This window comes from Pleurodeles waltl, chromosome 11, assembly GCF_031143425.1.
Source record: "Pleurodeles waltl isolate 20211129_DDA chromosome 11, aPleWal1.hap1.20221129, whole genome shotgun sequence".
NCBI classification, from domain to species: domain Eukaryota; kingdom Metazoa; phylum Chordata; class Amphibia; order Caudata; family Salamandridae; genus Pleurodeles; species Pleurodeles waltl.
The window spans coordinates 972194400-972310962 of NC_090450.1; the positions used below are offsets into that span (position 1 = coordinate 972194400).

Here is a 116563-nt window from a genome sequence, read left to right on the forward strand (position 1 = left end):
GCCTTACATCACGATCCACATGCTCCTCCACCACCCCTAACCCATACTCCATCCACACTAAACAGACGCAAACAAAATAAACATGCCACTCTGAACAACCTTGCATCCCCTTGTCATTACATAATAAGACTACCCTACAAAAAACAGTACACTCTTCATGTCTCTCTGCCACCAGGTCCACCGCCCGCCCGCCCACCCACACACACACAGACCCAACAAAATGCCTCCTTAACCTTCTGGAAGAGGAACACTATATTGAAAAGCAAGACTATGGTGAGCCTCACACAGTTATCACAACTAACAACACTCCTTCTTCAAGCTCATATTATACTACTTACCAGTCTCCTAAACAAAACAACACTACCACAAACACACCTTTTCTAAACTGCCAGCTCATAAATGCTTGATTACTCTCCAAAAACAAGCACCACATCTACGACCTGCTCACAGACACAACCTGACTTACTATTCATAATGGAATCCTGGTTGGGAGATGACATGGCCCCAGTGTTGCACAAGGCCCTTCCCACCCGGGCTATCAAACCATCACACAAAACCGTTTAGGCAAGAGAGGAGGTGGACTAGCTATTATATTCAAACAGGCAATAAACCTCAGAAAAACAGACATTTCCATACAAGGTTGCGAAGCCCTCTTCACCAGATGCCACCCTACTCCAACTTCCTCCTGTAACTTTCTCCTCCTTTACAGACCTCCACCTAACAACTCCACATTCCCAGATGCTTTTCTAGATACAGCCTCAAACCTTATTACACTATACTCCAACCTATGCATTCTTGGGGATCTAAACATTTGGTTTGACAAACCCAATATGCCCCATCCAAAACCTATCACCACTGGCCTAGTCTCATTGAAACTACATCAGATTGTACACAATCCCACACACATCGCTGGACACATCCTAGATGTCATTTTTGCTAAGCCTGAACTAGTTACCGTTCATAGCATTACGCCAATCACTTGGTCAGACCACTATCTGATAACTTTCCGACATAAAACTCCACAAATCAACACACCCCACAACTACTTACATACATGCACCTATCAACCATGGAGCAAACTCAATTTGGATGACTTAGAAACACAACTAACTGCCAACACAGATCTAAATACAATTAATTCTGTGCCAAAACTTGTGGCTACAGGAAGCTTTTGATATCCTAATACCACTTAGAAAAACTAAACACAACAAAAGAAAACCAACACCTTGGAGAAACACAGAACTTAAAAAGATAAAGCAGCAAATCAGAAAGTTGCAGCGGACCTGGCTCATAACAAACAACAGTCAAGACAAACTGCAGTTACACAAACTTAACAGAATATACAAATCAATCAAAAAAGCTTTAAAAAAAAAAAAAAAGTACTACTCGGACAGAATTCAAAATGCTAAATCTACAACCAAGGAATTTTATAAAATTCTCAATGAATTTTGAAAACCTACATGCATGGAAGGAAGTCATCCCACTACTCAAGATTTCACAAGCAAATTGGCAACTCACTACACAACCAAGGCAGACACATTGGACTCCTATTTAAAACAGAAGAAAACCATCAGCACCAACCCCTTTCCTAAAATACCCTCTAAGAATAAACCAACCCAGCTTCTGCAGTCATTCCAACAAATATCCCAAGCTGAATTTATGGATTTGGTCAAAGCAAGCAGGCCTTCCAGTTTCCCTTCTGACCCTTGTCCACCACAAATCTTCAAGAACATTCTTCTATCTACTTCTGCCACACTTGTTAGAAGAATCATCAACAACTCTTTAACTACAGGAACTTTTCCTGTAGACCTGAAAAAGGCATTGTAAAGAAATGGCTCCCTGTTGCAGTTACCCCCCACTTTTTGCCTGATACTGATGCTGACTTGACTGAGAAGTGTGCTGGAACCCTGCTAACCAGGCCCCAGCACCAGTGTTCTTTCACCTAAAATGTACCATTGTTTCCACAATTGGCACAACCCTGGCACCTAGGTAAGTCCCTTGTAACTGGTACCCCTGGTACCAAGGGCCCTGATGCCAGGGAAGGTCTCTAAGGGCTGCAGCATGTCTTATGCCACCCTAGGGACCCCTCACTCAGCACAGACACACTGCTTGCCAGCTTGTGTGTGCTGGTGGGGAGAAAATGACTAAGTCGACATGGCACTCCCCTCAGGGTGCCATGCCAACCTCCCACTGCCTGTGGCATAGGTAAGTCACCCCTCTAGTAGGCCTTACAGCCCTAAGGCAGGGTGCACTATACCACAGGTGAGGGCATATGTGCATGAGCACTATGCCCCTACAGTGTCTAAGCAAAACCTTAGACATTGTAAGTGCAGGGTAGCCATAAGAGTATATGGGCTGGGAGTCTGTCAAAAACGAACTCCACAGCTCCATAATGGCTACACTGAATACTGGGAAGTTTAGTATCAAACTTCTCAGGATAATAAACCCACACTGATGCCAGTGTTGGATTTATTACAAAAAGGCACACAGAGGGCATCTTAGAGATACCCCCTGTATTTTACCCAGTTGTTCAGTGCAGGACTGACTGGTCTGTGCCAGCCTGCTGCTGAGAGACGAGTTTCTGACCTCATGCGGTGAGAGCCTTTGTGCCCTCCGAGGACAGAAACAAAGCCTGCTCTGGGTGGAGGTGCTTCACACCTCCCCCCTGCAGGAACTGTAACACCTAGCAGTGAGCTTCAAAGGCTCAAGCTTCGTGTTACAATGCCCCAGGGCACTCCAGCTAGTGAAGATGCCCGCCCCCTGGACACAGCCCCCACTTTTGGCGGCAAGTCCAGGAGAGATAATGAGAAAAACAAGGAGTCACTGGCCAGTCAGGACAGCCCCTAAGGTGTCCTGAGCTGAGGTGACTCTGACTTTTAGAAATCCTCCATCTTGTAGAAGGAGGATTCCCCCAATAGGATTAGGGATGTGACCCCCTCCCCTTGGGAGGAGTCACAAAGAGGGTGTACCCACCTTCAGGGCTAGTAGCCATTGGCTACTAACCACCCAGACCTAAACACGCCCTGAAATTTAGTATTTAAGGGCTCCCCTGAACCTAAGAATTTAGATTCCTGCAACTTACCGAAGAAGAAGACTGCTGAGCTGAAAACCCCTGCAGAAGAAGAAAGAAGACACCAACTGCTTTGGCCCCAGTCCTACCGGCCTGTCTCCTGCCTTCTAAAGAAATCTGCTCCAGCGACGCTTTCCAAAGGACCAGCGACCTCTGAATCCTCAGAGGACTGCCCTACTTCAAGAAAGACAAGAAACTCCCGAGGACAGCGGCACTGCTCCAACAGAACTGCAACTTTGTTTCAAAGGAGCAGATTTAAAGACCCCTGCAACTCCCCGCAAGAAGCGTCAGACTTGCAACACTGCACCCGGCGACCCCGACTCGACTGGTGGAGAACCAACACCTCAGGGAGGACCCTCCGGTGACTCCGAGTCCGTGAGTAACCAAAGTTGTCCCCCCTGAGCCCCCACAGCGACGCCTGCAGAGGGAATCCCGAGGCTCCCCCTGACCGTGACTGCCTGAACCTAAAGTCCCGACGGCTGGAAAAGACCCTGCACCCGCAGCCCCCAGCACCTGAAGGACCGGAACTTCTGTGCAGGAGTGACCCCCAGGAGGCCCTCTCCCTTGCCCAGGTGGTGGCTACCCCGAGGAGCCCCCCCCTTGCCTGCCTGCACCGCTGAAGATACCCCTTGGTCTCCCATTGAAATCTACAGAGAACCCGACGCTTGTTTACACACTGCACCCGGCCGCCCCCGCGCTACTGAGGGTGTACTTTTTGTGCTGACTTGTGTCCCCCCCCGGTGCCCTACAAAACCCCCCTGGTCTGCCCTCCGAAGACGCGGGCACTTACCTGCTGGCAGACTGGAACCGGGGCACCCCCTTCTCTCCATTGAAGCCTATGTGTTTTGGGCACCTCTTTGACCTCTGCACCTGACCGGCCCTGAGCTGCTGGTGTGGTAACTTTGGGGTTGCTCTGAACCCCCAACGGTGGGCTACCTTGGACCCAAAACTGAGACCTGTAAGTGATTTACTTACCTGCTAAAAATAACAATACTTTACCTCCCCCAGGAACTGTGAAAATTGCACTGTGTCCACTTTTAAAACAGCTATTTGTGTTTTATGTGAAAAGTATATATGCTACTGTAATTATTCAAAGTTCCTAAAGTACTTACCTGCAATACCTTTCAAATGAGATATTACATGTAGAATTTGAACCTGTGGTTCTTAAAATAAACTAAGAAAATATATTTTTCTATAACAAAACCTATTGGCTGGATTTGTCTCTGAGTGTGTGTTCCTCATTTATTGCCTGTGTGTATGTACAACAAATGCTTAACACTACTCCTTTGATAAGCCTACTGCTCGACCACACTACCACAAAATAGAGCATTAGTATTATCTCTTTTTGCCACTATCTTACCTCTAAGGGGAACCCTTGGACTCTGTGCATACTATTCCTTACTTTGAAATAGTGCAGAGCCAACTTCCTACAGGCATACATACGACAGTTATTAAAGAAAACAAACCTAGACCCGCAAAACCCCAACAACTACAGACCAATCACAAATGGACCTTTCCTGGGCAAATTGATAGAAAGAGCAGCATTCGCCCAGATGTCACAATTCATTGAAGACAATTCTATACTTTCAGACTTCCAAACTGGATTCTGCCCAGGAAGAGGCACTGAATCGGCACTCATAGCATTCTGGGATGATCCTAAAAACACAGTCGACCGCAATGGAGTTGCTGCACTACTTCTCTTGGACCTCTCGGCTGCCTTCGATACGGTTGACCATGACACCCTAATTCAAAGACTCCACAAAGCCGGCATACAAGGGACTGCTCTTGACTGGATTACTTCCTATTTTCAAAAAATATATTATATCATCTTCTATTCCAAACCCTACCTCACAAAAGCAGGGGTCCCCCAAGGATCAATCATCTCACCTTTGCTTTTCAACATCTACATGATATCACCAGAACTGATCAATGATTTCCATCTCACATGCTACAACTATGCAGAGGACACACAAATACTACTTAATTAAGAATGCCCCAAAAACATTGAAAACTCATAAATCTTCAGTTGCCTCAGAGCTATTGATCAGTGGCTGACCTGGAGCCATCTCAAACTAAATACCTCCAAAACAGAAATACTCATATGTGGTGACTGGAAAAGTTATGACCCTCTGTGCGTCTGGCCTGACGATCTCGGACCACCTCCTCAATTATCCAAGGAAGTTAAAAACCTTGGAATCACCATGGATTCCAAGTTAACTATGAATGCCCAAGTGAACAAATTAGCACGAACAAGCTTCATCACCTTGTAGACTCTACGACACATCTTCCCCCACCTCGGATTGCCACACAAGGTGCAAGCTACTTAAAAACTGGATTATGCCAATGGCCCCTACCATGGATCATCTCTATCTATTATGAAAAAACTACAACGTATTCAGAACTCTGCAGCCAGGCTACTATTACATTTAAAGCCTCAAGCCCACATCTCCCCTGCCTTGAGAGCACTACACTGGTTACCCATTGCCAGAAGATGCACTTTCAAGCTGCTTTGTATCACCCACAAAGCTATACATGGAACAGGACCGCTTTTTATCAGAAACAAAATAACCAAATACATCCAACATAGAAACCTCCGCTCAAGATTGGCACCCCGCCTTAGAACACCACCATACAAGAAAAAGACTATAGGTGGTACATCCTTCTCCGTTCAAGCAGCCAAACTATGGAATTCATTACCCCCAACTATAAGAGCCACAGATAACTTTCTTGTCTTCAGAAAGCTACTCGAGTTGGCTCTTTCCTTCATAACCACCATATTCAAACAACTATGGACTGCATATGCCTATGTTGATAAATATGTTTTCTGATTGTGTCTATTTCTAGTTATGTATAGTTCTTTAGAAAATATGTATCGCTACTATGTCATAACAAAATATACACACACTCTTTAAACCTGTTTGACTAAGTATATTTACTCATGTTTATAATTATGTATTGTATTTACATATATGTGTGTGTGTGTGTGTGTGTGTGAATGTGTGTATATATATATATTTATTTATATATATATATATGTGTGTGTGTGTGTGTAGGTTCTGTGCTTGGCATGTTCGTGGGTCATTGCATGGCTCCTGGGTGGGTTGTTATACTAGATATCTACGAATCCCTGTTCTCTTCTTATCACACTTATCTACCCATCATTATATGTCATGTCTCTATTAATCTATCCTCCATTCCCACTCTGACTCGTCCCAAATCCATTCTACTACTTTCATCTCCTAAATAACTCTTAAGATCTTCCCTCCGCTTCCACATTTAACTCACCAAACCTCACTCTACTACCATGACCTCCCAAACAACCCTACTAAATTCGCCCTCATTTATCTCACCCTGCTACTATGATCTCCCTAACCCTTCCACAGACTCTTCCCTCCTCCATCCCCCTTTCCTCATCCCAATTTGGGATGAGTAAATGAGGGATATACTCCCAATTAACACTTCTGGATTTCTTTCCTCCTCCACCCCTCCATTACTCCAGTCAATCTAACTAACAAACTCTCATATCCGTGGCTCAAATGAACTCATAATAATACTGAAACTGTAGTCATATTTCCCAATACGAATCCATCACTAATTCTTGTTGGGTTCCGGAGTAGCGTGCTACTCGTCGAAAAGCGCTTTGACGCCTCATCAGGGGTAGTAAGCGCTATATAAATACTATTACAATACAATGTTCATTCTGTGTTGTAATATTGGTTAGAGTTGAGTAGGACTGAATAATAGAAAATGACAATATTAGGGATTGTTTAAAGCATTGTGTATGGAAAGGTATGAGGATAACTGCAGGCTACACCCATCCGAGTTAAAATTGTTCCAATCTATTATTCATGCCGGAAAAAGCCTGGAAAACTCTGTCCTAATCCCAGCCCCCTGAAAGACGTCTGTGGAAAAAATATTGTGCTACAAAAAGAAGTCCCTGACAATGTTCTCTTCTCAAATGTTCAACATTCTGCAAATGTACCATTAGCGATTTCCAAAACAATGTGAACTATGAAAATGTGTCTAAAACAGGAGTGATAAACAATTTTTTTATATTCAGATCACAAACCTTGTTTGGTGTAAACCTAAAGGGATTAAAAAACATTACTTGTTTCATTACTATGTGTCTCTTCTTCCTCTATTATAGCCATCATTTTGGAAAAAGGCGGAAGGTTTGCTCAGTAGTCATTTTCTGTCTCTATAGACTACTTAACCCCACAACCCTATGTTTTGATGCCAAAATGAAGTATATTGGTCTCATGGTCCCTGAAATATTACATCATTATTGCAGCACATCTGCCATTTAAAAACAATTTTGTCCAGAAAAAGAAGGGAAAGGGGGTGGGAGGGAGAAGGAATCGGCACGGATCAGCAATGTCTATCCAAGCTAAATTACTTCTCTAATGATACAAAAACACAAATCAAAAATGAAAATCTCTGAACATGTTTTTTTGTGGAGGTATATCAAGGGGCCATGACTTAACCCTGAGGTTACACCACGAACACTTCTCCGAAGTCAGTACCGGAGCTCTCTGCTGGACCCACAAATACATATTCACCAAATACACGACCTACACTCTGGATGTACACTGCACTTCTGTAGATGTCTGCTCCAGCGCCACAAAACACGCTGCACTTCAGGAGGAGGTAGCCTCTTTGCAATTCAAAGGTGAAACATAGTAGCACATTACCTATGATCCCTCCAGAAAGAAATTCTGAATCTTCCCAAACAGAAAGTGCCTCGAGATCAGGGGTGCCATGACCCTCCCCTCCCCCCACCCCCGCCTCATTAGTATCCTGAGCAGGTGTTGGGAGGACTGGGAAGGATTGTGTACATAGACCAGGGGTATCCAACCTTTTCTTTAAAAGGAGTTTCTGCCGTTCATGCTAAGCTACTAATATGATTAGTGGTGTAATAGAGATCATATCAAATAAGGTTACATTGTGGCCACCATTTGCACGATTACCATGAGTGATCATCTCAGGGTTCCCAGCAGTAATGTAAACAAGCTTTGGCAAAGACAGTATTTCCCACCTGTGGAAAAGCTATTGACTTTGCCAATATGTACACCAGCGTGGCCACTGTTCTGTATTGTTAAAAGTTATTGGGGTAAAGGAAAGTGGAGTGTTATAGTGGTATAGGGTAGTGTTGAGTGTCGTGGAGTTTTACGGAGGGAGTAGAGTTGGAGAAGAGTGTTGCAGAATGGACTGGTGCAGCATCATGGATTGGCATAGAGTGGAGTAGATTGTGGAGTGGCATAGTTGAGTAGTGTACAAGAGTGGATTAGAGTGTTTGAGTCAAGTGGAGTAATGTAGAATAAAGTGGAGATGAGTGGCTTAGAGTGGAGTGTCAGTGGTGTAGAGTGCATTGGCGTAGATTAGAATGTTTTGGAGTAGAGTGCAGCAGTGCAGAATAGAGGAGTGAATTGAGGTATAGTGGCGCAGAGTAGAATACAGCGGCATAGAGGACACGTGCAGAGTAGCACGGTGTGCAGTGGTACAGAATAGAGTGGCGTTCAGTGACTGACAGTGCAGTCTTGTACAATGCAGTGGTGCAGAGAGCAGTGGCAAAGATTGCAGTGGTGCAGAGTAAAATTTAGTTACTTAGTGTGCAGTGGCCGAAAGTGTTGATCTTTTAGGTGCTAGATTTTACTGAATCTTTTTTAAAATTCATAACTCTGATTCTACTGATTGGATTTTTGTCATTTTGAGGTCAAATCATTTATTAAATGGTACTCTGTTTTTCAAAATTGGGAAAAGTGTGGGATTTTTCTTGTGCTGTCACCTTATTACTGTTTGTGTGCTGCATAAATATGTTACACATTGCCTCTAAGTTAAACCTGACTGCTTTTTGTGCCAAGCTATCCAGGGTTAAGCACAGGTTAATTTAATAACATTTTGTAGTTTACCCTGCTAGAGATTGTGGCTGTTGCTTGACCAGGGCTCACACCCCGGTAAACCACATCTAATTTCTCACGATGGAAATGTTTGACAAGTGCATGTTTTCTCCTGCCAGACTTGCCCAATGCTAAGTGAATGGCAGCTGCCTTCTTGGGTGCTACACCCATGCTTCAGGCGACATGGTTGGTCACCTCTTACCATTGAGCTGACGAGCTCTGGAGACGCACCTGTGAGCCTGTGAGTGGTACTAGACCTGAGACGATTTTGGCAGCATTTCCAGCAACCCCAGATATTTTTTGATGCTTTCTACTCTCTACTGATGAGGGGCAACTACCCTGAAACACGTGTATAGAGATGAACAGCAATGACTGCACTAACTTTAGTGAAAAACTACGGACACTTTCAAGTAAGCATTAAATTTGAACTGCATTTACCAGGATGCAAAGGGGCGAACTCGACTGGGATGTGAGGCAGTGTGCTCCCAACCCGCCTTCCTGTTAAAAGGCTCCCTTGAGCCATTGAGCTGACGAGCTCTGGAGACGCACCTGTGAGCCTGTGAGTGGTACTAGACCTGAGACGATTTTGGCAGCATTTCCAGCAACCCCAGATATTTTTTGATGCTTTCTACTCTCTACTGATGAGGGGCAACTACCCTGAAACACGTGTATAGAGATGAACAGCAATGACTGCACTAACTTTAGTGAAAAACTACGGACACTTTCAAGTAAGCATTAAATTTGAACTGCATTTACCAGGATGCAAAGGGGCGAACTCGACTGGGATGTGAGGCAGTGTGCTCCCAACCCGCCTTCCTGTTAAAAGGCTCCCTTGAGCCATTGAGCTGACGAGCTCTGGAGACGCACCTGTGAGCCTGTGAGTGGTACTAGACCTGAGACGATTTTGGCAGCATTTCCAGCAACCCCAGATATTTTTTGATGCTTTCTACTCTCTACTGATGAGGGGCAACTACCCTGAAACACGTGTATAGAGATGAACAGCAATGACTGCACTAACTTTAGTGAAAAACTACGGACACTTTCAAGTAAGCATTAAATTTGAACTGCATTTACCAGGATGCAAAGGGGCGAACTCGACTGGGATGTGAGGCAGTGTGCTCCCAACCCGCCTTCCTGTTAAAAGGCTCCCTTGAGCCATTGAGCTGACGAGCTCTGGAGACGCACCTGTGAGCCTGTGAGTGATACTAGACCTGAGACGATTTTGGCAGCATTTCCAGCAACCCCAGATATTTTTTGATGCTTTCTACTCTCTACTGATGAGGGGCAACTACCCTGAAACACGTGTATAGGGATGAACAGCAATGACTGCACTAACTTTAGTAAAAAACTACAGACACTTTCAAGTAAGCATTAAATTTGAACTGCATTTACCAGGATGCAAAGGGGCGAACTCGACTGGGATGTGAGGCAGTGTGCTCCCAACCCGCCTACCTCTTACCGGTAGTCTCAGAGAAACTGCAGGTGCCTTTAGATCAAACTATTCAGAATGGATGAGATGCAGCTAAATTTGATATCCAGTCTGGCCTGTGCATGACAGTTTGCTTATGTCAGGCAATTGGCACTAGCATGATGATTGTGCTTTGGCGCAATGCTTGGGGGACGGGCTTCTCCAGGGCTGTTGAGGCAGGCTTGACGGATATGCCATTTGATGGCTCTCGCCTCTATGGTGAGAAGGCAGATTAGGCCCTAGAGCAGTTTAAAGACTCCTTGGTTCTCCCTATGCCTTCTAGGCAATTTCCCAAACAATTTTGTCCATTTCAAGAGGACGGCAGGGGTTTCTATTACCTTCAATGCCAGACCACACTACCAACACAGCAAACATTTCAGACTTTTTCGGGGTCTCGACAAGGGTTTTCAGAGGAAACACCAAGGCCATCATAGCACAAATCTGCTCCCCACCCTTCAAGCAACCACAACTTCGAAACCACTTTACTGTGTCTTTCCTAACACCCAGCCACCCTGTAGGAGGCAGAATCCAAGATTTCTTTCAGGGATGACAAGACGTTACTTCTGACAGATGAACTGGGACTACGCCCTCCCGTTCCTTTCTACACCGCCACACTTTCCACTTAAATTGGGGCGGCAGATGGAGTAACACATGTCTATTTTGCAGCAGCACTGCAGGGCCTTTTGGCCAAAACGGGCTATAGAGAGTGTTTCATCCTCTGAAGTAAGAGCTTGTGTTACTCAGACTACGTCCTTGAGGGTGAATGATGGCAGCATCCATCCTATTTTAGACATTCACACTCTCAATACCTTTGTCTCAAAGGACAGAGTCAAAATGCCACATTGGCTCTGATTTTGTCTGCCTCCAATCCTACAGGACGGATGGTAGTACTGGACCTGCAAAACACTTATTTCCACATCCCCTTCCTTGAGTCCCTAAGGTGCAATCTGCGGTTCACAGTTGGTTAGGAGCATTTTTAGTGTGATGCTTCCTTTTGGCCTCACCAGTGCACCCGGGAGTTCATGAAAAGGATGGCGGTGATTGTAGCACACATTTTGAGGTTGGGTATACCAGTCTTCCCCCTAACTTGATGATAATCTGTTGAAGGTGGGCTTGCCCCAGGCAGTTGTTGACCACCTCCAGACAATGGTGAACCTTCTAGTATAATTAGGGTTCACTATCAACGTGCCGAAGTCACATCTGACTCTTTAGCAGATGATCCCAATCATTGGTGCCAACCTGGATACTGTGCAATTTCAAGCCTTCCACTTTGAGCGGAGGGTCAGGACATTTGGCCTATGATGCCAATGTTTCAGCTTCTGTCCTGGATTTCAGTAAGGATGTCTCTAATGATCTTGTGATTGTCGGGCCACCTAGCATGGTTGACCAGCAGGCAGAGGAGGCCACATGGGCGCTGCAGTGGGACCTTAAGTTCCAGTGACAAGGGGATTCTGCCAGAAACCATCCAGGTTTCTTAGATGACTGAAAGATCTGCAGTGGTGCTGTTTGACTATGAATTGGTCAGTGGCAGACCCCTTCCCTTACCCCACCAGGTGCTGATGGATGCATCTCTTCTAGGTTTGGGAGGCCATCTGCGAGCAATGGAGATCAGAGGACTCTGGTCTTCTGTAGAAACCAGAGTCTACATCAATCTGTTGGAGTTGAGGGAGATCTGTTTGGTGTTGAAGGCCTTCTTGCCAGCCATCAAAGGGAGGCTGGTACAGGTTCTCGGGGCAACAGTACCGCCATATGATACTGCAACAGGCAGAGCTGGGTGTGGGGTTGTGTCCTGCGCCCTACGTCTTTGGAAATGGCTGAATTGCGAGGGCATTTCTCTGATTGTCACCAACTTGCGGTATTGCTTAAACTCTGGGGGTGGGCGAACTCAGCTGCCAGCACTTAGCTTGTCATGAATGACTTCTACATCCAGAGGTGGTGCAGAGACGCTTCCAGCAATGGCTCAATCTGGTTGCTACCTCCAAGATCGTGCAATGTCAACACTTTTGCGTGCTGCTGTTTCCAGGAAGGCTCTCTCTGAGAAGCAATCTGCCAAGAATAGTGCTCAGGCTCCTGTATGATTTTCAGCCCCTGCCTCTCCTGGCTAAAGTTTTGAAAACAATCAGGAAAGTCTGGGACCAAGTCATCTTAGTGACTCTGAATTGGACAAGTGTGGAACTCCTGTCCATGAACATCTGTCTTGTGATCAAGCTACTGCTACTGGAGGCTCTTCTGTCACAACAGCAACGCACTGCTTTGCACCCGGGACTACGCAACCTAGGCCTCCATGCATGGAAATTGAATGGTGGCAGTTGATTCCATTTGATCTCCCACCTAAGGTCATTGAAAGCAAGGCACTCCTCCACAAAGTTGATGTACTTGGGCGCTGGGACAAGTTTGTAACTTGGTGCGACCCATTACAGGCAAACTGTCAGATGTTTTAATGTTTTTCTAATCTTTAACCCAGCAAGGATTTGCACCTGGCACTGTTAAAGACTACTTGTTGGTTCTGTCAACTTTTTTTTTTTTTTGACAGTTGCTGGATCAGCTTTCTTTGTTCAAATTGCCTGTTATGAGGTTTCGTAAGGGTTCACGACGTGTTCCCACCAAAACCCTTTGTGATGCAATAGTAGGACCTGAATTTGGTTCTCCTTTTTTGATGTGCACGCTCTTTGAGCCATTGCATAGTTGCCCACAGTACCTTTTGACCTGAAAACAATATTTTTAGTGACCATAAATGAGCTTGTTGTGTAAGTGAACAGCTGCCACTTTCAGTCCAGCTGCCTTATGCAACCTTCTCCCCCTCCCCCCAAACAAACTAGTGCTGAGGACCTGACTGCCTGAGCTAGTGACACATTTTACAACTTTTTTTTGCTTTGCTTCACCCCTCGAAATAGTAGGAAGGACTTTTGCTTGGATCCCAAGAGAGCCCTCAGATTCTACATAGAATGTACTGGAGACCATCAAGTGGACAATCAGTTCTTTGTGGACTTACCAGGAGCAAAGAAAGGCATGGCGGTGCATACAAGAACCATCCCAGGATGGGTAGTCCTCTGCATTAAAATCTGCTACATACTAGCTAAGAGGCAGACATTTGAAGGATTGACAGCTCATTCTTCTTGAGCCAAGGCTGCTACTAGTGCAGTGCCTGTCTGGGATATTGGTCAGGCTGCACTGTGCGCATCGGGGCACCATATTCAAGAAACACTACTGCCTTGACAGCGATGACTGTTGAAGACGGGAATTGTACTTGCTTGGACCTGCAGGACTTTTTCTTCTGAACCATTCAACAGACCCACTACCTTACTGGGTACTACTTTGGTACATATCCATAAGGTAAGGAATCTGCCCTTAGGACTATCCGTCGGAAGAACAAGTTATTTATGTCAAGTAGCACTCTTTCTGGTAGATGCTCTTAGATTCCTTTCCGCTTTCCCGCCTCCCCGTTCTGTTGAATTATCTCTTTTCCATCTAAAAAGGTCCCACTCTAAAGATCTGTTTACTATTGATGCCAATTTTCTGACGAGCTCTGCGTCTGAGGGTCTGAAGATGTAGACAAACCTGCAAAAGAAACTGACATCAGTGTTCTTGGGTGACTCTTATGTGTGCCAGTTAAGTGTGACTCCACTTGTTACTTATGGAGTGGAATGACACTGACGTGAAACCATGTGACCCCACCTACTGGCACGAAGGGGTGTGAACTGTGGAAGGAGGCAAGTTAGCAAATCAAAAGGGTGGTATGCTCCAGGAGAAAGACAAACAGAAGTTAATTAGTCATCGAATAAGAGGCAAGCAAATAGTGACAATAGAGCCAACCAACGGTGAGCAATAGGTTGCTTCTAGGCCCACTGAAGCTTTTTGTGGACCATATCCAAAAGTTAGAGTCCCAAAAATATGGCATAGCGTGCATTCCTCTGACCTTGCTTTGCTTTAAGTGGTAACTTTGGCTCTTCAAATGCCATTTAAATGACATATGAGCGCATGATTCGATTTTCTGCCTATTCTAGGCCTCAAACTATGACTGCTTCTTTGTCTCTCCCAGTTGTATTGACACAGTTCCAGGGGCATCCAGTCCTATAGGAGACGATTCCTTATGGGCATAGATTTGTATTGCTCAACTGAATAGAAATGTTCCCAGGCACTTCAAAGCATGCGATATCCAGATGTTTATTTTGATATAAGCATTTAAATGACTACTTGTCACTAACATTAAAGGGGCTTATTTACAAGCCCCCCTGCGCAGGGAAGTGCAGCATGTGACCTTCCTGCGCAGTCCTGCGCCACAGGGAAAGGGCAGAAATGCACTGTATCTACAAGATACGCTGTCACAGGCAGCCTTGCACCATGGTGCAAGGCTGCCTGTGCCACAGAAAGGAATATTTCTGTGCAGGAAGGGACACCTTGCTCTTGCTATATGTGCTGCAAAACACAGCACATATATGCAGCAGACATAGAAAGAGGAAAAATAAATTTGGGAGAAATAAATATATTTCTTCTTGTTGCGCCTCGCCCGGGGAGGCGTACGTTTTTTGACGCATTCCCAGGTTTACAAATACTGGGAATGTGTCAAAATCAAAGGGTGTTGTGTGGGAAAACCTACAGCAGTGCCCATGGAATTCCTTGGTGTGTACTATGTTGCCTTACATCATCTCTGTAATGCCATGAAAAGCCACGAAAATGTGACTTTGCATGGCCTTGTAGATACAGGCCTGCACTATCCACTGGTGTGTCACAAAAAGGTGTATACAGTGGCTTCCAGAGGTGTCTATGCAGCTTATTGCACGTTGTGCTGGATGGTGTTATTGTGAACACATACAACATTTATCAGATGTATATTTGGAGGCATTTGCTTCAAAAGACAAAGCAGTAAGGGGCAATGGTGCAAATATGAGCTGGACAGGGAGGGGTGGGAGGCAAGATAACAAGCAGAGTGGATTTTGGAGGTTGTTATGATTGCACCACAAAAGTAGCACCTTTACAAACACTGTTGCTCTTTGCACAAATCTGTCTTGCTGCATGCCAGTCTGGGGCACATAAAGATGAGTTAGTGAATGTGTACTGACTTTATGTGGGTGCACACTTGTGTGAAAGATATGTCTTTCTGAGTGAGGTGTAGTGCTGGGGATATGTGCACCGGGTTGAGGAAGGTGGTAGAGGTGTGCAGAGGGTTAGATCCAGGTGTGGAGTGTTGCACTGAGCTGTTGTGGGTGTATGCTGGTGACAGGCCCTGATTGAAACTTTTTTTTTGTGCCGCATTAACGTCATTTTTTTTATGCAAAAGCCGCGTAAACTTACAAAATACAATTGTATTTTGTAAATTAGAACTGATTTTGCATCAAAATATGACGCGAATGCAGCGCAAAAAAAGTATAAATCAGGGCCTGTATGTTCTACGGGTTAATGCTGATGGGTTTCTGTGACATGCGTTGAGGTGTATGCTCCCTGTGCTTCGTCTTGTTTATGTATGCAATGATGTAAATTATGTTGAAGAAGAAATGACTGCTGTCTAGATTTGCTAAACATAACATGCTCCCACCCTTTCCCCTTCACATCCAGGTTCGTGTAAACTAATTTCATCGACAGCCCTCACTTACACAATAGTGTTCTATTTACAGCACTATTAGACCTGGCATCATTAGGGTAGTCTTACCCCTGACCTTTGGCTTTACCTTCTGTTTTGTTGCTGTATCTGTTTGTTGGCCTTAGGACTCTGAGCACTTTACCTCTGCTAATCAGTGCTAAAGTGCACGTGCTTCTCCCCTAAAACATGGTAACATTGGTATGTCCACAACTGGCATATTTAATTTACCTGTGAGTCCCTTGTAGAGTGGTATTCCCTATACCGAGGGCCTGTAAATTAAATGCTACTAGTGGGCCCGCAGCACTGATTGAGCCAGCCACTTAAGTAGCTCTGTAAACAACTCAGGCCTGCCACTGCAGAGCTTGTTTGCAGTCTCAGTGCCACCCTGCCTTGGCAACCTCCTGCCAAGCCCAGAACTCCAGTTTCCTTACATATAGGTCACCCCTAAGGTAGGCCCTAGGTAGCCCATTGGACAAGGTGCCATGTAAGCAAAGGTAGGACATGTACCGCTTAAGTTCTTCATGTCCTAGTGATGAAAAACGACTAAAGCCATTTTTCATAACTGAGGCCTGCCCCTCTCATAGGCCACAATTGTGAATTTCTTATAAAATCTTTAAGATGTAATTTCTGATCTGAGAGGTGTAGATGCATCATGTTTAGTACCATTGGAATGGTAATAATAAATCCTCTTAACTGATGAAGTCGGATTTATTATTACTGTTTCAGAAATGCCACTTTTAGAAAGTGGGGAATTCTCTGAACTTTCTTCCCTGTGTGCCTACATCCTAGCTCCAATACACGTTGGGCTTGGGCTAGGTGGCAGCTACACTTGTGCATTCCTTTCCGACACTCCCCTCCCCCCAACACAGGATACTCAGATATATCTGCATACTGATGGGTCTTCCAGGGGAGGAGGTTGGAAAGGGCTCGCACTTACATTTCAAAGGGTGGTGACTAGAGTGCACACAAAGGGGCTGAGTACCTCCCACTGGCAGTCTGGAGCCAAGGCTGACCTGAAAGGGGGACCTATGCACTTCACAAGAACTCTTTTTTAAGCCCCCCTTCCAACCCCCCCGCCCCACAAAGGTACTTGTCAGTATGAGTACTGGGCCTCTTGACCCACTCAAACAGTACACTTCTGGACTTAGAGGAATCTGTGCTGGTGAAAAGACTGCAGTGCTGCCAGGATCACCACTCTGCCATGTTGTACTGCGCTGCTGCCTGCTGATCTCTGCCCTGTGAAAAACACCCCAGAGTGACTCCAAGGGCTTGCCCCCTGTTCTCCTTGAGGTCTCAGGGACATCAAAGAACTCAGTAACTACTTCTTATCGACCTACAAGATTGCCTTATAAGGATCAGCACCCCTGCACCTCTGGGACTCAAGCGCGTGTGGAGCGCTTTAACACTTTCTATTTCAGCACTGCCTTGCTTTCCCACTTCAGCACAAGCATAGTGCTACCATCCTTGGCTATACCACTTTTCAGTTTCAGTGCGTGTGCGGCGCCCTGAGACTTTGCCGCACTGCTTCTCAGCCCTGGTGTACGTGCAGCATTTCCTGGATCTGCTGCGCTGCCCCGAACGCGAGTAGCTCTTCAAGACTTTGTGGTGCTTCAACTCGACTTCTGAGCGTGAGCCGCATTCTCACCCGATTATCATCACTCTCCGCCCTGCCTGTGCATGGGCTGTTGTTCCATTGTCTCCTCTCACCATGTCACTGCCCCAGGGGAAGCCAGCTCAAAGAAGCAGAGAGGTTGCCAGGCAATGCAGAACCTCAGCAGCGTCAGCCAGGCCAAGACCACCTTACACGCATCTCACACCGTGTGCAGTCCTGCCCAATGAGGCCCCAGCGCAGTCCCTTGAGTGTGTCTTGAGCCTGCCCACGCCGGGACCCTGAGATTCACCTACCCACCGGAACGAGGCCCACAAGCCCAGCCCGCATTAGTCGCTATGAACATTGCCATAGTTCCTTCAAGGGAAGACCTGCTATTTTCTTAGCACTGTCATTCTCGATGAGACTAGCCTGGTAACATTAAACCCACATATCTCTTGATCTATTGATTGGACTTTTATCATTTTGGTCTTATTTTAACCAGATAGATATTCTCTATTGTTCCATCTCAGTGTGGAGGCTTTTTGTGGAGGCTTCATTGGATTATTGTAATTTAAGTGTTACACAAATACTTTACACCTTGCCTCTTAAGTTGAGCCTGACTGCTCTGCGCCAAGCTACCAAAGGGTGAGCGCAGGTTAATTTACGCTGTGCATTTGACTTACCCTGACTAGAGTGGTGGGTTCTGTCTTGCTTAGGTGCATACCCTAGCCAACCAGAAACCCCATTTCAAACAAGCAACTTCTGTTTGAGGTGCTTCCACTGCAAAAGGAATGCATCTCAAAACAAATTCGCTGATCCAGGAAGCCATGTTTTTTTTTTTTTCTACCAAATGCCTAAAATAAAATAATAAAATATGCACTTGTGCAGCTGGTTGTGTTGTGTAGCCATTTTAGTTATAGCTCCATGCACGTTAGTTTAACACACTAGGCCGCTGTGCACTTTGACCTAGATATATTTTATTCAGCTTTGCATTGTTTTTTTTTACAATAACCAGTTTTACGGTCTTGCTTTATTTTCATCTATCTAACTGTTTTGCTTAGCCCAGCACTGTGTTCCAAATAAGACATTCTTGATCACTTTGTGCTTCAGTCAAGGCTACAGTTTGGTACATTGTCGGTGAATGTGGTAGAAGTTTAGGCCCATATTTATACTTTTTGACGCTAAACTGCGCTAACGCAGTTTAGCGTCAAAAAGTTTTGCGCCGTCTAACGCCATTCTGAAGCGCCATGCGGGCGCCGTATTTATGGAATGGCGTTAGACGGCGCAATCAGACCGGCGCTGCCTGGTTTGCGTGGGAAAAAACCACGTAGACCAGACAGCGCCAGCGTAGGGGGAAAATGGCGCATGGGCGTCTTAAAATGGGGCAAGTCAGGTTACGTCGAAAAAATCGTCTTAACCCGACTTGCGCCATTTTTTAACGACGCCCATCCCCCATCAACATGACTCCTATCATTGTAAAGATAGGAGTCATGCCCCCTTGCCCAATGGCCATGCCCAGGGGACTTATGTCCCCTGGGCATGGTCATTGGGCATAGTGGCATGTAGGGGGGCACAAATAAGGCCCCCCTATGCCACCAAAACAAAATATAAAAAAATAAAAAATTATACTTACCTGAACTTACCTGAATGTCCCTGGGGTGGGTCCCTCCATCCTTGGGGGTCCTCCTGGGGTGGGCAAGGGTGGCAGGGGGGGTCCCTGGGGGCATGGGAGGGCACCTGTGGGCTCATTTTGAGCCCACAGGCCCCTTAACGCCTGCCCTGAGCAGGCGTTAAAAAGTGGCGCAAATGCGCCGTTTTTAGCCACGCCAACTCCCGGGCGTCTCTTTTGCCCGGGAGTATAAATACCACGTAAAGGCCTGGGAGTCATTTTTTAGACGGGAACGCCTCCCTTGCATATCATTAACGCAAGGAAGGGGTTCACGCTAAAAAATGACGCACATTCCGGGAACTTTGGCGCTATTCGCCTCTAACGCCATAGTATAAATATGGCGTTAGTTGGCGTTAGTTTTGCGTCGAAATTGCGTCAAAAAAAACGACGCAATTTCGGCGCAAACGGAGTATAAATATGGCCCTTAGTATCCAACATTCATAGAAAATACACATCCTTACGTAGGGACATTTTCTTAGAACATCAGCTGTGTTATTAAAAAAACACTTCCTAGTCCCATTACACATTGAGAGGGAGATTCCAGCCAGGGAACTGCCAGGGGAACCTGAAAGGCAGAACTAGAGCTTAACATGCTGTGCTCAGATTATGACTTAGACAGGAAATAGTCCATAGGTTCTAGTGACAATATGATAGCGTTATTCTTATACTTCACTCTCCTCATCACCATTTTAATATTGTCATGTTGTGTTGTCCTGGTTATTGCAGCTCACGCTTTGCTATCTAAAATGCAGACATTTAACTAAACCAGTCTTTAAAACTTATACTGCTTTTTATTGTCATTAATATATGAGACCGAATTGTGAATGAGAGAACCAGATGCGACCTGAGTGACCACGACTTCCCTGAGAAGTGCAATATGTCATGCGCTCTGCTGCCCAATCATCTCTACCTCTTGGGAGAGACGAGGCACTGCTAGTTAGCCGGAGCAAAACCCAGATTTAGAGCGACAAGTGTCACCCATAGTGGGTTAGACTCAGTCTCCCACACCGTGGACGATCTTGCTGCTCAAAATCCAGTAGTCTCATTGGAATAATGAGAGCCTATGTGACAGTTGTACTCTCTTTGTGATTTTACCATAGGCAGCAAAACTAAGTGCATCCTTAAGGCAGGGGTCAGCCTACAGCCACCCCTAGTTCAAATGGTGCAGAGCTTGAAAAAAAGAAAGTTATGGTCCCACTGGTATTAGTTTATTTGATTTGTCACTACTTACCCACACTACTTTTTGGGGTTGATTTTAAGGACCTAGTAAATATAAAAACAGCCATGTTTTGAACTGAGAAGTCTACATGCAACAACTGTGGTTCACATGAATCTGCTCAGCCTTTAAACTGCTTTCCAGGTGAAATCTGCCATGCACTTCTGGTTCCTACTCAGTCTTGGCTTAAAACATGGATAGAAGAAGCACACACACAGATTTAAACGTTATGCATGGTGCAGTCTAGAGACTATGACACATAAATAAAACCAAGTGACTTTATTGTTAGGCCATTGAATATGAAAAACTCACGTTAAAAAACAAAGACACTGGAATTCACCAGTTACCCTTAGCTCTACTTGAATCATGAGGCAGGTCTGACTAAATTATGTGGCAAGAAAGGAAGATTATGTGACCTGATGCTACACTTTTTGTAATAGAATTACTTCATAATTTTGTCTTTTGCTCAGATGGTTACACTGTCTGGGCTTAGGTTTCACCTAATAAGCAGCAGTTTAACACCCAAATACAGTAACAAGCAACTGAAAGATGGGCAGTCAACCTTTTCGTAGAGTCGAGGTCGCCACAAGTTTAGTAGTTCTGGATCAATTTGAACTAGAAACAAATTTGTTTTTTTTATAATCTGCAGATTATCCAGTTGATAGTGGGTTATGTGGCAAATGCAGAAAATCCATACTTACATGGAAAATGCCACAGCAGTGCATAATTCCATGGCCCTGCTTGTAGTTCACTGACCTAATTATAACTTGCACCACCGCCATGCACTGCTTACGCCCTCACGTATTACATCACTCATGGCATGTTAAATGACATAATTGATTACATCACTCATGACGTCTCAAATTACATGAATGATGGCATCACTGACAACATCATGCAATCATCTTTGTACCATCCTATAGGGTTTGTGGCCTAGGAGTAATTCAACACAGCACAGCTGTCAACAATTTTCTAATCACCTTAATGGAATTACTAACAAATACTTCACCTGAACCACAATTTTAAGTCAAGAACTTAACAGATTTACATTTCATACTGTGAAGACACTTTCTTCTAGACCCTATGGACTACACGCTGTAGTTAATCCCTTCTGTGCAGCGGATGTAACGGTTACGTCCCGCGGCACAGTGCTCCTGTGCCGAGGACGTAACCATTACGTCCTCGGCATGGAGCCCGGAGGGAGCGCTAGCGCTCCCTCCGTGGGGTTCCCCTCCACCCCCCCCCAAGGCGGGGATAGAAGGGGAAGACCTTCCCCTTCCACCCCCACCCCCCTGTAATGACGGCAGCGCACGATTGCGCGCTGACCTCATTACCCCGTGCCGGTCGCACTGGAAGCCATTTGCTTCCAGTGCGATTCACGGAGAAACAGGTGAGTTTCTCCTCCGGCGGGTGGGGGGGGTTTGGGCCAAAGAGGCACTGGGGGAAAGGAAAGGCTTTTTGTCTCTTTGAGAATTCCTGCTGCCCGATCGCATTGCGATCGGGCCGCAGAAATGCCCACTAGATGCCAGGGATTTTTTTTTTTTGTATATTTCTAAACTTTGCAATCGGGGAGCGGCACCTTGGGCAAGGGTCGCTCCCTTTTGGGGGCATCTTGTATTGTGGCCATTTCTGCCCCCCTTGGAGGCAGATCGGCCTATTATTTTTAGGCCAATAAATCCACTAGACACCAGGGATTTTTTTTTTTTACTATTTTGTAAATACTTGTATTTGGGAGCGGCCCCTAGGGCAAGGGTCGCTCCCTTTTGGGGGCATCTTTATTGGGGGCAGATCGGCCTATTATTTTTAGGTTGGGGGCAGAAGCCACTTAGACACCAGGGATAGTGTGTGTGTTTGTGGAGGGGGGGCAACCCCTTGGGGGCACGTGTACCAAGGCCATTTCTGCCCCCTTTAGGGACAGATCAGCCTATTATTTTTAGGCTGATCTGCCAGGGTTTTTTTTTTGTTTTTAAATATGTTTATTTATGTGGGGGCATCCCCTTGGGCAAGGGGGGCATTGAACTATTGGCCATTTCTGTCCCCCTTGGAGGCAGATGGGCCTATTTCTTTTAGGCCCATCTGCCCCCAAGGGGGGCAGAAGCCACATAGGCACCAGGGATAGTGTGTGTGTGGTTTGTTTTTTGTTTGGGGGTGGGCCCTTGGGGACACACTATTAAAGGTATTTTCTGCCCTCCTTGGGGCAGATAGGCCTATTTTTTAGTAGGCCCATCTGCCCCTATGGCAGAATCCACTTAGGCACCAATTTCTAAATGCTTGATGGTGGGATGGTTGTCAACTGACAAAGTATTTGCATTTGTGATAATTTTTTTCCTCCTTTTTGTTCTAGTTCAAAGCTTTTGCTTGCTGTGGCTCCTTGCGGTTTTGGCGGTGGTTGACCTGCGGTTTGCATAGTTGCATGTTTTAGGTAAGTAAAAACAATTTACTCCAAAGGAGTATTGTTGCCATGCATGAATGACATGTTTGTAGGTGGTGTAGTAAATGCAGGTTTGTGTGAAATTGTCCTTAGATTTGTGCACAATGATATTTGTGTTGTCTTATTTCTAATTTGCTTTTCTTTCTTTCTTTCTTTTTAGTGGGATATCACTGGTGATTGCTGTGTCTGTAGTTACTGGTGATTCAAGCTTTTTCAGGCAAGTGAGCGGTATAGTTTTTGAGTTTATAACTCTTACTAATAAAGCTACACTTTATTACTTATCTTACACAGTGCTGGTTGTTGGTGGTGCATTTGTCCAGTTAATTTTAGTAGGAAAGATCATGGCTAGCCACAGGATGACCGCTCAGCAGGTTGTTGGCATGCTTTTTGAGTCATTGTCTGATCATGATTATGAGACTGACTCTGCATCTGAGGCAGAGAAGGAAGTGAGGGATTCTGGCAGTGAAGTTTCTGCCAGAGAGGAATCTTCTGATGAGGAAGCCACACTCAGTGCAGATGAGGGGCCTGTTTCAGAGGACACTGATGTGCCATTAGTGCAGCAACCTGGGCTGAAAGGTTTCCCGTTAGAAGACCTGAACTCTGGGTTGCCCCAAACATGGAGCAGCCAGAGTTGCCTGCCTTTAGTGGTCTCCCAGGGTGTAGAGTCAATACTGAGAACTTTTTGCCTGTCAATTTCTTTGAGTTATTTGTGGATGATGTGTTTTTGGAAGAGATTGTTGAGCAGAGTAATTTGTATGCGGAGCAGTATTTGAAGGACAACGCTGCTAGACTTAGGCCGCACCCTAGAGCTGCCCAGTGGATTCCCACAAATTTGGAGGAGATGAAAAGGTTTTTAGGTTTGACTCTTTTGATGGGGTTGATAAGGAAGCCGTCACTGGCTTCTTATTGGTCTACTAGTCCCTTGATGGCAACAGCTATATTTCCTGCAACAATGAGTCGTAATCGGTATTTGCTTCTTCTTAGGATGCTGCATTTTATTGACAATGCATTAGCCTTGCCACGAGATCACCCTGATTATGACCGTCTTTTTAAGATTAGGCCTGTCCTTGATCATTTTGTAGATCGTTTTTCAGGGGTCTATGTTCCAGGCAAAGAAATAGCTGTGGACGAGTCTTTGGTTCTCTTCAAGGGTCGTTTGGTTTTTAGGCAGTACATTCCGAGCAAGAGGGCACGATGTGGAATTAAATTGTATATGCTGTCTGAAAGTAGTACAGGATATGTGTATAATGTCCGTGTCTACACTAGTAGGGATTCCAGTATTGACCCCCCTGGTTGTCCTCCCACTTTTGGAGTTACTGAGAAAATTGTGTGGGAACTTGGCACTGTTCAACAAAGGTCACCATTTGTATGTAGATAACTTTTACACTGCAGTGCAGTTGTTCAAGGAATTGTTTAGAGTGGACACTGTTGCTTGTGGCACAATTCGTTGTAACCAGAAAGGCTATCCAAGGGAGCTTGTCTGTAAAAAAAAACTTGAGGGGACAGTGCAGTGCCTTGCAGAATGATGAGCTGCTAGCTTTGAAGTTTTCAGACAGGAGGGATGTCTACATGCTAAGTACCATCCATTATGAGAGTACTTCCCCCGTGACTATTTGGGGCCAGGTTACTGAAGTGCGCAAACCTGTGTGCATTTTAGATTATAATAAGCACATGGGAGGTGTAGATAGAGTTGATCAGAGGTTGGAACCTTATACTGCTATTCATAAGTCTTGCGTTTGGTATAAGAAGTTACCAATTCACCTCTTCCACTTAGCAACTTTTAATGCTTTTATTGTGTTTAAGGATAGGTCTCCAGAGTCAAAGATGACATTTGTGAAATTTCAGGAGTCAGTGATAGAGAGCCTTATTGTGGTGGAACAGGCCAGGTTCCTAGAGAAGCAGTGGTGGAGGATGTGGCTAGATTGAAAGATCGCCACTTTGCTGAGCGCATTCCTCCCACACCCAAAAAAAGACTTTCCAGCTAAGAAATGTAGAGTGTGTTTTCGAAGAGGTATCCGGAGGGACACTCTAATGTACTGCCCAGATTGTCCTTCAAAGCCTGGGCTGTGTGTGGGTGGTTGTTTTAAGAATTACCACACCCAGAAGAATTACTGGGAACAACCATGAGTGTAAACTCATGTCTGTTTTGTATTTTCATGTGTTCAGTTTCATGGTTAGCATTTCTGTCATGTACTTAGTTAGAGCTTTTGTGCTTGTAGTTTTGTAATGATTTCTAATTAGTTAGGGGTTTCTTTGTTTTAAAAAAAAAAAGAAAAAAAGTGGGGCTTGGCTGAGGGTGTACATATTGACTTGCTGTTGGCTACTGCAACACACTGCCAGCCAAACACCAGTACACACACTGCCATCAGCTGGTGTGACTGTTGTATCAGGCATGTGGGCGTATGTAAGTGATGGGCCCTTGAGTGGCGCTGTCTGTCGATGTGAGTGTTGTAATGTGCTGGGCCCGTGGCTGGCGGTGTGAATGGTCTTGTGCGTGTCATGTATGAAAGGTGTGTGAATGGACTGTAAAGCGGTTGGTGCCTTGTCGCAGCTTTACAGCTTACAAGCTGTGAGTCATTGGTTCAGTTTTTTTGGCCTTTCAGTTATTAACAGTGCATTTCATTTTTGTGAAATCTCTTGTTAATAAAATTGGATCCACTGAACAATCACTCACCCTCGTGCCAAATCCAACCAGTATGTGTGGTAAAAATGACAAAACCTGCTCCGCTGTAATCAGGCGTTGCAGCACACCTGTGACACGCTAGGTGCCTCGGGTGGGACCCCGATGATGAAGCATGCCACCAACTTGGTTGGTGGGTGAGGGGTCTTTTTCACATAACCTAAGTTCGTTTCTTTTCACAATTTTAGTGTTTGGCTCATCACAGAAGTATGTGAACACATCAAAATGATATATTACAAAACTACCTGTGTTTGGGGGGGGAGGAGGCACCTATGTTTTTGGTCCTGGGTACGGCCTTCATCTAGGGAAACCTACCAAACCCAGACATTTTTTTAAAACTAGACACCCCAAGGAGTCCAGGGAGGTGTGGCTTGCGTGGATCACCCAACATTTTATTACCCAGACTCCTCTGCAAACCTCAAAATTTGCTTAAAAAAGCATATTTTCCTGACTCATTTGTACGATCACCGCTCCAGCACAAAATTCCTACTCCCCAGCGTTCCCCTCAGTCTCCCAAGTAAAATGACACCTCACTTGTGTGGGTCCCCAAAGCAGAGTCAGCCTAAAGATGTATAAAAGAAGAATATGTCCTTATCAACTCGCTGTGCTATCCCCTCTATCTCTACAGGTTTTGGGCCTTATTCTGTTGCAGGCACCTGGCCCACCCACACAAGTGAGGTATCATTTTTAGCGGGAGACTTGGGGGAACGCTGGGTGGAAGGAAATTTGTGGCTCCTCTCAGATTCCAGAACTTTCTGTCACCGAAATGTGAGGAAAATGTTTTTTTTAGCCAAAGTTTGAGGTTTGCAAAGGATTCTGGGTAACAGAACCTGGTCAGAGCCCCACAAGTCACCCCATCTTGGATTCCCCTAGGTCTCTAGTTTTCAGAAATGCACAGGTTTGGTAGGTTTCCCTAGGTGCCGGCAGAGCTAGAGGCCAAAATCTACAGGTAGGCACTTTGCAAAAAACACCACTGTTTTCTGTGAAAAAACGGGATGTGTCCACGTTGTGTTTTGTGGCATTTCCTGTCGCGGGCGCTAGGCCTACCCACACAAGTGAGGTACCATTTTTATTGGGAGACTTGGGGGAACATCGAATAGCAAAACAAGTGTTATTGCCCCTTGTCTTTCTCTACATTTGTTCCCTCCAAATATAAGAGAGTGTGTAAAAAAAGACGTCTATTTGAGAAATGCCCTGTAATTCACATGCTAGTATGAGCACCCCGGAATTCAGAGATGTGCAAATAACCTCTGCTCCTCAACACCTTATCTTGTGCCCATTTTGGAAATACAAAGGTTTTCTTGATAGCAATTTTTTACTCTTAAAATATTTCAGCAAATGAATTGCTGTATACCCGGTATAGAATGAAAACCCACTGCAGGGTGCAGCTCATTTATTGGCTCTGGGTACCTAGAGTTCTTGATGAACCTACAAGTCCTATATATCCCCGCAACCAGAAGAGTCCAGCAGACGTAACGGTATATTGCTTTCAAACATCTGACATTGCAGGAAAAAGTTACAGAGTAAAACGTAGAGGAAAATTGCAGTTTTTTTCACCTCAATTTCAATATTATTTTTTTTCAGTTGTTATTTTCTGTAGGAAACCCTTGTAGGATCTACACAAATTACCCCTTGCTGAATTCAGAATTTCGTCTACTTTTCAGAAATGTTTCGTTTCTGGGATCCAGCATTGGTTTCACGCCCATTTCTGACACTTACTGGGACATACCCCATTTTTACGATTTTTTGTGCTTTCTGCCTCCTTCCAGTCAAATGCCAAAATTGGGTTGAAAAATTGGGTTTTCTGATTCAAGTCTGCCTGTTCCTGAAAGCTGGGAAGCTGGTGATTTTAGCACCGCAAACCCTTTGTTGATGCCATTTTCAGGGGAAAAAAAACACAAGCCTTCTTCTGCAGCCCCTTTTTTGGAAAAAAAAAACGAAATTTACACTGTATTTTGGCTAATTTCCTGGCCTCCTTCTGGGGAACCCACAAAGTCTGGGTTCCTCTAGAATCCCTAGGATGTTGGGAAAAAAAGGACGCAAATTTGGCGTGGGTAGCTTATGTGAACAAAAAGTTATGAGGGTCTAAGCGCGAACTGCCCCAAATAGCAAAAAAAAGGCTCGGCACAGGAGGGGGAAAAGGCCCGGCAGCGAAGGGGTTAATTAAGATACACTACACACATTCCTTAGATGGTCAGAGTGACATACCACCCGAAAGCCATGCTTACAAGACTACTGAGGGATAAACCACTTTTAAGTCAACATCCCTATTGGTAGACTTTTCATCCTTGGCGTGGTCGCCCTTAACTTTTTGCCTCTGTTTCCTAGGTTGATGTGTGCTGAACTCTTTTTGCTGTTTGTGTTACTTTGGGCACTTTACCACTGCTAACTATTGTTAAAGTGCAAGTGCTCCTTTACAAAATGTGTATGGAATTGTCTCATCCATGATTGGCATATTTGATTTACTAGTAAGTCCCTAGTAAAGTGTACTAGAGGTGCCCACGGCCTATAAATCAAATGCTACTAGTGGGCCTGCCGCACTGGTTGTGCCACCCACATGAGTAACTGTGTAATCATCTCTCAGACCTGACACTGCAGTGTCTCTCTTCAGTTTTAAACTGTAAATGTGACTTGGCAAGTGTACCCACTTGCCAGGCCTAAAGCTTCCCTTTACTTACATGTAAGGTGGGCCCTAGGTAGCCCCAAGAGCAGGGTGCAGTGTATGGTTAAGGTAGGACATATAGTAATGGGTTTTATGTGTCCTGACAGTGAAATACTGCTAAATTCGTTTTTCAATGTTGCAAGGCCTGTCCCTCTCATAGGTTAACATGAGGGCTACCTTTAAGTATGATTAAAGATTCCCTTTGGGAGCAGAAGGACATGTGGAGTTTGGGGTCTCTGAGCTCACAATTTAAAAATACATCTTTTAGTAAAGTTGATTTTAAGATTGTGTGTTTGAAAAGGCCATTTTAGAAAGTGAGCATTTTCTTGCTCATACCATTTCTGTGACTTGGCCTGTTTGTGGATTCCCTGCCTGGGTCAGGTTGACAGTTGGGCTGGTTGCACCTCACACTAGACAGTGACACAGAGGGAGCTGGGGTGTAGTCTGCATCTCCTGATGAGCCATCTGTGCTAGGAGGGAGGGGAGGAGTGGTCACTCATACCTGAAAGGGCTGTGCCTGCCCTCACACAATGCAGTCTCCAACCCCCTGGTGAGTGTCTGGGGACTGGCCTAGGCAAGGCGAGATTTCACAATTAAGAGAGACTTTGCTTTGGAGAGGGCCTACTTCAAAGGAGAAAATGGGTATAAGAAAGGCACCCAAAACCACAGACTTTAGAACACTCCTGGAAACCAAGAGGAACCTCTGCCTGGAGAAGAGCTGAGGAAGAAGAGCTTCCCTGACTGTGAATGGGCTTTGTGGAGCTATCCTCCAGTTGCTGTTTCTGCCAGAGTAAGAGGGCAAAGACTGGACTTTGTGTGCCTTCCATCTTATGAAGATCTCCAAGGGCTTGATTTAGAGCTTGCCTCCTGTTGTTTGAAGTCTCAGGGACAGCAAAGACTTCTCTCTGCCAGCACCTGGAGTCTCTGGAGAGACTCCTACTCTGCCAAGTGGTGACCATCCAGTTCCTGGGACCCTGATCGGAGAAGCTGGCAGCCTAAGAGGAAGAAATCCACGCACTGACCGCCGTGCGGGGAAAAGATCGACGCAACTCCGATCTGCGGCTGAAAAAAATCGACGCACTGACGCTTTGCAGCTGAAAATCGACACTCGTCTGCAACGCGACCCAAAGATCGACGCCCGGAGCTGGAGAAATGCACACAGCATCGCTGACAGAGGCTGGTGAGATCGCAACCCGCGCTGCGTAGTTTTCGGATCATCGTGCGGCTGGATTTCCAACACAAACACCGCTGGGCGTGTAAAAACAACACAAAGCCTGCGCGGAACCGAGAGTGCTGACCGGATTGATGCATCGCTCTCCTGCGGAGAGAAGAAACGACACGCCAGATGCATCACAAGCTCTTTTTGACACACAGACGCCCGTGCAAGGTTATTTTTGACACACCCACTGTACATTTTCACGCTAACAGTGTTAGTGTGTGTTTAAAATTACATGAAGACTCTTTTTGCACTCTTAGTGATAACTTGACTTGTGTATTGTGGATTTTTGTCTATTGGTCTTTTTTTTTTTAGATAAATATTTCCTATTTTTCTAAACATGTGTTGTGTCATTTTGTAGTGTTTTCATTAAGTTACTGTGTGTGTTGGTACAAATACTTTACACCTAGCACTCTGAAGTTAAGCCTGCTGCTCATGCCAAGCTACCAAAGGGGTGAGCGGGGGTTAGCTAAGGGTGATTCTCTTTTACCCTGACTAGAGTGAGGGTCCTTGCTTGGACAGGGGGTAACCTGACTGCCAACCAAAGACCCCATTTCTAACACCTAGTGCCAGGCTGATAGAAGAAAACATTTTCTTGCATAAGATATTTAGCCGCTTGTATTCTCTATCTGGTGGGGCAGTAGGGAATGCACCAAGATTTACAGGGGACATGGAGACGTGGATGACTAAGCTCTCCGGGGTAGGGTGTTGCATGAGGAACTGGAGGTGCCTTGGAGTGAGGTGATGGCTGCAGGCATCAGTCCTGTCAATAGGACTCCGTGTGCTGGGCTTGGACCACGTCCCAAGCAGGACATCTATAAAGGCTACATTTAAAGGGAGATGTTCGAAGGGTGTCGCTCTCGGCTGAAGCACCTCTGTCAAGACGTTGGTCTTGACTGCCACTGTGGGCAACTGAAGGTGCAGACCTCAGATGCCCTCCTCATCATCATAGGTAGGGGTAGCATGCATGCCAGTATCTGGGAAAGATCTTGGGCTCTGCTACCGATCCTGGGACCTTCCTCTTGACTAGGATCAAGACTGTTGGGGCGTCCCACGTCGAGCCGGAAGGAGCTTAAAGGGCAGCTCCCTTAAGGCCTTGGAGTGTACGGTGCAGCAGTCGGCGAAGGTCTTCACATCATGGTGACGCTCCAGGCACCAGAGGCAAACAAGGTGAGGGTCCATCACTGATATTTGTCAGTGAGTGACAGGTGCCGCAAGGCTTGAAGCAGACCTTAATAGTGGAAATCACTGCCACACCAGAAGATTTCTCAAAAAGAACTTTGACAAAAATACAAAAAAACTCAGTCAAAAAGTGATTGATGGTGTAGCACTCCCCGGATCTCAAAAAAACTAATTTCAGCGCAATAGGTGTGGCACCTACTTAGCCACCATGCATGTCCCTTCCAGTGCTTACCACGCCACGTGGAGCCGAACACAACCACTTACCGGTCCGCAGGGGTACTGTTCACAAAAAAATTCCAGATCCAATCTGACTCGTGGGGATAATTCTAATGTAAGGAATCTTCAGCTAGAAGTATCTATCCGATAAACTAACTTCAGCAGCAGAAGCTGATAAGAATATGCACCAAAAAGAGGTAGAAGTTATGAGTACATTTATTAGCCTATCGTAAATCTCTCCTTAGAGCAATAGCCATTTCAGAGAATCCAACATTTTAAACAGGCGGTTGGACAATACCATGTTGAACTGTGGGTGAACCACTAGAATGAAGAACATAATATGCAATATGCTAATTAGAAACTAAATGTAAACCTAATTATAACACATCTCAACACAACAAAGCAGAAATATTATGAAGAAAAGTTTAAAAAAAAAAAAAAAAAATACTGTTGCGCAGGAAAAGCACCAGTAACCTTTAAATAGTCACAAATACAATATCTCTTCCTACCATAAGAAAAGAAGGAAAATACAATACACTGACTAATCCTTGTGCAACATAGCCATGTTCCTTTGTCTTTTGTAAGTGTTGGTGGTAGTCACTTACGGAATCCTTTTAAGAGTCTGCTTTAGCAAGATGGCTCAGTAGTATTATGTTTTGGGATTTTACCAGTCTATCCTTGCTCCACATTTGTCCATTTTCAAGCATCAACACATTTCTTTTTTCACAGTAGCATTGCACATTGTTTTGTAGAACGTGCCCACTCTACTGGAATCCCTATTTGGCCTTTTGACAATAACCCATTGTCCTATTGACCAAGTTTGCTATTTAACACCATGTGTTTCATCATAATTGTTTTTTTATACTTTTCTCGGTTATCCTTTACTCTGTCCTTCCACTGTGCTTGGTCAACAATCACTGTTTCTCCCCCATCAATCCAACTGGGACAAAGCTTCATGCACTGTTTCCTACCTTTAACCAATATGAAGGATGAGACATAAGCGACCAGGTAAGGTGTCGTGTGATACAACCATAAACGATTTTGTACAGATTTTTATAAATTTAGTCAATTGGCAATGGCTAGCTGGATATTATCCTTTATCATGCGGTTGACTTTTCAACTAACCCATTGGCCCTGAGGCAGTTCAGAGCAGACTCATGCTTAATTGACAGATCTGCTAGGAATTTCTTAATTTCTTGAGAAGAGAATTGGACACCATTATCCATGACCAAAGTAAATGGTAGACCCTTAGTGGAAAATGTTCCCCTAAATAAATCTACTGGTTCTTTTGTGATTGCATAGTGTTCCATTCTTGTCATGATCCAATGGGTATTGTAATCAATTAAAACAAACAAGAATCTTTATATACACCTAATTGATAGGACCAATAATATCAAAAGCAAGTTTATCCCAAGGCCTCTCAGGAATAGATACTGGTGATAATGAAGTTTTGCGTACCAGCTTGTTTTAGTTACTTTGAGACTATGCAACAAAATCCCTTACTTTTTGTTCAATAAGTTAATTCGTTCTTGGGAACCAGAACATGTATTTGGCTTTATTCTTGGTGAAGCACCGGCACAAATAACCCTGGTGGAGAAGATCTACAATTTTATCCCATAGTTCTCAATGTGTTATAACATTATCAGTACGCTCAATTACACCATTATTTTGGATATTGAGTTCCTTTACTACTTCCTAAAAGTAATTCAGATCTTCATCACTGGCCAACCCTTCCCCCTGTCATGTAATATTTGATGCAGAGGAGGACAGAATAATTTTCCATGCCCCTCCTCGATTCTAGCTCTGAGACAGCTGGTATATTTTCTTCAAGTATTGAAAAGTCAAGGTTTTTTCTCTTCCAACACAACCTGTAGCAGTAGTCATGAAAGGAAATCAGCAGCTTCATTCTGATTGGCTGAGACATATTCAACATTAAACAAAAACCTTCTAAACCCAGCATTCACTGGGCAATGAAGGGTGCGCTGTTGCATATGCATTTTGGTGAGAACATAAAGGTGGTCTATGATCTGTACGAATAGTGAATGGTGAACCTCATAGGAGAACTTGAAATGTTTAACTACCCAAAAGCACACTAACACTTCTTTCTCAATCACGGAGTAGTTGGTTTCAGATTTTGACTAACACCTGGATGCAAAGGCAACAATTCTGTCCCTGCCCTCCACAATTTGTGAAAGGGCTGCACCAGTTCCCTTATTGTTGCCATCTGTAGTGAGGAAAGTTTTCCTCTAACCTTTTGAGCACACAGCACAACATAAAGAAATGTTCGCCAACACTGCTTCCATAGACAAGTATGTTCTCTTGGAAGCACAAGGTGTTGTTCAATCCCTCAAGAATCTGTTTAATACTTTTCTGAAATACTGCTGCTGCGGACGTCAATCCAAAAGGCATTCTTTTAAACTTAAATGCTCCTATGTGTAATGAAAGCTTTAAAGGCTCTCAAATTGGGGTGAAGCTCCACCCAGTGATAAACCATGGAGATCGATCAATCACACTACAACAGCAGGCTTCCCCCATGGTGCTCAGGAGTTCATTTATGTGAGGTAATGGATGTAATGACAAGAATATTGTCATTGAGACTACATAGAGCAACACACAGCCGTATCCCCTGCCCACTGGAATTATTGGCAAGAATAGGAGCCAGCCATTCTGAACTCTCTATGGGTTGTATTGTGCCCACTTCTGATAATTTGTTCAATTCGGAAGCAAGAGGCTCTTTCATCAAGTTTGGTTCTGGTTGTAACTTGCGCAGAACAAGCTTAGCATTAAGTTTAAGAATTATTTTGTATTGGTAGTCACGTGATAAACCCAAATCTTCTGAAAACAACTCTTTGAACTTATCATATGTGTTTTTATCCCACAGATCTATTGGCCGGTTATACTTGTTCTCTGTCGTTTGGGTCCAGGATTATACCAAACTCTCTCTCTCTTGCCATCCCAGCAGATTAGAGCCCTTTTGTACTACATACACTTTTCCATAAGTACATCAGTATATAAAAGTAGTGCACCATTTGAACATGCTTTCAAGTGGAATGGGGTCCCTATTATACTCACTAGGTGAAACATTGGGAGTCTGCATACATCGTCACAGTTTAACCATCTAACCCACCTTTCACTTGGGTGCAGGAAGACTCGATGCAGGTACTATCATTTACTCTGAAAACAAACCTTTTCTTTTGCAAACTCTAGCATATTGCCCTCTTTTGCTATATTTCCTACAAGTAAAATTCCTTGCCTGACAAGAAGAACCAGTAGCAAGGTGATGCTACTGCCTCAACAATAACACTTAAGCTTATTATTCAAAAGTGATATTTTTGCTTTAACACTATTACTCTTGTGATGATTTTGCTTTGTTGCTGTAGCTATTTTTTGTTTTCATCCCCTTGTCTATTTGACCTAATTTCTGCAATAGTGTCTGTTGGTAATTCCAATTCTTTAATGCATTCTGCTGTATGCTCTATAGATTTTGCAATATCCACAGCCTCTTTTAAAGTGGGATTCTTTGCTAAAAACATCTGTATTTTGGGAAGTATTCGTGCACTTTACCGATTGGTCTATTATCAGTGAACCTGTTAATCTACCAAAGTCACATAATTTAGACAACCCTCTCAAAACTGCAATATGGTTCTATCAATCAATCAAGGAATTTGTAAAGTGCACCACTCACCCGTGAGGGTCTCAAGGTGCTGAAGGTGGGGGGGGGAGGGGGAGGGGAGGGGAGGCCTGCTACTGCTTGAACAGCCAAGTCTTGAGAAGTGTCCTGAAGGTAAGGAGGTCCTTGGTCAGACGCAGGTGGGTGGGAAGAGTGTTCCACATCTTGGTGGCAAGGAGCGAGAAGGATCTGCCGCCGGTTGTAGTTCTGCAGATGCGTGGGACGGTTGTGAGGGCGAGGTCGGCGGAGCGGAGCTCTCTGGTTGGGGTGTAGAAGGAGAGCCACCTGTTGAGGTATTCTGGTCCGGTGTTGTGCAGTGCCTTGTGAGCGTGGGTGAGGCGTTTGAAGGTGATTCTCTTGTTGATGGGGAGCCAGTGCAGGTCTCTCAGGTGGCCTGTGATGTGGCAGTGGCAGGGGATGTCCAGGATGAGGCGTGCAGATGTGTTCTGGATGCGTTGCAGTTTGGCCGTGGCTCCTGTGTAGAGGGCATTGATGTAGTCCAGTTTGCTGCTTACGAGGGCTTGGGTGACTGATCTTCTGGTTTCCATGGGGATCTATTTGTGGATCTTTTGGAGCACGTGGAGGGTGTTGAAGCAGGTGGAGGAGTTGGCGTTGACTTGCTGGGTCATGGATAGTGAGGAGTGCAGGATGAATCCTAGGTTGCATGCGTGGTCGGTGGGAGTCGGAGCGGATCGGAGTGTGGCAGGCCACCAGGAGTCATCCCATGCGGAAGAGGTGGAGCCGAAGATGAGGACCTCAGTCTTGCTGGAATTGACTTTGAGGCACCTGTTCTTCATCCATTCGACGATGGCCTTCATTCCTTCGTGGAGGTTGGTCTTGGCGGAGTCCTTGGTGAGGGAGAGGATCAGCAGGGTGTCGGTGTATGAGATGATCTTGAGGTTGTGCGATCGGGCGATGTTAGCGAGCAGAACCTGGGGGTACGCTGCAGATCATTTTGGTGGCTTCAGTGCAGAATGGAGGGAGGTGGACTGTGAGTTCTGCCGGTGAGAAAGGAGGTGATCCAGTCCAGGGATCTGTTACGGATTCCTGGATTGCTGAAGCGTGTGCGTAGGGTGTGGTGGTTTGTCACACTTACTTCTCCCCTTAGTTTCTATTGAAAAAAATTAGGTACCAGCACAACATTTATCTTGTCCTCAAACTGCAACTCCAAATTCAGAAATGTAGTGATATATACTTCCATATCAATTCCTTTGTCACCATCTGAAGGCACTTCTGGTTTAGCTAAGGTGCCATAAATTTTCATACTCTGGGTATCAAGGTTAGGTGAAAGAATGCGTTGCTTCCTTACAGCACTAAACCACTCACCACCTATGGCTATTAAGTTGGATTCAAATAACTTAACCTATTCTTTCCATTGTAAATTGAGTTCCCCAATGTCATTCAGAAAATGATGGAGTTTACTCATGATTGCTGCCACCATCTGCCCCAACAACCAATCAGTAAATTGTAGTAAGTGGTGAAAATGTAAAACAATAAAAATGACAAGGAATTTAGAAGTATGGTGTTAGGAAATAATATAAATACAATTAAATAAATGTAATCACTAGTATGAGCAACACCGGTTTCTCTACAAGTGAATAATGATGATTACAACCAATATGAGCATAGATTTGCAGATGTTCTTCAGAGTTAGATGATGGAAGTAATTATAGAAACCACCCTTAGCCTTGAACCATTATAAATGTGCTGATGTTACCAGAAAGAAGAAATTACAAGGTAGTTACACTTACAACTGTTCAGAGCGAGTGTGCTTGTACCAGTGACACTACAGAAATGATTACATCCTAACTACGTCAAACTGTCCATGTTAACTGATTATGCTAACAGATACTATGCTAAGATGTGAAATTCTTTGATACGCTGTTAATTAAAGGCAAGGTGACCATGTTCCTCCTCAGTCCCGACTGTGGGTGACAGGGCGTAAAATCAAGTTGAAGCACTTTTTAAACCAGATAATTAATCTAGGACTTCACACTCCAATGTGGAATATGATGGAGATGCTGGTGTACATATCATCGTGAACATCCTCTTCTTTCCGAGAGGCCCAAACTGAAGAAAAACATTGCACCTCTCCAGTGATATAGGGTGGGCGGACGTCAGGGGCAAGACCGTCCCCCAGTAATCCCAAATCCAATAGCCATTTATACTTGTAAATTCTGTGTAATTGTTCGGCACGCTCTGAGGTAGACAGAAGCTTGGGTGCAGCAAAGGAAAATGGTGTCCGAATGCCGCAATTTCCAGGCGTGTCCTGGAAGGTAGGTGGGGACCTTGGTGGAGAGTAGGAAAATGATGGCTGGAATCCGCAATTCCTAGGTGTGTCCTGGAAGGTAGGCGTGAACTTGGGTGGAGAACAGAGGCTGTAAGCAGCTCTAAGGAAGGTGCATCACATGGGTTGGTGAATACACACTTGTTTCAATCCAACATAACATGGTGGAAAAACAGCTTCTCATGCCGCGGCCCCGTCGTAGCTCCCTACAAAGTAAACATATACGCTGATGACAGGAAGGAAATTCTGATTGCTGCAAAAAGTCTGCAAGGGTTTGCACAAGAGTGTTGATGCTCCAACTTGAACACTTGAGAGCAAAAGCAACGGGTGAAGATAGGTGATGCCCCCTACACAGCTTCTTCTTGTTGCAGGTGATAAAAGTATGCACCAAACAGAGGTAGAAGGTAAGAGTACGTTTATTATCCTGTCTTCAAGCTCTCCTCAGAGCAATAACCGCTTCAGAGGATCCAACATTTTAAACAGGCAATTGGACAGTACCATGGGGACCACCAGGTGAACAAGAATGAACCACAGGAAGCCATAATTATAACACATGGTTAAGAAAGAACCTCATCATACAGGACCTCGCCCACGAGCCCTTTCTTCTCGGGGTTTGGTAACATCTCGTCCCTCTTCTAATTATTGTTGTAAGTCGATGATAAACTCATTTCATTAGCAGTTGAAGCTCTGTACTGTCTGCACTGCTGCCAAAAGGAAACATCAGACAGAACACTACACACAAATCTAACAGTGCAAACATACAAAGTTCCGGTTGAATTTGCTCACAAAAGCATGCATCAGACGTGACTTGCACAATACCAGATAGGACGTCAGATAGAAAACTGCACATCCTTCAAAGAGCAGTGAGGACATATGGTTGTACATCAGCAGTCTAAGAAAAGACTGTTCACCAAGACAAGCCACATAGTACCCTGAACAGAGAAATACGAACACATACCATATATTTCCCAAACACACAACTATTCAAGTGTCCAACAGCACTTGCCACTATCAGCTGCCGTCCACCCACATATGTATGCCAGGCAATGGGCATTCGGACGACCAATGATGTTTCTTTGGGTTTTGGAACAGTGTTCGTTCACCACTGCCAAAGAACATAGGTTCCACCCACAGCTTCTTAAGTGCACACAGTCAGCTAACACCCATACATTCCCACTCACTCAAGGACAGCACATCACCACAAACTGAATCAGACTCCGCTCAGCGATGGAAAGCACAGAACCATTTCGTGAAGTCGACTATCAAAGTCGCAGTAGAGACACCACACTGAGACTGTAACTCTAGAACAAAACATCAACAAAAAGGCCCAAGGCTTCAGGAGTAAAGCCAACCTCTAAATATAGGGTTGAGTGCTGGTGTTCCAGCCCAGCGTGCATTTATTAGGATATGTGCCTTATAAGACTTTTACAGAAGAAATGAAATATGAAATACATTAGTGACTCTTCAGATGTTAAGTTAATCGCATAAAAGCAGGCAGTTCGGTCTATGCAAAGGGGAAGGATTCCTGCTCTCTGAAGTCCAGGTCTAAGGGCTTGAAGGCCCCAGTGGAAACCTACAGAAATGTAAAGAGTGAGGTGTGATGACAAAATAGAAGGCAGTACATGCATAAGAAATTATACACCAGAAACATTACTACGACGTCCAAATGCATCCAAATAAATTGAACAAGCTTAAAAATACTTTACCAATAACCCTATACACGTATATGAGAAGTGATGATCTTATGTCTCATCGGTTTCTTTTTGTATTACCTGCAGTCTACATTTGTTAAATTGTGTACAATGATATGAATTAATGCACAATGGGGATTAAAAAAACACAAAGGCTGCACAGCGGTAGCCGAAGAGGCAGTCACATCAGCTCCACGCTGCCTCTTAATGGTGCGAGTGAAAAACAGAGCAGGTTTAATGTAAAGCGCCGTCTCTGATGGAAGAATGAGGTATGGGACACAAAGGAGCCATTGGGAAGGATGAGCATACGACTGTCTCAATGGACATTGAACAGCACACAAAAATTACACTTTGAGCACATCTTTGTAATGTGGTTTCAGTGTCATTAAGAGGTCTTTTTTTGTTTCATAGAAATTGTTTTTTCTCTTGTTTTTGAAAAAATACATAATTGGTTGCAATTCTGTTTTTTGTCCTGATGTACTCCGCTTTTCTGTTTCTACTTCCTAAAAAAGCTACTGGAATTATTGCATCTTCTCAGGAAGTAAAAAACCAATTTGTATACAGTTGATTATTGTTGGGGTGCTAATGTGGCTGAATTTTAAGGCCAGTCTGTCTGCACCCCTATTTCGGGAAGTCAAAAATGCAGTAGTACTCCCCTTCCACTCGAACTCCTAACCCCGACAATGTCTGTAAGATCACTGCTTTTCAGTACTGAGTCAATGTATGACATTAAGCTCAGATAAACCCTGCATTCATTCTGGATGCCCAGATCCTTCATAAGGCCTCGCTCCGATGCGGGCGGACAACCCAGCTAATGTCAACAATTTACATCCCGATACTTGGCAGAAAGCACCCGCCCGGTTACTCCAATCCATGATGCGAACCATGTCCCAAGCCACGACAATGAGCACACAATTCTGAATCTATCTCCCGCCTCCTGTCTCGCACATGATTTGTCGATTCGCAGCCAGGCTGCGTAAGGTCCTATGTTGTAATTTCACTATATGCCGATTGTACTTAATCCTATGAAAGATAGTTCTTAAAAACACTTCCCAAAATAAGACCTCATCAGCCACAGGTCATTATTATTGCTATTGGGACCCCCCCGAAACCCTCTTCATCCCAAAAGATTCCATTTTCCATTCCATTCCGCTGGGTAAGAATTTCCTTTAAAAGTATTTTAAAAACAAGCTTTGGTGAATGCATTACTGGTTGCTCTCTGTTCCAAAAACAGGTCTTTATGACCACAGCAGTTGGTCGGCTCTAGCGGTCAGACCCTGGTGCACCAACGTGCTCATCACATACTACAGATCCTTAAAGGCGCACAACTGTACACCGTTCTTCTTGTAGTAGCTTTGCAGCTGTGGGTCCATCAGGATCTGTAGTTCATGCTGGCGTTCCCAGGACTGAGAGAAGTCGTCAGGTCCATCACCGCAGCCTCCATCCGGGGGAACACTGGGGTAGCCTGGATGTACCATAAGTTCAATGGTTATGGCCTTGTCTTTCTGGTTGTGACTAGGGAATGAGTTCCTAGAAGCCTCTGTGTCACCGATCCCGGCTTTTCCAGTGGTCGAAAGTGCAGCAATAGAAGAATCAATGGCGCGCTGTATGTGGCTGACTGACATATTTCTGCCCATCGTACTCAGACCAATGTAGATATCAGGCCACCTGTAACAGAAGGCGAGAAACATGAGGAACAGCAAACAAGCCAATGCCAAAAAAGTCAACAAACAGGTACAACATAGAGATAAAGGAAAAAGACTTAAGCAGAGGTTCTATAAAGTATTACTATTAAAATACTTACAAAAATCGGTAGCCAGCTACCTGCAAATGCGTATAAACACAACACCCATCTCCACCTAAATACATTCCCCCTTAGGTGCACACCCTGGATAGAGCTGAGGGAAGCCTGTCTCAAGGAATTCAGTGAATGAGTAACCATTCAGCTTCTTTGGCCTCTGAGGTGCAGAACAGGATCTCCCCAGGAGTCTTCAGAGGCAGAATTTTTGGGAATCTTTCGATGTTACACCAATACTGTAAAACGACAGGACCATGGTGTAGCTGATTTGAAGAAAAGATGCTTGAGCATCTTTCTTCCTCTGGTTTCCATAAGCCTTCACTGCCTTGCCCAGATCTGAGGGAGAAGGAGCCGGTCCTTTGCCTTTGCTCACAGCTGGGAGGTTTCCTTTTATTAAACAGGGAGCATCATTTACCTTGGAATTTAAGGTCTTTAAGACCACATATTCTGAATGAGGTTGTAGTAAGGTCCCTCAGACTACTCCACAGTTGTTTGTTCCATGGACAAAATTAGTTTAGATTTGTTTGAGGTTTGAGATCAAGTCTCAAAAAAAGACCGGAAGCACCAGGCATAGCAGGTAGCAAATCCAATGGACGCAGTGATAAATTAGAAAAGTTATTTGGAGAGGCTAACCGCATACTGTACAGATGTCTATGTCAATACCAGCCTTTGTAGATGCCCGTTGACCAGAGAGAGGGGTTGGTACCAATTTACCATCAGACTGCACTGTCTGCATAGGCATGAATTGTTGTGACAGAACATTTGAAAAAGGCTCCAGAGGGTTGAGAGCAGTACCAAATCAGTATTTGGCACATCTATCTGTGGATCAGAAACCGGAGACAGTGTTCTCTTCATATGTTGCTGGAGTAGCAGGATTATCCCATTTTGCAACAGGCGGAAAGAAGGCAGCCACCATTGTTTAAGGTATTGTCATCCTCTACATGTCTCATTGTCAGGCAAATTTGTCAAGAAAATCTAAAGGATTGAGTGAAGGAGGTGTGAAACCAAACTCAACAGAATCCTTGAGCAGGAGAAAACAATTTGCAGGAAGGAATAGTTTAGAATGGAGCAGGCTTAAACTCCAGCCTCAAAAATGAATCACCCAAAGATGACACTGAGATTCATTAAGAGCCTGTTTGTGGGATCCACTGTTCCCAATGGAGTAGTACATCGAGCAATGGGGCGTTAAGGAAGCACCACTGTCTTTAGCCAAGTGGTGCGATTAAGATGCCAGAGTGATAAGTTTGGGTTTTTCGGCTTTCAGATGCATCAGTCCCAGATCTAGGTAACATCAGCACTGAAGCCGGAGACCTTGGAGAGTGCGAGGCCCAATCTTCCTTCCTTATCCCCCTTGCATGGGGATTTAGCTCTAGGACCCTGTAAATCGCAAAGCACTTCAAGCATATTCTGTAATCGGCTGAGGCAGAGACACTGCATCAAAGTACTGTAATCATCTTATCAGACTTGACTGACCATTCTGTCCCAAGGTCCCAAAATCTAGGTAAGGGAAAGCGACAAACCTGATACTAACATCCGAAAAGTTTGAGCATCACAAGGAACATTTCTACATGTCTTGACAAAAGGCAGAATGCACAGGAATTGTGTCAAGGTAGGAGAGGGTGCTCTTTGGGTTTGACGGATTAAAAATTGTACATAAGAAATTCCCAACAACCCTGGGATTGCACCAGAAAACTAATCCTTTGCAGACCAACATTGGCAACTGCCATTTGAAATTAAGTGAGCTGCCTGTAAGTCAGGAAAAGGGAGCTGCTATATTTTTTACTGAAAAATACAAAAACGTAATGGGTGGTATGCATGACCCAATCTCATAATAATAAATGCGGGCAATCCTACAGCCCTATGCGAGCTGGGGTGTGTACAAACACAATCAGGAGAGCTGCCCCAAAGGGGAACGCTTATTAACTTAACTGTAGCAGTAAGCTGAATGAACCTTGAGAGGAAAGTGAAAGAAGAGCAAACTCCATGCAGAAAAACATGTAGTTTGATCAATATTCATGTGGGAGTAATTGTATTAAGGTGATAGGTCCTGCACTTATCAGAAACGGGGGGCGCTTCCATTATCAAGGTGGCGCACACAAGGAAGTAGAAGACAGACGAAAAACGAAGCTTTGAGGTGTGGGGGCCAGCAGAGATTATGACATATGTTCATTTGCCTGCTTAAAATGTATTAAACAACTGAATATTTTACATTCAAGAAACGGTGTGGACAATTTTTTTTAAAGCAACAATTTGTGCACTGTTTCAACAATAATCTCTTTGCGAGTCTTGCATCTTAGGGTCATATAATTGCCATAGGTATTAAGAGCTAGTTAAAATGTAGATCTTTTATGTATTGAATTTATAAGCGAGGTCAGTTTATCAAACAAGTGAAATTTCAGGGTTCTGTTGCTTTCCCACATACCCTCCTGAAGTTTCCAAAGAATTCAGGTCGACTTCGCCTCAGATGAGAGCTGCTGAGAGAATAAAACCGCATATCCTGCTAAGCATTCAACAGCATCAAAAAAGCAAAACAGGGAGGCCCAGTTAACAGTGATCATAAGATAAGTCCTATGCAAAGAGTCTAGATAAGAGTGGATAGTAATGAAGGTACTCACTGCATTACGGTTATCTACTTCTTGCTGCCTGTCCACAATATGGCTTCCAACGCCTTCCTTCCTTGCCTTTTACCTTCCTGCGGCACATCTTGCCAATTAACAGCTAGGAATCAGCATCAGGATTCATCCTGACATCAATGGCTTATTTCCTGAGGCCATCAATGTTATGGGCCACCTTTCAGTTCTGTCTCAAACTGAAGGTCTCTTCTCTCCACTTAACATTGTAAGGCCTTCCTTTATGTCGCGGAACCCATGCAGGACTCCAAAGGGACTTCCGGCTAAAGGAGATGGAGCTGTAACTTGGGATTGCTTCAAAATACCTAGACATCCATACAACTTCTTAAGGAATGGAATGATCAGAAGTGGTGAAGGGTAAGTCTTCCATCACTATGAGATGCCCAGGGGCTACCATAAGAAGCCAATACAATATTCTGTATGAGTTTAATGGCTTATTATTTTCGATCACTCTCACCTTATTCCGTGACTCCTGAAGACCTCCGCTGAGTTCAGGGAATCGTTCTCTACGCCCAGATAGAACTCCATCAGGGAGGCCGGTATCCAACCGCAGCCATGCAGACCCTGCTCCACGGGGACGCGGGTGTAGCGGATGCCATACTTCTCCAGCACACTGGCAAACACGTGGCGAATGTCTGCAAGCGACAAAGGAAGAGGTTGGGTCAACAATTTGAACACTGCAGAAAAAAAAAGTAAATGTCAAAAACTGCTTACCCACAAGCACAACAAAGTGAAAATAGTTTTAAATTAACTGACTGGGTAAGTAAAGGGACAAAGAAAATATTATGCTAAATATGGGGAAATATTCTGAAACAGGAGGCATTTGTAAAGTGCCGAAAGGCTCTAACTATGCAGTCTCTGGACTATTGGACACTACACATTTATTGTGGTTCTATGTTATGTTGGTGATTTCTTGGACAGATCACTATCACCATCCAAAATTTCCAAGGCTTATAAGCTAAGTTTTTACAGTTTGGAATGATGTGGTTTTGCCTGAGAAAGCATTAAGACCTTTCCCCCAGTGGAGTGGACAATTTCCACGTATTTCATGCTTTAGGAAACAAACCTTTGTACATTTTACCAAGATGAGGTGGCAAAAATTCCTTATTCTAACCGTATGGAAGTAAATCGATCACCCGCCCATCCTCGGTCTTGGTAAGGTGGAGCGGCCTGTGGACAAGGTCTGAAGTGTCTTCGGGGACTGTTAGAAAGGACAGGGCTGAGCTGAGGTGTACTCCAAAGAGAGAGGTGCAGAGAGAGACTGGAATCCCACTCTCGCTTTTTTGTAAAGATTAAGTTTCAGGCTGTTGTGCCCAATCGAAGACTCACTGTCTAGCAAACAGCTGATATAGAAATCAGCAGCAGGCCATTTCCATCTATGCACCCAGGATCTGGAACAACATCCCCTCACCCATCAGAACTGCCCAGAGCGGCTCCAGTTTAGGAAAGTGTTCAAGACTCATCTCTTTAAAGAACACTACATCACGATGCACTAACCATCCACAACCCAGCTTCCTCTATTACACATTGATTTTATGCTTGCTTCTGACCATGTACAGCGCTCCGCTGCGTTCTGGAGTACTAAAATACCACATACGTCAGATGCGTACTGAAAAATAAGGGGTGCAATGCTGAATAACACTGTACACGTAAGGCCTCCATCTAAAACCTGAAATGCAGTGCTACCACCTTGGACCGATGAACCTAAAAATGATGTTGTTATGCACCATTCCCTGGATTCTAAAAATGTAGAGTTACCTCAGAAGTGGTGACAACCTGATAGACAGGATGCTGCTGACAGGTCCGGGAGGAAGAGAAGCCCTACTCCCCCATAAGCAAAGTCGCCCATCCTCCCTCACCCCACCCCCCCAGGACATGCACTATTCTAATGAGGTACTTCAGAAGGCTGCATATCAGCATATCCCTAACAAAAATATTTACCAGTATTAATATGGTGGCATAGTTGTAGCTTAATACACTTCGCTCAGTTCTGTGCGGATATTCTATTATTAACAGGAATGATGGGGCGATATTTCTGTAAATGATATTTGGGAGACAATCCTTTGACGTATTATATTTAAGTCCTCAGTATTGCAGTCCACATTCACTCCAGCCCATGCGTATACCCAGAACCTATATTGGCTCTACAGAAGCACGCGCCAGACAAACCATGGAACTGTCACAAGCACGACAACTCCATGCTAGCTGGCTGGCTAATCGTTGTGACCCCAACAGCTAAACTTCCAATATATTTTAGACCCAACCCCTAGCAACACCATGTGCAAAACAAGGTGCCAGCCTAGTCATTGGTTAATGATGCCACCTCAACAGCGTGTGTGTATGAAGTAATGAATACACTTCGCCCTGAAACAAAAGTGCACATTCAACTTCACTCCTCGCACTATAATGACAAAATACTCCACAGCATTTTTCCCCCATGACACAAACTAACAACTCAGAGCCAGTTAGAAAGTTAGTTTAAACATACCACAGCCTCAAGTGCAATTATTCGGCAAGCGATGCTCATCGAGAACACGTTCTGCGAAGGTAGGTCACTGGACAACTGACCATGCAATTCAACAAAAATGAGCAGAGCTGAGCCCACCCATTGATAAACACACTACAAAGCGTTTTAGCAGGTTGGAACTCATGTTTACTTTTACGCTGTCCAACACAAACCCATAGTAAACTACGCTTCCAATAAACCTCTACAATCACACAACACAATCATACACACTAAATGGATGGGAATCCCGCACCGAAAGGTTTGGTAGGACTTTTCCCTTATACCATGAGGACATTGAGCTCAGTGTGTGGTCCTTAACTTTCTGCTTCTCTGATCAGTTCTTCCTGCAGCTCTACATCCCACTCCTGCCTTCTCCACCACAATGTTGGACATTATGTCCTGTTATACTCGCTTTGTGGCACTTTTTTCGTCTGGAATTGTTGGCAGAAACCTCAGATTTAGTGCTGGTTGATCCAGACAGGCAGTCTTTAGACGGAATGACTTCTTCACCGCTTGTATTAACCCATTCAAAACTATTCTGGTTTCTAGGAAAGTGTTCAGGTTGGCTCTAATCCAGTACTTGGTCTTTAAGTTGAGCTGTTTCATAATAAACTGTAGGGGACATCCATCTCTGGAGCACTGGACCCAGGATGATTTAGTAACAACACTGCTACTTTCAGCTTCTGTTTGAGCAGTTATAGCTTGCCCGGGTTTCCTGTACAACCATACTTTGGGTTGGTTAGGAAAAATAAGTCAACAAATATGAATGGCTTTTCCCAATACAAGTGAGTTTACTCACAATGTGTGTGCACTTCAGTCTCAGCGAACAGTGTTCACAATCAGTAGAAATGTGGTTAGGAAATCCAGCGACTCTTAACTTGAATTTCAGTACCAGAGAAGGAGCGCTACAGGCAGGAGCTCCAACAAAGTGGTTGTCACAAATTAAAAAGATTAAGGGCAGGATTTAGATGTTGGAGGTAACAATCCTGCTGTCGAGTTTGACTGACAACCCGTCGGCTGCTGTCACTGTCCGCCCGCCGTATTTAGAGGTTGGCAGTCCCATAGATGGAAGCCTGCATTCGAACCACGGTCTCTGCCAAGAAACACTGCCCACTTGATGGCAGGAGAGGGAATAGTGGCTGCCGGCAGGACCCCAGCTACCCTTCCCGCCGGGCAGAGTTGGATGTCCCTTACCGCCAACCAAACTCACCTTTATTCTCCACACTGGTACACAACACATATCGCACACATACACACGTCATTGTGGGGTCATTACTGCCAAATGAATGCTGGCATCACAATGACAGTAGAATCACACTTGACAACGGTGTCCATGTGTGTTCATTGCAAGGGGACCTGTACAGGTAGGTTTGTGCTATCTGTTGTGTGTGTGAGTCAGTACATGTGTGTGTGTGGATTGGCTGGATGAGGTGGCGAGAGCCGGAGTGGGTGATGCGGTTGTGTCTGTATGTGTGTCACTGGCGTGAGACCGATGTGTATGCTGTGTTGCCATATGACACATTCAAGAAAGTATTTTTGTTGTGTGGCAGACGTCGTTGTGATGTGTGTAGTTGTGCTTGTGTGCTAGGTTGGCTGTTTAGCTGAGTGTGTCGTTGTGTTGGGTGGTTGTTGTGGATGTGTTGTGTGTGGGTGCAGTGTCAATGGTGTGTGTACTGCATCATGGATGTATGTCAATGTGTGTTTTCTGCATGTACAGTTTGTGTTGGAATTGTAATGGATGATGGTGTGTATGTGTTGTGTAGTGCAGGGAGACACATATGGCAAAGGGACATTGTGTGTGTTATTTACCTTTATTCAATAGCCACTGCCATTGCACGAAGTCCATTGGGTCCCACTGCAGTCTCCTTCCGTTAGCAATCAGTCACCAGTCCACCACTTGCAGAGCTGTAACATCTACATACGGCGGGGAGTGGAAGGATTAAGCCCTTTGAATCCCAGGCCAACAAGAAGAATTAATACTTCTTCTGAGACATACAACTCATTTGGCAAGGGAAACTGAGCCGACTTGGGCAGACTCTTACCATGGTTCACACTGTAGCTTACCAAAAGTTGAAGGGAAAAAAGGGAACTGAAGTGGTGAAACAAAATGTAAAGCCCAAGAGATTCTGTGGAGATAGAAACAAATGAATCCTTCAGTACACGACCGTGTACTTTATCGAGGCTGAACAAAAGAGGTGGTTTGGGGAGAGAGGGTTTATTTGTTTGTGTTTCATGCATAAAGCAAGCGGATGAAAGTGATGCAGATATGTAATAGGTCAAATCCCATTAATACCCTCGTGGTGTTTTAGGTGACACAATGTGGTTGGAATCAAAACAACCAGCTTGACTGAGTATGTCCTGAGGTCTGATAGTGATCACAGACCTCCCACACCCTGAATGCACAAACCACCTGAAATACAATAAAACACGTACAACTGAGGCTTTCAGTGAATATTTGTATAAATTGTACACCAGGAGGTGATCAGTTGCTGGAAGGGCTGCCGTTTCACTTTTTCGGTCTATATTTAGTAAGAAATGCTTTTTATGTGCAGGACCATGCAGACTGGTAGGAGATGACGTGCTGCAAAAAATATGTGAAAAGTGTCTCAAACCCGGGGTTTCAAGCACTAGAGTCTACCAATTCCAGCGATCAGCCACCATGAAAGAGGGACACGTGCTTCCCTTCGAGCCAATGTTTTTAAAGTATTCTGCCACTTGGTTTATTGTGATTTGCATCACTAAAAATAGTCTTCCGATTGCATTTGAAATAGGCCAATGCAATATTTTCATGCTGGCTTAATCTTACGCGATTCTTGAATTTCATGCAAATGTGTGAAATGTTCACTACTTTGCATGGCCCAAAATTGTGCATCTTGTTTCCTGGGGGTTGACTGGTTCAAGTAGAAAATGGAGACCGTTCGACCTAGAGATTTTCTCCTCCAACCCCCTCCTGCAGGCATTGCGTAACTATTTTTGAGCAAGATATTCTATTCCTTTGCAGAGAAAAGGTGCTCCCAAATCCAGTGAAGTACATTTCGAATTATTCTGTGAAAATTCTGCATATTTCGCATAAAAAACTGGAATACTTCTCCATTAAACGTGCTTACAGCAAGAAGAAAGGCATATTAATTACAGAGGAGAGAAGGTGGTGCTTTTGGTGCTAATCTAGAAGGCGACACTAGATGGCAGGATTGTTCAAAACATTATGAATTAGAACAGCTATAATGGAGAACATTTACAATGCCAATGGGTCTGGCGTTAATGTACTACATCTGCCACTCACTGCATGGTAAGAAGCATGCTTTCCACCCTGCTCTCATACAGACGCCTCTCACATTTCACTCACAGGCACACTGCTCACACACCTCTTGTACATGCACACTGAAAGGAAGACGACACCGGGTAGGAGCGCACCAGTTTATTACTTGTTCTGTCAGCGTCCCGGCAATAACTGCCAAATCCGACTCCCTTCATGTTCCACATTCCGTGCAGTGAATTGGAACACCACTTAACATTCTACACACAATGCCCAACACACACTCCTCACAGTTAGGGAGACACCGCTTAGCGTGCAGTGACATGGGCCATTTCCTAGTCTTGCTCTCGGTAAACATCTGATGGCGAAAAATAACTGCAGGTGCCCAAAAGTCATTGCCTGTGGCCCCCCACCCCCACGGCAACCACCAGCTCAAATTAAGCTCTGCTGTCCCCGCCAGGGCAATGCCATTACTGAACTAAGAATGTTGTGTTTATCCTATATGTAGCCCAAATTCTTTCTACTGATGGAGGAACTATATAGTATATTACAAACATAAGAGATTTTTGTACAACGCACAACCTGAACTAACACACACAAATGTGGGCTCTGTAAAATGAAATTCGTGCCTAGAAGTACGCAATTTGTGAGCAGGCCAGCCGTGGCTGATAACAGGTTTTCTTTTTCACATTGTCTAATTCAGCCAAAAGATGGGTATCTTTTTCTGTTTTCCATTTTACATCAAATCCTTTGTTTTCAATCCTTGGTGGTCGAGGGCGGCCCAGAGAGGGACAGCCCAGGCACCACCTGTACATGGCGGCAGAACGTCCTTCACTTGGGCCTGGAAGTCATGAATGTGCAGATCCATGCAGAGCGTCGAGGCGCTTCAGAGTGACAGGTGTTCCTGCTACAGGACCTCGTGGGCTCGCACAATGTCCCAGGGCCGCGAGGGCACCCTGGAGGATGAAGACTGCCATGTGACTACTGAGATCACATCAACATGCTGAGTGTCAGTGGATGCTCTGTCAGTGCATCCCCCGGCAGAGCCACAATGTCACTCAGTTACTATGTCCGTGGAACCCCACAGCCCAGCAGACCTATGGTGTCACGAGCCACTTGAACCCGTGGCAGCCTACAATGGGCAGAGCCACTTGTTGCAGAGTTACCGTAGCAGCCTGGCACGGTCAGGGAACCACCTGACCCACTGGCAACGAAAGACGCAGCATGCGCCAGTAAAGGCTCTGAGAAAGACATGAGCACATTTGCATGGACAAACAAGTCCTACAAAAGCTGCCATAAGAGGGTAGGACTTGCATTTAATGCCACCGCATCTCCCAGTCTTAACATGGCAGTTTTGTTAGACAAGAGGAAACCCCCTTCTCAAGATCACACACGATTCCAAACTACTGGACATCTTGTTCACATCACACTTGATTCCATACTACTGGACATCTTGGTTACAGGACACTCGATTCCATACTACTGGACATCTTCATCATATGGGCATCTTTGTCACATCACACTTGATTCAATACTACTGGACATCTTCGTCACATCACATTTGATTTCATACTACTAGATACATTTGTCACATCACATCACACTAGATTCCATACTACTGGGCATCTTCGTCACATCACATTTGATTTCATACTACTAGACACATTTGTCACATCACATCACACTAGATTCCATACTACTGGACATCTTCATCATATGGGCATCTTTGTCACATCACACTTGATTCAATACTACTGGACATCTTTGTCACATCACATTTGATTTCATACTACTGGGCATCATCACATCACACTTGATTCCACACTAATGTACATCTTCGTCACATCACACTGGATTCCATACTACTGGACATCTTGGTTACATGACACTCGATTCCATACTACTGGACATCTTCATCATATGGGCATCTTTGTCACATCACACTTGATTCCATACTACTGGACATCTTGGTTACATGACACTCGATTCCATACTACTGGACATCTTCATCATATGGGCATCTTTGTCACATCACACTTGATTCAATACTACTGGAAATCTTCGTCACATCACATTTGATTTCATACTACTGGGCATCATCACATCACACTTGATTCCACACTAATGTACATCTTCGTCACATCACACTGGATTCCATACTACTGGACATCTTCACATGGGCATCTGTCACATCAAACTTTATTCTATACATCCACACTACTGGACATGTTCGTCACATCACACTTGATTCCATACTACTGGACATCTTCATCATATGGGCATCTTTGTCACATCACACTTGATTCAATACTACTGGAAATCTTCGTCACATCACATTTGATTTCATACTACTGGGCATCATCACATCACACTTGATTCCACACTAATGTACATCTTCGTCACATCACACTGGATTCCATACTACTGGACATCTTCACATGGGCATCTGTCACATCAAACTTTATTCTATACATCCACACTACTGGACATGTTCGTCACATCACACTTGATTCCATACTACTGGACATCTTCGTCACATGGGCATCTTCGTCACATAACATTTGATTTCATACTACTAGATACATTTGTCACATCACATCACACTAGATTCCATACTACTGGGCATCTTCGTCACATCACATTTGATTTCATACTACTAGACACATTTGTCACATCACATCACACTAGATTCCATACTACTGGGCATCTTCGTCACATCACACTTGATTCCATACTACTAGACACCTTTGTCACATCACATTTGATTCCATATTACTGGACATCTTCGTCACATGGGCATCTTCGTCACATCACACTTTATTCCATACTACTGGGAATCATCACATTTGATCATATTTCATTTCATAATAATGGACATCTTCGTCACATCACACTTGATTCCATACCACTGGACATCTTTGTCATATCCCACCTGATTCCACACTACTGGACATTGTTGCATTACTTCTGATTCCACCTTCCTGCGATCCCCTTTCAACCCATGTTTGTCTGCGTAACAAATCATGTCGAAGGACTGAAAGGCTAAATACTGTGCATTATAGCCCATAAATAAATGGTTTTACAGACACCACATTAGGAAAAAAAATATGCATCACAGGTCTTGAATGCCTTTTTTTGCTTCTATGCCCACGGAAACTTCAGCAGTCACACATTCACTCCCTCCTTGGACACTGACGTAAGCCGAAGAACACATCCAACTGTGCATCTCTATATCTCAGGTTGATGCGAGTCCCAACTGTAGGGTGAGATGGCATGCATGTCCCCCTTCACTAAAGAATACTGTCAAGGCAAGGACAACCTTTTCATCAGCCTTCCACTGACACAAGCAATGGCCTCAGGAGGAGTTCTGGAGCTCAGAGCAAGATCAGACTTACTCATCCCTTTGGGGACTTATGGCAGCAGCACACCATCTCCAGCTGTCAGATTCAGGGTGAGACCCTCCCCATATACTCTGATCCCATCCCTCCTCCAATACAAGCCATGGTGTCTCGCTTTAATTTTTAAACAATTTATTGTGTCTGGAGTCCACCACACCAGGGAGGACAACTCCACCTCCCATGCTCAGTGGGTCTCAAAATCAGATCTATTTTCCATTCTCCTTCCACAGCCTATAGTCTCCGTCTATAAATCGAAGTAATTGAAACCTTTGAAACTATAGGCAAATTGGTGCTCTGTAACAATCCTTTTATCTTTAGCTTCAGTTGAGCGACTCCAAGCGGTAGCCGTGGACAGATCCAAGGATAATGTAAAATGGGTCTGTATCCTAGTGGGCGTCCTACACCTTCAGGGGTGCATGGTTATCCCCTAAGGAATAATGGTACATCAGGGAAATAGCCTCTGTATTGCTGGACCTCTGACCACATAGCTAAAAGATTGCTCAGTGAGATGATGCTCACCACTAATTAACAGGCCTAACCCCGAATCCCCAACTCATCACAACATTCTTCAGAGGTCAGGAAATTAAGCACCAACAAATACTACTAGTAACATTGACGCAAGTGTGGTTTGCACAACAGTATACTAAATTGTTACTTTATTATTCCATTGACAGGGGAAGGGCAGACAGTCTGTAGCAATCGGCAGCTATATGCATGGCACCACTCTTCACAATTTGAACTGTGAGCGACCAGCAGGTGGACACAATTCGAAGTAACCGGGTTTTGAAAAAGACTCTCTACCATGGATCAAGGAGTCACTTTGGGCAGTGTGGTCCAACAAGCTAAAAGACGAGAGGGTCCAGCTTTGTTTGTGCTTTTGTTTTGTCGGCTTTTGACAAACTTACTCAAACAACAATATGTTGTAAATGAAGATGTGGCAGCAATAAAGATCTTTTGTGCTCAATTGTGAAATTTCACAAAACCATTCAGGGGAAAAAATAGCTATGCAATTACTGTATTTACAACTGAAATAACAATTAAGAAAAGTTTATGCCAAGAATGTATACTTTTATGTCTGTATTTAGATGACCTACATAGTTTTTGAATGTAGGGATAAGTGAATTCTGAAAAATTCCTATAGACTGAACACATACACAGAAAGGACGAAAATCAGGACCAGTTTAAATCTAATGTAGTGAGCTACAGCTTATTAAAAAGGAACACATTTTGCAAATATGGATTGCTGTTCGCATCAGATTTAAAACAGGCAAAGGGTGATAAACACTGTTTGCCGATTCAAAGTGCAAACCAATGACCAAGCTAAACACGCCTCGATTTACTGCAGGAGCAGAACTTAACACCTCAAAGAGGAAATTTATGAGCAAACGAATGGGCGCGTGGACCTTCACTTCAGTGTTAGGCACAAGAAACCGTAAAGAAATCAATACAGTGGACAAGGTTCATCTTGTTTCTATAAGTATGAACTACTACTGAGGATACAGGCGTAAGTCACAACTCTGGAGTATTTTCAGGAACACTGGCCCCTCAATCGTCAAAACAGCCAATGAGAGCTAGCATTAGGGCAGTAGTGAGACCTGCTCAAGGTGTCTCACAGAAACTGTTCATGTAACTTGGTTAGCAATACAAGGAGCAAGGGGCAGATGCTCCTGGCAACTGGTACCAACAAGGGCACAAGGACGTCCATCCCTGAACATGAGCCTAATCTGGTGGATGCTATTAGAAGATGGAATGGTGTGTTCTGTGGCATGAATGTACAAGGGCTGACCACTTCCTTGCGAGCTTTATGATACAATAACCACACACTGCTAATGTTATTACCAGCTAGGGTGAAAGGGACTTGTAATGCTGGGGACCAGCTTCTGTGCTAGTGAACATTAACAGACTGTGTGAATGATGTACGATTTTTGTACCAAGTTAATGAATTTAAAAAAGAAAGAAATGTGTGTATTTAGCAGAAGAGAGTAAGGAAACTACTTGTGTCTGCATTAATGATGTTATTGTTTTTGTTTGGACTGGGTACACAGAAAAGTCTATTTATCAAAACCAAACGTCTTTTACTTTGAACCAAGATCACACAGTGTTTATGTACGCAGCTGATGTCTATGACTTGTGACGTCAGTGGGGAGTCAAGGGCCTGGGAGAGCGTCAGGCGACTTCTGCGCCAAGAAGGCAGGTGAAATCAGGGACAATTAGGAAGCACCGGCACCGCTGAGCGTAGAGGCGCTATTTTCTGGTGAACTTATTTCGAGGAACATGCCTCAAGTTAAAGACCGTAAAGAGCACCAGGCCTACCAAAGCGCCTAGACGCGTGCTTAACGTGCACTACCCAAGTGTCCTTTCAATTTAAAACTCGGAATCGTACAAACACCCAGCCCTCGGCTGCCAATGGATGTTTCCTTAGATTCATGTTATTTCAGCTGCACATTACCCTGGGGGTTACGTAGGAGAGACTTTGCACCATATAACGCCCCTTTCTTCAATCTGTCCTCCTGTGTGCAGGTATGTCCCTGCCGCAGCCCTCTACCCCCATCTCCCCCATCTCCGCCCCTAATTTGACACTACTGCCTACACTGGACTCATTCTAGCGTGCCTCGTTTGCCTCTGTGTCCCGATCTTGCACCATTAATTACCTCCTAAATGGCCCTTTTGAGTGCCGTGCCAGGGACTCACACCACCTACGCTTCAGGCAGTGTGCAAGGTCTGCAGCAAGCTCTGTGCAAAATTCCACCAGGGAGAGCGAGTTGTTGAAGTGAATGCAAAACTATTTTAGGTACCAATACCAAAGAGCTTTGTTTTTTATAGTTTGTTTGTTTTCTAGGAGTGCTAAATGTAGGCCTAGGTATTGGAACAGGGACAGCGACTCGTAAACAATTTAAAAAGTGCAATATAGCAAGTAAAACCTTCACAGTGGGCGTGGACATTACCGAATGTGCATACTTGTAGTGCAATGTTTGGAAGAAAAAAAAAAGTGAATTTAGTCGGCTGTGTCCAAACGAAGCACTCTGCCCGTGTGCTCACTTGTTCATTCATTCATTCATTCATTTATTTATTCATGGACGACAATGACTATCAGTGTTTGACCTGCAGTGGGAGAACCACAGAATGGTGGTGGCACAGGCCAGGCCCAGACACTGCAAGAAAAGGGAAAGCCAAAACATTAGAAGGGCCACTGGGATCAGAGCCCACATCATGAAAGGCGACAAGCTGGCCGCCTCCCATTACCATCGTGCTGAAGTGCTGAGCCACCTCGGTGCTACAGTGCTCCAGCTTGCAAATGCACAATAAAGCACTATGTTCTGATGACTAAAACAGTGACTGATGCTCCAGCATTCACTGTAGCAGAAACTGGCAGAGGGATGACAGAAGCCTGGTGTCAGGTGAAGGCCATCTGGTACCACAGGTAACACTCAAATACATCTTAAAATCAATAGATCCTGGTTCCTCGAAGTAGGCTTTGCAATGGATGTGACCACCAAAGCCATGAACCAACCATGGGTTGACACACTACTGCCTCAAATTGATACCTGCTGCAGAGTGATGGCTCTAGCCTACCTGGGAGGACATGGATGTGCTGGTGTCCATCCATGTGATCAGGCAGATGACCGGTCAGCTGACGGAACAGGTCAACCTGGGCACAGAGTTCCTCTTTTACCTGTAAAGAGATGGAGAAAGAAGTCACACAGGTAAGTAATCAACAGGCAAATGCCTTGGGGAAGAATCTGCATCCATGGAAAACTCTTGATAGGTAACACAGCCAAGTAGCAACTTCTTAATACAAGTGACTGAGTCACGCTAAGTGCCACCCTTGATGCTGCAGGTCAGCGGGTGTCCAGGTCCCAGAGTTCTGATCTCTTCACTGGCTCCCCACAGAGGCCGGAGTTCTACGGAAGCTGGCCTGTGTTGGAGGAGCAGTGAACTATCAGTCGCACAAACTGGTCATCACAGAGGATCCTGTGACTTCACTTCAAAGCGCTTACTCTGACCTAAAACATACACTCACTCAATCCTTCTCAAGGAGTGCCTCCAATGTCTGGTACTCCAGCCCTCCAACTCTCCCAACATCACTTCTACACCTGTCCAGAACTAATCCGCCAATGGATGCTGCCAGTGGATGGTGCTACTCCTGAGCATACGCGTTTGCTCTGCGACTACTGGACGATGCTACTCCGGAGCATACACGGATGCTCTGCGACTACTGGATGGTGCTACTCTTGAGCATACGCGGATGCTCTGCGACTACTGGATGGTGCTACTCCTGAGCATACGTGGATGCTATGCGGCTACTGGATGATGCTACTCCTGAGCATACGTGGAAGCTCTGCGACTGCTGGATGATGCTACTCCTGAGCATACATGTTCTGGACTACACAACTAAGGGGGTCATTATGAGCCCGGCGGATGGCTTTAATATGGAGGAAAGCACTGCCAACAGGCTGGCTGTACTTTTCTCCATATTAAGACATTGGCGGTTTGGCCAAACCGCCAATGTACCACACCGAATGCCACAGAGGTAATGACCGCCGGGCTGGAGACTTCACTCTCGAGCCTGGCGGCCGTCACTTGCCCGCTTGCGGGATTATGACCCTGCCTACCGCCATAGTTTTTGTGGTAACCTTACCGCCACAAAAACCATGGCAGTAGGCACTATCAGTGACAGGGAACCCCTTCCCTATCACTGATAGGGGTCTTCCCTGCCCCCATCCTCCTCCTCAGATTCCCCTCCCACCCACCCCCTTCCTCTCCAGACCCCATTCATACATGCACCTTCATTCACACACGCATACACTCATTCCCACATTCATCCACGCATGCATACATCCATTCACACACATACACGCAGACATGCATTCACACAACTCAACATACACGCACTCACACATCTGTACATGCACACGCAACACACACCCGCACACATGCACACACAACACCCTCCTCCCTGTCGGAGCACCCGACTTACCTGTTGTCAGGGGGTCCTCTGGCAGAAGACGGGACAGGGCACTGCTGCAAGCAGCAGCGTCCACCAACAGAACACCGCCAGGCCGTATCATGTGTTATGATACAGTCGGCGGCGGTCTACTGGCATGACGCTGCTGCTGGAAGCAGCGCCACCTTACCGCCATCCGCTGGCTTGGCCACAGCCGGATTTCTGTCATTCTTCAGTCAGAAATCCAGCTGTGGTCATAATGCGGTGGACGGATGGTAGCCGCGGCAATGGTCTTTGGCGCCCGTCACCGTGGCGGTAGGCGGTTTTTACCACCGGGGTCAAAATGACCCCCTAAGTTATTTGAAAGGATTTTAATTATTACCATTTGTGCCCCCTCTACTAGCACTCACTTTAGTTAACTAAAGGTCGATTCTTCTTGGCTTTAAGGGCTATGACCTTGCACTCATATATATATATATATATATATATATATATATATATATATATATATATATAAACCCCGTATCTAACCTTTGTGTTAATATTTACAGTTTATGTAAAGCACTCTGCTGCCTTGGTGGGTCTGGCACGAGCTGTATGAAATTGCAATAATTTAAAATTAATCAATGAAATACTGTGCATTATCTATTTATACTGTATTTACTAAGTGACAGCGTGTATACCAGGCAGTTCAGGGTGCACAGACTGGCATTTTCAAATGCAGATGAATGCTGCAGCCCTTTAAGGTCATATTTTCCTTACCTAATTTTTTGCTGTACGTCTAGACATATTCCTTAATGCAGCCAGACCCCCTCTAGTATCTGTACACGTCTTTGTAGTTCTGCTTGGTGGAAGAATGAACTGATCACCAGGTGAACAGTTTGCAAATGTAAGAAGTTGGAAGGTTTGTTAGGAAGAAGGCAGTGGCTACTTTTCCGCTCGTTTAGGGAGCATGTGACTTGCCCAGATGATAACCTAACATAACACACAATAAACTTCACCTGTAGATGGACAATTTATAAGTGGATATTCAATTTTTAGGGGGAATAGATTACTTTTTCTAGATAAGACAAAACTGGAAATGTCTAAAGAACTTTTCTGAGATATACAGTATTAAACTACCTTTAAAAAAAATAATAATAATAATAATTTATGTCGACTTCCAAAACAATTTTTTAGAGGAACAAAGGAGTCATCATTTGAAAGAAGAGTCCTACTGTAAAGAAATAATCTATAACGTGCTGAGGAAAACAAAGCCCGAACGTCAAAGCTACAAACAGAAATACATTTTTTTTTTAAATGATGGATGAAATGCTTGAATTAATCTCAGCCACTGGTAATTACTTGGGGGTCGCATCCCAGTCCATCCTATTTTGCACACCCTGCCACCTTAGTTTGGGCCCAGCCATACGCAAATCAATCCTGACCCAGCTCTGATGGGAACAGTCCAGCCTGCACTTCCAGGCCAGGTCATCTATGAACCGGAATACAAGCAATACAGAACCTGTTACGCCCTTACTAGCGCTCATCAGCCAGGTATGAATTGGTCCCAATGGTAGTGCGTGTACTGGACCCATATCTGGTTCCAGTGGCATTGCGTGTACGGGACAGTCCCACTTAGGGTGACACACTGAAGTAACACTGACACACTGGAAAGAAGTTAGACCTGGTTGATGAGCCAAAAGGTGTATTTTTATATTTAATAAAACTCCAATAGTGAAGATTGATTCTATTAAATATATTAGTAATTTTACTTTTTAAAAGTTACCTTTACCCTGCCTGAAGCTGATGGAGGCCAGTTTGAATTAGCTCTCCAGCAACTGCCCAGCCACTACTTGGCTTAAATGAGGCGTGAAATCTGCTCCCAAAGCAGAGACAATGGCCTGGGAGTGGGAAGGTATTTCCTTCCCCTGGCAGAAAGACCAGCTGGGGTGGGCCCGGGAACTTAATTAACTTCAATAAGGCCTGCCCTTTCATAAGCAGATGTTAGGTGACACCTGTAAAGCCCCAGCTTTTGTCCTCACAATTTCCGATACCGAATCTAATTAAAAGGAAAAGGCACCTATTGAAGGGTTTATTTTTCTACCCACATTTAGGACCATCACTGGAGACTGAATGCAGAAGAGCATGTTACAAAGTGATTTAATTACAAAGTTAAAGGATACAGGGTCCTTTGGCATTAATAGTTATGCAATGTTATTGTGGTGGCCATAGATAATGTCTCACAGTCTACAAAGTAAGGAAAATAAATTGAAACGGCTTATCACTCATTAAAAAGCAGAAAAAAATAAAGAGAAATTTGAGAAACCTCTAATAATGGCCAATGAGGCAGGAACGAAGAATCCCTACAGCAAAGACAAATACATAGTACTTATAATGCACTAACATTCAGTAATAAAGGTCTGTACATGTAACAACAGCTTGTTATTATATAAGGTGATGGTCATACAGCACTTCTACAGTCTGTAAGCCTAGCATGTAGTAAATGCTATTACAGAATTTATGGTACTCAATTTACCAACTTCGGAAAAATGTAATGCTGAGTTTTCCTTGCCAAGATTTAACTCATGGCGTGGGGTTCACGGCATGCTCAGCAGCAACCCGTCCTTCCAGCTACATGAACCAGACCACGAAGGAATCACATTAGCGGTTCTTAACTTTCTGACTTCTGTTCACATACACTGATATCAGAGGACCCGCACTGAGTCATTATTGGAAACTAGTGATCCTGGACTAAGTCATTTCTATGATTTGAACATCAAAACAATACACAGAAAATATAAAAAGAAGTATGCACCTAAAAAATGCTCCAATATTTAAAATGTTGTTCAGTTCACAAACATAGAGAAAGTTTCAATTTTACTTTATGTGTATAAACTGCTGTATTAATTTTTATATTATTTAAATTTTGCAAAACAGTTACAGACCCTCTGAGGTATTGCAGACCCCCGCAGGTCCTCGGACGACAGGTTAAGAACCACTGCAGTGAATCTGTGATACAGCAGAAAAAAAATACACAAGAGTAGAACTACAGTGTCGGTCAACAAACTTTCTTTTACTAGGTGGTCTTAGAGCTTTCCTGAAAATAAAAAGGGATTGGGAAATGCTCAAGTTTTCTGCGACTGAATTCCTTCATCAGGAGGCAGGCAAGAGAAGCCAGATTCAAAGCTTTTATTTAGTTGCCGACAGACAATCTTGCAAGAACTGTGATTTGTTTCTTATCGCATGCTGAGTATGTCATACTATTAGACTTTTTACCTTATGAATAACACTGGTGAGGTCTTGAAGCTCCTGGAACCTCCCCCTCTCCGCCAGACAGTGCCATATAGTTTTGTTTCGGAACTTGCACAGGTAGGACTTCCATATTTTACGTCTTACCTCTGACATCTCGAGAAGACCGTCTGCCAAAGCCTTCCTAATGCCCATTTTGCCATGAAAGAATCCGTCTTCGTTTAACAAGGAGAAGCTCTTCCGAAGCGCCTCACACACCGGGGATCCTTCTGACAGGTTTGCATGGAGCCCAATTGGGATATTATGTCTGCATTAAAAAAAAAGAAAAAAAAAGAAAACCAACAGACAGATTGAAAAATTGTTTTCTTCTGCTACTGTGCCTTACTCTACTTCTCTTCAGTGATGTGAGGTGCTCTGAAACGTAGGTTAACATGGAAGCTTTAAATCACAAGGATTGGGAGGGACTTCTCCTGCTCCCCCAATCAAAGGTGCTTGTGGGGTTGGGGGACCAAATCTTATTGATGTAAAAATCAAACAACCCACTGCCACTTTCAAAGAGCGGACTCTGTGATGGACTGCAAACACAAATCCCCTTCGTATGCCGCGAGTGTGGCCTGGTGCGACCCAGTAGCCAAGTCCATCTGTCCAAAGGAAAAACAGCCTGGTTTATTAGTTTAGCCCTGGCAATGCAGCAGGGCGCATGCAGAGGTGAAAACGCAGATGCAGGCGTAAGTCACAGAGCACAGTCTCCTGTCAGCAATGATACCCATGTCAAAGTATGCAAGCGGGGTTAACTCCCCAGCAGTGGGACACAATGCACCCCAGTAGGGGGGCAGAGGAAACACAGCAGGGAGAAGAGGGATGCCCAACACATTCCTTCCAGCTGGCAGCAAGTGCTCCTCAGGCGCTAATGTGCTGGGGCTCCATGCCAAGGAACAGCAGCTTAGCATGCTGGCAGGCGGGAGACGTTTCTGTGCCAGTACTGCTAGATGTGGCAGCTCATCAGACGGAATAATTACATGGTACATATTGTTATTGACTTAGCCATGCTTTGTAACCACAGCAAGGTGAGAGACCACAGTTGTGAGAGGGTGGGGTGGAAGTATCAACAAGGGATTGTGCATAAGAGAGGGGGGAGCTCACACAAATGCTGGGTTAGTAGGCTGGTGGTGCGGAGACAGCTCACATTAGGGTTTAGTAAAAGGTGGAAGGGAAAGGACAGCTTACCAAAAGGTGGGAGGGAGGGGACATCTCACCCTAACGTGTGATAGCAGGCGGGTGGAGAGTAGACGTCACACTAACATTTAGTAGCAGGTGGGAGGGAGGGGTAAGCTTACCATTAGGAGCAGGTGGGTGTGAGGGGACACCTCAGCATAAGGTACAGCAGAAGATGAGGAGGTGCAGCTCGCCACAAGGTGTAGTAGGAGGGATGGTTGGGACAGCTCACCATAAGGAACAGAAGTAAGTGATGGAGACAGCTCACATTAAGGTGGAGCAGTAGGTGGAATGGGGGGAGGGAGAACAGTTCACCATGAGGTATAGCAGTAGAAATGCATGCTCTGCTCGAAAATGGGACGCAGTAACACCTTGAGTGTTTCTCTCTCTCTCTCTGTGCGTTTAATTAGGAAAGCATAAAGGCCCACCAGGAAAGTGAGTGAGGGCGAAAAGCTTTGTCTCACAGCTCTCACTGCACCGATTGGTAGAGCGGTGACAACAGCAGAATGCCAAATGGACATTCTAATTCTATCAAGAAAACTGAACGCCTAAATGCTCATAACTAAAGGGGAGAAAAAATAAACAATACATGTCATTAGCACATCCTAGTACTACAAGTAGATGACGGACAGCTCAGATTAAGGTGAAGTAGTGTGTGGGTGAAGGGCAGCAAGGGGCAGCTCACCATAAGGTACAGCACTAGGTGAGGAGGCAGCTCATATTAAAGTAGAGTAGAAGGTGAAGGGCAAGGGGAACCACCAGCACAAATTAACCACTTAGTGCGTTCTTACAGTGAGCTGTTTACCACAGTCTCTGCTTCCTTAAAGGTGACTTATTTATCATGGTCATTCATTTATGTTGCACTTTACTGCCATGAGCATGTGCCTGAATCACTGTCAGCGACCCTTCGGAGATGTGAAGGTGCATGCATGTGTGGGTGAGTACGAAGCCGACTGCTGCAACCTACATGCGTGGAACCATGGAAATGTACTAATGCTGCAGTGGAGATGTAGTCAGTTGAATGAGAGGTTGGCCGAGATGATCCATTGTAAAGGCTAGACCTCACAGAGGTGGGTAGGGGAAAGTCATGATGTGTATATGAAGAATGAGATTGATGATCAAACATTCTTCAGTCCTGGCACTGTGAGCAGTGGTGGTTGCTAAATATTTGCTAGGTCTTTTTATGTGAGCAGGGAGGGTGTGTGCTTTATGAGGTCTGGACTGAGAAGTTTGGCCTCACTGTTCCCTGCCCGAAACAACCTGAGATATTGCACGTCGGAGATGCACCTTTATGCAGAGACTTCACCTGTGGGCTATGTGCATGTTTCTCATCTGGAAACCATGGTAGGGAGATTGGGGCGGAGGTGACTTTGATATATGGCTGTAAAATAGGATGCGTCTCACTACTGTGATCAGAATCTATTGTAGTCTGTGAAGTTGGCACTCGAGAGCACCAAGGTAAAAGTTATTTGCGTATTTCAGATTCAAGAACACAAGAGTGATGATGGTTGTATTAACCTGATGAGTAAAAACACAGAAATGGAAGACTCCTGAGGGTCGTTGTTCAACGGGAGGAGCCTCGACAATTATATTGCTCCCAAGTCTTCGGGTGATGTCCTAGTTCCTGGTCAACCCAACAGATTGTTTTACTTTCAAAGGCGATGAGGACCGGATGCATTGCATGAGCCAGTGATCCACAGGTAAGAATTTGTCTTGCACCATCAATTTGACATGATTTGTGGTCCTCCAGTTGAAGATGGCGGGAAAGCAAGATCTGATTAAAGGACAGTTCTCAATGAACTATAAGAATGTAGCATAGTTGTAGCAGATTAGACCCAATGATTTGATGAGTAAGGGCAAAAGGCTGAGGTAAATGCTGAACCTGACCTGAGCAATCTGAGGCCTGTAGCACATCCCAGTTGACTAAACAAATGCAAGAGGTGATAGATGAGGTTCAGATGATCTGTATGAGATTTAAGAGGATGAAGGAGATATACTGTCTTATTCTTAGCCCCAGTGTCGTGAAAAACACGAGGAGACTCCAGTGATGAACTGTGTCAAAGACTGCAGAGAGGGGAGAAGTATTCGAATAGCAACCACATCCATGTGCAGTTGAGACATGAACCCACATTGTATTGCGAGGGACTATTTGGTCCAAGGATGTGGGCAGAAGTCGACCCGGGTACCATTCAGTACCACTGCAAGGTGAGCTGTTCACCACTGCTACCAGAAAGGCAAACTACTACTCCCTCACAGTGACATTGCAAGATGAACTATAATTACTCAATGCATGCCAGTCTGGCAGCACCAACCTTGATGAAGGCAAAGTAAGTGTGGTGATATTGAAACACTGGTCCAGCAGCCTTTTTTTTTCCTTTTATTTGGGCTGCTGGGGTTCGACTGGCAACAGTGCCTGGTCTCACAGTTAATCAGGCAGCCCCTAGACCTGGCATGCCTGGAGGCCAGCATTTGGATGTTAACAGGCCACAACTATCAGACAGATTTACCTGAAGCCTGAAACATCTCAAGGTCCCAGAAGCACAAGAACCACACAATAGATCTCACATTGCAACATGTACCAAAATGCAAGATTTAAAAGCAGTACAGTGGCTATGCACATACAATAGTTTAGCTCTGCATTTTAACTCATACTTTGAGTTTCCCCCTTTGGCTCCAACCTATTTTGAGATTTTATCTTAAAAAGCTAGTGCCTCTACAGACCTGTCACCAAGAAAATGTATCAACAAACTCTAAAAGTTTTTTTTATATGCATCATACTGATTCCCTTCCATGGATACCTTACTACAGGCAACTGATACATTTGGGCCTTTTTATGTCCTAGATAGCTTGCTCTTCATTGGCCAAACAATGTGCATGATTATTCAAAATGGGTAATGGGAGAAATCCAAATGTGATCTTTCACGGCCACCTTGTTAGTTCATTGGGGCCAGGATATCTGTGTCATATGGACACCTTGCAGCACGAAGATTGTCTGGGCCTCTTGTAGCCTATGATGCTATATGGGACTGTCCGATTTAAAGTAAATTTTCCATAGTGTGCTGTTCTTTAGAGCTTTGGTAGTTCTTTTAGCAATACATTTTCCAAATTGAAATTCTTGATATATTCGCTATTGAATAACTGTTATACAGATTCTAACTTCCACCAAAATGCCTTCTGTAGAGCCTTACTATTAGGCTCCCAGTACCAAGGTTCCTAAAGAGGGGAGGACCATTTCCTATTCAGTAACATAGCTATGCCCACTGAATTCCTAAGGGGCCCAGTGAGAGTATCCAAAACTTTCTCCGTTTACAAACCTTGAAACAGACAGTCAAATCTTAACATCGCAGTCTCATAATTAGACAGGAATTGAGGAAACTTGGACGTATACCATAACCCTTCTGTGAACACAGAAATATTGATAACCAACACTACAGAAGCCAGTTTAATTTAAACATTCTGAAAATCTTTCCATGCATCTCGTTGCATCAAACCAAGTCTTGGATATCCTCATTTGTTCTTAGGACATTTGACTGTTGTACCCTGCTACTTGTGAGGCCCTCCTGTATTATTCCAGCCCATTGAACAACATACTCAGATCAGTGTCAAGGATATATTATAAACTCTGTAACACACGTCTACCTCTGTCTACCATGACCAAACCCCTTGGCAGTCAGATGGTGCTCACAATAAGTTCATAATCTGGAATTCAGAGCCATAATGGGCTCCATCCCTTACTATCTCTTCTCAAACTTAAATAAATATATGTCCAAACTCACAACGTGTGCTCAGCCAGCCTATGTGCTTAATTTGAGGAGGTGATTTCTGGTGCTTGGCACTGGCACTTAATTGTCAACAGCTGCATTTATGACAGTCTGCCACGTGTTGGCACTGTTTGTCTAATTTAGAGATGTGAACTACAAAAGTTGTTTATTAATTTAATACACATCAAAATGACTAATATCTGTCACTCAAGCCACTCTTGGAACTTTGGGGGCCTAAAATATTCTGAACTGTATGAGTGCAATGGTCGGTAGTTGTGTTATACTTTTGTTGGCAACGCTGACAGGGGAAATAGGTGGTACAAGATGCAGTGGCCTCCTGACGACAGCCTGCCACTTATGTATTTTCACAAATTAAGCATTGGCCAGTCTTAATCTCCCTGTGCCTCCCAAATCTTCAGGTGTACCTGAACTCTCTCCCTGATAAAATACCTATCTCTGCTCACTTTCCTCAAGAATGCTCAAGGATCAATATCATGCCAGGAGACTCTTAATCAATGACCACACTTGTAATAATTCAGGAACCAATGTAAATATTTAAATATGAAGACATTTGGCTGCATCCTCCATACAGAAGTTTCACAACCTACTGTAAAATGTTGTGATCCCAACTGACAGTTGTTTGTAAACAAAGTCACTCTCTTGCTCCTATAATATTTAAAATAAAGCAAGCACTTCCACACCCGCTGCTAAAACTTAAGATAAAACCTTAACTACTCTCTGCCCCTTTTAAGGTAGAGGCTAATTCTACTCGGTGGTGGCATCGTAGGGTGATTTACCACCATCTTGCATTCCCACCCTACGTTAAGCTTTTGCGTCACTGCACCACTTTAAAACTGAGCACTTTCTAAAACACTCTCCCTTTTTAAGGACCTTGTTGTCAGACTTGTTAAGTTAACCCATGTTATATCACACTAACATAACTTTTTCCACACTTTGTTCTCAGTATCTGCTTTTTCTACACTCGTCACAAAACCAACTGTGAGCTTGTCATCAGTGTCTTCTGCGCTGTAAGAAAGGTTTTTTCCACTTGGTGCATCTTACTGTGAGCTCTTACCTACTAGCTGCTGCACATCAAGTTGGGCTCCTCTTGACTACTTCTTGTGGTTACGGTGAGCTTTTGTGCTTTACCTTGTCAAGATTCATCAGATGATTTGCTTAGGCTCACTGCAAGAGCACTGTGAATCCTTCAATCTCCCACTCAACTATTCCTAATATCCACATAACAATGAAAAATGTTCGTCCAACAAGATTGTTATCAAGAGTAATAATTTTCATTAGTTACCCTTCTGAAAAATATGGTAAGCAATATAGGCATAAGTTGGCCTTCCTTCGTCTGGATGAAAAACGAAAGAGAAGAGACAGTAGACAAAGAGTGCCCAAAAATCCCACTGGCCAGAAGTTAGATGTTTTCCTATTCCGACTTAGCACAAGTCTCACTGCAGGGCAGATTGGCAGTCAAAGATTCTGTGTGGGGGTAACCTTTTTGCCTCTATCTTCACGAAAGACGTCTGATAATCTAGATAACATTTGGGCAGTTTAGGACTGTCACTTTGCCCCATTCAGGGGCAACACAGAGATCAGGTCTGGAGACGCCTGATAACACGAATGTAGTGTTGAGAATACAAGGGCACCTTCGGAAAGACTCAATCAATCTTGGGATTGAGCTGTCGAATCAACGGAAACTCTAAATGGGCTCCAAATCACAGTGAGTCAATCAGATCACAACTCATGGTCTCAGCAGGACTACTGCTGCAAATCATGATAATAGGTTAACAGTGCTATGTGATTAATCCTGGAGGGCAGTTCTGACCACTCATTTTGAATCACAAGTAGAGCAGGGACCTGGCAAAAAGAATGTAAAAAAAATGTCAAGTAGTTCCAGAATCCAACATGGTTTGCAGGAACTTCTGTGGTTGGCATTAACTAACAGCAGCTACAGGGATGGTAAGATGCTTGGGATTTGTGCCATGGTATTTACTAACCAAAGTATTTAATAAATTGACATTTTCCTTCAACGAGCATGCTTCTTTTCCTGAACCTCCATCCTCGATTCCTGGGTTGGAGCCAGTGTCTTTGGCTTGACAGGGTAATTGCTAGTGAAATGCCCAGGTTTGCTGTGGTTCAGACGCTAACGTTAACAATGGCTTTTAACCTTTTACTACTTAGACAGAAGACCTCTAACGCCCCTCCACACCCCATCCACATAGGTACAGGACCATCCTGATTAAGAGATTGAATCTCCTAATTATCTTGATAGACCACAATCACCTCTGGATTGTGCCCCTTTTCAGTACATAATGTGATTAAATTTGACGTATAAATCTGAAAATTCAGAATCGGTCCCAGGTGGTTTGCAAAATGAGCCAACACATCTTCAAGATTGTCATGTAGCTCTCAATAATATAGGGAGGGACTTGTTTCATCAAGCCCAATAGTTTCCATTACAAAATGATTACAATTGGAAACTAAGGATAATAGGTATTTATTTTCCTGCTGCAAACACACTAACTCGTTATCTTTGCACTGCATATATGAATGTTTGGCCAAGAGCTTCCTCAACGACTCCTTGAAACCATTAAAATCATATACAAAGGATCATCGTTTTCAACTAGCAGAAAGGACCATGTTGCTAAGATCTCGCACAAACAGGACAAAATGAAAGTCGGCTTAGCTGAACCATCGGGAAGGCTGCTGGTCTACGAATAAAATGGAGCTGGAACTGGTTCATGAAGACTGTGAATTTCTCACTCATCATTACAACGTTCAGGAGGGAGAAGAGGAACAAGACTAGAAGTTACGACTCTCACATTAATTAGGTGACTACCAGAAGAGGCAGCGGAGGTTCCGGACAAGCCCGTAGTAAGCGGACTAAAAGCAGTACTCAAATATTTGGTTGGTTGTAAAATGGGTTGGGAAGCCTCAGATTTTGAGCTGTGTCTACACATAGGGCAGTACAAGGTTGATAGTCACAATTCTGTTCTTAACACCGGATTTTCTTGGGGTGGTAACTGTAGTATGGGCTACACTTCCACTAATGTTCTGGCTAAATATGCTGTACTTGAAACACTTATTTAAAGTCCCTATTAAATTGGGGGCCTGTAGCTGGTCATCCACACCCAGAGCCACGTTGCTCAGACATTTTTTTTTTTGTATTTGCAGGTTTGGCTTTCTGTCTAGGTCCACTCTCCTGTTTAGATTTGCCACACTGAGGAGAAACTATGAATCTTCCACTCAACTAGTCCCAACAGTCAGTACATTGAAGTTAGTTTATTAGGGGAAATAGGTTGACGATAAGAGGAAAAAAAACTCACGATCTTCTAACCTTATTTCTTCAATTTACTTGGGTACTGATACTAGGCTCTTTCTTTTGCAGTCTGATCATTTGATTCACTGAAAACAATTAAAAAAAAAAAAAAAAACACAAAATACTAAATACCACAATGAAATTCACTGATGATTGAGAGAGAATGATTCCCCATTTCAACTTTTCTTACTAACTCGTGCCATAATGATCTGAGAAACAAAAGAGTTCTTCAGTTCTGGTCTTTTGTCGTTTGCCACAGATGACTCTCAATGACTCCAAAGAGATCTTATTGGGTACACTTTGCAGTTTTTACTTGACCAGGATTTTGAGGTTTCTCAATAAAGGCTGTGTCTTACTGAACTAAAAGGAATACAAACTTTCTTTTACTGGCTCAAGTGTTGGTAGTTTCGATTACCATTCAGTAAGTGCACAAACCTGATTTCCAGGTTGCGAATGAGTAATCTCGTTTTGTATCTTCTGAGATCCTGAACTCCATGGGTGAATGTTATGTGAAGCTGCCAAACAAGTCAAGAGAAGGGAGGTGACTCTTACCTACAAGGAGTGCGCTCGAGGAGGACTTCATCACCCTTTCATGATCAAATGGAGATCAAAGCCCTGAACTACCAGCGGGCCGGGGTGCGTTTCAAATAGTTAGCTGCACCCAAAATGGCTGCCAAATCACGTGGTTGGCAAGACTGTGCAAGATTTTGACTCACTTTGAAATGCCATGGTATCGAAAGTATAGTCAAAATTCTTGGAAGCAATCTTGGGTTTACTTGTAGAATAAGGTATTAGTCAAAGTCTCAGGGAGCATACTGGGGTATAATTTAAAATTAAGTACAGGTACCTCTCTCAAGGGGTAATAGTGGTCACACATTTCTACAGTAACTAAAGTCTCGAGGGGGAATAATAGGCATAAACAAAGCACCAAGGTGGGTGTTGAGGAACAAACAGGACAGGCTGTGAAGCACCTCAAAGTGAGCTTTTCCTGCATGCTTCTGGAGGCTTTTTCTGCTGGCTGCCCACCCTTAAGGTGATCATACATTCACATATAGCTCTACTGTAAAGTGATATCTTCCACTTTTGTTCTGCCACCTTAAGATGATCTGTTTAAGATGAGACTGCACCACCTGTGCCTGCACATTATGACCTTATTCTCTTCCTGCTCGCCCTCAATGCATGCACATTGTCCACTCACCGCCCATCTTTACAATAGATGGCAAGTTAGACTACACCTGCAGATCTCCCTTCAGGTATACCTTTCCCTACTTGCTGGTCTACTGCAGGGTGTTCTTACTCGCTTGCTTCTCCAGGGTTCTGGAGCAAGTTGAGTATCCACTTACCGCTGCGACACAATGTAAACCCATCCTTGCTGCTCCTCCTGATGAGGTATTTCCTGCCTTGGAGCACACCTTATGCTACACTACCCCCACATGCTACTCCACCATAAGACAAAGACGTCAATCTTGCTGATCCACCTTAAAGTGAGCTCCCCAACCCCTTCCCCCACCCGCACTCCATGTTAGAGTCATTGTCCCCTCCATTGCAGCTGCTGCTTCATCCTAAGGTGGACGGTCCATGCTCCCATATGCAAATGCTACTACCTTTTGAAGTGAGCTGTTCCCTCTCTACCATCTGCTACCACACCTTACGTTAAGCTGTGACCTCCCTACCATATGGTACTGCACCTTCAGGTGGGCTGGTCTCTTTTACTACACCGAAATGTGAGCTACCCTCCCCCCTCCACCTATGCTAGACTGGTGCTGCCCTCTTCATACAACATTAATGGGTGTCTGCTACTGAAGCCAATGAGAGGGACAGAGGGTTTGTTGAGTCTAAGAATGTGTTTTCGTGTCAAATGTGAGTCTTGTAAAGTGCCTACTGTAAAATGAGTTGCCTGTAGGTGTCAGAGTGAGTTCAGGAAGTTGTTGGGTGGTCATGACACCAGGACTGAGAGCCCCAGGGTGGAGGCTGAAGACTGAGTGTTTCTGACAATGCCAGTCACTGTGTCATAAAGGTGTTCTTACCACAAGCACACCCAATTCATGACCGCTCTGCAGCGAGCACAACATGATGGTCATATATGTGCCAAAAGATATTACGATTCTATGGGAAATTGTGTGACGGAATAACACAGCTTTTCGAACATGGAAAGTGCCAAGAGAAATTTTCTAGGAGGAGATCCCCCCCCAATTTTCCAAAGCCCCTTTATAAGAAACTACCTTGCTTGGTGCAATCTTCTATGCGGGCAGTGACTGGTGGCCTCCTAAGAAAAATATCTAGCCCCTGCATATTTTTTTTTTTTTTTTTTTTAAAGGCAAACCAAGCACTGAAGGAATCAATGATATCTCATCTAAAAGGGACACAGTGATAAACAGTTCACTCTTAATGGAGTTCAGCGAGTGGTAAATAACTCACCTTCGCGCAAGGAGCGCTGCATCGGAGGCAGCGTAGCCATTCACCAGCAGAGAGACATTAGATACCGCCCCGGCAAGGTAACACTCCACGATGCCCCGGTTCCTCCTTGGACAATAGCCGAAGTCGTCACCTGTTACTATCAATTTCACTTTGGACTGATGCATTGTGGGGAGCAGGCGCTGCAGACAGAAACAAGATACAGAATTCATAAAATGTCAGATCGCACAACTAGGTCATGAAACAAAAACATGAAACACTAAAAAAAAGTTCTGACTATGGGGGTGAATTGGGTAGAAGCTAAATGTGACATGTTAAGAGGAACAAGGCAGATCTTATTTTCATTAGCACAATTATTTGATGCAGAAACTCAGTCTAATGGTTTGAATCTTGTGTTGCCTTAAAGGTCTGCTCTATTCCAAAGAATGGAGCCATGATTCACTCAAAAACAAAAAAAATCGTTTAAGTCATAATTTAATTTTTACTGATAAGCAAATATTTCATTTGACACTCGGTCTGGAAATATCAGTTTTTAATACATGGTGGGAAGGGGGGGTGCACAAAAAACTACTACTCCTCTAATTGACTTTAGTATCAAATATCTACAAAAGTAATATGGGTGTTGTGGCCACATGGTTCCGGCCCAAAGCTCTGGAGGGCAGATTTATCAACATTTTGCACCTGTGCAAAGTCACAAAACGGCACTAATTGATGCAGATTATTTACTTCCTAGAGCAAAACTGTTATTTTGGAAAGAAGCAGTAAACGTTATGGAACTAGCCCTTTGCACTACTTTGCATTAGGGTGCCCCATGGGTGGTACATGGGCATGTCCACGCTACATCCATGGTTTGTGACACAAAGCTCTATCGACTAACAATGGTACATTGGGCTTTACAGTAAAAAAACATAATGCCTCCCTAAGGCAGGTGCTAAGAGGGAGAAATGTTTATATTTCTCTTAACTTTTCAGATAGCTCCACTTTACTCCACATTTACAATGTGGGGAATGTTTTTATGTATGTCTCATATGATTTAGTACTGGAAGATTTCACTTGCAGTAGAAAACCTGTGCTAGATATAATGCATACACCTTTGGAACTATTTTGCAAAGGTGTGTGTGTGGCACTAGGCAGCCTGAAAGAGTGACAACACTGAAGAAGGGTCCACTGTAAAAGATCTTAGCAGATATGGTGCTGTCCTGCCCTCTCCTCCTAGCACGGCACTGCGACTTTGATTGCTGCGCTATAAATTATTATCTCCTCTCCCCAACCAACAATCTGAAGATCAAGGGTTCAGATCCTATTAGTCTTTTTTTAATTAAACAATTATGTCTAAAATTGTGTTTGTTAATGTGAAAATAGTAGGATTAGACAAAAAATATTTTATTGTTACACAAATACTTTAATTGAGACTGTCTGGAAATATCTGTGTTATTAAATACTGGACCCCAACGACCAAACTACTACTCTTCTATCAAGGCATTTTGTATTAATGTATTTATCAGAAAACGCAGAAGCTGGTTGTGGCCTAACGACTGGCTCTCTCAGCATGTTTGTCAAGGGCTCGAATCCTGCTGTCTACACAGTCACTGGTCTGCTTAAAAGGTCTGTGCTATTAGTAAGAATGTCAAGGTCCGTCCAATACAAGGACAATCGTTTTCAGATTGCACCAAGGTGTTTAAAAAGCGTATATGTTATTGGAAGAAAAGTAGGATTAGGTAAAATTATATTTTTATTGCTACACAAATATTTTAATAAGCATCAGTTTTTAAAACATGCCAGACCCCTGAGAAAAAACAATTCAACCTCTCTCATTGGCCTGTTGCAATGGCGTGTTTTGATGGACTTTAAAATCCATAACCCAACCTCTCAATTCTGTTGGGTTAGGAGGGGTGTGGAATTGCAATTGCCCGACGCCCAGGGCATATTGTTTGGGGTCAAGGACAACAAATGCTCATGTTTATTTTGTCCTTAGGACAAGTAGGCCCAACCCCCTGCAGCACAAACCCTTTGGCTGCCAGTTTACAGGGAAAGGAACTGTCAGCAGTTGAGGTACTATTTGTGTCCGTTTGTTAATGCTGTTTGAATTTGTATTTATGGTTCATTAATGCAAAGCCTTTAGTATTGGGGTAAGCGGTCAAAATAAATGTTGTACAGTCACACTCTACTACTGGTAGTGGTTCCAGTAAAAAAAAAAAAATATATATAGGTTTTTAAATAAACAAAATATGTACACACGTTTGAAAAGTTTAACAACATCAGGCTACGTAAAATGCTCCCAGAATGCTCTTTGATTAGATACAAATGTTTGCAGAAGCTTGTAAGGAAGATTAATGGTTCTTTGCTTTCAACATAAAATGCTCAGAAAAAAGCAAGTAGGAAAAAAACATTTTGCTAAATTACTATGAAATTGTAGGTACTATTTCTTAGGAGCATCATTTAGTAAAATGTGTTAATGCATGCTGGTATTTCCAAAAAATATTCATAGTGTAAGAAAAGCAATGTAACCATTTTCAACACGATTGTGGGAAACATGAAAATAAACAAGCACTGGCAAAGCTAACCGATTTGACATTGGTTGTCAGTCTTTTGGTTTTGTCAATGTGTGTCTTGTTTTGACATGGCTTTTGTAACTCATTATTGTTGTGGGAGCTGCCAGGCCCTCACCATGGTTATTAACATTGGCAAAAAGCAAAAACAAGTTTTTTGGTCTCAAAAGGCACACCACAGTAGTTCATGGCACTGAACAAAACTACTTTGTGTGCAAATATGCTCCTTGTGGAAGAGCAGAATGCTGTCACTCAAAGTAAAGGCAGCTGATAAAGAAATAGAATTTTAATAAAAACAAAATGTCTTGGTTAATGCCAGACCTAATTAGGGGCCCAATTCTTAAAGAAAGTCACAACAGTGCACCCATGCTATATGTCTTTGAATTAGTGGCTTTCGTGAATTTACAGAAGTAGACCAGGAAATCGTACTCCTAGAAAATATTTGTGAACTGCATTTTAGCACCAGCAAAAATGCATGTGTAGAGCTTCTCGTGCAAAAATCTATTGAGAGTTTACAAGTTCACTTTCCCTCCAACTATTTTTTTTCCCCAACCCTGGAAGAACTTCTACTTCTGCCCTTGTCAGGAGTACATGTTCAACCTTTCTCAGCCTGGCAAAAGATTAGAGAAGAGCTGGTGAAAATCCTTAAAACACACAAGTTAGTAGGTTTTCACAGACTGAGGATTTCCAGCCCTAGAAATATTGCTTACTGTTTCCCCAGTATGTAGATCGGTGGAGAGGTGGCAAAATAAGGAAACTGCTGTAGTAGGGCTTGAAATTGCTAGTGTTCAAGCCCCACTATATATAGTATTAGCCCTGGCACAATCAGGAAGGCTATTATCAGAGCTCTTACATAATGAGATTGCTGCCATAATTTGTCGCTGCACTGCGTGGCACCACAGGGAAAAGTTTTTTTGTTTTTTTTTAATAGGACAAGTATATTAAGAAGCAACCTGTCCCATGGACAAGTAGATATTTTATTAAAATTCCACACCCCTGGGTGAACCTTTGAGATCTGTGTTGAGTTTACTTCCTTCCTGACATCTTTTTGGTGAGCTTGTCTACAGCACAGATACAAGCATCAGCTGATGAAAGTTTACTCTTTAGCGTTTCTGTTTCCCAATACCAAGGGCCACTGGAATTTGGTGAATCTGCAGCCATGGAATATTCCACATGGTCATGGATCTAACACTTGCTGCATAATCCACCATTTGATGTATAAATTGATGATTTAAGCTAAATGCTTCCAGCTCAAACTGATGAAAAGGTTACAGTCCCTCGTGTACGTCAGTGGAATCTCTTCCTACAAAGTGTCAAACCATTTGCAAGGGTGACAGCCACCTATAAAGTAATGACTGCTCTATTCAGGTGATATACGGGTACTAATGAAGTGATACCTCTACCAACACCCTAGTAATGTCTGTTAAGGTAACAGTGAATATTGCCACAGAATCTGCTGTGCTATGCCGCACAATCTGCCTTTCTAGCCGGATAATTTAGTCATCTGACACATTATTGGGTATCCACTGCTAATTAGTTTCAAGGGCCCTGCCTATGCACTAGCATCGAGGACATTTGTTGAACTCTAGTGACCATTTGTAGTGGTGCTGTAAGGCAGCTGCCAAAGTGACCCTGAATGTGGCTCTGGTCCCGCCTGTAAAAGCTTCTCTGCCTTCCCTAAACTTTCAGAAACCCTGCACAGCTGCTGAAGCTGTTGACCTTGCCCATCATTTGGAACTGTATATTCTCGTCTATTAATAGCTCCTGCTTTGCCAGCTGTTGCAGGTAACAACCTATTCTGTACACGGGAAAAGCAAACATTTTTTTCAAATTTACCTGGTGAAGTTTCCAATGTAAATAAAATGCAGCCACATATATGTTCCATGCCTGGCACCACTGCAAGGATCAAAAGGATTTTTGCCAAATTTAATTAATCTGACTGACGCATGATATCTATTTTATTAGTCGGATACAGGTTAAATTGAAATATTCCTTCTCCGATTCCTTCTACTCTTTTGCTCTTGGGAACAAAGAGCGCGTTACTTCTGCCAGCTCTGATAAAAGGTACACTTTGAAAACAAGGTCTAATCTAGTAGGGCTGCTACCTATGATCTCAAGCCCACACTGAGCAACTGAGCGATGCCTCTGGCACCATCATTTATAATACAGGGTACAATTGTGAACTGTCCCTTGCGCTGGCTGTAAAACCGAGCTTAATGTGTATGTTTTTTACTCCTTAAATGAATATACCCATGTTTGATCAATACTGCTATATATTACACAAACAAAACGAACCAATTTTGACCTGTACTTGTGTTAGCGGTCTATTTTAGCACTGTATGACATCCACAGATGTGTGCGTAAAACTGACCTTATGTCTTGATATTCTGTTCTAACTGTTTACCCTCTGTCCTGAATTTTTACACTCACTGCCCAGATTTTGCCTCATCGGCACACTGATATTGGGTCTGCTATCCAGTGATTTTGTTCAAGGAATTGATTGCTCAGTGGACTAATGCATCTCCCGCAGGGAACAGTGTTTGACTTTAGAATCACATATTTTAATCTTGGTGGGTCATCTAAGATTTTCATGGTGTTGAATTTTTGAATTTAACAAAACAAGCATTGGCATAGCCAAGAAGTCGCTTCTTTAAAAGCCTGAGCTCTTGGCTTTGCCAATGCTTTTTGCCAATCATATGCAAAGGCATGGCCCGTAATCTTGGAATTTGATTTAGTTTTATATAGCGCTTGATTGCCTGGACGCGTCGTGGCACTGGCGCTGTTGCGAAGAGGGATTAATGAAATATGCAAAACCTAGTGTGTGAAAAGCCAAGTCTTAAGAGATTTTCTAAACATTATTAGGTCTGAACAGTTCTTCAAATTCATGGGAAAGGAGCTCCAGAATTGTACTGTTCTGAAAATGAGGCTTGTTTGGCCCTAGGCAACAATAGGTGCTAGGTTTCTACTGATCTGACATTTCGAGGTCTAGATCAAATGAATCTATTCTGAATGTATCCAGGGGCGGTATGTAGGGCCTTAAAAGCTCTGCAGAGAGCTTTAAATTCGATGTTCTTTGCTACAGGAAGCCAATAAAGCTTTTTATGGCTTGAGATACAGACTCATCTTCAACAAGAGCCGAAGCGTTGTGAAGCATCTGAAGTTTGAGAAGAAGCATTTTCTTTGTGCCCAAAAACAGGACATAGCAATAGTCCAGTTTAGCTAGAACAAGGGTGGAGACCACCGTCCTTAGAGATGAGGGGCTAATAAAGCAGCAGATTTTTCTAAACATTTTTAAGGCACAGAATATTGATGAAGCTAATATGTTGATGTTGATCTGATCTTCAAAATTAAGTTTGTAGAAAAACAGCCCCAAGGATTTGGTTTTATACTAAAGAAACCCCATTCTTGTATGGCTGACAAAGTCCATGCATATATTGCGATGCATGAGCACTTGTGTCGTGATGCAAGTGTCATCAGTGGCGTAGCGTGGGTTGTCAGCACCCGGGGCAAGGCAAGTAATTTGCGCCCCCTAACCCGGGGCAAGGCAAGTAATTTGCGCCCCCTAACCCGTGGATTTAGTCTCTTCCAAGATGTTGCGCCCGGTGCGGCCGGCCCCCCCTGCACTCCCCACGCTACGCCACTGAGTGTCATGACACATGCATAGCAACACACAGAAAACATTAACATACTCTTCTGAGATAGCACACAACCATGTAGAAACAGCAAATTAAAAAGTACAAAAAAAAGTGCCTGTGAAGTGGAGTGGCCATGAAACTAAGGAAAAGAAATGTAACACGAGGAGCAGGGAAGTAAACAGGATGGGAGGAGGACAGGCAGCACAGAGTGGGGCAGGTAGGAAGCAAAATGGTACAAGTGCAGGTGGCGGAGGCAAAAAGAGGGATTGAGAGCAAAGGAAAAAATGCACTTTCAAGGAGTGCTGAATAAAAGATCAACAACCTTTGGCAATGCCAGGAGATCTGGCTCATCTTTGCACTTACAGTAAAGGCATTTATCCATTCACTGACTCAGTCTTCCATTCATCCTCGGACACAACCGCAATAAAAACACACACAACCTCAACAACATATGCACAATAAATTAAATCAGAAAATGCCATCATTCGCAGACAAAGAGAGCCAGTGACTAATGCGGATGGAACCATTTCCCCAGGCAGTACGCGGTCAAGGATGGAAGCAGACAGCAGACCTATCTGTAGGCTTTAATACGAAGTAATACCAATCTACCCTTAATTGTCTATCTACCTCTATCACAACTTTTCATTATTAACAATTAGGCCTATAACCTTTCTCATTGTTTTCTCACCATAACTCAGACCTACTGTGTTAGTCATAAACCTTCCCACAATGCAACCATCAGGCATACCATGATAGAATTACAAATATGTATAACATGCATTTGACAAAACAATATAAAATCCTTTCCAGTAAAGCGTACTAAGAATTACCATAGTGCAACACCAAAACCCTTGCCAACTAAGATATCCTGTGAGGTTCCACATAACAAAACACATGTCTATAGGATTTAGCAGTGTAACGATAATCCACCCTTAAAGGCCTATTGCCTTAACTTTCCATAAAAAAACGATCACACCTAATGAATCTGACATAAGGTTCCAAGTGAACCAATAAGGCCTACATCCTTTACCAATAGATTGGTACTATATAAAAAACACAAGCCCACTGAAGTGCACACAAACTGGTAACCATGATGCATACAGTTACAAAATTAAAAACACCTACAACGTTACAATTGGCAAAACAATATACAACTGAGTTCAATAATAGGGGTGGGCGGTGAACTCCGCTCACTGAGTTTTTCCCACTCCGCTTAGAGCGCGGAGTTCCAAAAAAACCCACGCAGTGGAGCGGAGTTCTTCCTAGTTCGTGCTCGCCAACGTTAAGTTGGCAAACGTCATTGATGAAAATCACTACCTCCCAGCGAGATTTCTCAAAGTGGGCGGTCGCTACCGCCCACATTCAGACATTTCTGTTCCCCTTGAGGAAGTTGCTGCTCGAGTAGAAAATCTACTCATGCGGCAGAGAGAAAGCAGCGCCCTCTTGCGCTCCGCATGGTGCCGTTTGCGCTGATTTTTCAGCGAGGAACAAACACCCAGCGCTAAAAATAAGCGTGACCGGCGTAACCTAATGTACTCTGCCATTTGAAGAACTCTGTGTAGTGCAGCAGAGTTTTTGGTCACTTCACAGTGTTCCGCACAGCGGAACTCCGCAAACTCCGCCCAGGACTACTCAGTAGGGCCCAACAAGAATAATCTCAGTGACATCCTACTACCACAGTTTGTCCGAGTAATGGCCAACACCAAAACCCTTGCTTGTTACGCTATCATGCGAGATTACAAGTAACCAGATACCTTTCTACTGCCTGTAACGTAATGTGATAACAATTCACTGTAATAGGCCTGTTGGATTTACCTTATGCTTTTCACCATAAAGAAGCGAGGCCTACTGCAGTTGTAATATCTTTTCATAAAAAAGGTCACAACTGTGGCATCTGGCGTAAACCCTCCCTGCACACCAATCATGCCAATAGCTGTTATTGGCTTGTCACCATAACCAACTCAGGGCTACTGTGCTGAGAGTACGTGTGAGCTGTACCACAAGAGAACCATCGGGCACACAGTTATTAAATCGCAAATGTACACAAAATTACAGTTGGCAAAGCAAAATACTATCTATGCCAACAGGGTTTAAGAAGGATTCTCAGTGCAAATCTTACAAATGTGCAAATGCTTTTCACAGTAAATGGATCCGGCATCTTGGCTTTGTTATAACGTTTCACAATAAAGAGATCAAACTTACGAAACCTAGCATATGACTTTACCCAATGAACTGATGACGACTTTACACCTTACCCAACACCTGCCTATCTAAAGACACATGAACTGGCAACCTTTGTGCATAGATTATACAATTACAAATATAAATTAAATAAATACAACTTGCAAAACAGTATACACCCCTCTCAGCAAAGCCTCCAGACTCATCACAGAGAAAACACCCAGGGTTTTTAAAGAGTTGGTAGCAATGCCAAAACTCTTGCCTACTTCAGTAATATGTCAGAATGTGTGTAACAAAATAGCAGTCTATAGCTGGTAACACAATGTGACAACTGCTAAAGGCTTAAACAAATGCTTTTCACAATTGATACGCACAGGACATAACAGTTCCTAATGCACCAATCAGGTGTATAATTTTTCACGAAAAACAAATCGGACCTACAATTGAGAGTCCGAACCTTTCCACAAGGCAACCATCAGACAAACAGTAACGATTCAGAAAGGCTTACAAAATCAGTTAATTAAGCAAAAAGCCTTATCTCTTAAGCAGGCCTGGCAGAGATTCAAGAAGCTCAAACTTTCTATTGCAACAGGTTGCCACATGGGGTAACCATCACTAAAACCACTGCCTACTGTGGTAACCTGTGAGATTCTATGTAACAAAACACCAAACTGTAGGTTTTAATGCAGAGTAATAAAAATCCACATTTAAACGCCTATTGGCTTTTAACATGTGCTTTTTACAATAAATGTGTCAGGCGTAGTATCTTCATCGTAACATTTCATAACAAACAGATCAGACCTATAGCCATGAAGGTTGACTTGTCACCATTAACAACTCAGACCTGCTGTAGAGTATAAGCTTTACCACAAGAAAACAGTGCAATTAAAGCAGTATTGTTAGTGTAAACACACAAATTTGTCCCAATCGAATACTGTTCTCCAGGAACCAACGCATGGGAGGAGTCCAAGCCCCTCTTTCCCCAATACCGTGAAAGCTCTTTTTTGTTGATCACGGGAAGTCAAGTGAACGTTGCATTGTCGAGCCAGACCTAAAAATCCATGTGGATGAGTGTAGCCCTGGGCACCTCTCACTGCTCTCAAACAAAAACCTGCACTTTGATATATAATGTTAATGATGCAAGGGGGGGGGGGGGTGCTGGGACTGCAAAACATTCCTCACGACTGCCCCTCCCCCATCCGTTCTGCAACCAGAGAAAAACAAACACCGTACATTATCTAGTTATCTAAGACAATTTAACAGCATCACAACAGCATGTGTGCTCATGAAAGTTCAAGCTCAGGCAGCCATACTGCTGCTGGCTCGTGCTGTTGGATAAAGAAACAAAATACACGAAATAATCGCAGCTGCATGGTGGGGGAGCACTTTTTTGTGGAAGTAAAAAACTTAATCGCAATCAAACCGTACTTCTAGCTACCAACATCGACACAGAGCCAAAGCCCCGGTCTGTGGTATCTCTGAAAGCACTGTTTTAGGCTGATTGTATTACGTCTGGCCAGAGCTGTGCTCTCGAGACAGACCTAAAAAGCGTCCCCTCGAGAATGCAGTGGAAGGATACAACTAATCCACGTAGAACACTGCAAAATGCTCCTGCGTAGGACAAGCACAAGAAAAAGGAAGAACGCTCTTGAATCAAGAGAAGACGGAGATAAACAACAAAGCCTTCCAGTCATGACTAAGGGAAACCCAAAGCCCGCTGTAAGTATATACAGTTATATTTTGAATGAGAAGGAAAGCCGTCGAATCAAAATCAAACAACAGAGACAGGCAACACAGCCATCCAATCATCAGCAAGGGCGGAAGTAAAGTGTGCTCTAAGAAAAGGTTATTTTTCAGAAACAATAGGTCCCCAATGACCAGTGCTTTAAATGGGCCAGTACTGTCCGGTACTGAGTACCAGCACTTTTTTATTTTTTAGAGAGAGAGTACCTGCACTTCAAGAAAAACGTAATACTTTTCATTGGAGAGTACAGGCACTTCTCAGAAACTTCTATTTTTCCATTCAAGCACTACCAATGGCATCTAAAGCGCCTGTAAGAGAGACCTAATGAGTATCAGCGACTTACACAACAAAAAAGATCACATGTTCAGTGCCTAGATACCCACGGGTGAGCGTGCACACTATGTAGCGCTAGATGCTGAGCTTTGGCACAGTGTGCATGTGTTCAGGAGGCTAGCCCACCCACAAGTCCATGTCTGTATGAGGCTTTGCTTGTTTGGCTGGGCCACGGTGGCTCGGTGTGGGTCACTGCACGGTAAGTTGCTGTGTTTGAGGTTGGGCCAGTGTTGTCTTACAGAGTTAATTATCTTGGCCAGCCAAGTTTTTAAGGCCTCAAAAAAGGTCTGCAACCGAGCAAGATGTCCAGGTCCGTTTAACAGATGGTCCCCCCACCGGAGGAAAGCCGGGAAGAATTAGAAACTGGGAGAGCTTGGGAGGGAATTGAGAATCATATCTGGAAGGCGTCAATATTCCGAGTCATTCGCACACTCGGGGGACTCCGATGCCCTGATTCTGGGGGGGGGAAAACACAGATTAAAGGAGCTGGGAGACGAAGTGGTTGTGGTGCGCAGAGAACCGGGACAAGTAGTTTATTACCAAAAACAAGGATGCCCCCAAGAACACTCGACACAGTTTAGGCTTCCCATGTGCCTAGAGGTGCCCCTTTATCAAACAGCGCCTAGTACTGGTACCCTACATCTATGCATGTCCAATCATCCGCAGATGATGGAATCACACGGGTAGATAGGGCGATCTGCTCAGGATCACGCCGTTTGGTGAAGGAGAAGCGGGGATTTAAAGTCGGGAGAACCGTTCAAATACCTTAAATGAATAATCAGACATTCCCTTCTGGTGGCGTGAACAAGTCACATAAAACTCACCTGCATTTCTCGCTGCACGGGGGGTCTCTAGCAGGACTGAGCCCGTGTATCTGAGCCACTTCCCGCCCTGGGGGGCGTCGGCAGCACCAGGGAGGTGGGCGGGACCCTTGGCAGCACACCTGGCCTCGGGTGCCCCTGGGGCGGGCTCCCCTCGGTCGGTGACCCCTGGTGTTTGTGGACACTGCACGCCCCCGCTGTTCCACCCCGGACACACACCACCCAAAGGGCCTGTGCCAAGCCCGGCCTGCCGGGTGCTGGCACCCCGGGGGCGAGGTTCTGGGCAGCTCTCTGGATAAAGGGGGTGCACACACTGGCCTTTAGTTTCGGAGCGCGTGACCGTCATGTGCCCGCCAGAGGCATGGGCTCGGATTTGCCGGGACAGTCCCGGTTCCCCCCCCAGCTGTCCCTGCGGATTTCAGGATATTCAGCTCACGTCCCGGTTTTAAGAAGAGGGTCGCTGACAACGGTGGGAGGTGTCGTTTTATGTTTTCCGAAGCAGGGGTTACAAGAAGGAAGTTTAATTAAGAGCCAACATACTGGCTTTAAAAATTACATTTTATTTATGGTTCTCAGTGCATCTGCTGCAAGTCTACGCTGGCGAGCGCCGTCATTCTGTACAATTGTAGGTCTTATTTTTGTGCGATGTCCCGATTTTTGGCTTTAAAGTTCTGGTCACCCTCGCGGCCTAGCCTGATACCCGTTCGAAAAAATGTGTCGCTGGACGCAAGCGAGGCCCGCAAACGCCCCCCAACTCCCGACACTAAAGGTGTAGAGCTGGGCAATCCAGGTAAAGAGCCGAGCCATGGGGGCCAGCCTGGCTCTAAGAGCCAAAGTACGAGCCGAGCCCGCGGAATTATTAAATAAGTATATAAATAAAAGTCTGCAGGGGCGGCATCCACGACTTGGGATGAAATGGAGGGCAACCAGGAGAAAGGGGGGTGGGCACTGACCTCACTAGCGTGTGATGCTGCAGTGCCCACCACCCCCTGGGTAAGGATGGATGCAGACGTCAGTGCATCTTTATATCAGTTCTTGTGTTGTTAAATGCGTGATGCCAGCAGGGGTGAATGTCCTACGGGTGGTGGGGGAACCAAGGGGGGGCTGGCATGTTACACCCTCTTTAGATTTCCTGCGGAGCCAAGTGCTCTTCAATACCCAGCATTTCCTTCGCCCGCCGGTTTCTTTAGGAACATCTAATTGCCCTGTTGAGGATGACTGAAAATGCAAAGCCCCCCCGCGTTGACACCAGTTCCCACTGGTCTGCCCCCGTTCGAAACACAAATACTGGCCATTTGTGCATGTTTTGAGTCTCTACAAAGGCGGCCGGTTCACTCAACGACACTTCGTGCAGAGATCGGTTTTCACTTGCAACACGACCTTTCTGTTTTTGTTTACTGTAATTATCAGTCAGGGATCACTACTGCAGCCCTGGAGCACGTTTTAAATGTACTCTCCCCCCGTTTCTTTTTGCAGTTTCATGTAGCGCGAACCCGACCCGTGGGTAGTGGAGCACAAGTTATATTCATTTTTGAGGCCCAGGGAGATTAGGTGATTTGCCCAAAAATCACAGGAAACTCGAACCTTACCCCCCCCCCCCCCGCCCCCACCCCGAGCCTGTAATGTACGGTGTTAAAAATGTAAGAAACACAAACACACCCACATTTTCCATTTCTGAGAGTTGTCGAATAAAGGTGTGTGGGGGGGGGGGGGGGGGAGAAACTCTCTCTCTATTCGTACTGGGCTCGAGGGTCCATGGGGACCCCGAGCTGAGCCAGAGTCACGCTCAAGCTTTCAAGAGCTTGCCCACCCGTATGTCCCCCCCCCACCCACGCCCCTTGGTTAAAGGGTGGCTCACTACAGCCCCCCTCCCGGGTGAAAGGGTCGCCCACAGCTCCCCCCTCACCGCAAGGGTGCCCCCCACAGCTCCCCTTAACAGGGGCCACAAGGGTGGTCCCCACAGCTCTCCACCCACCCCCTGGGGCGCAAGGGTGACCTACAGTTCCCCCCTCCCACACAATCCCCGGCGCGCAAGGGTGGCCCACATCCCAGACACACCCTCCCCTCCCCCTCCGGGCTGCAAGGGTGGCCCACAGATTTCCCCTCCCCGGAATGTAATGTGCACTCTCCCTCACCCCCAGGGGCGCAAGGGTGTCCCCCACTAGCTTGTGTAACCTACACGGGCTGCATTTTAAATGCTGCGCAGATACCCAAGCATGAAATCTTACAACACCAAAACCGGGAACCCTTCAATGGACAACTCCTGGCAAAGAGACCTGCTGGCCACCCTTATCCCCTAAACTGGTGCTGCCCACACGAGCTGACGTCACGAACAGTGCCCCTGCCAGTGCTGGAAGGGGGGCTATACGTGTCGAGATACTGAAACTTCTAAATAATGGATCCCCCAAAGAGTGGAGTGCGCAGGACCGTGGCGTTGTGGGGCTAAGACCATAGTATACCCGCTCAGCAATAAAGAACCATTCCACCTATATCAGCCAGTTACCTCCATGTCACTCCACGAACAAGCCAGCTTGCAGACTTTGGTCCTATAACATTCTACATAATCGTTTCGCTACCATTCTTAAAAAAATATATTGTAAACTGCAGATATGTCTATGTAGAATTCTTGCTTCTGTGTTCTCAACTCATTCTCTGCGACCCCCTGCCTCAGAGAGACGCCTGAGACCACCTGCCCCAGAGAGACGCCTGGGACGAACTACCCGTCAGAGAGACTCCCGGGACCATTACCCGTTAGAGAGACGCCTGGGATCAATACCTGCCCAGAGAGACGCCTGGGACCATTACCTGCCCAGAGAGATGCCTGGGACCATGACCCGTTAGAGAGATGCCTGGGACCATGACCCGTTAGAGAGACGCCTGGGACCATGACCCGTTAGAGAGACGCCTGGGACCATGACCCGTTAGAGAGACGCCTGGGACCATGACCCGTTAGAGAGACGCCTGGGACCATGACCCGTTAGAGAGACGCCTGGGACCATGACCTGTTAGAGAGACGCCTGGGACCATGACCCGTTAGAGAGACGCCTGGGACCATGACCCGTTAGAGAGACGCCTGGGACCATGACCCGTTAGAGAGACGCCTGGGACCATGACCCGCCCAGAGAGACGCCTGGGACCATGACCCGCCCAGAGAGACGCCTGGGACCATGACCCGCCCAGAGAGACGCCTGGGACCATGACCCGCCCAGAGAGACGCCTGGGACCATGACCCGCCCAGAGAGACGCCTGGGACCATTACCTGCCCAGAGAGACGCCTGGGACCATTACCTGCCCAGAGAGACGACTGGGACCATTACCTGCCCAGAGAGACGACTGGGACCATTACCTGCCCAGAGAGACGACTGGGACCATTACCTGCCCAGAGAGACGACTGGGACCATTACCTGCCCAGAGAGACGACTGGGACCACCTGCCCAGAGAGGCGCCTGGGACCACCTGCCCAGAGAGGCGCCTGGGACCACCTGCCCAGGGAGACACATGGGACCACCTGCCCAGGGAGACACATGGGACCACCTGCCCAGGGAGACACATGGGACCACCTGCCCAGGGAGACACATGGGACCACCTGCCCAGGGAGACACATGGGACCACCTGCCCAGGGAGACACATGGGACCACCTGCCCAGGGAGACACATGGGACCACCTGCCCAGGGAGACACATGGGACCACCTGCCCAGGGAGACACATGGGACCACCTGCCCAGGGAGACACCTGGGACCACCTGCCCAGGGAGACACCTGGGACCACCTGCCCAGGGAGACACATGGGACCACCTGCCCAGGGAGACACATGGGACCACCTGCCCAGGGAGACACCTGGGGCTACCTGCCCAGAGACACCTGAGACTGCCGGGCATTACAATAAAACTGCTAGCGTATCTCCGATGTGGACAGCTATTGGGGTCTCCCCCGCAGGCTTCGGGTTTGCAAGCGTCATGTGATCCGCGGTACTCTGCAGCGTGTGCTAAATGAGTTGTCTGCACAGCCAGGGGGCGATGCGCAGTAATGATGCCCTTCAAAGTAGAAATGCTGGTTCGCGGGGTCTCACAGGACACTAGAGGGAAGGCTGTGCCCCCCCCCGTCCAGCTGTCCACCCGACCTTCCCAACAGCTCCTTGGCCACCCCCTCGGAATGCAGACGTCTACACACCACACTGCAGGCTGTACGCACAAATCATATTTATTACACAATACTAAACGGCAAACACTCATCAAAGCGCCAATCCTTAAGGGCTGCTAAATGCTTGGCGAAACGAGGTCCCGCACGCGCCCAGCCGCTCATGCTGGCAGTGTTGGCATTTCCATGCATGGTGCCACTTAAGGGGCAGCCAATTCAAATACGGGAACACTTTTAAATAGCGCGATAAGGCGTCCTGAATTTACCGGGAGAGCCCCGGCAGGTTTCGGGAAATTTAGCTTGGGACCCGGTTTTTAGAGAGAGGGTCGACTAATAACGGTGGGAGGTGCCTTTTCATGTTTTCCAAAGCAGAGATAGTCAGCAACTTACAAGAAAGAAATTAAATTAACAGGCATGGCACTGGCTTTAAAAACGAAATCTTGTTTATGTTCTTAGTGTCTCTGCCGCAATTCTAGCTGCTCGGTTCAGGTAAAATTGTAGTCTTTCTATTTTTATGAAAAGTCTCAGGTTTTTTACTTTAAAATTCTGGTCACCCTATTTTTAAATGAAAATGTAAGATAAAAGTACACACGGTTTTAGAAAGGGAGCGACAGCCGCAGCCTGAACAGGACGAGAGGAAGTCCCTGGTGAGCTGGCACCGGTCTGGCAGGAAGCGCCTCACTCCACGGAAGGGTCTTCTAGGCGCCTGCCCCTCCTCACATCTGGAAGGCGGAGAGGCCCCCTGCAGGCACACCCAGCCTGACGCACTGCCACCTGCAGCCTCGGCGCTCTTACACAGGAACTCCCCACTGCGCCCTAGTGCAGTGGCCTCTGGCAGGAAGTGCCTCACCTCACGGAAGGGTCTTCTAGGCGCCTGCCCCTCCTCACATCTGGAAGGCGGAGAGGCCCCCTGCAGGCACACCCAGCCTGACGCACTGCCACCTCCAGCCTCCGTGCTCTTACACAAGCGCTCCCCACTGCGCCCTAGTGCAGTGGCCTCTGGCAGGAAGTGCCTCACCTCACGGAAGGGTCTTCTAGGCGCCTGCCCCTGCAGGCCCACCCAGCCTGACGCACTGCCACCTCCAGCCTCCACAAGCGCTCCCCACTGCGCCCTAGTGCAGTGGCCTCTGGCAGCAGGTGGAGGGAGGCACACCCCTTCCCTCCCAGGCCTCGGCCTCCCTGGTTACAAGCAGCTGCTTCGGGCTGGCAGAGACAGATCTAACGAGCAACCTGGTGCTAGAGCACAGGAGAGCGCCGAGAAGCAAGCACGGAGCCGGAGATCAGGAAGGCGCTGCTGCCCAACAGAGTGGAGAGGCCCTGGGGCCCCCGAGAGCGCAGCTGCCCGATCCAGCACCACTGCGTCAGAGCCCTAGAGACTACTACCCCCTAAGCGAGCACCAAAGGCCGAGAGTGCTGAATAACAAACAAACAAACACCATAGCGCCAGAGACCGAGAGGCGCTGCAGTCCAAGCAAGCACAGTGGCCCTGGTGCCCCTGAGAGCGCAGCTGCACAAGCCAGCTCCACTGCGTCAGAGCCCAAGAGACCGAGAGGCGCTGCAGTCCAAGCAAGCACAGTGGCCATTGGGTCCAAGAGAGTACAGCTGCACAAGCAGCACAACTGCACCAGAGCCCGAAAGTGCTGAAGCTCAAGCAAACACCCTAATGCCAGAGACATAGAGGAACTTTAGTGTAAGCGAGCACAGCAGTTCTGGAGCCCGAGAGAACACAGATGCCCATACAGGCCCCACTGCGTCATAGTCCAGGAGATTGCTGTAGGTAATCAGCCCCTTGCTGCAGTCCCCTGACCCCACCAGCTATTTGCCATATCTGATGCTAACTTGACTGTGTGCTGCGATCCTGCTGACCAGGCCTCAGCACCTGTGTGCTTTCCCTAAAACTGTATCATTGTTTCCACCTCAGACACACAGATAAGTCCCCTGTAAAATGCACCAGTGGTACCAAGGGCCCTGTGGCGAGGGAAGGTCCCTAAGGGCTGCAGCATGTGTTGTGCCACCCTAATGGACCCCTCACCTAACACATGCACACTGCCATCGCAGATTGTGTGCACTGGTGGGGAGGAAAAGGTGAAGTTGACATAGCATCCCACTCAGAGTGCCATACCCACAAAACACTGCCTGTGACATAGGTAAGTCACCCCTCTAGCAGCCCTTACAGCCCTAAGGGAGGGTGCACTATACCACAGGTGAGGGCATAACTGCATGAGCAATATGCCCCTACAGTGTCTAAGTCCATTCTTAGACACTGTACGTGCAGTGTGGCCATACTGGGTACATTGGCTGGGAGTTTGTCATTACAAACTCCACAGCTTCATGATGGCTTCATTAAAGACAGGCAAGTTTGGTATCAAACTTCTCAGCATAATAAACCCACACTGACACCAGTGTTGGATTTATTGAAAAATGCACAAAGAGGGCATCCTAAAGATGCTCCCTGTATTTCACCCAACCCTCTAGTGCAGGGCTGACTGGTCTGTGTCAGCCTGCCACTAACAGACAAGTTTCTGACCCCATGGGGCGAGAGCCTTTGTGCTCTCTGGGGTCGGGTCAGAAACAAAGCCTGCACTGGGTGGAGGAGCTTCATACCTCCCCCTGCAGGAACTGTAACACTTGGCAGTGAGCCTCAAAGGCTCTTGCCTCATGTAACACAGTCCCAGGGCACTCCAGCTAGTGGAGACACCCACCTCTCCCGGACCAGGCCCCACTTTTAGGAGCAGGTCTGGCAGGAATAATTAATAAACACCAAGAGGTGTGCTCACACCAGCTAGGACCACCCTTGAGGTGCCCAGAGCTGAGGTGAACCCCTCCTGGCAGAATCCTCTATCTTGTTCTGGAGGATGTTAGCCAATAGGGTTAGGAATGTGCCCCCCTCCCCAAAGGGAGAGGCCACTGGAAGGGCGTAGCCACACTCAGGGACAACAGGCATTGGCTACTGCCCTCTGATCCCAGTAACACCCCTAAATCTAGTATTTAGGGGCACCCCTGAATCTTGCTTTTGAGATTCCTGGCTACCTAACAACAGAAGACAAGAAGGAGTGAAGAGCCGCACCAGCAGAGAAGACTCATGACGACAACTGACTTGGCCCTAGCCCTACAGGCCGGTCTGTAGCTTCAAAGACCCCTGCTAACAAGACGACTCGTCCTGCAGGACCAGCGACCTCTACAAAACCCCAAGGACTGCCTGCCTACCCAAGGACCAAGATCTCCAGAGGACAGAGGCCCTCTCCACAACAAACATTCAAGAAGTACTCCAGAACTGACCCGGATCCGCGAGTCCTGCCCACTCTGTACCTGATGCCCACAGTCAGAGTCCAGGTGGCCCATCGGACCAGAGAGAGTCCCCAGGCGATTCAGACCTCAAGTCCACACTGGGTCAACCCCTTCTGATCAACACGATGCCTGCAGCCTAAATCGAGAGGACCCCCCTGACCGCGACCGGATCTGGTGAAGATTTCCCAAAGCCTAAAGGTAGCCCTGCACCCAGACCCCCCTGGCCTTGGCAAACTCAATCAACAGTCCAGCAACATCCAGTGGGCTCTCTACTTACCTGTTCAGCAATTGGTTTTCTTCAGTCGATCCCCTGGACCAAGCCTGCAGCATCTCTGTGACCCCCCAGGGTTCCATCATTGAAAAGCATTGGGCACCCAACGCTGTTTGCACCCTGCACCCGGCCGCCCCTGTGCTGCTGAGGGCATGTGTCTGATGCTGACCTGTGATCTCCCCCCGATGCTGATCTAAACCCCCTAGGTCTGGGCCCCGAAATCGAGGGAGCTTACCTGCCAGCTGTTTCTTTCTAAGCACCCCTGTCTCCATAGGATTCCATTGGGTGCCCGACACAAACTTTGACCTCTGCACACAACCAGTCCGTGTTGCTGGTGGTGCACCCCTGGTGCCTCTCTAAACTTTGTCCTGTGGACACCTTAACTCCCAAAGTCTGGGATCATAAGTCAAGTACTTACCTGTGATTTGTGTTCTTTTCCACCCCTAGGACTGCATGCTTTCTATGAGAAATTACACTGAATCCACTTTTGAAACTGAAAAGTCTTACTTACTTGTAAACTGTCTTATCTCTGAATTCTAAACAAACGCATTTGATACATAAAAGTTATACATTTTGAAACTATACTTACCTGCAACAAAGACCATTTTGGTTCTAGAAATAAAAGTTTAAAAAAGTATATTTCTGATATATAAAAACATTGGCCTGGAGTTAGTCATTGAGTGTGTGCCTCATTTCTTGACTGTGTGTGTACAACAAATGCTTACCACTACCCTCCGATAAGTCTAACTGATCGACCACACTACCACAAAAGAGAGCGTTAGTATTATCTACTTTAGCCTCTGTAAGCCTCTGTGAACTCTATACATCATGTTGGTATAGTACATACAGAGCCAGCTTCCTACAATTGCTACATCCTAAGCAAGCACCAGAGCCCAAGAGGGCTGAAGCTCAAACAAACACCATGTCAAAAGAGGGTGCTGACAGTAGCCTAAGGAGAGTACCACGATGCAACACCCCACAAAAGAACCACAAACCCCACAAAAGAACCACAGATCAAGGGGAAGCCAGAACCCTAGTGTACCCCATAGTCAATGTAAGTACCACTTGACTGGAGTCCCAGAAATTGATGCAATTCAAACAAGCATTTGCAATGCAATGGTTCTTGCGTTTGCTCAAGTTAGAGCTATTAGCATAGTAAATGCCTAACTGGACTTTCCTTGCCACATAAATTGTTAATGAAAAGTAAAACAGTTGACATAAGCGAGCATAGTCAAAGCGCCATGGCCTCCATGAGCACGAAAGAGAGACTCAAAAAGAAAAAGAAGTTCGCTCGCAAACGTTTCGGCAATCGTGCAATTATCCATGTAACAGAGGCAGTCTGCAAGGTGAAAAAAAAACGCCCCAAGGAGGAACAAACGTAAAGCATTTACAGACAAATGATTTTTGAAAGGCAAGCCCAGGAACAAGTAAAGGTGATAGGCATTTGGTGGACATGGTTAAAAGGCCACAATACTTACAAAAGGACAAAGCACTTGCGCGCTCAACCTAAAAAGCAACACAGCACGTGGGCCCCAATCTGGAGCCCAAGATTGAACCACAGTCCAAGGGAGCAACTGAGTGTAAGTGTACACCACATCCCAAACGAGCACAACAGCACAGGAGCACAGGGGACTATAGCAACTCAACCATGGCACTGGAGCCCAAGTCAGCGCTGAAGCAAACACAACACCATCAGATACAAAGAGTGCGATGTAGACCAGGATTCTCGTGCCAGCACACAACATAGAACTGCTGCACAACCAAGCAACATAATTCTGAATCCAAATAACGCAACCATCATAAAAACAAACCCCACTCCCTGATCCCACTACAGTACTGGGAGCACAAGCCAGTGTTGCATCATCATGTGGCCGACCACAACAGCCCACAGTAGTTCTATCAAGGACCGCGTACCAGAACACAGAAGAACAGCAGCCATGGCAAGCACAAAACTGAAATCCAAAAGAGACCCTGAATCCAAGCAACCACCCAAGTCCCCAAAATTCAAGTGAGCACCAGAGCTTAAGAAAACACACCAGCCTGAGCAAGCTCCATGAAGACAAGGACAAAGACCGAGCACAGTATGCCAAGCAAGCACCACATCGATACAGCCCAACAGAGGACCACCTCACGAGCGAGCACCATGGCGCTGGCATCTACTGAAGAGTCCTGTTGAAGCATGAGCAAGCAGAAAGATGTAGAAGCTCAACTGAACAATATAGTGCCTAAAAGCAACATGACCAACGACCCCAAACAAATATGGCTGTCTAAGTGAGTGCCTGGCAGCCTCAGTCAACAGAGCTCTGCAGCCTATGCAAAAGAAGTACTGCAAGAAAGCGATGCAAACTGAGAAATAGATGGACTGCTACACCCCCCCTTACCAACTGTGGATGGCACAGTCACTATAACAGTCAGCCCAGTTGGAGGAAGCACACCACTACAGCCCAAGAGAGGACCACAGAAGGAGTGCACAGGGAAGTCTAGCAGCCAGAGTGAGGTTCACAATGTCCGGCAGCGCCAAAGCCCTAGGAAGCACCAACAATGCCAGAGCTCAAGTGAACAGTGAGGCTCTAGCAAACATGGTGGCCACAAACCACAAAAGAGCACAACAATCTGCACACTGGTACACAACTGGTGCTTCACGCATCAAAAATAATAAATACGTCACTAGCTTCTCTGACGTGGCCTTAGTGCTACAGCGCTAGCTAAAGGCCTATTGCCATGTCTTGGAAGGCGCTACAGCCTCCCAGTACACAGGGGTGGTTGGCAGATGTTGAGAAGAGGCTATAAGTTGCGTCATGGGTTAAAATACACAATCAGACAGGCAGGGGGACACCACACATGCAAGAGACACCTTTTAGGTGTGAATGGAGGATGTGCCCGATAAATACCCACCGTGAAACATAGGGATTAGAGAATATTTACCAGGCAGAATTCCATGGGAAATGTTGTGGATAAAGCGGATGCCACCCCGATATTCACACGAACATTTCAGCTTTCCGAAGCGAATACAAGCGGTTAATGAGTAACATGTCAGCGTTTATGAGTTTATGATAAAGTGTGCCTAGGGCCAGCTTCTCTCGTCACAAGAATTATTATTATTATTATTTTTTTACAGCTAGGGGTAACAAGGTGCTAGGGAGCAAAGTACCTCCAGTTTATTGTTATTGTTCTGGTTTGCCCTCCTACATTTATTTATAGTGCACACATACTGATCAAATGGCATAAAAATAGTTAGCATTATGGTAATTGTTTTTCTTTCTTCCTTTATTTCCTCTCTCCGTTGACACGATTAGCTGCTGTTGAACAATTATATTGAGTACAGTATGGCCGAGTGGCACAGAGTAGATAGAGTAGCGAAGAGTGTAGTGACAGAGCACAATGATGTAGAGTGGCGTAGCTTGCAGTGGTGTACAGTGCAGCGGTGCAGAGTAGAGTGGGGGGCACGGCAGAAAGTGCAGTCTTGCAGAGGAGAGTGTCGTAGAGCGCAGTGGCACAGAGAGCATTAGCGCAGAGTACAGTGGTGCAGAGTAGAATAGAATGGGGTAGAGTGCAACGACGAACCGCACGATGGTGTAGAATGGCATGCAGTGGCTGAGGGTGCAGTCTTGCAGAGCAGAGTGGTGTAGAGTGCAGTGGCGTGGAGTAGAGTGGCGCACAGAAGCATAGAGTGGACTAGCGTGCAGTGTTGTAGTGTTGCAGTATACTGGTATAGGGTGCAATTGAGCAGAGTAGATAGCAGAGTGCAGTGGCATATAGTGCTGTGTTAAGTGCAGAGTGGTGTAGAGGGCAGAGGCAGAGTAGAGTGGAGAAGCAGTGGTATAGAGTGGAACAGAGTGAGCATTGCGGCGTAGAGTGCAGTAACAGTGCAGTGGCGCAGAGAAGACTGTTTCAGAGTAGAGTGAAGTGGTGTAGAGTGGAGTAGTGCAGGATAGAGTGCAGTGGCATAGAGCAGTGGGATCGAGTGGAGTGGCATAGAGTGGACTGGTGTACAACTGTGCAGAGTGTGAAGTTGCACCAGACGCCAGCAGTGATAAAGCTGACCCAGATGGTAGGCCGTTGTAGTTTCAATGGATCAAGTTCACCTATTTCACTGCTGACAACACACGCAAACACCAAATAGTATCAAAACTGTGTTCTGACATAAGCAGGATGTTGAAGTCTGTAGTGTAAAGAATGCAGTCAGTTTCCAGGCTCCTGTTTGTCGTTTTTGTAGGAAGCAGCAATCTGTGTTGTCTAGGTTTTTAGGGCACAGTGCTACTGCACATGTTGCACATACTGAGGCTATGCTCATTAAGTGGAGTTGTGTAGGCTACACCTTTGGGCTTGCCAATGTGTGTTATTATTAAAAGGGTTTCGTACTCTGACTCGCTGACTGTAAACAGAAAGATCATTAGACACTCAGTAAAGGGTCACATTAAGCAAAAGCCAACAGTGCTTTTATAGAAGTATCTCAACATGAATATTTGAGGCCATAGAATGTGCATGCGCTTTCTCCCTGTAGCTCTGTTTTAAGGGTTAAATTGCAGCCTTGTAAACTGGAGCATAGGAGGGGCATGAGCAGGCTCTATGGGAGACTAATATGCATTCCTCTTGCTTTCCTATAAACACTCTCAATCAGAAGTCACAGAAACAAATGTAAACGCCAAGCTTCCTCGGAAGATGGAGCCTAACAGTTGACCTCTGTGTTTAAATGCACAGCAAATGTGACAAGATAATAACCAGATTGAAATGCCTGTTTACAGAAAGTGAGATCTCGGAAGGATACAGTGAACAAGGTTGAGCAACGGAAGGAACGATCTCAAGCTGGGCAGCCTAAAACAAATAGAGCCAGCAACAAGAAAGCAAGGAAATGCGAGTTACAAACCACAAAGCCAATGGTAAGCAATAGGAAGAATGCATTGCCTGGCAAGCTCTCCGTCTGTCTCAAGATGTCTCCAGCAAACCAGACAGTTGTGCTGTCGGGTAGGCTTCGACCTAAAAAACGCATGACAATCCAGGGAGCACCTTGTACGCTTACCCAACCGGAAGGAAGTGAAGCTGTGCAGGTACCACAGTCCAAGAGGTGCACTGAGACAGCTCTCTACACCGAAACATGGCTAGAGTGCCCGAGTGAGAAGCACCCGTAGCAGAGTCCAAGCAAGCACAAGAGTGCACAGAACACAGTAGCCAGAGAGCCGGTAAGCACAGCCAGAAAATGGGGTGCCTAGCTCAAACCTGAGGGACAAGCACTGCAGAGAGTAAGAGGTGAGTGGAGTACAGCCTGAGCAGAGTCTGATCGAGAACCACAGAAACCTTATCTTCTAAAACAGCACAGAGCCAACAGAGCAGCACAGACGGACTTTGGCAGCACCCTGGTCTAGGAGTGGAGGGGTTCCAGTCTGTGGGTGAAATGGAAAAGTACCAGTCTCAGCGAGAGCACATCACAGGTCCAGCTGGATCAAGCAACATAGAGACAGAGAGCAGCCCAGCCTAGACCAGAAGTGGGCAAGCTACTGAAAGTCAATCCAGGCTCGAGCTTGAAGCCCAGCTCGGTCTTAGCTCGAGGCCCTGTTGGATCCTCGAGCCCACAACGAGCCAAGCTTTTGAGTGGCTTCTGCTTCCTTCCCAACCCAGACCCTGAATGTGCCTTTATGGCGAGAGCTGTCATCTTTGGACTTGGGGAACCCAGTTTCACAGCATCTGCTCAACATTCTGTGGTTCTTGGCTAATCACTATTTCCCCATTCCTATAAACAACAAATTGTGAACTGTATACGTGAGTAAACCAGATAGGCAGTCCCTCCCGATTGCATGTTAACGCGCCAGATGCAAGCCATAAGAAACGCGTGTGTAGGGGCAACCTGCTGAGCACTTATGATTTGTACATGTCATACAAATTTCAAAATGTAAGTGTATGGGTACGTTTTGAAAGCAATTCCTCCCCATATTTTTGTTAATTGAAGTTGATAGCAAACTTGTGGTTTACACGTAATTTTTTCTGATATATGACAATTATATGTATTGAAACATAAATGCAATAAAGATGTAAAAAAATAAATAAACAACGAAATGTGACCTAGTGTAATGTAACAGGTGCTTATGTAAAGCACTCCAATACCTTTGGGTCGAATCCACACAATATAAAAACTACAGAAAGGTGCACAAAGTTAAAAACAAAGATTTAACATGAGGAATGTTACTCTATAATAATCTGGGCCAGTACAGGGTTTACATGACAATTCCCTCACCTCTTAGTACACTAACGGTTCACGTTTAAAAATTATCACTTTTAATTAAAGTACTTCTCATTTCAGTACTGTAATGTTGTGTGTTAGTGTCAAAGCGTCAACACGCTAAAGAAATACACTTTTTTGAATTCTGAAGAGACTTTATAATATTTTACGTGATGGTCGGGCTACGATTTGCATGGCAAACATTTTCAGGGATTGGCGTGTGCTTTAAGATCCGAACCAAACTCCTGGCTCGCCTCTGTTTCGGCTCCCCCCATTCATCTGTTGGGTCGCCCACCTCCAGTCTCGAATAGACTAAAAGCAGCCCAGCCTGGACTAAGATGCAGCAGGATCAAGTCAGAGAGTCATAGAGAGAACGGAGGGCAGAAACCTCCAGATAATTCATGGAATATAGGCCCTCATTATGACCCTGGCGGTCGGCGGTAATATGGTGGAAAGTACTGCCAACAGGTAGGCAATACTTTCCACCATATTATGACATTGGCGGTTTGGCTGAAGCCAAACCGCCAATATACCACACCAACCGCCACGGCGATAACGGCCGCTGGGCTGGAGATATCAATCTCCAGGCCGTCAGTGTACCGCCTGCGGGATTATGTCCCCATCTACCACCATAGTTTTTGTGGCTCCCTTACTGCCACGAAAACCATGGTGGTAGGCACTATCAGTGACAGGGAATCCCTTCCCTGTCACTGATAGGGGTCGTCCCCTGTTCCCTCCTCCCCCAGAGTCCTCACCCACCCTCTCCTCACTCCAAACGCCCCCTACATTCACGCCCCCTTCACACACATGCATACACACACCCATTCACACATTCATCCATGCATACATCCATTCACACATTCACACAACACAACATACACGCACTCACACATCCATACAGGCCCACACATTCAATACGCAACACACACCCGCATGCACAAACATACACACACACCCCCAACACCCCCTCCCCTGCTGGAGCACCCACTTACCTGTTTTTAGGGAGTCCTCCGGTAGGGGGCGGGGCGCTGCTGCCAGCAGCAGCGTCTGCCAACAGCACACCGCAAGGCCGTATTATTAGTCATAATACGGCCGGCAGCGGTCTACTGGCGTGGACCATACCGACATCCACAGGCATGGCAACAGCCGGATTTCTGACATCCTTCTGGCGGAAACCCAGCTGTGGTCATAATACGGCGGGCGGCTGGTAGCCGCGGCGACGGTCTTTCGCCAGCTGTTGCAGTAGGCGTTTTCTACCGTCAATGTCCTAATGAGGGCCATAATGTCGCAGCTTTCCAATCCCTCGGGCTTAACCCCTTCCCACCTCACCAACCCACAACCGTAACACAGGGAAACTACAGTATGATCCTTGTTTATGGATTAATGCTGATAAGTCATATGCATTCTCCTCTAACAGTACCTAACCAGAACCTACAGTTCACTTCGGAACTTTAAACATCAATGTAGCTCCATCCTCTTTTCAATAGCTCAGTATTCAAGTATATTGTATCCAGTCAGACATACTGGAGGGTAATCTAGGAAAGGCAATAACAGCAATTCTGTCACAAGTAACCTTTTGGCCCACACTCCCTCTATCCGTAGCCGGTCGATTAGCACTGGCAGAAACTGTGGTATTGCCCCGAATACTGTGTTACTTTGCAAACTCACCGATCATAGTACCGGCCCAAGTACTCAAGACCCTCAACTCTTTACTAGTGGATCTGATCTGGAGCAAAAGGTGCTGCAGAGTGAGTCTCAAAAAGTTGCAGCTATCGTCAGATGAAGGAGGCATGAGTGCCCTGGACTTTAAAGCCTACTGTATAGCTGAGCAGCTGCAGTGGCTCTCATATTGGCTGGCGGGCCATAACTTAGAGGAAGTTGGTTACAATACTGAAATGCCTTGCCAAGGGTCATTGCAGAGATTGCTATGCCCTGGTCCCCCTGCACTTATCACCAATTCTAATCTCTTACTGTGCACGGCTCTAACCTATTGGAAAATGGCTTTGGGATACAGTCTTCCGAGCCCCCTACTCCCCAAATGTGCCACTGCGTGGGCTCCCTACATCATTGGGCACGTTGGTGGCCTGCATTCACCACCTCTGGGAGCAGGAATGAATACAAACCCTAGATGATTTGTTCAGAGATGGCATTTTCATGCCTCGCACTGACTGTGTGTGGACCCACGGATTGCCTAAAATACTATTTCTCACACATGCTAGTATTCTAGGATACGTCCACAAACACTGGGCACCAGACGGGGTAGAGCCAACGCACATGAATGCCTGTAGACTTTGCACACTATGGGCAACGGCAGGCATCTAATCTGTAGTTTGTATTGGGGAGTCCAAACCCATCTTAAGATATCAGTAGACCCCCTCACATTGAAATGGGAAATGGACCTCAACAGGGGGCTCACAAGTAAAGACTGGAGTTTTCTCCTACAATACGATAAGAAAATTTCCTGTAACTCACAATTGAAGTTCATACAATTCTCAATATTCCATTGTGCATACCTTACACCACACAGACTTGTGATATTTCCCACAGCGACATGTTGCCCCTGTTGCCACGCAATAGATGCCGACCTTAAACACATGGCCTAGGCATGCCTGATGCTTACTAATTACAGGTCATACATTGGGGCAATGCTCTATGAGTTAAACACAAACCATTGGCTTACGTTCGACCAATGGCCTATTTCCCCAACCTCCTAGATCCAAAGTAACCACACAGTTTATAGACCTGGCCCTCCTCGTGGCAAAATGGCTACTGACCAGACAATGGAAATCCCCACGAGTGAAGAAGTAGTGCACTGAGGACAGGCGGAAAGCGCAGCAGTTTGCCGTGAAGAGGATTACGTCAAAAGGCTCATCTCAACGCAATGGGGAACTCTACTGGAGGCATTTCAGGTGGGAAACGAAAATGAAAACACTGAGCGTTGATGGTTAGCGGGGGCCCTGATCCCCCATAGCACAGCATTTGATGAATCCACCATCTAGCTCCAACCAGTGATCCATCACTTAATATCACCTCCCCACCCAGATGTATTGATTTCCCAGGCTCAACATGGGTATACAAATATTTTCCAGAGAAGACAGGGGCTTGCTTATCGGCTCACCATATCACTCCAGAACAGTGCTCCGTATTTACACACACATGTTCATGTACAACTCGACGGAAATAGGCAGATGACAAGGGGGAGGGAGGGAGGAACTGGGAATGTTTATCATTCCATTGAATGTATTAATGTACTGCGATACCACATTAGTTATCCAAAGATAACTCTTCTTATGCAAACATCTGTCGAATTTACTGTGCTGTAATTATGCCCCGCCATATCCACTTATACGAAGTGATATTATGTACTGAAAATGAAATAAAGTTTGTTTAAAACACACACACACCCCAGCAGGAGGAGGGATAGCCCAGGTTTAAAAGAAGCACTACACAATGTACTGGGAGGCACACCTAAGAAGAAACTTATAAAAAAAAAACTTTGCATTTGTTGAACTCCTAACGTGTTAAGATAAAAACAAAAAACACAGAGAGTCACCAAATACACAAGCTCTTTAAAGCCAGAGGAACAAAAGGCAGTCTGCATGGAAGGCTCTCTCGCCTTCAACACGCTCCTGTTTATGCTTCTATTCCAAATAAAGTTCGGATGGCAAGAAAGTGTCAACTATAGTCCTTCTTTCATGTTTATGACAGAAACAAATGGAGCACAATAAAGAAGGCTCTCTTGCTCCTCACAAACGTATGGAGATAGAAAGGAAAAGAGGATGCACTGAATGCAAGTGAGCCTTGAATTCCAAAGTGTCCCCACGAGCACTAATTAGAAGCCACTGGGAGGAAAGGAAGAAGAATCACAAAAGGAGAAGCAAGAGGGAGGCAGAAAGCAGGACATAAGCACACAGGGGAGAAGGTGGAGAAGGGAGAAGCACAAGAGAAGGAGGCGGATGAGTGGGTGACAGATGGGCTGGGGGCGCACATAGGGAAAGGAGAGAGGGAGGGAAATGGAGGAGGAAACAAAGAAGGGAGTGGGTGTGGAGAAATAAGACAGAGAGGGCTACAGTTCTAATGTAGCCTCTCATGCAGTTGCATGGAAGCACCGAGTGGAGGCAGAGGGGTGCACCCAACCAGCTAATGGTCATAATGTGAGACATCAGTATCCCACAGGGCGGACTCAATGTGTGATTGATAAAATCTCAAGCCAAAGGCTGAAAGAGGCTTGATAAGTACAGCCAGTGGGTGGAATGAGCCCACCCAAAGACCAAACACTGTCCATTGTTAGCACGGCTGAGTCTGACATCTGTGCTGCCAAAACCCAGATGTCAAAATGGCTGCCAAGTATCAAGCAACAATCCCAGAAGAAAGGAACCCGCCACCATTGTCACCTCATTGAAATGTAGACTGAGTCTCACCCTTTACTGCAACACACACCTATAAGGACATCCGGGATACTTCCTAAACTAGATTCTTCAGGGAAAGGGAAGTCTTTGGTTGAAAAAACAAAAACTCTGCACATAATGGCAGATTCTGAATGTGTACAAACAGCCATAGTGTTCAATCTCGAGCACGCTGACAGCATCTTGTTCCCCCGACCTTTATGGTTAACAACTATAAGATGAACTAGAGAGCAAACTATGGGACGACCATAAACATATCAGTACAATACTACTTCACCATACTATTAGGTAAGGCATGAGTGTCCACTGAGCCAGGTGCTGAAGAACATGCTTAGCCAACTGGCAAGTAAATAGAGAAACATGGTGACTTGGTGAAGAGTGAGCCCAACTATGTGTTTTAACACTGTGTAAGGCACAGCTCAGTACAGATGGTTGATCAATTCCTTTATACAACTTTAAATGTTAATTACAACCAATGAGATAGGAATGAACGCTCCCTCCCACGAGTCAGTCAATAGGTACATGCTACTTTTGAGCTGGCACACCAGCTTGGGGGCGTCCACTCCGGAGTTTAGAAGACAGCACTCTGACTGGGCATGTCATACACTGATCTAATTACGCGAATGGTGACATCTATGGGGTTTGGTGCCTTACCACACCTATAAAACATTAGAATCTCCCTCAAACACAGATCGATCGGTGGACTTAGAATCTGTATCATAACATATTTAATGTATAGCTCGCTGCCAATATGTAGATGCAGAAATACTTAACATGTTATGGAATTTCCTATACTTGCAGACCTACTGGAAGGGAGTAACGCCCCGGCTATCAGAGTGCACCGACCGGCAGAGCCTACATACCTGGGAGGTGTCTCTCTTGGGACTTTACTGTAGACAGAAGGCCTGGTATGCCTCTTTACTCACATGGGCCCAGGCGGAGAGCGTAGCACTGCGCAGGGAGGACACCCTAGGGCTCCAAAAATACCCAACAGCCTCTTACTGGGACACCATTCACGCTGCCTCCCAACAGATACCCATGATCTAACATAACTGGAAGGCGCCATGGGGCATAACAACGATATATCCCACACGGCGTTCAGGTTGAGTAACTTTCCTCTGTGCACATTCTGGCAAAGGTACTGGTAAAAACAACTAAAGAGATTTTTGAATGGATAACATTATCTGAGGTGCAGGCATATATTAAGAGGGGGAATTTAACACAGCTACTCTAAATACGTGTCACTGGCATTACCCTTGTTTTTTTTCTTCACTTTAATGACTGAGTTCCTTTTGACAAAAACACAGATGGAAAACTATGACTGTTTATTGGCAATGTGATCTTGCTAGTAGATATTAGACATATTGTCGTTTCTGTAAAACCTATTCTGTTCAGCGGAATCAATATCTTTTTTCCACATATACTCTGCATCACCAATAAGATGTATGCTGAGACGGGCGTCAAGATGGCTGTCGCACTCTAAGAGTGCTCTGGACCCCTCCGTCATCCGCCCGGAAGGCCAAGCCGTTTCGCACCCGCAGCGACAACCTAAAGGACCCCTTGTGGGTCTACGGGACCCGAGGCAGAAGGGCCAGAAGAAATCCGACACCGGGAGGCACCCCAGAGGAATTCGGACCCGGAGGCGGGAGAGGAGTGGAGTTGGTGCTGCTCGGCGCGGCCCCGCGGGCGGGGAGCTGAGCCTGACCAGGACCTGGGGCTGTCGGAATCGGCCCCCTGTGAGGAGCCGGGTGCTGTGATCCAGGCCCCATGTGGAGGGGCGCCGGCTGCGGGGAGCTGTGCCACGCCTGGACGGGGGAATCAGAGGAGCAGTGCCGAACGCTGTCGGCGGGTCGCGTCGGCGACTGGGCCCGGGGGAGCGGAGGTCCGCTGGACCCGAGGTTGGGCCCCACGACTGGACCGGACCCCTGGCGCTGGTCCGGGCCGCCGCCGGGGGCACCGGAGAGGACTCTGCGGGGCCCGGCGGGGCCGAGCCTGTACCCGGAGCCACAGGCGAGGGAGGATCCCGGGCTCCCCTGCCCCTGAGGCCCACAACTGGAGGTTGGTGAGCGGGTCTGCCGCGGGGGTCACGCGTGCCATGGGCTGCTGCTGGGGCCCGGGCCCCCGCGGGTGACCCCTTAGCTGGGGGCCGGACCCGGATGGCGAGTGGCCGGTCCCCTAGAGACACCTGGAAAAGGGAGACCTGCCCACATGGGTCATTTGAAGGAGAGGCCAGGGGCCCGGTGAATGAACTCCCTAACCCGTAGGGAGTGAATACTTGAAGAAACTGTGTTGGGGCCGGGGCCCTGCTGAGATTAGCGGGAACCCTATTACATCTGCCGCAAGGGCGTCACGCAGGGGCCCTGACGCTGGCGCTGCGATCTAGCCGTCACCGAGGCGAAGTGGGCTGTGGACTGTGCGCGGGAGCAACACGTGCCGGGAGCGGGCCGAAGCAGGGATCGTCTCTCCACCCGTCCTCCCTCTGCCGCGGAATCCCCGGTACCCTTGAGAGACTTATCCCTTGAATCGGAAGGGAACCAGAGACAGAATGGGAAAAGACAGGGCCACCAGACAGCCCCCAGCCTCCCAGAAGAAAATAGAACAATATACCGTCCGGCGCCCCCCCATGGAGAAACCACAGTGCTATCAGGAGCCTCCACACCAGACGGAGTAAACGCAATCCTCCTGGCCATTCAGTCTTCACAGCTGGCAGTAGAGTCCAAGATAGGAGAGGTCCGTGTGGATATGGGACTCATTAGGCAAGACCTCAAGAACGCAGTGGGCCGCATAACAGAGGTTGAAACTAGGGTCTCACAGACGGAGGATGACCTTGCTGAGCTTAAAACCAAAGTGGCCCAACTACAAACCCGAACTGGTGAACTCCATTGAAGGGCCGAAGACGCTGAAAATCACTCCAGGAGGAACAACCTGCTCTTTGTGGGATTCCCGGAGGGAGTGGAAGTGAACAAAGCAGCCGAGGTTCTCGATTGAAAGGGCGCACAGGTCGCTGGCCCCCCAGGGGCCCGCGCCGACCGATGATAGCTCGCTTTATTAACTTCAGAGACCGAGACAGAGTTCTTGCGGAAGCCAGACATGTGGCCGATCTCCTATGGGACAATCACAAAATCCTGGTGTTCCCGGACTACACCCGCGAGGAACAGAACAGACGCCGGTGTTACGAGCGGGTCAAGCAGAAGCTAAGAGCCATGCAGCTCTCCTACATGTTGTTGTTCCCCGCTCGCATGAAGGTCATCCTAAACGGGAAAGCTCACTTCTTCGACTCACCGGAGGAGGCATGGGCTTGGCTGACAGAGGAGGCTCAGAGATCCAGCAGAGAACCTAAAGAACGGACAGAGGCTTCGGCCAAGGACCGCTTGCTCCCCCGAATGGAGAGGAAGAGAAGCCGAAGACGTGCCGGGACCGGAGGTCGAGGTGAAGCAGAGCTTGTGGCCCAGATGAATGTGGATCGAGAGGTCGAACCAGAATCGAGCACAGAGGCAGCAACGGGAATCACGCCGGAAGGGAGAGACGCAAGCCAAGGAACTAACGAGGGGGACCTGAGCCTGTCCCAGGTGCTGGGCTGATGAAGCTGCTTGGCCGGAGCCGGACTGCGGAGCCCTGCTGGAAGGGCACTCGATAGGGACAAACTGAGTATGTACTGAATGCTTGCTGTGAGACAAAGTTCTGAAGCCTGAAGGATGCACTATGGCTAACCTTCTAAACAAACATTGCGTGTTTCAGGAGGGGTCCATCACTCCACACTAATGCCAGATTTAGTAATCAAAACTGGTTAGAATGGGTATTAGGGCGACAGATGCTTCTTGGGTGGAAGTATGGGGTGGATACCTGGATGAGCGCCCCTGGGGTGCGGCCCAGCTTGCACACAATTTGGCCCGTTCACGCGCTGCACCCGATGATTACAATTTTGTCCTGGAATGTAAACGGCCTCCTGGACAAAATTAAAAGATCAGCGATATATAGTACCCTGCACAGGCATGCGCCTGCTGCGATTATGCTACAAGAGACTCATCTCCTCGGGACCAGATGCCCCATGCTGGCCAGAGGGGAATACGACAGAGTCCATCACGCGGGCTTCACCAGAGGCTCCAGAGGTGTGGCTATACTGCTTCACCGCTCACTGCCAATTACAATAACAGCCATGCGTGCCGACCCACTGGGTAAATACATAGTGGTGGCTGGGCCGATACATGGGAGACCCATAAACCTAGTGAGTGTATACGCCTCCCTAGCGGGACTGGAGACCTTCCTGGCGTCCCTCAAACAGATTATAGCAGACCTTCCCCAGGGTACCACGTTAATAGGAGGGGACTTCAATGCAGTACTACACCCTGAGCTGGATGTATCAGGAAATAAAATGGCTAGCCGCTCATCCAGAGCGTCGACACTCAGAGACTGGGCGGATAGCCTCGGCTTGTGTGAAATATGGAGAACCTGGCACCCAAATTCCAGGCAATACACACACACGTCAGCGGCACATGGGTCGCATGCCAGAATAGATCTCCTATTCGCCCCACCGCTAGACATAGTTAATGTTACAGGAGTTGAGATCCTTCCACACAGAGTGTCCGACCATGCACCTATACTGGCGCGCCTGGGTAATACCGACCCGACCAATAGACCCACTTGGAGGCTGAACGCCTGGTACCTACAGGAGGGAGGATTACAAAGAGGCAGTGAGAATCCGATTGATGCAATACTTCGAGGACAATGTAGGCTCAGTGCAGTCACCAGGCACGATCTGGGCAGCATGTAAGGCAACAATTAGAGGCCACGCCAAACATCTCATCCGAGTGAGAGAACGTGCCCGTATCTCCCAAATAGCCGAACTAAAATCGCAGACAATGCACCACGAACGCAAGCACCTGGCCTCTCCCTCGGCCCAGGGCCTTCGCCAGCTCCTGAAGATGCGCGAAGAGGTCAAAGCCCTCACCCTAGAATCAGCCAAGCTTATGTGGAGGGCCTCCACCGCCCGAATATATGGATGGGGGGACAAAAATGGGAAACTCCTGCACTGGCTGGCCACACGACCACTGGTCAACAGAATTATACCCGAGGTCTCAGATGGGTCCGGAGGGCTCTCCAAAACCCCTAGGGACATTGCACAAAGCTTCGCTGCTTATTACGCACATCTGTACAAAGAACACCCACGGGCCCAAGCTGAGAGGGACTCCCCCCCCCCCCCCTCCTCGACGAAATTACCCTTTCCAAGGTGTCACTCACAGTTAAAGACACGCTCGACGAACCGCTAACCCTGAAGGAGGTGACAACCGCAATAACCGCATTAGCTTCGGGTAAGACACCCGGCCCGGACGGCTTACCAACAGAGTTATATAAAAACTGCAGCGACATAGTAGGGCAACACCTCCTTAACATGTATTAGGAGGCCGAGAGCAGGGGCCATTTTCCCCTAGGTATTGACCAAGCCACAATTGCAGTGATCCCTAAAACCCAGCCACCATCGCAGAATTGCGCGGATTATCGTCCCATCTCCCTTTTAAATATCAAAGTTAAGATACTCGCTTCGATCCTTGCAGCAAGGCTAAAACCAGCCCTCTCATCACTGATCCACCCGGACCAGTGTGGCTTCATGCCAACCAGGAGCACCAGGCACTGCATTAGACGCCTGCACCTGGCCCTGGCACACCGTGATGCCCTAGCCGACTCATCGAAAGCTCTTCTCCTCCTTGATTTTGAGAAGGCGTTTGACACGGTGGATTGGTCATACCTACATCAGGTCCTGGAGGGCAACGGGATTGGTCCCAGATTTAGGAGACTTGTGAAACTTCTGTACTCACAGCCGACGGCCAGAGTACAAGTGAACGGAACTGTGTCGGACCCTTTTCATGTAGGGCGAGGCACACGCCAGGGTTGTCCCGTATCCCCACTCCTCTTCGCGCTAGTGATAGAACCGCTTGCCAAACTGCTCAGAGAGGACCCTCTGATTGAGGGATGGTCTTGGCCCTCTGGCCCAGAAGAACGCGTGGCACTCTACGCAGACGATGTTCTCTTATACATTGCGAACCCAGCCACAAGCGGTTCACGTATTCTAAAGATACTTGATCTCTTCTCAGAAGCCTCTGGCCTCACACTGAACCACCGTAAATCCTTACTTATCCCGTTGCACCCTACGAGGGACTGCATTGATTGGCAGCAGACCATCCCCATTCATCAAAACAGTTTTAAATATCTGGGGATCTCAGTCTCCCTTGTACCAGAGTTAGCGTGGGAACTCAATGTTGCACTACTCGTAACTAAAGCTAAAACCAACCTCCAGCGTTGGCAAACCCTGCCCATTAATTTACTTGGGAGAGTCGCTCTCTTCAAAATGATGGTCCTCCCCAGATTTCTTTATCTGCTACAGAATTTCCCATTCCAAATCCCCAAGAAATGGTTTAAAAACCTGGATTCAACGATCCGCCAATTTCTATGGAAAAGTGCCCGCCCGCGACTGGCACTCAATACATGCCAACGAGGCATGTGCGAGGGAGGTCTTGCGATGTCAAACTTATACTACTACCACCTTGCGACGCAACTTATCGTGGTGAACGACTGGGTCGGAGGTGGCTAGTCGGATCCTGCGTACAGACTTGAGCTTGGCACGCTGAAATACTCTGGAGTATTTGACGCCCTCTATGGATGCCCAATTCCCAACTCCACCCCTGAGGTAACTAAGGTGACGCTCCTGGGATGGAGAGACGCCCAGAGGATTACCGGTTGGTGGAAACGAATCACCAGACAGACCCCGCTGTGGCACGGTAATCTCCTGGCCGAGGTCAAGAAACTGCAGGGATTCCAGAAATGGGATGAAATCGGAATCTCCACACTTGGGGATGTCTGGGAGGGTTCACACATGAGATCCTTTGAAGACCTTCATAGCGCCTTCTCCATGAACAAATCGCAGTTCTACAGGTACCTCCAGATCGGTCATGCTCTAACGACACACATGCGAACCGACACGCCCATACCAGACCATTCACCAATGGAGGCAAAGGTACTACTGGGCAACCTGGGCAAGGGAGGAATCTCACAAATATATCGCTCACTGATTTCCAACACCCTTAGTCCACTGAACAGACTTCGCAACAAGTGGGAGGGATGGGTGGGAGGAATTGAGGAGGGAGACTGGAACGAGGCCTTAGCAGCACCGGTACCCAAACCATATCCTCCAGGCTCCGTTTGGTGCAATCCTACTTTTTACACGATGTATACATGACACCCAAGAGACTGTACGAGGCAGGCCTCCGCTCCACGGCTGCCTGCCCAAGGTGCTACCAGCCGGAAGCGGACTTCAATCACATGATATGGTTATGCCCGATCATAGAGGACTACTGGAAAGCAGTTGCAACACAGATCTCTGGGGCCCTGCAGACTGATTTAATTCCCGAACCGCTCCTGTTCCTACTGGGGGTGGCGGGAGACACAGATTTGGGAAGAATGAAGAGATCCTTTGTGGGAATAGCATGTCTGATTGCCAAAAGAGATATAATGACCAAATGGATGACAGAGGGAGCTCCATCCCTAAATAAATGGAAACGGGGGATGGACTGGTGTGCACGACAAGAGAGGCTGGTATATGAGGCCAGGGGGTTCCCAGGCAAGTACGATAAGATATGGGGGGGATGGGAGGCCTTAAGAGACGACTAGATTACAAAAGATCCCAATATATACTTGAAATGCCAATTCCACTGACAGGCCCAAACCCTCACTGACCTTGAACCCCCCGTCCGGCCACATACTGGGTCCAGGGGAGTCCAACCCCACACAACTAAGAGGTATGATTACCATAAGGTAGACCCGCGATCGAGACTGATCGCTGGGCGCCAAAATGCCCCAAGCATTTGCAGCCCACATCATGAAACGCTCATGGACAGGAGACCCACATTTCCTTTTATTTAACTCTCACACCTTTCCTCTTTGTTTCTTTTCTTTGCATTGCTTTACTTCAAATCAAGTGATCATATCAGTTCCGAAGTATGTTTCCTACACATAGTAGGACTTTACGCAGTAATGTGTATCACTTGGTTGGAAAATGTTTATGTAAATCTTTACTTGGTGGAAAACAATAAATCTTCTTTATAAAAAAAAAAAGATGTACGCTGAACAGCCAATAAACAGATCCAAAAAAAAAAATCTAATGTATAGTTTTATAATCTTTTACGCCCACAAACAATTATGTCCAGTATCAGGCAAGGTGGCTTTAACAGAGCAGACAATTAGATGACGGCTCCTTATGCAACATGGATACTTAAGCATTCTAAGAAACATGTGAGAAAGAGCAGAGCGAGCAAAAAAGCATCTACACGTCACTAAAAGAAATGCAGTGCATAAGACACAGACTTTGAAACAGGTTGGTTACTAACACAATCACAAATTAAGAGATTGTAATATCTAACAGATGTTTATTTTGGCAACACTTGTGATGAGAATATAGTATATTGTATTATATTTGAGAGTGAGGGTTGGAGTAATACCCAATTCTCCTGATAGAAAATGGTACTTGACTAGTGTGGGTAAGGCTTAGTGCCTGTGACAGAAAGGGCCCGAAACGGAATGTGGAGTAATTCAACATTTCCTGTCAAAAAATGATCTGATTTGTCAAATAAGGTGGCTGCTGTATGTGGGCATGGGATCAGCAGCCATCCAAGGAAACCTACCAAACAGACATTTCTAAAAACTAGACAGCTGGGGGACTTCAGGGTTCCCTTCTTGGAGGATGCTACAGGAAGACGCCCACTGACCCTGGTTTGATCAGTTCCTATGGACTAGGTCAAGTCACACAAGTGAAGTAGCTTTTTTTTTTTTTTTTATTAATCGGGACAAGGAGGGGACTGCTGTGTGGTAGGAATTTTGTGGATCCCTGCAGGTTCACAGAAATGCAAGGAAATTGTGATTATTTTAGACAATGTTTGAGGTCTGCAGGGCTTTATGGGTAAGAAACCTTTGTGGGATCCACATAAGGCACACCACCCTGACCTCCACTGGGTGTCTAGTTTTCAGAAATGTCTGGGTTTGGTAGGTTTCCCAGAGTAGCCATCCAGCACAGGACAAAATACTGCCACTACCCTTATTGCCGATTTCTCCATGTTGCATTTGGGGCCTTTTATGTTGAGGGTGTTAGGGTCAGCCACACATGTGAGGCTACCATTTTTAATCAGGGCAAGTAGTGGTAGAGGGTGGGGGGCTATGTGGTACGAATTTTTGATTCTTTGAAGATTCTGGAACTTTCAGTCACAGAAATTTGATGAAAATGAATGAATTTGGGCAGAGTTCAAGGTTAGCAGGGCATTATGGGCAAGAATACATTGCGGGATCTATGCAAGGCATACCACCCTGGATTCCCCTGGCTGTCTAGTTTTCAAGATAGCTGGGTTTAGCTGGTTTCCCTAGGCAGAGAAGTACGGACCTGGATAATGCAACCAATCACCATGGCAAGTAGGAGGAAATCTGGATTGACTCCTACTCTGCCGGTCCACATGTCAAAACTGCAGCCAAAAGAATCAACATTTTCTGTGGCTTGCAATGGGACTGGAGCTCTGCGTCCCTAGTGGACAGAAAGACTGTTGTGGCTTGAGGGCCGGAGGGTAGATCCAATAACAGGGGTGGTCCATACTACACCAGATTTTTTTCTACAACAACATGTATTCCTGGTGTCTAGTGGGCTTTCTGCCTCCCTCCACCAGGAAGGGGGCGATTGGAGGTGAACACCGTAAATCCACCACCCAGCGGGGGAAGAATGTCTAATGGGGTTGTCTGTGGGGGATCCATGGATTGAAGTCCATTGTACTACATGGATCCCCCTTGATTCTCAGACATCCACGATGTGTAGCATAAGGAAACATGCCTCCTGCATATTAATGGAGCAACATTTTTTTGGCGACTCCTTGTCAACGGTTTATGCGTTGCAAACAATTTTTAGGTCTTGCAGGAGATAGCACATGCACTGTCTGTTGCCAGACAAATTGCTCAGCTTACAGTAGATTGAAGCCTGATGATTATTTACCATTAGTTGGCTTTATTGTCACTCCCAATTGCATGCTTCTTATTCGTCAGCTTCCTCTTCTGGTGTTTTTTTTGCTTTCCTGGAGCATGTACTAATTAATTACCTGTGTACTCCCACTGCTCCCTTTTCAGGTGCTACTTTTTTCGTTTTTTATTAAGCACTCCAGGAGAGTGCATGTTTTTTCAAACCATCTCCCTCAGGTACCTTGTGTTCCTCTTTCAACCCAAGTGTTTCTCCCCTAGAACTCCCTCAGTTGTTGTTCTAGTTTCTTCCCCACCCGACTTCTATTGCTGTTCTTCTTCCCAATTCCCTCTGCTGTGTGTTCACTTCTTCAGCCCTGCCCGCCCAGACTGTTGTCCGATTCCTTCTCCCTGCCCACCCTTCATAGTCGGTGTGCTTCAGCCATCAACCGACTATGAAGAAGTGTGGCTCAATGGTTAGAGCGGCAGACCCTGAAGCAGAGATCTGGCTCAAGACCAGGGTTCAAGTCCCGCTTCGGCAGGTCTTGGGCTCAATTCCCCTTGACCAGATAATTCTCGCCTCGGTGCCTAATCTAATTCATGGGTCCCACTCTGCAACTCTGGGCAATAGCTTGCTTAATCTCCACAACGGCCCCAACAGCGCTTGGATGCCTGGCTTCACCCTGGGGTGCTCAGGAGTGGGCGCCTCACAGGGAAAAGCCAGGAGGGGTTCCATAGCGGTATGAGTACAGCGCCTTGAGACCCTAACGGGTGAGTAGTGCGCTATACAAGTGCTAATTTACATTTTTTTTTTTTTTTACATCAACCCACTGTACTTTGTTTGTGTGCTTCCCTACACTCTCTGTTTATTGTATGTTCCCACGCCTGCTCAATCGCTCTGTTGTCCATGTGGTTCCATATTGTTTCTTGCATGTCCTTCTCTCCTGCCATTTCTCCCTCTGTGTTGGCTCTTCTCCTGCCCACTCCCAATGTGTTGGTGCATGCCCACAAAATGACACAACAGCTGCATCTTAGCATTTTCAGCCATTCTGCACAGCAGCTGTCCTACTGTATGTACAGCATGGCTAAATATGATGGCCAAAGCCAAAAGGTCACATAGGCAAGATTTATTGGATCTGCCAATGCTTGTTCTCATCTGTGACTAATTTGGTGAACCTTCCATTTATTTAGTTTTTTTAGTCTAGAATACCAAGTCGTTTTTCCTACAAGCACTCACTAACTATACATAACATAAAAGTCTGGTCCGACCTGCCATGGACCAACTTGAGAGATCTTAAGTATGTCAGGTGAAATGAGTTCCATCAAATTATTTTATTCCATTGCAATGCGGTGCCTGTAGTTTTGCTACTTTCTTTATAAACAGTACTACAAGGATCTGAATGTGAAGGGGGGAAAATTCAAGCCTCTAGACCTCGGCATTGCGCCAGGCTTGCGGTTGAATCACTTGCAATTAAGTGTCACACATAAGTCGTGCACATGTCACAAAGAGGCACGCTGCAAACAGAAGGGTCATAAACATGCCACAAGCAGACCTGTCTTCCTTGTTACGAAATATTTGTTCTCACTGTTCTTGAGGTCACTTACTGTTGATTGACTATGACGATAGCTCACTACCGCTTTTACTGTAATTCCCCTGATGGTATGAACTGTTTTTCCTTGTTTTCTGTGTGCTAACAGATTGTTTTATGATGTTTGATAAACAGAACTTACTTCCTGGTCTCTTTTGAAGCACTCTAATACCTTTGGGCGAAGTGTAGGCTACATAAAATAACGCAATAAATCAAACACCCATAGTGAAAACTTGGCAGGTATGCAACCTCTGACCTGCAAGCAGAGGGAGGGGCTGTGTGTAGAAAAGGTGTAGGTGGTGACAGGACTCAGGGTTGCTTTGACTACAGATGAGAGGAGTTTGCAAGCTCCAGGCTAGAGTGAAACTATTTGAGAGGACTCTATGGAAGGCAGTTTAGAGGAGAAGGGCTGTCACTTGATTTCATCCCCACATCAACTCGACATATTACCCGTCATAGGATTTCATTTGGGGACATGATGCATTCTGGGCTTTGTAGTGCTGGTTTGCTTCCACTTGCCACACCTGAGGGTGTTCTTGTAAAGGAGAGTCCACCACTGGAGATATGGTGTCCTAAGCACAGGCAGGTGCTGTGAATAGTGCTGCAGTGGCATTACCAGCTGTGGAAAACTTGGCGCTATGCAAGGATGGGAGCCTCTGGGAGCTAGAATGAAGGCCTCCGGCTGAGGCGCGCGCTGCTTACCCTGGGGTCTCTGTAGTTGGGGGCGAGGGGTGTCTTCCTGGCTCTTACCCATCATCATGCCGCGGACCGGGTCCCGGTGCCTCGCCGGGGGGCAGAATCCATGGGTTGCCGGTGCCGTGCCTCCACCAAGACCGCTCCCAAGGGCGGGCGCCATCTGCCGGAAATGGGCGGCACTGCACGCTCCCAGGTACGAAAGGTATGGAGGGCCGAGCGCCATCTACGGGAATAGGACGGCAGTGCAAGCGCCATGCCTCCTGCTTGCAAGACCCATCGTTATCATAATAGGATGCTCAATAGCTGTCATCGAGATAGAGAACGGACTGCTGTCTGCAGCCTTAGAAGACCCCTCTCACGAGGCAGCCATATCAAGACGGTGTGATTTATAACGACGATAAAATAAAGCAGTCTTTTAAAGCCGACTTTTAAGTGTCATCAATGTACATACATTATAAAGATTTCATTTTAAAAGTTTCAGTTTATTTGGGAGACGTTACTTTAAAAATGAAAATGTATATTTAATTGAATTAGTATTTTCTCCTCCTGAGATAATTGCGTATTTTGAAGTCGAGATAGTTCCCTGATGGCCTACTGTTGAAATTCAAAAACCATAGTCACATCTGCAACTTTAACCACACGGGAGTCACATTCTGCTAATCTTGTAATCATTTTCACCGGAAATGCTACGAGGGAGGCGGGGTTGGTGTTGTGAGGGGGCGGGTTCAGCAATGCGCGTGAGCTCCGTCACTTACCCATTCAATATATTATAATTGGATCTTCGTTGTGCTTACTATCACTGATGAGGCCTGGGCGCGCTTTACGGCAAGAAACACGCTATTGCGGAGCCCAAGATGAGTCAATCCAGTGCAGAATTTGCCTTTGCAGGATAGCGCCCCGGGAGGAAAGCAATCTACGTCAGAATTGCAGTTGGCATCTGAACACATATGGCTCGTCCCAATGAACCACTCACAGATTACCTCCTTAAACTGGTGCCAAGTTGTTTATTTCAGGGGATTAATAGTGTGTTGCAGCAAGAGGTGAGGAGGGGATGGGATAGCAAGAAAGCAGGTTGTGGTCAGTGCTTAATTTGTGCCTATTGATTATGGTGCGGAGCACCGGCACTTATTTTTTAGGGCCTGCACTTATTTTTCTGCCTCAAGCACTTACTGCGAGCAAAAGACACATAAGCGAAAGTCGGAGGAAGAGAAAAACGAAAAAGCGTCACAAAGGAAGAAAGCTGCAAGAGTGAGCTGAAAGGGCCGAGAGTGTCTGTAAATGGATTAAAAAGGCCCGAGATGGCTTCAGGATTATGCAGCCTCAGTATTGTGTGTTCGCACATTTAATTGTGGCAACTATGCGTTTCAGAGAGCTTTGGACACCAGCACGTTTTCATTTACAAATTAAGCACTGGCTATGGGGTGTTAAAACAGCGCCTGCAGCATGTTAAAATGAGTAGAAGCACTTTGAGGGTAATCCCTGGAGCCGGGTGACAGGGACTCTTCTGTTTTAGTGACCTTAATATAAAGAAGGCTTCACGCCCCTCCGAAGATTGGCGCCCTGTGCTTGGGTCCAGCTCACCCAGGCCTGAAGCAGGCCCTGAGCAAATAATTTTTGGTTATTGGCATTAGCCATATCAATTACTTATTCAATTTTATGAAAGCTCAGACATGACCCGAACGTGTTAGAGCGCTTTTTGAAGAAATGGCACAATACATAAAAATAATACACTTCACCAACATTACACCTAACTTGAAAACAATTAAACGGGTTTGGAAGCTGATTACAGTGTCACATAATCTGGTGCTCGTGTAATGTAGTCTGATATTTTTGGACAAAGTTGAGCTATGTACAACTGCAAATAAAAAGATGAAAAAATGTGGAGGGTAAGCAGCAAGACAAAATTCAGTGGCAAAATTTCAGTCTGCTCGACCAGTTAGCCTGATCCAAAAGATTAAAGAAGTGGAATGTTGAGTTAGGCAGTAGAGAGAAGACAAGAGGGATTGGAGGGGCTCTAGAGAGTGGGAGGGAAGATGAAGGTGTCCTGCACAAATAGGGTGAGCAGTATTGAAAAAAACCTGAAGTGTCTTTCAAAGAGAAGAGCTTTCATTTAGCACTTGACGCTAGAAAGTGAGGTAGTGACACATACGTCCTGAGGCAAAGAACTGCAGATTCCTGTAACAAGCCTTGAGCCTTAGTGCGTTCCATCTTGAAGGTCGACAGTTCTAGAAGTAGTTTATCAGTACTACTTGCTGGTCTACTTGCTATAATGCAATGGAGGAATACATAACAATACTAGACCAATGTAGGCAGGAAACTTAAGAATTCTAAAGCCAAATTGGCTTTATATTAGCTTTCTTCTGTCTACAATTGTTTCAACTTCAATAAAGGTGACTAGCAAACACGAATTCCCCTAATTATTCTCCATGTTGGCAGGTATGTGGAGGTGTGTAGAAGCTTGTGAGTGATGCAGGCTCTTTTATGCAAAGCTCTGGTGAAAAGAAGGTCATATTATTAGGTAGGTAAAGAAGATTTATTCCAGAAGTAATATACAGCTCCATGCGATATGACCACCGGCTCCGCCCGTACTTGTAACCACGATCCATTAAATCTACCCAACACAGCATTGATTCCACCACACTGACCTCACAGGGAGCACAAGGTCAGACCCAAAATCTGGCCTCAAGGGGTGACCATCGGAGTATTAGAAGTACTGGTGAATTTGGTCTCCCCTTTGGGTGTCAGAGACAAATCATGCCGTAGCACGCAAGCACATACTACTGTTATTAGTGGAGCAAGAAACATTTTGGGAAGATGGGTCAAGACTGAGTTGCAATAGTCGATCTTTGACAGCACCAAATCTGTTTTGGGTGGATTAAGTTTCAGATGATGGGCTGTAATCCAGCCTGGAACAGATTTCAAAGTATGGGCTGGGTGGGAGATTACATTTGGAGGAGACTTTTGGCTATATTTGTGTATCATTTGCATATTCGTGATGAAGGATCTCCAGGATTTTTTATATTATTGCAAGTGGTTCCATGTATACATTGAAGAGGGTAGGCCCAAACGTGATCCCTGTGTGACTCATTGGTTTACGGCAACTGGTTTTGAGGAACTGTGGACAATTTTTAAACTCTGCATCTGTCCATTAGGTGGGATGTAAACCATTTGAGTATCATTCCATCATTTCTCATACTTTCCTTAAGTGTATTTATAAGCACATAATAATTTACTGTATCAAATGCTGAAGACAAGTCAAGAAGGATAAAGAGGTAGGAGTTGCCTGAATGCACAGTGCGTCGTAGACAACTTAAAGCAGTACTGTTTCAGTGCTGCAGCTTTGTCTGAGCCTTACTGGTACTCATCTAAGAAGTCATTTTCTTGGATATGTTGAGTGAGATGCACTACTATACAGCTTTTAATAACTTTTACAAGAAACAGAAGATTGGATATAGGGCGGAAGTTGTTGAGATCCCCACTTCTGCTGAAGGTTTTATGAGAAGTGGTGTGACTTGACCACTTTTGAGGGCATCAAAAAGTTTTCCCTTGCTGAAGGAGAGATTCGTTAGATATGTCCAGTAAGGTGCAGGTGGTGAGTAAGGTCTTTGGCAAACTGTCAGATCCATAAAATGTGCAGAGGGTTTGGTCTTCATGATGATTTTTAATAGCTCACTGTTATGTCGTGCGCGCGTGGTTGCCACTTTGTGTTCATGGCAAT

At 45.8% G+C, this 116563-nt stretch overlaps 1 protein-coding gene across 9 annotated transcripts; it reads right to left on the reverse strand.

Moving 5' to 3' along the window:
• Positions 1 to 38194: 38194 nt before the first annotated feature.
• Positions 38195 to 113131, reverse strand: YDJC (YdjC chitooligosaccharide deacetylase homolog). 9 transcript variants are annotated; one of them, XM_069215230.1, is made up of 6 exons: positions 112900 to 113131; positions 71008 to 71186; positions 60436 to 60595; positions 55686 to 55785; positions 43410 to 43587; positions 38195 to 40192 (listed from the first exon to the last, which is right to left on the reverse strand). In XM_069215230.1, exons 2-6 carry the CDS (start codon positions 71169 to 71171, stop codon positions 39829 to 39831), a joined length of 966 nt encoding a protein of 321 aa, XP_069071331.1. In that variant the 5' UTR covers positions 71172 to 71186; positions 112900 to 113131; the 3' UTR covers positions 38195 to 39828. The 9 variants fall into 9 exon arrangements, with proteins under 9 accessions (XP_069071331.1, XP_069071329.1, XP_069071333.1 ...); XM_069215228.1 differs by having other exon boundaries at positions 112852 to 113126; XM_069215232.1 differs by lacking the exon at positions 112900 to 113131 and adding an exon at positions 87422 to 87600.
• Between the last annotated feature and the right edge of the window lie 3432 nt (positions 113132 to 116563).

Bases quoted from the DNA above. Each gene is read 5' to 3' on its own strand.
- YDJC (XM_069215227.1), bottom strand. The intron at 43,588-55,685 runs GTAGGCTAGAGC...TGTCGCTTGCAG, and splicing joins GCACATCCATGTCCTCCCAG to ACATTCGCCACGTGTTTGCC. The intron at 40,193-43,409 runs GTGAGAGTGATC...CTTCTGTTACAG, and splicing joins TTCAGGAGTCACGGAATAAG to GTGGCCTGATATCTACATTG.